The following is a 144,179-nucleotide window of genomic DNA, read 5'->3' on the forward strand; positions in this document are numbered from 1 at the left end:
TTGTTCTTTATTTTCTGTTTTTCAAATTTTTATGCTTTATGTTTATTTATGTTTGTGTCTTTATTACATGATCATTAGTGTCTAAATGTCTATGCCTTAAAGCTATGAAAATGAATCCATCACCTTTCTTAAATGAAAAATGTTTTTAATTGAAAAAGAAAAAGAAGTGCATGAATTTCAAATTTTAAAACAGTTTAATTATTTTGATGTGGTGGCAATACTATTGTTTTTCTGAATGAATGCTTGAACAGTACATATTTTTGAATTTGTTGTTTAAAGAATGTTAAAATTGTTGGCTCTTGAAAGAATGATGGGAAAAGGAGAAATGTTATCTGATGATCTGAAAAATCATAAAAAAAATTGATTCTTGAAGCAAGAAAAAGCAGTGAAAAGCTTGCAGAAAAAGGATATATGCGAAAAAAAAAAAAAAAGAGAATAAAGAAAGAAAAAGAAAAGCAAGCAGAAAAAGCCAATACCCCTTTAAACCAAAAGGCAAGGGTGATAAAAAGGATCCAAGGCTTTGAGCATCAGTGGATAGGAAGGCCCACAGGAATAAAATCCTGGCCTAAGCGGCTAAACCAAGCTGTCCCTAACCATGTGCTTGTGGCGTGAAGGTGTCAAGTGAAAACTTGAGACTGAGCGGTTAAAGTCGAGGTCCAAAGCAAAAAGAAGAGTGTGCTTAAGAACCCTGGACACCTCTAATTGGGGACTCTAGCAAAGCTGAGTCACAATCTGAAAAGGTTCACCCAGTTATGTATCTGTGGCATTTATGTATCCAGTGGTAATACTGGAAAATAAAGTACTTAGGGCCACGGCCAAGACTCATAAAGTAGCTGTGTTCAAGAATCAACATACTTAACTAGGAGAATCAATAACACTATCTGGATTCTGAGTTCCTATAGATGCCAATCATTCTGAACTTCAAGGAATAAAGTGAGATGCCAAAACTGTTCAGAAGCAAAAAGCTAAAAGCCCCGCTCATCTAATTAATACTGATCTTCATAGATATTTTTGGAATTCATTGTATATTCTCTTTTTTTTATCCTATTTGATTTTTAGTTGCTTGGGGACAAGCAACAATTTAAGTTTGGTGTTGTGATGAGCGGATAATTTATACGCTTTTTAGCATTGTTTTTAGTATGTTTTTAGTATATTTTAGTTAGTTTTTATTATATTTTTATTAATTTTTATTTAAAAATCACATTTCTGGACTTTACTATGAGTTTGTGTGTTTTTCTGTGATTTCAGGTATTTTCTGGCTGAAATTGAGGGACCTGAGCAAAAATCTGATTCAGAGGCTGAAAAAGGACTACAGATGCTGTTGGATTCTGACCTCCCTGCACTCAAAGTGGATTTTCTGGAGCTATAGAAGCCCAATTGGCGCGCTCTTCAATTTTGTTGGAAGGTAGACATCCTGGGCTTTCCAGCAATATATAATAGTCCATACTTTGACCGAGATTTGATGGCCCAAACAGGCGTTCCAAAGCAGCTCAAGAATTCTGGCGTTTAACTCCAAAACTAGCACAAAAGCTAGAGTTAAACGCCCAAACTGGCACAAAAGCTGGCGTTTAACTCCAAGAAAAGTCTCTATACATGGAAGCTTCAATGGTCAGCCCAAGCACACACCAAGTGGGCCCAGAAGAAGATTTCCGCATTAATTACTCATTTCTGTAACCCTAGGCTACTAGTTTTCTATAAATAGGACCTTTTGCCATTGTATTTTCATACTTTGGATCTTTGAGAAGCCTTATGCTATCTTAGACACGTTTGGAGGCTGGCCATTCGGCCATGCCTAGACCTTGTTCTTATGTATTTTCAACGGTGGAGTTTCTACACACCATAGATTAAGGTGTGGAGCTCTGCTGTTCTTCAAGAATTAATACAAAGTACTATTGTTTTTCTATTCAACTCAAGTCTATTTCTTCTCCAAGATATTCATTCGCACCCAAGAACATGATGAATGTGATGATTATGTGACACTCATCACCATTTTCACCTATGAACGCGTGACTGACAACCACTTCTGTTCTACGTGCAAACAAGCTTGAATGTGTATCTCTTGGGTTTCTAATCTAAGATTGGAACCTTCGTGGTATAGGCTAGAATTATTGGCAGCCACTCCTGAGATCCGGAACGTCTAAACCTTGTCTGTGGTATTCTGAGTAGGATCTGGGAAGGGATGACTATGACGAGCTTCAAACTCGCGATTGTGGGGCGTGTGACAGACGCAAAAGGATCAATGGATCCTATTCCAACATGATCGAGAACCGACAGATGATTAGCTGTGCAGTGACAGCGCATTTGGAACGTTTTCACTGAGAGGACAGGAAGTAGCCATTGACAACGGTGATGCCCAACATAAAGCTTGCCATGGAAAGGAGTATGAATGATTGGAAGAAGGCAATAGGAAAGCAGAGGTTCAGGAGGAACAAAGCATCTTCATACGCTTATCTGAAATTCCAACCAAAGAATTACATAAGTATCTCTATCATTATTTTATGTTTTATTTATCTTTTAATTATCAATTCTCCATCACCATCTCAATTCGCCTGACTGAGATTTACAAGGTGACCATAGCTTACTTCAAGCCGACAATCTCCGTGGGATCGACCCTTACTCACGGAGATTGAAGCAAGCTATGGTCATCCTTGTAAATCTCAGTCAGGCATATTCAAATGGTTATGGTCGGAATAAGACCATTGTCCTTTTGCACACTGTCACTTGTGCCCCCACATTCGCAGGTTTGAAGCTCGTCACAGTCATCCCTTCCCAGATCCTACTCGGAATACCACAGACAAGGTTTAGACTTTCTGGATCCCAGGAATGGCTGCCAACAATTCTAGCCTATACCACGAAGGTTCTAATCTTAGATTAGAAACCCAAGAGAATATACTCCAGCTATCGTCCAATGACTACGTTGAACATCAAGTGGATCGCTTTGTGGTTGTCAGCCACGCGACCTTGGCTAAGCGAGTAACGAAGATTGGGTGATTGTCACGGGTCACCCCTTCATTCTGACTTAACTGAATTGAGAACGAGAGTATATCTTGTAGAAGAAGTAGGCGTGAATTGAATAGAAAAACAATAGTACTTGTATTAATCCATGAAGAATACCAGAGCTCCACACCTTAATCTATGGCGTGTAGAAACTCCACCGTAGAAAATACATAAGTGGAAGGTCTAGGCTTGGCCGTGAGGCCAGCCTCTCAAATGTGTACAATACTATGATGAAAATCTGAATTCTATAAGGACTCTCCGTCCAGAGATCTCTAAAAGTAGTTTTTATACTAAACTAGTAACCTAGGGTTTACAGAAAATGAGTAACTAAGTGCAGATAGTGTAGAAATCCACTTCAGGGACCCACTTGGTGTGTTCTTGGGCTGAGCATTCAAGCTTTTTCGTGCTTAGGCTGTTCCTGGAGTTAAACGCCAGCTTTGGTGCCAGTTTAGGCGTTTAACTCCAATTCTAGTGCCAGTTTGGGCCATCAAATCTCGGGCAAAGTATGGACTATTATATATTTCTCGAAAGCCCAGGATGCCTACTTTCTAACGCAATTCAGAGCACGCCAATTGGGCTTCTATAGCTCCATAAAATTCACTTCGAGTGCAGGGAGGTCAGAATCCAACAGCATCTGCAGTCCTTTTTCAGCCTCTGAATCAGATTTTTGCTCAGGTCCCTCAATTTCAGCCAGAAAATACCTGAAATCACAAAAAAACACACAAACACATAGTAAAGTCCCAAAATGTGATTTTTGAATAAAAACTAATAAAAATATAATAAAAAGTAACTAAAACATACTAAAAACTATGTAAAAACAATGCCAAAAAGGGTATAAATTATCCGCTCATCACAACACCAAACTTAAATTGTTGCTTGTCCGCAAGCAACTAAAAATAAAATAGGGTAAAAAGAAGAAAATATACAATGAATTCCAAACTTATCAATGAACTTAGTTCCAATTAGATGAGTGGGCTTGTAGCCTTTTTGCTTCTGAATAGTTTTGGCATCTCACTTTATCCTTTGAAGTTCATAATGATTGGCATCTATAGGAACTCAGAATTCAGATAGTGTTATTGATTCTCCTAGTTCAGTATGTTGATTCTTGAACACAGCTACTATATGAGTCTTGGTCGTGACCCTAAGCACTTTGTTTTCCAGTATTACCACCGGATATATAAATGCCACAGACACATAGATGGGTTCAGTGTCCATTTGTTTGAATGTTTGTACTTCAGTCTTCAACCTAATGATCCTTTGATGTGGGTAAAATTTGGCAAGGAACTTGCTCACTAGATCTTCCCAATTGTTGATGCTGTCTCTTGGAAAAGTTTCCAGCCATTGAGTAGCTTTGTCTCTGAGAGCAAATGGAAATAACAGTAGCTTGTAGCTGTCAGGATGCACACCATTGGTTTTGACAGTGTCATAAATCCTTAAGAAAGTAGACAAGTGTTGGTTCGGATCTTCAAGTGGTCCTCCTCCATAAGAGTAGTTATTTTGAACTAAGGTGATGAGTTGTGGCTTCAGTTTAAAGTTATTTGCATTAACATTTGGCGTAAAAATGCTACTCCCACAATGTCTAGGATTTGCAAATGTGTAGGATGCCAAAACTCTTCTCTGTGGTGGATTGTTGTTGTTTTTGGCTGCTCCTCCTGATAGATTTGTTGGGTTTGTTGAGTGTTCCTCCATATCTTGGAACTCTTCTTCTGAATCCTCTTCTCCAACAATGCCTTTCCCTCTTTCAGCTCTTCTTTATAGCTTTAAGACATAGACACTAGACACTAATGATCATGTAATAAAGACACAACATAAATGAAACATAAGACATAGGAAACGAAAAACAGAAAAATAAGAACAAGGAAATTAAAGAACGGGTCCACCTTAGTGATGGCGGCTAGTTCTTCCTCTTGAAGATCTTATGGAGTGCTTTAGCTCCCCAATGTCTATTCCTTGCCTTGGTTGCTCCTCACTCATGGCTCTTTGGTCTTTTCTAATTTCATGGAGGAGGATGAAATGCTCTTGGTGCTCCATCCTTAGTTGTCCCATGTTGGAACTTAATTCTCCTAGGGAGGTGTTGATTTGCTCCCAATAGTTTTGTGGAGGAAAATGCATCCCTTGAGGCATCTCAGAAATTTCTAGATGAGGAACTTCCTCATGCTCTTGTTGAGGTCCATGAGTGGGCTCTTTTGTTTACTCCATCCTTTTCTTAGTGATGGGCTTGTCCTCTTCAATTAGAGTGTCTTCCTCTATGATAATTCCGGATGAATTGCATAGGTGACAAATGAGATGAGGGAAGGCTAACCTTGCCAAAGTGGAAGACTTGTCCGCCACCTTGTAGAGTTCTAGGGATATGATCTCATGAACTTCTACTTCCTCTCCATTCATGATGCTATGGATCATGATAGCCCGGTCTATAGTAACTTCAGACCGGTTGCTAGTAGGAATGATAGAGCGTTGGATAAACTCCAACCATCCCCTAGCCACGGGTTTGAGGTCAAGCCTTCTTAGTTGAACCGGCTTGCCTCTTGAATCTCTCTTCTATTGAGCGCCTTCCACACAAATGTTCCTAAGGACTTGGTCCAACCTTTGATCAAAGTTGACCCTTCTAGTGAAACGGTGAGGATCTCCTTGCATCATTGGCAAGTTGAATGCCAACCTCACATTTTCCGGACTAAAATCCAAGTAGTTCCCTCGAACCATTGTGAGCCAATTCTTTGGGTTTGGGTTCACACTTTGGTCATGGTTCTTAGTGATCCATGCATTGGCATAGAACTCTTGAACCATTAAGATCCTGACTTGTTCAATGGGGTTGGTGAGAATTTCCCAACCTCTTCTTCAAACTTCATGTCGGATCTCCAGATATTCACTTTTTTTGAGCTTAAAGGAGACCTCGGGGATCACCTTTTTCTTGGCCAGAACTTCATAGAAGTGATCTTGATGGACCTTTGAGATGAATCTCTCCATCTCCCATGACTCGGAGGTGAAAGCAATTGCCTTCCCTTTCCTCTTTCTAGAGGTTTCTCCGGCCTTAGGTGCCATTGATGGTTATGGAAAAGTAAAAAGCTTTAGCTTTTCCCACACCAAACTTAGAAGATTCGTTCATCCTCGAGCAAAATAAGAAAGAAAGGGGTAGAAGAAGAAGAAATGGGGGAGATGGAGTGAAGGTAGTGGTTCGACCAAGGGTGAGAGAAGTATGTATATTGTGTGAAAGTAAAGGTAGTGAGGAGGGGTATTTATAGGGTACGGGAGAGAGGGAATTCGGTCATGAAGGGGTGGGTTAGGGAGGGAAATGGTTTGAATTTGAATGGTGAGGTAGGTGGGATTTAATGATGGATGGATGAGTGGTGAAGAGAATATGGGGAAAAGGGTAAGAGTTGATAGGTGAAGGGTATTTGGGGAAGAGGTATTGAGGTGATTGGTGATGGATATTTTGGAATTGAATTCCAACACCCAAAACTCACCGGCAAGTGTACCGGGTCGCATCAAGTAATAATAACTCACATGAGTGAGGTCGATCCCACAGGGATTGAAGGATTGAGCAATTTTAGTTCAGTGGTTGATTTAGTCAAGCAAATCAAGTATTGGTTTGAGTGGTTTGTAATTGGCGGAAGCTAAATTGCATGAATTTTAAAGGGAGAGGGAAGAATTGCAGTAAATTAAAGAGAAAAGAAAGTAAAAGTGCTGAATCTTAAAGAACAAGTAAATTAAATTACAGAAGCTTAGATTGCAAGGAATGTAAATGACTGAATCTTAAAGTGCAAGAAATATAAATTGCTTGAATTATAAAAGGAATTGGGAGTTGGGGTTGCAGAATTCAAACAAGCAGAAGTAAAAGACAATTAATAGAGAAGTAGAAGAAGAATTAAGATGCAGCAGATTTAAATAAGAAAAGGAAAATCTCTTTGAAAATCAGACAGAAAGTAGAATGTAATTCAATTGCAGTAGCTAAATGGAAATTGAAGATCTCAGGGGAGGAGGAGACTAGAAAATAAGTCTAGATCTCAAATCCTTCCTTGATCCAACAAGAACAATCGCAACAGAAATGGAAGAGTGTATTGCAGAAGAAGTAGAAAAATGAAAGCAGTAAACAGAATTTGCAATCAAATCACAGATTCTAGAATTACGCATAAAGATAAACAAAGAGATCTCAAGGTGAGATTGAAACAGAATTTCTTCAATTCTCCACCCAAGATCCAAGATAAGAAGTAAAGAGTGCTCAAGCAAGAACAAGGAAGAAGAGAGATCAATTCTCCTTCCAAATTTTCCAAGATCCAAATTCAAAGTAAAAACTCTCAAAATTACAGAATGAAAAATTCTCAAAGAAGCAAAAGGTCCTCACTAAATCAAACTAGCTTCTATTTATACAATTTCTATTTTTGGATTTTAGAATTTGGAGAGGGCTTTTTAATTTGGGGAAGAATTGAATTTAAATTAAATTTTGGTCCAATTTTAGCCCATGAGTGTTTGCTCCCAGTTGAGTGCTTCGCTCCTGGTGAGAGCATAGCATTGTGGCTCATGTCCTTGTCTCTTTGTTGCGTGCCAAGCTTAGGTGCATCAGGGTAGTGCTCCGCTCTTGGGGAGAGCGTAGCATCATGCTGCCTTGGAGCTTGTCTTTTGCGCACCAAGCTCCCTGGGCCGTGTCAAACTCGTGCAAGGAATAAGGAGAGTAGCGCTCTGCTCTTGGCAAGAGCGTAGCACTCCTTTTGCTTGGGTGAGGTCCCAAGTTTGAAACCTTGGGGAGGCATTGCTGGCTCTTTTTCTTTGTGAAGGAAACAAGGTTGGCGCATGCATTGAGTGGGAGTGCCTTGGTTTGAATCCTTGCTGAGCCATTTTGTGCATTTTTATTTTGCCAAGCTTTGTAGTAGCACTTCCTTCCTTTCCTTAGGTGCTTGGTTCGATCCTTGGGGCAAGCATTGGCAAACATTTTCCCTTGTAATTGTTTTGGATGGAGCCCGATAATGCTCTTGGCAAGAGCGGAGCAGCATGCTTCTCCCCTCTCTTTCTTGGTTCATTATTGTGCTCCGCTCTCAAGGAGAGCGTAGCATCCAAGCCTTGCTTCCTTGGTTCATTGTTGTGCTCCCTTAGAGAGCACTGAGCTCTTGGAGAGAGCGCTGTGGCTTGCTCCTTCCATGTGCCATGCTTCCTTGTTTCTTTTGCTATACTTTTCTCTTCCTTGGGCCACGCTTCTTAGGCTACGCTTTCTTGTTTTCTTCTTTTCTTCACCTATAAGTAATCAAAACAACCAATCAAAGTATCACAAAATTCACAAAGCTTAAAATTCATTTAAAACCAATTAATTTTAGTTTAAACTTTATGATTTTGTGTCAATTAAAGGGTGGTTGATTGATTCAAGGAAACCATGCAATTCCACTCCAAATTACTAACTTACAATGCAAGAAAGTGCATAAAACCTAATGAACAAGTGCAAAAATGCTTGAAAAACTATCATATGATGACTTGTCATCACAACACCAAACTTAAAACTTGCTTGTCCCCAAGCAAGCATCAAACATAAGAGAAGATAGAATGAAATAGAGAAGTATGCATGTCCTTATTAAGCAGATAGTTGAACTTGGTTCATGGGATTTTATGCAGATCAATAGTAGCTCATTTATTACTTGCTGCTAAATAAACAATGTTTCCTCAAGGGTTCACTAACGTTGCTGCTACAATGCCTTGCTTTCTGCTTACTTCCCTTGTTAGCTTTTTCCTTCTTTCTTTTGCTTAGAGAGCTTATTACTCATTGAAGGCTTGGTGGCAAATGTTGCAACAGCCTTTGGCTTAATTGCACTCAACATTCCTTCACCACAGACACATGGATCATTGATGCCCAGCATCTCTTTGGATAACTAAGTGTTTTGTAGCCAGGTTGCTCTTTATTGTGGACTTTCAGTTGGCAATCCCAAATCAGTTGATCTAAGTGGGCAAGTTTTGAAATACTCCTTAGAACTTACTTGTCCAAGCATATCCTAGTACAAAAACACCACAGGCATGTGTCCTAGGGTCCAAGCTATTGGTGTCTAGCCTTATTGTTTGTTTCTTTGCCACTTTTTGACTTTTCTATTTCTTTTTCTTTCTGTTTTGATTCATTTTCAAGGGATTTTTTTTAGTTGAAGGATCATAGCAGCAAACTAGCTTAAGCTTCAAGTAACATGTCATTATGCAGCATTTATTTTGTGAGCTAACAATTGAATCAAACACATACCACCACTAACTTTCATTCTAACTTTTGCAACCTTGAACAATTACTTTTCTAAATCAAAATCTCTCTTTTATTCAAACAGCAAGGGGAACAAAACAAAATATTCAAGCATAATGAAGGATGACAATTATTATGCAGATAACTTTTAAGCTAAAAATGTATGCAAAACAAAGAACAATTGGAGGTATATCATGTTTCAGATATACATCTTCCTTATTTAGTTTGAAATTATGAAAGAACTTCACCACCTTCTAGTTGTCATGTCCCTGGTTATTGCTTGATTCTCCCTTCTTCTTCTTTCTCTTCCAGAGCTTGGAGTAGTCCTGAGTTTCTTCACTAGGGCACCTTCTATCCCAGATAGGATCTATAAGACCGGAGAGCCCAACTGCCTCCAATCTTTCATGTACTACCTATGTGTAGTAATGAGACCTTGCTTTCTGTCGGTCTCTAAATTCTTGGCACTGCTCAAATGGTTTGATTTGTGGATCTAGTGCTGGCATATTGTGGGTCAAATACTCCAACCTTGCTTGCATATTTTCATCATACTCTAATTGTTGCACATGTCTAACCTCTCCAATAGTATGATGGATGTTCTTCTACTGATACAAGTTGTGAGTATTCCCCATATTTGGCTTGGGTCAGGAACATTTTGTCATATGACTCTTGAAGTTTTGTTGTTTGTTCTCTTTGCCCCTTAAGAATCTTGGCTTGAAATTCTTGTTGTTGGACCATCATTTGTTGTTGCCAGCTCTCTTGTCTTTCCTCCATTCTGTGCTGCCAAGCTTCATTTTGCTCTCTATCTTTTAAATATTGCTTCCGGTACTCTAGATATTGCTCTTGTTGCCTTGAATATTGCTCTTGTGCTCTTACATTTTGTTGTGATATTTCCTCAAGAGCTCTTTGTAGTTGACTCATATCTATGGCACTGTAAGTTTGCTCTTCCCCTTCCTCTGATCTTCTTCTCCTTTGGGGTCTTTCTTCTTGATCATCATCCTCAGTAATTCCTTCCATGTTTTTCTTTGTGATTCCCGTCCCCCTTTTTACTTTCTCTGTGTCCTCATCTTCAAAAATCACTCCAGCTTTGTTGCATAGCCTTAGGATGGTGCTTGGATGACCGAGCCTAGTTGATTTGTTTGTGCTTTCAGCTATCTCTTGAATACTGTCGTCTATGAGTTGTGCGAGGTTGATTTCTCCCCATGTAGGATACAGTATGTCAAGAGTGCTCGCTTGATTGTGACCCCTGAGGTGTTTCTAGTAGGGCGTATAGATCTCCTTACTATCTCATACCACCCCTTGGCCTCAGGAATGAGATTTATTCTTTTCAATTGGCTTGGGATTCTTTTTGAATCTCTTTCCCAGTCTGTGTCTTCCAAGCATATCCCTTGTAAGATCTCATCAGGGTTATTCTCTCCCTGCAGTCTGGCCTCATAGCTGGGCTCTTCATAAGTTATGGTTCTCAACTTCAGGGCCCTTGTAATGGATGCTGGACTGAAATCCACTTCAACTCCTCTAACATAACTTTTGTAAGAGATGCTGTCTTCACTTTTTTTCACAGCATTTGCATAAAATTCCCTGATCATGACTGCACTAATCTTGGTGAGAGGATCGCATAGGAGATCCCACCTTCTTTCCCTAGTGATTTGCCTCATGATGGGGTATTCCCCGTCCCTCAGCTCAAAACCCCTCTCATAAATGATGTGCTTTATTTTCATGAATCTATGATATTTTTTTTCATGAAACTGAGATCTAAACTTCCTTGCATCATAGGATGGGGGTTCGGTTACCATTGGTTCCTTCCCTTGTCTTCTCTTTGAACTTGATGAAGCCATGAATTCAATTAGAGGGAAGAGGCAAGGGTGGATTTGTGGTTGGTTGAGGTACGGTTTTATAGTGTAAAGAGAACGAAGAAGGAAATGTTGCTGTTGAGAGGGGAGTGGGACGTGTTTAGGATTGCACACGGTGGAACAAGGACTTATGATTGTAAGGAAAACTTGTATGAACATGTGATGCAACAAATGTCCCAACCTATTTATAGGCAGGGCATTAAAGCTTTGGACGAAGACCATACTTGAAGAGGGATTCGGTCATGACTTATGAAGGGTGGAGATTGAGTTGAACAACATAGTAACTTCATGAGATGAACGGCTTGCATGTTCTCTTGAGGATTGACAAGGATTCTCTTCCCATTGGTTGCATGAGATTCGCCTTCCAAGGTGACTAGCATGCAGATTTTTACTTTCCAAGGTAGGCACATCTCTCTAGGCACATGTGATCCTTCTCTCTTGGCTTGTCATAGCCGTGTCTTTATCTTGTCTTTACCTCAACCTTCTTTTTCCTAATTAAATCAAAATGGTAAGCTTTAGGACATAACTGTAGCACGGTGATGAAGTGGTGAATGCTTAAATTATTTATTATGTTTCTTAGTCATAAAAGATCAATTGTGTCCCTTACTTAGTGAACCAAGGTTTGGTGAACACCAAACTTGTCTCTTGCTAAGGGATTAATGTCAAATGCAAGCAATTTATCACAATTGATACCTTCATCGTAAGTTCTAATTCATTTTCTAATATCAATTCCTGAAATGTAACACCAAACTTAAAGCTTGCTTGTCCCCAAGCAAGAAATGAATTATGCTCCAGGGTTCTTTCAATTAAGACGGATTGAAGAATAACTTGTCAGGTCCTGTGAGTGAAGTGATTAAGTGACAGTGGGGTGAACTCTAAATCATATGCTCATGCAAGGGCTTCAGTGCTTACTAGTCCCTACATCTTGGGAGTCTTAGGTCTTAGGATTTTCATCCAAATGGTATCATGGAGATCTCTTTATATGTAATCACCTTGAAGCAGCTTATAGTTTCTTTGCTTTGGCCTTGACTCTAAGTGTCATGTCTCAAAGCGGCTCTTTAGATAAGCTTTCAATCAATACTCCTAAACCAGTTGGTTTTAAGGTATTAGGTGTTAAAGCACCCCTAAGGATTTACTTGCTCAAGCCTCTTTCTTTGACACAACTCAACCACAAGCATTTACTAGGCTAACAACTCTTTGAGTTTTGTTTCTTCTTTCTTTTTCTGCCTAGTAATTGATGCTCAGAGCCTTGGGCCATGTTCTTTTTGCTTTTGTATTTTCTTTATTTTCTTTTGTTTTGTTTGCTGCTTCTTGCATCAATAGATTTTTGAGAATCTCCACAATACTTCTTTGAACTTCATGTCCTGCCTATGAGCTCCCATGCAAGTTTTCACAAGCATGCAACCTCAATACATAATCATACAACTAGAACCACCACTTCTCCTAATCTTTTGCTTGCCTCAAAATTGTTTGATTCCTCAATCCTTCTTTTCAAAGAACTTTCATGTGATGCATTTTTTTTGAAATATTGAATGCAAACAAGTTTTGGAGAGTATAGTGTTGTAAATGATCAAGCATCTTGCTTATTGAATTACAGAAAAACTATGCTATGCAGGCAGGCAGGGGTATTATGTAACTTTCAATTTAGCAGCATCTGATACAAAATAATCACTGAACAATACAACCTTTTGGAGTTCGCTTGCTTTCCTTCTTCTCATCATCATCATTGCTGGCCTTCACATTCATCTTTCATCTCTTTGGTTGATGATGCTTAATCTCTCCAAAAGTTTGTATGGTACTCTGCAGTGATATTGAAAGTTGCTTGTTCCCCAAGCACTTAGAAATAATGGTTAGTCTGCATGATTTATTTGTGGGCCTTTGAACTTACTTTGGTGTGAGAACACCAAACTTAGTACCTTGCCAATGGTTTTCATGCATCAAATTTAACCATGTGTGAAATTTTTTTCTTTTTTTTCTTCTTTTTTTTTAAAAGCAATAAAACTGAAAACTAGGAAACAGCGAAATAGTTAACTAGTTCATCCAATATGCTTGAAGCTAGCGGTATGCAGAGAGTGAGAATGTGTTTAATGATGGGATTTTTGGTGGAACACCAAACTTAGAATCCTTCATTCTCCCTTATATTGTTTTGGTGTGCAACACCAAACTTAGCTTTTTGCAATATAGATAAAACTAATTAACCTTTTTATTGGAATAGATATGAAAAGATGGTTACCTCCGGTTGGGTTGCCTCCCAACAAGCGCTCTTTTATTGTCACTAGCTTGACATCCTTCACTCTGTGCTCATGGAAGTTGAGGCTTCTGTTGCCTTAGGTTTCCTCCTCTTGCTATGGGCTTCCTTCCCTCTGTTTCTCTTTCCATAGCCTTCTTACTTTCCTCCATGACTTCTTTCTCTTTCAACCCAGCATCTTTTTCGTGGCTCTTTGGGTTCAGACTTCCCTTCTTCTCACCCAATTCAGCAAGGTTTTGAACCAGTTGTTCCATCTGCCTTTCAAGTCTTCTGAGTGAGGCCTCTTGGTTCTTGCTTATCATCTCTTGATGTTTCTTTATTTCTTCCTGCTCTATTGCCATCATTTCTTGAATTTTCATGAACCTCTCCATCATCATTTCTAGAATATAGATTCTTTGAAAGTTTGGAAGTGGTTGTGGTTGTGTCAACTGTGATGATCGATGAAAGTCATTTTGGGTGAATGGTGAGGTAGGACGGGGTTGGAAGTGTGTGTGATTGTTGTTGTGGGGGTGTGTTTTATGTTGATTTTTGAAGCTGGGATTGTTGCAGTTGAAGTCCCTTGGTCTTTGGTTTTGGTTCTCAACCCCCCTCCCATTAGAATGAGTTCTCCAAGGTGGATTGTACACATCATTCTGAGGCCTGTGTTGGAGCACGCTAGAGTGATTGCTTGGAGATTGTAGTTGCTCATAACTTTGTTGCTCATGGTTAATGACCCCAAAACTGTGTTCAGCTTGATTACACCCATATGAGCTTTGAGTCAGGTTGTATGTATGTACTACAGCATGTCTCAACTCAGTGATTTTTCTGGCCATCATGTCTAGTTGTTGTAGAGTCTGCTGATGGATCTGCTTGTTTTGGCTTATGACTGCACGAGCACCTTCAATTTCTTTCTCTTGTGTGAATGGATGCACTTCTGCCTCTGGCTTAACAACTCTCTGTGATGGGTTCAACTTGACTAGGAGTTCACTCATCAGTTCTTCCCATCCGATAATGCTTCCTTGTGGAAAAGCTTCAAACCATTGGGCAACATCATTCATGGCTATGGATAGTTGCTTCGAACTATGGGTTACATTATCATCCAAGGTGGGGATATTACTCTCATGATTGCTAGAATTTGTTGAGTTCCCCTCCATGATTTGCACAGTCACAAACAATTCAAGTGATGATTGATATTCAAGCTCAGAATGTGATTCAGAAGGTTAGCTGGCACAAAGTATCAAACAGTTGATGGACTTGGAAGATTAGTGGCAGAAATTGCTTCTCTTGTGTAAGCAAGAGCATTGCATAGAGCCAGAAATTTCCAGGAAAACTTCACTTTGTTGCTAAAGCGAAGTTTCAGTTATCTCAGGCGAAAATTCAAACAGTTAGTGGGTTAATTAAAAATTAAAGAACAGAAAAGTAAAAGTGCTTGATCTAGATCTCCACTTCACTTAATCATTGTCAATCTAATCAATCCCCGGCAACGGCGCCAAAAACTTGATGTGCAGAAAACGATCCGACACAAAACTCACCGGCAAGTGCACCGGGTCGCATCAAGTAATAATAACTCACGGGAGTGAGGTCGATCCCACAGAGATTGAAGGATTGAGCAATTTTAGTTTAGTGGTTGATTTAGTCAGGCGAATCAAGATTTGGTTGAGAGATTTGTGATTTGCAGAATTTAAATTGCATAGAAAGTAAAGGGAATGGGTAAATTGCATGAAATTAAAGAGAACTGAAATTTAAAGTGCTGAATCTTAAAGAACAAGAAATTAAATGGCAGAAACTTAGAACGCAAGAAATGTAAATTGCAGAATCTTAAAGTGTAAGAAATGTAAATGGCTTGAATTGTAAAGGGAATTGGGAATTGGATTTGCAGAAATTAAACAAGGAAAAGTAAAATTGCAACAAGCAGAGAAGTAAAGGATGACTTGAATTGAACCGGATCTTAAAATAGAAATGTAAATGAGCTTGAAAGCAGTGAACAGAGAATTGAAAATGGGAAATCCGGATCTCAAGACCCAAGAGACTAGATACCCAAGTCTAGATCTCAATGCCTTCCTAGATCCAACAAGAACAATTGCAAAGGAATTGTAAATTGTAAATTGCAGAGAAAGTAGAAGACAGAAGCAATTAACCAAAATGGAAATTCAATTGTGCAGTAAAATGAAACAGAGAGATCTCAGGATGAGATTGAAACAGATTTCCTTCAATTCTCCAACCCAAGATCCAAGACAATTGTAATTGAAATTGAAAGCAAGAAAACTAAGAGGAAGGGAATTCAATTCTCCTTCCCCGAGACTTAGAAATTAAAATTCACTCCACACCAAAAGCTCTCCGAAAACTCTCTATGAAAACTAAAAGGAAAGCTCTCCAAAAACTTAAATCCTATGCTATTTATACACTTTCTTCAAATGGTCTTCGAGCCTTCAATTGGGCCTTTGCTCTTGATGGAATTGGGTTGATAGAGGCCTTGGTTGATTGCTCTTGGAGTTTGGAGAAGAACCGAAGTGAACCGGGTTTGGAATCATGTAAGCTTGAGTAAAAGTTTGAGTAAAAGTTTGAGGCAAACTTTTACTCAAACTTTTCATATCAGCCACCCCATCCTTGCTGCTACCAACGTTTGAGCCAAAGTTTGGGGTCAAACTTTTGCTCAAACGTTGGCTCCCCCTTGCACACTCATGGCGCCAACGTTTGCCAAAAAGTTTGAGGCAAACGTTGGCGCAAGCTTTTGCTCTCCAAGGTGTGTTGTTCATGGCGCCAACGTTTGCCAAAAAGTTTGAGGCAAACGTTGGCGCAAACTTTTGCTCTCCAGGGTGTTGATTTGTGATGCCAAAAGTTTGCCAAAAAGTTTGAGGCAAACTTTTGCTCAAGCTTTTTGCTCCCTGGTTCGTTTTCACTTATTCCAAAAGTTTGAGCTAAAGTTTGAGGCAAACTTTTGCTCAAACTTTTTGTCCTCTCTTCCTCCTAGCCATTTCTTCTTGCTTCAACCTTTTTCCAAGCTTTCTTCACCTATCATTAATAAACCAAACACATCAAAGCTATGCTCAAAATCATGAGATATTCATTCTTTCATAATATGTGACAATTATAGCATAAAACCTCATGAAATTACATTAATTCATCTATGGTTGATTAAATCAAAGGAAGCATGAAAATCTACCCAATTGGCTTGCTTATGGCTCAATAAAGTGCATAAATCAATTGAAAATAAAAGAAAAAGGCTAGTGAAACTAGGCTAAGATGACTCGTCATCAGTAACAATATATAATTCATCTATGCATGACTTTGATTCTATGAACAAAAGTTGATTCTTCTGAAAATTGGTACATATGCAGACACCAAACTTAATGTTTGGTCATATACTTCATCAAAATGACTAAGCATATGATCTAAGAATGCTTGAAAAGCTGATTTTTGTGTGCTGTCAGGCACACCAAACTTAGAAGTCTGGCATGTGTTTTAAAACAGTGTATGCATCTATCAAGTATGTCTAATAAAATTCAAAATCATGCTAAGGTGATCATAATTTATTGAATTAAAAAAAATGAACAAGAATCTTAAATCATGAGTTGCCTCCCATGGAGCGCTCTTTTATTGTCATTAGCTTGACATTGGACCCCTCTTTTATGGTGGTTGATGACTGTAGTGTCTCAGCTTGTCCCCCCTGACTGTGAGCTTCTTCTTTGTTCCTTGATGCTCAATTTCGGCGTGCTCAAGTGAGAGTATTTTGCAAATAGTGTAGTATTCATTGACTTGTTGGTTTGTCCCCAACTGTTGATAGATCAACTATACTTCATCACCCTTGGAGAACCCCTCTGTTGGAATCTTTTTGTTCTTCCAACCCTTTTTAGTCTTGTTCTTGTTTTTCTTCCTTCTTTTTGCTGATCCTCCTTCTTTGACAGTAGGTTTCACTTTGGGACTTTTCTTCTCAGTGGCTAACACTTCAAGGTCTTCTTGGATTTCTTCATCACTCTGCACAATCTCTTTCTCTTTTTGCGCTGCTGTGTTATCTATTTCTTGCTTTGGAAGGTAACTACTGATCGTCTTGTTGATTCCTTCCTTCCACTGCGAGTCTTCCTTATCAGTTTCCATGCAATCCTTCTTCTCATTAATGAGCTGTGTTTCTGGAAATACATTCAGGGTGATGCTTTCATCATGCATTCTAAGGGTCAACTCTCCTCGCTCTACATCTATAACGGCCCTAGCAGTGGCTAAGAATGGTCTCCCCAGTATAATGGAATCACCTTCATCTTCATTTGAGTCTAAGACCACAAAATCTGCAGGGAATATGAACTTGTCTACCTTGACTAGAAGGTTTTCAATCACACCCCTGGGACATATCACTGACTTGTCCACCAATTCTAAAGACATCTGTACTGGCTTCACTTCTTTTATGCACAGCTTTTTCACTAGAGAGGAGGGCATCAGATTGATACTAGCCCCTAAGTCACACATTGCCTTGTTGATGGTTGGTATGCAAAATTGTTACTCAGGTTGTGAATTGTTGTTCGAAATTGATTCCCTGGAAATAGCACCAAAAACGGATGCACAGAACCATGGTCTAAACATATCTTCACAACTTCGCATAACTAACCAGCAAGTGCACTGGGTCGTCCAAGTAATACCTTACGTGAGTAAGGGTCGAATCCCACGGAGATTGTTGGTATGAAGCAAGCTATGGTCACCTTGTAAATCTCAGTCAGGCAGATATAAAATAGTTATGGAGTTTTCGAAAATAATATAATAAAATAAGGATAGAAACACTTATGTAATTCATTGGTGAGAATTTCAGATAAGCGTGTAGAGATGCTTTCGTTCCTCTGAATCTCTGCTTTCCTGCTGTCTTCATCCAATCAGTCTTACTCCTTTCCATGGCTGGCTTTATGCAAAGGCATCACCGTTGTCAATGGCTACATCCCCTCCTCTTGTGAAAATGGTCCAAATGCTCTGTCATAGCACGGCTAATCATCTGAGGTTCCCGATCATGCTGGAATAGGATTTACCCTCCTTTTACGTCTGTCACTACGCCCAGCAATCGCGAGTTTGAAGCTCGTCACAGTCATTCAATCCCAGAATCCTACTCGGAATACCACAGACAAGGTTTAGACTTTCCGAATTCTCATGAATGCCGCCATCAATCTAGCTTACACCACGAAGATTCTGGTTAAGAGATCTAAGAGATACTCATTCAATCTAAGGTAGAACGGAAGTGGTTGTCAGGCACGCGTTCATAGGGAATGATGATGATTGTCACGTTCATCACATTCAGGTTGAAGTGCAAATGAATATCTTAGAAGCGAAATAAGATGAATTGAATAGAAAAACAGTAGTACTTTGCATTAATCTTTGAGGAACAGCAGAGCTCCACACCTTAATCTATGGAGTGCAGAAACTCTACCGGTTGAAAATACATAAGTGAAAGGTCCAGGCATGGCCGAATGGCAAGCCCATTTGATCTAAGAACCAGGCATCCAAAGATGATCCAAATATCAAAAGATAATCCAAAGATGATTCCAAAGATGTCTAATACAATAGTAAAAGGTCCTATTTATAATAAACTAGCTACTAGGGTTTACAGAAGTAAGTAATTGATGCATAAATCCACTTCCGGGGCCCACTTGGTGTGTGCTTGGGCTGAGCTTGAAGTCTACACGTGGAGAGGTCATTCTTGGAGTTGAACGCCAGCTTTTGTGCCAGTTTGGGCGTTGAACTCCACTTTGCAACTTGTTTCTGGCGCTGGACGCCAGAATTGGGCAGACAACTGGCGTTGAACACCAGTTTGCGTCATCTAAACTTAGGCAAAGTATGGACTATTATATATTGATGGAAAGCCCTGGATGTCTACGTTCCAACGCAATTGGAAGCGCGCCATTTTGAGTTCTGTAGCTTCAGAAGATCCATTTTGAGTGCAGGGAGGTCAGAATCCAACAGCATCAGCAGTCCTTCTTCAACCTCTGAATCTGATTTTTGCTCAAGTCCCTCAATTTCAGCCAGAAAATACCTGAAATCACAGAAAAATACACAAACTCATAGTAAAGTCCAGAAATTTGAATTTAACATAAAAACTAATGAAAACATCCCTAAAAGTAACTAGATTCTACTAAAAACATACTAAAAATAATGCCAAAAAGCGTATAAATTATCCGCTCATCACAACACCAAACTTAAATTGTTGCTTGTCCCCAAGCAACTGAAATTAAAATAGGATAAAAAGAAGAGAATATACTATAAATTCCAAACTATCAATGAAGCATAGCTCCAATCAAATGAGCGGGACTTATAGCTTTTTGCCTCTTGAATAGTTCTGGCATCTCACTTTATCCATTGAAATTCAGAATGATTGGCTTCTATAGGAATTCAGAGTTCAGATAGTGTTATTGACTCTCCTAGTTCAGTATGATGATTCTTGAACACAGCTTCTTTATGAGTCTTGGCCGTGGCCCTAAGCACTTTGTTTTCCAATATTACCACCGGATACATAAATGCCACAGACACATAACTGGGTGAACCTTTTCAGATTGTGACTCAGCTTTGCTAAAGTCCCCAATTAGAGGTGTCCAGGGTTCTTAAGCACACTCTTTTTTTGCTTTGGACTTTGACTTTAACCGCTCAGTCTCAAGTTTTCACTTGACACCTTCACGCCACAAGCACATGGTTAGGGACAGCTTGGTTTAGCCGCTTAGGCCAGGATTTTATTCCTTTAGGCCCTCCTAGCCACTGATGCTCAAAGCCTTGGGATCCTTTTTATTTGCCCTTGCCTTTTGGTTTTAAGGGTTATTGGCTTTTTTCTCTTGCCTCTTGGTTTTAAGAGCTTTTGGCTTTTTCTGCTTGCTTTTGCTCTTTTTTTTTCGCCTATTTTTTTCTTTTTTTTTTCTGCAAGCTTTGTTCTTTGCTGCTTTTTCTTGCTTCAAAAATCATTTTTATGATTTTTCAGATTATCAAATAACATGTCTCCTAATCATCATTCTTTCAAGAGCCAACATATTTAACATTCTTAAATAACAACTTTAAAAGACATATGCACTGTTCAAGCATACATTCAGAAAACAAGAAGCATTGTCTCCACATCAATATAATTAAGCTAAGTTCAAGGATAAATTCAAAACTCATGTACTTCTTGTTCTTTTGAATTAAAACATTTTTCATTTAAGAGAGGTGATGGATTCATAGGACATTCATAGCTTTAAGACATAGTTACTAACTACTAATGATCATGTAATGAAGACACAAACATAGATAAGCACATAACATAGAAAACAAAAAACAGAAGAAATAAGAACAAGGAATGAATCCACCTTAGTGATGGTGGCGTTTCCTTCTTGAGGAACCAATGATGTCCTTGAGCTCTTCTATGTCTCTTCCTTGTCTTTGTTGCTCTTCCCTCATTGCTTTTTGATCTTTTCTTATTTCATGAAGGATGATGGAGTGCTCTTGATGTTCCACCCTTAGTTGTCCCATGTTGGAACTTAATTCTCCTAGGGAGGTGTTGATTTTTTCCCAATAGTTTTGTGGAGGAAAATGCATTTGAGGCATCTCCGGGATCTTATGGTGATGAGCTTCCTGCGCCTCTTGAGCTCCATGGATGGGCTCTCTTGCTTGCTCCATCTTTTTATTAGTGATGGGCTTCTCTTCCTCAATGTGAATGTCTCCTTCTATGAAAGCTCCAACTGAGTAACATAGATGGCAAATAAGATGAGGAAAAGCTAGCCTTGCCCCAGGGGAGGGCTTTTCGGCTATTTTGTAGAGTTCAAGGGAGATGACTTCATGAACTTCTACTTCCTCTCCAATCATGATGCTATGAATCATGATGGCCCGATCCACAGTAACTTCAGATCGGTTGCTAGTGGGGATGATGGAGCGTTGGATGAACTCCAACCATCCTCTAGCCACAGGCTTGAGGTCCAGTCTTCTTAGTTGAACCGGCTTGCCTTTGGAGTCAATCTTCCATTGAGCTCCTTCCACACATATGTCCATAAGGACATGGTTCAACCTTTGATTAAAGTTGACCCTTCTAGTGTAGGGGCGTTCATCTCCTTGCATCATTGGTAAGTTAAACGCCAACCTCACATTTTCCGGACTAAAATCTAGGTATTTCCCCCGAACCATTGTAATATAATTCTTTGGATTCGGGTTCTTACTTTGATCATGGTTCTTAGTGATCCATGCATTGGCATAGAACTCTTGAACCATTAAGATACCGACTTGTTGGATGGGGATTGTTACAACTTCCCAACCTCTTCTTTGGATTTCATGTCGGATCTCCGGATACTCATTTCTCTTGAGCTTGAAAGGGACCTCGAGGATTACCTTCTTCTTGGCCACAACATCATAGAAGTGGTCTTGATGGGCTTTGGAGATGAACCTTTCCATCTCCCATGACTCGGAGGTGGAAGCTTTTGTCTTCCCTTTTCCTCTTCTAGAGGATTCTCCAGTCTTAGGTGCCATCAATGGTAATGGAAAAACAAAAAGCTTATGCTTTTACCACACCAAACTTAGAATATTGCTCGCCCTCGAGCAAGAAAAGAAAGAATTAGATGAAGAAGAAGAAGAAAATATGGAGAAGAGGGGGGAGGTGTGTTTCGGCCAAGAAGGGAAAGAGAGGGTTGTGTTGTGTGAAAATGAAGAAGAATGGAAGGCTTTATATAGGGAAGGGAGGGGGGTAAGTTCGGCCATTTAGGGTGGGTTTGGGAGGAAAATTGATTTTGAATTTTGAAGGTAGGTGGAGTTTATGAGGTAGGTTTATGGGAAAGAGTGGATGGATGTGAGTGGTGAAGAGGTGATGGAGAAGAGAGATTGAAGTGATTGGTGAAGGGTTTTGGGGAAGAGTGTTTATGGGATTGTGTGAAAGAGGGGTGAGAAGAAGTAAGTGGAGGTAGGTGGGGATCCTGTGGGGTCCACAGATCCTGAGGTGCTTAAGGATTTACAACCTTGCACCAAATTAGGCATGTAAAATGCCTTTGCACACAACTCTGGGCATTCAGCGCCAGATTGGTGCTTGTTCTGGGCGTTCAACGCCCATTTGTTGCCCATTTCTGGCGTTGAACGCCAGAACCATGCTTGTTCTGGGTGTTCAGCGCCAGCTCTTCTCCAGGGAGCATTTCTGGCGTTCAAACGCCCAGATGCTGCCCATTTCTGGTGTTCAGCGCCAGAACCATGCTCTGTTCTGGCGTTGAACGCCCAAAACATACTTCTTACTAGCGTTTAAACGCCAGTAAGGTCTTCCTCCAGGGTGTGATTTTTCTTCTGCTGTTTTTGATTCCGTTTTCAATTTTTATATTTATTTTTGTGACTCCACATGATCATGAACCTAATAAAACATGAAAAACACTGAAAATTAGATAAATAAACATTGGGTTGCCTCCCAACAAGCGCTTCTTTAATGTCAATAGCTTGACAGTGGGCTCTCATGGAGCCTCACAGATGTGCAGAGCTTTGTTGAGACCTCCCAACACCAAACTTATAGTTTGACTGTGGGGGCTTTGGTTGACTCTGCTTTGAGAGAAGCTTTTTATGCTTCCTCTCCATGGATGCAGAGAGAGATCCTTGAGTTGTAAACACAAGGTTGTCCTCATTCATTTGAAGGATCAATTCTCCTCTGTCCACATCAATCACAGCTCTTGCTGTGGCTAGGAAAGGTCTTCCTAGGATGATGGATTCATCCTCTTCCTTTCCAGTATCCAAGATTATGAAGTCAGTAGGGATGTAAAGGCCTCAACCTTCACTAACACGTCCTCTACTTGTCCATAAGCCTGTTTTCTTGAATTGTCTACCATCTCTAATGAGATTTTAGCAGCTTGCACCCCATAGATTCCCAATTTCTCTATTACAGAAAGGGGCATGAGGTTTATCCCTGAACCAAGGTCACACAGAGCCTTAAAGATCATGGTGCCTATGGTACAAGGTATTATGAACTTTCCAGGATCCTGTCTCTTCTGAGGCAATGTCAGTTGATCCAGATCACTTAGTTCATTGGTGAACAAGGGAGGTTCATCTTCCCAAGTCTCAATACCAAATAATTTGGCATTTAGCTTCATGATTCCACCAAGGAACTTGGCAGCTTGCTCTTCAGTAACATCCTCATTCTCTTCAGAAGAGGAGTACTCATCAGAGCTCATGAATGGCATAAGGAGGTTCAATGGAATCTCTATGGTCTCTAGATGAGTCTCAGATTCCTTTTGTTCCTCAGAGGGAAGCTCCTTATTGATCACTGGACGTCCCAGGAGGTCTTTCTCCTTGGGATTCACGTCCTCTCCTTCCCTTACAGGTTCGGCCATGGTGCTTATGTCAATGGCCTTGCACTCTCCTTTTGGATTCTCTTCTGTATTGCTTAAGAGAGTACTAGGAGGGATTTCAGTGATCCTTTTACTCAGCTGGCCCACTTGTGCTTCTAAATTTCTAATGGAAGACCTTGTTTCATTCATGAAACTTGCAGTGGCCTTGGATAGATCAGAGACTAAGTTTGCTAAATTAGAGGTACTTTGTCCAGAGTTCTCTGTCTGTTGCTGAATGGATGATGGAAAAGGCTTGCTATTGCTAAACCTGTTTCTTCCACCATTATTAAAGCCTTGTTGAGGCCTTTGATCCTTCCATGAGAGATTTGGATGATTTCTCCATGATGGATTATAGGTGTTTCCATATGGTTCACCCATGTAATTTACCTCTGCTATTGCAGGGTTCTCAGGATCATAAGCTTCTTCTTTGTAAGAAGCCTCTTGAGTACTGTTGGATGCAGCTTGCATTCTAGTCAGACTCTGAGAAATCATATTGACTTGCTGAGTCAATATTTTATTCTGAGGCAGTATGGCATTCAGAGTATCAATTTCAAGAACTCCCTTCTTCATAGGCGTCCCATTACTCACAGGATTCCTCTCAGAAGTGTACATGAACTGGTTATTAGCAACCATGTCAATGAGTTCTTGAGCTTCTGTAGGCGTTTTCTTTAGGTGAATGGATCCACCTGCAGAAGTATCCAATGACATCTTTGATAGCTCAGATAAACCATCATAGAATATATCCAGGATGGTCTATTCTGAAAGCATGTCAGAAGGACACTTTTTGGTCAGCTGCTTATATCTTTCCCAAGCTTCATAGAGGGATTCACCTTCTTTCTGTCTGAAGGTTTGAACATCCACTCTAAGCTTGCTCAGCTTTTGAGGAGGAAAGAACTTGGCTAAGAAAGCCGTGACCAGCTTGTCCCAAGAGTTCAGGCTATCTCTGGGCTGAGAATCCAACCACACTCTAGCTCTGTCTCTTACAGCAAAAGGGAAAAGCATGAGCCTGTAGACTTCAGGATCTACTCCATTAGTCTTAATAATATCACAGATCTGCAAGAATTCAGTTAAGAACTGAAAAGGATCTTCAGATGGAAGTCCATGAAACTTGCAGTTCTGCTGCATCAGAGAAACTAGCTGAGGTTTCAGCTCAAAGTTGTTTGCTCCAATGGTAGGGATGGAGATGCTCCTTCCATGTAAATTGGAATTAGGTGCAGTAAAGTCACCAAGCATTCTCCTTGCATTATTGTTGTTGGGTTCGGCTGCCATCTCCTTTACTTGTTCGAAATTTTCAATAAGGTTGTCTCTGGTTTGTTGTAATTTAGCTTCTCTTAGTTTCCTCTTCAGAGTCCTTTCAGGTTCTGAATCAGCTTCAACAAGAATGCCTTTTTCTTTGTCCCTGCTCATAAGAAAGAGAAGAGAAAAAGAAAAGAAGAGGAATCCTCTATGTCACAGAAGAGAGGTTCCTTATTGTTAGTAAAAGAAGAAAAGAAGAAAAAAATTCGAACACAGATAGAAGAGGGGGTTCGAATTTGGTGAGTGATGTGAGGAAGAGATGTTAGTAGATGAATAAATAAATAGAATAAGATGAGAGAGGGAAAATTTCGAAAATAATTTTTGAAAAAGAGTTAGTGATTTTCGAAAATAGTTTTTGAAAAAGGTTAGTAATTTTCGAAAATAAAAAATATCAAAAATTAAAATAATTAGTTAATTAAAAAGAATTTTTGAAAAAGAGGGAAGATATTTTCGAAAATTAGAGAGAGAGAGTTAGTTAGGTAGTTTTGAAAAAGATAAGAAACAAACAAAAAGTTAGTTAGTTAGTTGAAACAAATTTGAAAGTCAATTTTGAAAAGATAAGAAGATAAGAAGTTAGAGAAGATATTTTAAAATCACTTTTTTGAAAAAGGTAAGATAAGAAGATATTTTTGAAAAGATATGATAGAAATTAGTTTTTGAAAAAGATTTGATTTTTAAAATCTCAATTAATGACTTGATTCACAAGAAATCACAAGATATGATTCTAGAACTTAAAGTTTGAACCTTTCTTAACAAGTAAGTAACAAACTTGAAATTTTTGAATCAAAACATTAATTGATGATGTTATTTTCAAAAATATTATGTAAAATTAAGAAAAATATTTTTGCAAAATATTTTTGAAATTTTCGAAAATAACTAAAAAAATTGAAAAAGATTTGATTTTTGAAAAAGATTTTGAAAAAGATTAGATTTTCAAATTGAAAATTTGATTTGACTCATAAGAACAACTTGATTTTAAAATTTTTTGAAAAAGTCAACTCAAATTTTCGAATTTGATGAGACAAAAAAGGGGAAAGATATTTTTTTTATTTTTGAATTTTTATGATGAGAGAGAAAAACAACAAAAATGATGCAATGCATGAAAAGTTTAGATCAAAACATGTGACGAATGCAAGAACACTATGAATGTCAAGAGGAACACCAAGAACACTTTGAATGTCAAGATGAATACCAAGAGCATATTTTTGAAAAAAAAAATTTTTAATGCAAATAAAACATGCAAGACACCAAACTTAGAATTCTTTAATGCTTAGACACTAAGAATTCAAGAATGCATATGAAAAACAAGAAAAGACACAAAACATGCAAATGCAAAGATCAAACAAGAAGACTTACCAAGAACAACTTGAAGATCATGAAGAACACTATGAATGCATGAAAATTTTCGAAAAATGCAAGATGAGTATGCAATTGACACCAAACTTATAACATGACTCAAGACTCAAACAAGAGACACAAAATATTTTTTTTTTATGATTTTATGATTTTTTTTTGTTTTTTTTTTTCGAAAAGAAAGGAGAATTTTTTGAAAGATTTTTGAAAATTTTTTGAAAAGAAAACAAAAAGAAAATTACCTAATCTGAGCAACAAGATGAACCGTCAGTTCTCCAAACTCAAACAATCCCCAGCAACGGCGCCAAAAACTTGGTATGCGAAATTGTTACTCAGGTTGTGAATTGTTGTTCGAAATTGATTCCCTGGCAATGGCTCCAAAAACGGATGCACAGAACCATGGTCTAAACATATCTTCACAACTTCGCATAACTAACCAGCAAGTGCACTGGGTCGTCCAAGTAATACCTTACGTGAGTAAGGGTCGAATCCCATGGAGATTGTTGGTATGAAGCAAGCTAAGGTCACCTTGTAAATCTCAGTCAGGAAGATATAAAATAGTTATGGAGTTTTCGAAAATAATATAATAAAATAAGGATAGAAACACTTATGTAATTCATTGGTGAGAATTTCAGATAAGCGTGTAGAGATGCTTTCATTCCTCTGAATCTCTACTTTCCTGCTGTCTTCATCCAATCAGTCTTACTCCTTTCCATGGCTGGCTTTATGCAAGGGCATCACCGTTGTCAACGGCTACATCCCCTCCTCTTGTGAAAATGGTTCAAATGCTCTGTCACAGCACGGCTAATCATCTGAGGTTCCCGATCATGCTAGAATAGGATTCACCCTCCTTTTGCATCTGTCACTACGCCCAGCAATCGCGAGTTTGAAGCTCGTCACAGTCATTCAATCCCAGAATCCTACTCGGAATACCACAGACAAGGTTTAGACTTTCTGGATTCTCATGAATGCCGCCATCAATCTAGCTTACACCATGAAGATTCTGGTTAAGAGATATAAGAGATACTCATTCAATCTAAGGTAGAACGAAAGTGGTTGTCAGGCACGCGTTCATAGGGAATGATGATGATTGTCACGTTCATCACATTCAGGTTGAAGTGCGAATGAATATCTTAGAAGCGAAATAAGATGAATTAAATAGAAAAATAGTAGTACTTTGCATTAATCTTTGAGGAACAGCAGAGCTCCACACCTTAATCTATGGAGTGCATAAACTCTACCGTTCGAAAATACATAAGTGAAAGGTCCAGGCATGGCCGAATGGCCAGCCCCTCTGATCTAAGAACCAAGCGTCCAAAGATGATCCAAAGATCAAAAGATAATCCAAAGATGATTCCAAAGATGTCTAATACAATAGTAAAAGGTCCTATTTATAATAAACTAGCTACTAGGGTTTACAGAAGTAAGTAATTGATGTATAAATCCACTTCCGGGGCCCACTTGGTGTGTGCTTGGGCTGAGCTTGAAGTCTACACATGGAAAGGTCATTCTTGGAGTTGAACGCCAGCTTTTGTGCCAGTTTGGGCGTTGAACTCCACTTTGCAACTTGTTTCTGGCGCTGGACGCCAGAATTGGGCATAGAACTGGCGTTGAACGCCAGTTTGCATCATCTAAACTTGGGCAAAGTATGGACTATTATATATTGCTGGAAATCCCTGGATGTCTACTTTCCAACGCAATTGGAAGCGCGCCATTTTGAGTTCTGTAGCTCCAGAAAATCCATTTTGAGTGCAGGGAGGTCAGAATCCAACAGCATCAGCAATCCTTCTTCAACCTCTGAATCTGATTTTTGCTCAAGTCCCTCAATTTCAGCCAGAAAATACCTGAAATCACAGAAAAACACACAAACTCATAGTAAAGTCCAGAAATGTGAATTTAACATAAAAACTAATAAAAACATCCCTAAAAGTAACTAGATTCTACTAAAAACATACTAAAAACAATGCCAAAAAGCGTATAAATTATCCGCTCATCAATGGTCATACTACTAATGGCACAAGGTAGAAAGAAACTTCCAGGGTCTTCAAGTTTAGAGGGGATTCCTTTCTGGATTAATGCTCTGCATTCTTCAGTGAGCAGTATAGTTTCCTTTTCTTGCCAGCTTCTCTTCTTGTTAATATGCTCTTTCAAGAACTTTGCATATAGGGGCATTTGCTCTAATGCCTTAGCCAGGGGTATGTTGATCTCCAATTTCTTGAAGACTTCAAGAAATTTAGGGAAATGTTGGTCCTTAGTCTCCTTGTTGAACCTTTGGAGGTATGGCAATGGAGGTGTGAAGTTCACTCCCTGCCTGTGATCTTTGGTTGGTTCTTCAATTGCTTCCTTCCCTTTTCTTGAAATTTGTTGCTGGTCTTCCTTTTCTTGAGCATGATTTTGAGTTTTCTTGCTTGCTGTTGCATCCTTGTCATTGGCTTCCTCTTTTTCAACCTGCTTCTTGTCATTTTCCTTTGGCTTCTTGTTTGCTCCTTCATCTTTCATCAAGATCTTTCCACTCCTTAGCTGTATAGCTTTGCATTCCTCTTTTAGATTAGGGATGGTGTCGCTTGGGAGTGATCTTAAAGGCCTCTCAATAGCAATTTACTTGGAAAGTTGTCCAATCTGCCTTTTCATATTCTTCATGAAAGCTTCCTGGTTCTTTGTTGTCATCTCTTGGTGCTTCATCATTTTCTCCATTAAGATCTCCAAGTTGGTAATCCTCTGAGAGTCTTATGAGATTGGTTGGTTGTGGGGTGTTAGGGGTTGAGGGTAAGTATTTTGATTAGTGGCTTGGCTATTGGATGGATGATGGTTAGAGTTGGGGTAAGTGTTTTGTGGCTTTCTGTATGTGTTTTGGTTATTATTCTACTGGTTGTTGTGGTTTGTGTTTTTCCAACTATTTTGATTTGAATTCTTTTGCCATGGTTGTTGAGTCTGAGTGTGATTGTCTCCCCATCTGAGGTTGGGGTGGTTCTTCCAGGAGGGGTTGTAAGTGTCACCATAAACCTCATTTGGCCCAGAATGTTGGTTGTGCATATATTGGACTTGTTCTTGCTATTGGTCTTCACAAGCTTCTTCACCTTACCCCCATGTGGTTGATGGCTGGCTTGTGTTGACTGCTGCAACTTGGAGGTTATCAATCCTCTTAGCCATTTGCTCAAATTATTGTTGAATTTGCTGTTGCATCATTTTGTTTTGAGCTAGGATTGAGTCCACTCCTTCCAACTCCATCACTCCTTTTCTTTGTGATGGTTGGCGTTGCCTTTGGTGAGCAAAGAAATACTGGTTGTTAGCCACCATATCAATGAGATTTTGGGCCTCCTCTGAAGTTTTCATGAGCTGCAAAGAGCCTCCAGCTGAGTGATCCAATGCCTCCTGAGATTTCAATGTCAAGCCTTCATAAAAATTCTGCAATCTGTCTCATTCATTGAATATTTCAGGAGGGCACTTCCTAATTAAAGCCTTATATCTCTCCCATGCCTCATAGATGGGTTCAGTGTCCATTTGTGTGAATGTTTGTACTTCAGTCTTCAACCTAATGATCCTTTGATGTGGGTAAAATTTGGCAAGGAACTTGCTCACTAGATCTTCCCAGTTGTTGATGCTGTCTCTTGAAAAAGATTCCAGCCATTAAATAGCTTTGTCTCTGAGAGAAAATGGAAATAACAGTAGCTTGTAGCTGTCAGGATGCACACCATTGGTTTTGACAGTGTCACAAATCCTCAAGAAAGTAGACAAGTGTTGGTTCAGATCTTCAAGTGGTCCTCCTCCATAAGAGCAGTTATTTTGAACTAAGGTGATGAGTTGTGGCTTCAGTTCAAAGTTATTTGCATTAACATTTGGGGTAAGAATGCTACTCCCACAATGTCTAGGATTTGAAAATGTGTAAGATGCCAAAACTCTTCTCTGTGGTGGATTGTTATTGTTATTGGCTGCTCCTCCTGGTGGATTTGTTGGGTTTGTTGAGTGTTCCTCCATATCTTGGAATTCTTCTTCTGAATCCTCTTCTCCAGCAATGCCTTTTCCTCTTTCAGCTCTTCTTTATAGCTTTAAGACATAGATACTAGACACTAATGATCATGCAATAAAGACACAACATAAATGAAACATAAGGCATAGAAAATGAAAAACAGAAAAATAAGAACAAGGAAATTAAAGAACGGGTCCACCTTAGTGATGGCGGCTAGTTCTTCCTCTTGAAAATCTTATGGAGTGCTTTAGTTCCTCAATGTCTATTCCTTGCCTTTGTTGCTCCTCCCTCATGGCTCTTTGGTCTTCTCTAATTTCATGGAGGAGGATGGAATGCTCTTGGTGCTCCATCCTTAATTGTCCCATGTTGGAACTTAATTCTCCTAGGGAGGTGTTGATTTGCTCCCAATAGTTTTGTGAAGGAAAATGCATCCCTTGAGGCATCTCAGGGATTTCTAGATGAGGAACTTCCTCATGCTCTTGTTGAGGTCCATGAGTGGGCTCTCTTGTTTGCTCCATCCTTTTCTTAGTGATGGGCTTGTCCTCTTCAATTAGAGTGTCTTCCTCTATGATAATTTTGGATGAATTGCATAGGTGACAAATGAGATGAGGGAAGGCTAACCTTGCCAAAGTGGAAGACTTGTCCACCACCTTGTAGAGTTCTAGGGATATGATCTCATGAACTTCTACTTCCTCTCCATTCATGATGCTATGGATCATGATAGCCTGGTCTATAGTAACTTCAGACCGGTTGCTAGTAGGAATGATAGAGCGTTGGATAAACTCCAACCATCCCCTAGCCATGGGTTTGAGGTCAAGCCTTCTTAGTTGAACCGGCTTGCCTCTTGAATCTCTCTTCCATTGAACGCCTTCCACACAAATGTCCCTAAGGAATTGGTCCAACATTTGATCAAAGTTGACCCTTCTAGTGAAAGGGTGAGGATCTCCTTGCATCATTGGCAAGTTAAGTGCCAACCTCACATTTTCCAGACTAAAATCCAAGTAGTTCCCCCGAACCATTGTGAGCCAATTCTTTGGGTTCAAGTTCACACTTTGGTCATGGTTCTTAGTGATCCATGCATTGGCATAGAACTCTTGAACCATTAAGATCCCGACTTGTTCAATAGGGTTGGTGAGAATTTTCCAACCTCTTCATCGAACTTCATGTCGGATCTCCAGATATTCACTCTTTTTGAGCTTAAAGGAGACCTCGAGGATCACCTTTTTCTTGGCCACAACTTCATAGAAGTGGTCTTGATGGACCTTTGAGATGAATCTCTCCATCTCCCATGACTCGGAGGTGAAAGCAATTGCCTTCCCTTTCCTCTTTCTAGAGGTTTCTCCGGCCTTAGGTTCCATTGATGGTTATGGAAAAGTAAAAAGCTTTAGCTTTTTCCACACCAAACTTAGAAGATTCGTTTATCCTCGAGCAAAATAAGAAAGAAAGGGGTAGAAGAAGAAAAAAAGGGGGAGACGGAGTGAGGGTAGTAGTTCGACCAAGGGAGAGAGAAGTATGTATATTGTGTGAAAGTGAAGGTAGTGAGGAGGGGTATTTATAGGATACAGGAGAGAGAGAATTCGGTCATGAAGAGGTGGGTTAGGGAGGAAAATGGTTTGAATTTGAATGGTGAGGTAGGTGGGGTTTAATGATGGATGGATGAGTGGTGAAGAGAATATGGGGAAAAGGGTAAGAGTTGATAGGTGAAAGGTATTTGGGGAAGAGGTATTAAGGTGATTGGTGATGGATATTTTGGAAACGAATTCCAACACCCAAAACTCACCGGCAAGTGTACCGGGTCGCATCAAGTAATAATAACTCACATGAGTGAGGTCGATCCCACAGGGATTGAAGGATTGAGCAATTTTAGTTCAGTGGTTGATTTAGTCAAGTGAATCAAGTATTGGTTTGAGTATTTTGTAATTGGCAAAAGCTAAATTGCATGAATTGTAAAGGGAGAGGGAAGAATTGCAGTAAATTAAAGAGAACAGAAAGTAAAAGTGTTGAATCTTAAAGAACAAGTAAATTAAATTGCAAAAGCTTAGATTGCAAGGAATGTAAATGACTAAATCTTAAAGTGCAAGAAAATATAAATTGCTTGAATTATAAAAGGAATTGGGAGTTGGGGTTGCAGAATTCAAACAAGCAGAAGTAACAGACAATTAATAGAGAAGTAGAAGAAGAATTAAGATGCAGCAGATTTAAATAAGAAAAGGAAAATCTCTTTGAAAATCAGACAGAAAGTAGAATGTAATTCAATTGCAGTAGCTAAATGGAAATTGAAGATCTCAGGGGAGGAGGAGACTAGAAAATAAGTCTAGATCTCAAATCCTTCCTTGATCCAACAAGAACAATCGCAACAGAAATGGAAGAGTGTATTGCAGAAGAAGTAGAAAAATGAAAGCAGTAAACAGAATTTGCAATCAAATCACAGATTCTAGAATTACGCATAAAGATAAACAAAGAGATCTCAAGGTGAGATTGAAACAGAATTTCTTCAATTCTCCACCCAAGATCCAAGATAAGAAGTAAAGAGTGCTCAAGCAAGAACAAGGAAGAAGATAGATCAATTCTCCTTCCAAATTCTCCAAGATCCAAATTCAAAGTAAAAACTCTCAAAATTACAGAATGAAAAATTCTCAAAGAAGCAAAAGGTCCTCACTAAATCAAACTAGCTTCTATTTATACACTTTCTTTTTTTGGATTTTAGAATTTGGAGTGGGCTTTTTAATTTGGTGAAGAATTAAATTTAAATGGAATTTTGGTCCAATTTTAGCCTATGAGTGTTTGCTCCCAGTGGAGTGCTCTGCTCCTGGTGAGAGCGTAGCATTATGGCTCATGTCCTTGGCTCTTTGTTACGTGCCAAGCTTGGGTGCATCAGGGTAGCGCTCCGCTCTTGGGGAGAGCGCAGCATCATGCTGCCTTGGAGCTTGTCTTGTGCGCACCAAGCTCCCTGGGCTGTGTCAAGTTGCGTGACATGCTTCCCTGGGCCGTGTCAAACTCGTGCAAGGAAAAAGGAGAGTAGCGCTCTGCTCTTGGCAAGAGCATAGCACTCCTTTTGCTTGGGTGAGGTCCCAAGTTCGAAACCTTGGGGAGGCATTGCTGGCTCTTTTTCTTTGTGAAGGAAACAAGGTTGGCGCATGCATTGAGTGGGAGTGCCTTGGTTCGAATCCTTGCTGAGCCATTTTGTGCATTTTTTATTTTGCCAAGCTTTGTAGTAGCGCTTCCTTCCTTTCCTTAGGTTCTTGGTTCGATCCTTGGGGCAAGCATTGGCAAACATTTTCCCTTGCAATTATTTTGGATGGAGCCCGATAATGCTCTTGGCAAGAGCGGAGCATCATGCTTCTCCCCTCTCTTTCTTGGTTCCTTATTGTGCTCCGCTCTCAAGGAGAGCATAGCATCCAAGCCTTGCTTCCTTAGTTCATTGTTGTGCTCCCTTAGAGAGCACTAAGCTCTTGGAGAGAGCGCTGTGGCTTCCTCCTTCCACGTGCCATGCTTCCTTGTTTCTTTTGCTACACTTTTCTCTTCCTTGGGCCACGCTTCTTAGGCTGCGCTTTCTTGTTTTCTTCTTTTCTTCACCTATAAGTAATCAAAAAAACCAATCAAAGTATCACAAAATTTACAAAGCTTAAAATTCATTTAAAACCAATTAATTTTAACTTAAACTTTATGATTTTGTGTCAATTAAAGGGTGGTTGATTGATTCAAGGAAACCATGCAATTCCACTCCAAATTACTAACTTACAATGCAAGAAAGTGCATAAAACCTAATGAACAAGTGAAAAAATGCTTGAAAAACTATCATATGATGACTTGTCATCAATTGGTCAATGGTGTTTGGGGAAGAGTGTTATGGAAATGTGTGAAGAGGATAGAAGAAGAGGTGGGGTAGGTGGGAATCCTGTGGGGTCCACAGATCCTGAGGTGTCAAGGAATTCAAGTCCTTGCACCATCCAGGCGTTCAAACGCCCATTCTGTGCCAAATCTGGCGTTTAACGCTAGCTCTGCTACCTTTCCTGGCATTAAACGCCAGTCTGCTGCCCATTTTCGGCGTTAAACGCCAGCCAGATGCCCATTTCTGGCGTTTAACGCTAGCCAGACGCCAGACAGCCCTTTCTGGCGTTAAACGCCCAGAGTGCTGCCCATTCTCGCGTTTAACGCCCAGAATGCTGCCAGGCTGGGCGTTAAATGCCCATTCTGCTATCCTTACTGGCGTTTAAACGCCAGTAAGCCTGTCCTCCAGGGTGTGCTATTTTTAATGCTGTTTTTCATTCTATTTTTGATTTTCCAATTGTTTTTGTGACTTCACATGATCATCAACCTAAAGAAAACATAAAATAACAATGGAAAATAAATAAATATAATATAATTAACATTGGGTTGCCTCCCAATAAGCGCTTCTTTAATGTCAATAGCTTGACAGTGAGCTCTTAGAGAGCTTCACAGAGAATCAGAGCTTAATGGTGTTGGCCTCCCAACACCAAACTTAGAAGTTAAGTGTGGGGGCTCCAATTGACTCTGTGTTGAGAGAAGTTTTTCATGCTTCCTCTCCATGGTTACAGAAGAAGATCCTTGAGCCTTAAACACAAGGTAGTCCCCATTCAATTGAAGGACTAACTCTCCTCTGTCCACATCAATCACAGCTCTTGCTGTGGCTAGGAAGGGTCTTCCAAGGATGATGGATTCATTTTCATCCTTCCCAGTATCTAGGATTATGAAGTCAGTAGGGATGTAATAGCCTTCAACCTTCACTAAGACATCCTCTACAAGTCCATAAGCCTGTTTCCTTGAATTGTCTGCCATCTCTAGTGAGATTTTAGCAGCTTGTACCTCAAAGATCCCTAGTTTCTCCATTATAGAGAGGGGCATGAGGTTTATACTTGAACCAAGGTCATATAGAGCCTTCTCAAAGGTCATGGTGCCTATAGTACAAGGTATCAAGAACTTTCCAGGATCTTGTTTCTTCTGAGGTAATTTCAGTTGAACTAGATCATTTAGTTCATTGATGAGCAATGGGGGTTCATCCTCCCAAGTCTCATTACCAAATAGCTTGGCATTCAGCTTCATGATTGCTCCCAGATATTGAGCAACTTGCTCTTCAATAATATCTTCATCCTTTTCAGAGGAAAAATACTCATCAGAGCTCATGAATGGCAACAGTAGGTTTAGTGGAATCTCTATGGTTTCTATATGAGCCTCAGATTCCTTTGGTTCCTCATTAGGAAACTCCTTGGAGGCCAGTGGACGTCCATTAAGGTCTTCCTCAATGGAAATCACTGCCTTTCCCTCCTCTACAGGTTCGGCCATGTGGGACGTGTTTATGGCCTTGCACTCTCTCTTTGGATTCTCTTCTGTATTGCTTGGGAGAGTACTGGGAGGGAGTTCAGTAACTTTCTTACTCAGCTGACCCACTTGTGCCTCCAAATTTCTAATGGAGGACCTTGCTTCAGTCATGAAACTGAGAGTGGTCTTAGATAGATCAAAGACTACAGTTGCTAAATCAGAGTGGCTCTGCTTAGAATTCTTTGTCTGATGCTAAGAAGATGATGGAAAAGGTTTGCTATTGCCAAACATGTTTCTTCCATCATTATTATTATTGAAGCCTTGATTAGGCTTCTGTTGATCCTTCCATGAGACATTAGGATGATTCCTCCATGAAGGATTGTAAGTGTTTCCATTGGATTCTCCTATGTAATTCACCTCTGCCATTGCAGGATTCTCAGGGTCATAGGCTTCTTCTTCTGAGGAAGCCTCCTTAGTACTGCCTGATACAGCTTGCATTCCAGATAGACTCTGAGAAATCATATTGACTTGTTGAGTCAATATTTTGTTCTGGGCTAATATGGCATTCAGAGTATCAATCTCAAGAACTCCTTTCTTCTGAGTTATCCCATTATTTACAGGATTCCTTTCAGAAGTGTACATGAACTGGTTATTTGCAACCATTTCAATGAGTTCTTGGGCTTCTGTAGGTGTCTTCTTCAAATGAAGAGATCCACCAGCAGAGTGGTCCAATGACATCTTGGACAATTCAGATAGACCATCATAGAATATACATATGATGCTCCATTCTGAAAACATATCAGAAGGACACCTTCTGATCAATTGCTTGTATCTTTTCCAAGCTTCAGAGAGGGATTCACCTTCCTTCTGTCTGAAGGTTTGGACTTCCACTCTAAGTTTACTCAATTTTTGAGGTGGAAAGAACTTGGCCAAGAAAGCATTGACCAACTTTTTCCAAGAGTTCAGGCTATCTTTAGGTTGTGAGTCCAACCATGTCCTAGCTCTGTCTCTTACAGCAAAGGGGAAAGCATAAGTCTGTAGACCTCAGGATTAACCCCATTGGTCTTGACGGTGTCACATATTTGCAAGAATTCAGCTAAGAACTGATGAGGATCTTCCAATGGAAGTCCATGAAACTTGCAATTCTGCTGCATTAGAGAAACTAATTGAGTCTTAAGCTCAAAGTTGTTTGTTTCAATTGTAGGAATTGAGATGCTCCTTCCACAAAAGTTAGAAGAGGGTGCAATAAAGTCACCAAGCATCTTTCTTGCATCTCCAACATTGTTGTTGGGTTCGGCCATCTCTTCTTCTTTGTCGAAAAATTCTGTCAGGTCCTCTCCAGAGTGTTGTGCTTTAGATTCTCTTAGCTTCCTCTTTAGAGTCCTTTCAGGTTCCGGATCAGCTTCAACAAGAATGTTCTTATCCTTGCTCCTGCTCAAACGAAAAAGAAGATAACAGAAAAGAAGAGCAATCCTCTATGTCACAGTATAGGGATTCCTTTATGTCACAGATGAAGAATTCGAACACAGAGAAGGAGAGAGGGGTTCGAATTATAAGAAGAGGAGAAGTGTTAGTAATTAAATAAATGAATAGAAAGAGATGAGAGAGAGAGAGAGAAGAATTTGAATTTAATTAAAAAAAAAGAAAAATATTTTTGTTCTTATTTTAATTATTTGTTAGAATTCGAAAATTAAGAGAAGAAACAAAATAAAATTTGAAAATTAAATAAATTAATTAATTAAAAATATTTTTGAAAAATTGGTTAGTGATTTTCAAAAATTGGAGAGAGAAAAGTAGTTTAGGTGGTTTTGAAAAAGATATGATTGAAATAGAAAACTTTTAAAATCAAATAAAAAATTAAGTAGTTAATTGAAGAAGATTTGAAAATCAATTTTGAAAAGATAAGAAGTTAGAAAAGATTTTGAAATTGATTTTGAAAAAGATATGATTGAAAATTATTTTGAAAAAGATTTGAAAAGAAAATTAAAAGATTTAATTTTGAAAATTAAAGTTGATTACTTGACTAACAAGAAACCAAAAGATATGATTTTTAGAATTTAAAGATTGATCCTTTCTTAATAGGCAAGTAATAACTTGAAAAATTTTTAAATCAAAATCTTAAATGTTAGCATTAATTTCGAAAATTATGAAATAAAAATAAGAAAAAGATTTTGAAAATCAAATTTTTAAAGTTTTCGAAAATATTAACAAAAAATGAAAAAGATTTGATTTTTGAAAAGGATTTGAAAAAGATAGAATTTTTAAATTGAAATTTTGACTTGATTAATAAGAAACAACCAAATTTTTGAAAATTTTTGCCTAAATCAATTCAAAATTTCGAAATTTATGAGTGAGATAAGGAAAAGATATTTTTTTATTTTTGAGTTTTTAATGAGGAGAGACAAAAACATAAAAATGATGCAAAACACAAGAAATTAAGATCAAAACTGATAATGCATGCAAGAACACTTTGAATGTCTAGATGAACACCAAGAACACTTTGAAGATCATGATGAACATCAAGAACATATTTTTGAAAAAATTTTAAGAAAAAAAAATCATGCAAGACACCAAACTTAAAAATTGTTTAAACTTTAGACACTAATAATTCAAAAATGTATATGAAAAACAAGAAAAGACACCAAACAAAAAAGATGTAAAGATCAAATAAGGAAAATCATCAAGAACAACTTGAAGATTATGAAGAACACCATGCATGGATTTTCGAAAATTTTTAAAGAGAAAATAAAGCATGCAATTGACACCAAACTTAAAGTTTGACACTAGACTCAAACAAAAAACACAAAATTTTTTGTTTTTATGGTTTTATTAATTTTTTTTTTTTTTGTAGTTTTTCAAAAATTATTTTGGAAAAAGAAATAAAGAAATTCAAAATTTTTAATAAGAATTCCAGGAATCATGCAATGTTAGTCTAAAGCTTCGGTCCAAAAATTTAGACATGGCTTAATAGCTAGCCAAGCTTTATGTGAAAGCTTCGGTCCAAAAATTTAGACATGGCCAATGGCCAGCCAAGCTTCAGCAGAACATTACATACAACAGCTAAATTGATGAGAAAGACAAAGAAGCTCTTCTAAGGATAAATGAAACCTCGGTCCAAAAGATTAGACATGGCTTAACAGCCAGCCAGGATTCAACATATCTCATGAAACTCTAGAATTCGTTCTTAAAAACTCTGAAGAACAAAATAATATATATTTTTTTTCGAAAACTATAATAAATTTTTTTTTGAATTTTTCGAAAATAAAAAGCTTAAAAATAAAATAAAATTACCTAATCTGAGCAACAAGATGAACCGTCAGTTGTCCAAACTCGAACAATCCCCGGCAACGGCGCCAAAAACTTGGTGCACGAAATTGTGATCTCTGAAACGGCGCCAAAAAATTGGTACGCACGATTGTAATCTCAACTTTTTTCACAACTCCGCACAACTAACCAGCAAGTGCACTGGGTCGTCCAAGTAATAAACCTTACGTGAGTAAGGGTCGATCCCACGGAGATTGTCGGCTTGAAGTAAGCTATGGTCATCCTTGTAAATCTCAGTCAGGCAGATTCAAATGGTTATGGGGTTTTGATAATTAAAATATAAAATAAGATAGAGATATTTATGTAATTCACTGGTGGGAATTTCAGATTAGTGTCTGGAGATGCTTTGATACTTCAGAACCTCTGCTTTCCTATTTCTTTCTTCCAACCATGCGTTACCTCCTTCCATGGCAAGCTGTATGATCCTCTCGGATGAAAACAAATCCATATGTGCTGTCACCGCATGACTAATCATCTGTCGGTTCCTGCTAGCATCGGAATAAGACCATCGTCCTTTTGCACACTGTCACTTGTGCCCCACATTCGCAGGTTTGAAGCTCGTCACAGTCATCCATTTCCAGATCCTACTCGGAATACTACAGAAAAGGTTTAGAATTTCCGAATCCCAGGAATGGCTGCCAATAATTCTAGCCTATACCACGAAGGTTCTAATCTTAGATTAGAAACCCAAGAGAATATACTCCAGCTGTCGTCCAATAACTACGTTGAACATCATGTAGATCGCTTTGTGGTTGTCAGGCACGCGACCTTGGCTAAGTGAGTAACGAAGATTGGGTGATTGTCATGGATCACCCCTTCATTCTGACTTAACTGAATTAAGAACGAGAGTATATCTTGGAGAAGAAGTAGGCGTGAATTGAATAGAAAAACAATAGTACTTGTATTAATCTATGAAGAACACCAGAGCTCCACACCTTAATATATGGGGTGTAGAAACTCCACCGTAGAAAATACATAAGTTAAAGGTCTAGCCATGGCCGTGAGGCCAGTCTCTCAAACGTGTACAATACTATGATGAAAATCTGAATTCTCTAAGGACTCTTCGTCCAGAGATCTCTAAAAGTAGTTTTTATACTAAACTAGTAACCTAGGGTTTACAGAAAATGAGTAACTAAGAGCAGATAGTGCAGAAATCCACTTCCGAGGCCCACTTGGTGTGTGCTTGGGCTGAGAATTCAAGCTTTTTCATGCTTAGGCTGTTCCTGGATTTAAACGCCAGCTTTGGTGCCTGTTTGGGTGTTTTTCGCCAAGATATTTTAGGCTGACTTTGAATGCCTGTTTGGGCCATCAAATCTTGGGCAAAGTATGAACTATTATATATTGCTGGAAAGCCCAGGCTGTCTAATTTCCAACGCAATTGAGAGCGCGCCAATTGAGCTTATGTAGCTCCAGAAAATTCACTTCGAGTGCAGGGAGGTCAGAATCCAACAGCATCTGCAGTCCTTTTTCAGCCTCTAAATCAGATTTTTGCTCAGGTCTCTCAATTTCAGCTAGAAAATACCTGAAATCACAAAAAAATACACAAACTCATAGTAAAGTCCAGAAATGTGATTTTTGAATAAAAACTAATAAAAATATAATAAAAAGTAACTAAAACATACTAAAAACTATGTAAAAATAATGCCAAAAAGGGTATACATTATCCGCTCATCACGTACGCATGACACCCCAGGTTCGCATAGAGAACTGTGTATGTCCTGTTTTCATTCTTTCTTCTCTTTTCTTTTTCTACTTCCCTCCGCCCCTTCCCCCTCCCCCCCTTTTCTCTTCCTGTCTATCTCCTCTCTGGCGGTCCCACAGCTGCTGGAACCACTACTATTCTTCTTCTTCATCTCATTCTTCTTCTCCTCCTCCTCTCAACTTTCACTTCTCTTCATCTTTACTCCATTGCTTTGTTCAAGGTTTTACTTTCTTACTTCTTTTTACTTTTCTATTTTTTTAGTTGCTGCATTTAGTTACATTGTTTGTTGTTAGTAAGAGTATGGTAGTTTGAATTCTACTTTTTAGCTTAATGTAACTTGTTTAAGTTTTCTTATGTTTTATGTTCTTGTAGTTGGTGTTGAATTTGCTATTCAATTTTTGTTGATTAATTGGTTATTTTTATGCTCATTGATTTGTTTTGTATTGTTGTTTGATGTTATGGTGTTTCACATTTGCCTTTGGTTGCATCACACACTTGGTTGTAATAATTTGTATGCCCTTATCATAATGTACACCAAGTGTTTGTCAAAAGGAACCAATGGGATTTTACTTGATTTCTGGTCATGTTTTTCAAGTCAATGCTTGATCTTCTATGGCACATGCTTTCTTTGTGCATTGATGTTGATTCACCTTGTCTTTAGTAACAAAAACTCTATTGATGATTCCTTGCAATTTTTTTTCATTCAGACAAGATTAGTGATTTAAGCCTCTCTAACTCAATACTCTTCACTTTTTGTGCTTCATCGTCTTTGTTGGGTTAGGTTGAGACCGAATTTTTCCTGTTGTAACAAACCTTGCATGTGTTTATTGATGCTTGACATTGATGTATTGAATTGCTCTTTTCATGTCATTTACCTATGTTTCGGCTTCACTCTTGCATCACGTGTTAGTTGATGTGCCTCTATGGTTATATTGCATTCTCACTTACATGTTGTAGCTACCATGTAGTTGGGAACCCTTATCCTTGTCTGGCATTATTTCCTACTTGTATTTTCTTAACTTTGGTGTCTTTGAATCTAAACTTAATATTTTTTCTTTTCCCCTTTTCTCAATATGGCCACCAAGAAAGGGAAAGAAAAGGCTTCTAAGAAGACACCTAGCAAAGTGAGGATCGCAAGTCGGTCACCCGTTACCACCTACTAAGAGGCCAAAGACGGTTGACCACATTGATTAGGCGGAAAAAGAAGTTCCTCCACACAACCCAACAAGATTTTCTAACTGCTACTGTGAGCAAATGCACCCCAAGTTACTGGAGAGAACCCACTACTATGAACGACTACTATTTGTTCCAGATAACTTATCCCAATTATGGTGGACCGCATCAAGCGACATGGATGGAAATTTTTGAATAGAGATGTGAGCAAGGCCAATTTGTCTTGGGTGGATGTATTTTACGCTAATTTCTACACACCCACCCTTGACTCAGTTTTTGTGCACGGAAAATAAGTCCCAGTAACTGAAGCCGCTATTCAGCAAGGGCTTGGACTTTCACAAAGTCCAACAGGGAGGAATGCCTTTCAACAAGTAGAGTTTGAGTGCAGAACATTTGTTTTTTTATTGGGATTCCGTCATTGACACCATTGCACAACCCGGAAGTAACTGGATTTACGGGGCCTGCGAGTATAATTCTAAATGCATCTCGGTGAATGTGCTAACTATGGAAGCTCGGGTGTGGCAGCAGATCATGTCTAATTATGTCGTGCCAAGCACACATGAGTCTACAAACACTACATACAAGGCCGTCCTTGTCTGGTGTATCTTGAAGGAGAAACCTCTGAATCTCCTAAGACTCGTCAAACAAGCTATCGGTCGAGTCCAAACGATTGGCAACCATCCATTTTCTGCTTTAGTTACATAATTTCCATTTATAGTGGGGTTCCATATAAGGCTGACAATGAGGAACCACACCTGCCTAAAGGCAAGGTGTTTGTCCCGCATGCGAATTGTTCAACCCTCAGGTTGCAACCAAGGGCAACGACAAAAAATCGCATTCCAATCCCACCCATCAGCATTACCATCAACACCACCATCAGCAACTCAGCAGCCTATCCACCGCCTGATGATTGAGCTCATCCAAAAGATCGACTGGCAAGTGATGAGCAGATATTTATACGCTTTTTGGCATCATTTTCATATAGTTTTCATTATGTTTTCATAGGTTTTAGTTCAAAATTCACGTTTTTGCATTCTACTTTGAGTTTGTGTGTTTTATGGTGATTTCAAGTATTTTCTAGCTGAAATTGAGGAGCTTGAGCATCAGAAGCAGAGAAAGGACTACAGATGCTGTCAGGATCTGACCTCCGTGCACTCAAAGGAGCTTTTCTGGAGCTATAGAAGTCTAAATGGTGCGCTCTTAATGATTTTAGAAAGCTAACATTCAGGGCTTTTCATAAATATATATTAGTTTATACTTCATTTCGAAAATAAAGGACCAAAACTGGCGTTCAACGCTAGCCACCAGCCACATTCCTAGCGTCCAGCGCCCACAGGGAGCAGCTGGCATCCAACGCCCAGAATGGAGTCCCTAGCCAGCGTTCAACGGCTCTAAGGGATACTAGCTCGTGGGAAACACTCAACCTCAGCCCAAACACTCACCAAGTGGGCCCCAGAAGTGGATTTTCACACTACAAGACTAGTTTATCTTATTTTTGTAATTCCTAGTTAGCAGATTAGTATATATACATAAGAGTTCACTCTTGTTAGAGGACTCTTGCCCACTTTTACTTTTTCCATTGTATTTTCGAACAGCATGAGTCACTAACCTCCTAAGGTTAAGGATAGGAGCTCTGCTGAGTTTTATGGATTGATGAGCGGATATTTTATACGCTTTTTGGGGTTAATTTCATATAGTTTTTAGTATGTTTTAGTGCGTTTTTAGTTTGTTTCCATTAGTTTTTAGGAAAAATTCATATTTCTGGACTTTCCTATGAGTTGTGTGTTTTTCTGTAATTTCAGGTATTTTTCTGGCTGAAATTGAGGGAGCTGAGCAAAAATCTGATTCAGGCTGAAAAAGGACTGCTGATGCTGTTGGATTCTGACCTCCCTGCACTCAAAGTGGATTTTCTGCAGCTACAAAACTCGAAATGGCGCGCTTCCAATTGCGTTGAAAAGTAGACATCCAGGGCTTTCCAGCAATATATAATAGTCCATACTTTGCTCAAGGATAGACGACGTAAACTGGCGTTCAACGCCAGTTCTCTGCCCAATTCTGGCGTCCAGTGCCAGAAAAGGATTAAAAGTTGGAGTTCAATGCCAGAAATGGATCCAAACCTGGCGTTGAACGCCCAAAACAGCCTTATGCACGTGAATTGCTTAAGTCACAGCCCCAGCACACACCAAGTGGGCCCCAGAAGTGGATCTCTGCACCATCTATCATAGCTTACTCATTTTCTGTAAACCTAGGCTACTAGTTTAGTATTTAAACAACTTTTAGAGACTTATTTTGTATCTCATGATATTTTAGATCAAAACTTTGTACTCTTTGATGGCATGAGTCTCTAAACCCCATTGTTGGGGGTGAGGAGCTCTGCTGTGTATCGATGAATTAATGCAAGTATTTCTGTTTTCCATTCAAACATGTGTGTTCCTATCTAAGATATCCATTCACACCTAACTATGGAGAAGGTGATGATCAGTGACACTCATCACCTTCCTCAATCCATGAACGTGTGTCTGACAATCACCTCCGTTCTACATCAGATTGAATGAATATCTCTTAGATTCCTTAATCAGAATCTCCGTGGTATAAGCTAGATTGATGGCGGCATTCATGAGAATCCGGAAAGTCTAAACCTTGTCTGTGGTATTCTGAGTAGGATTCAGGGATTGAATGACTGTGACGAGCTTCAAACTCGCGAGTGCTGGGCGTAGTGACAGACGCAAAAGGAGGGTGAATCCTATTCCAGCATGATCGGGAACCTCAGATGATTAGTCGTGCTGTGACAGAGCACTTGGATCATTTTCACAAGAGGAGGGGATGTAACCATTGACAACGGTGATGCCCCAACACATCCCTTGTCATAGAAGGACGTGCGTGCGTGAATCAGAGAACAGAGGAAAGCAGAGATTCAGAAGACAAAGCATCTCCGAAACTCCAACATATTCTCCATTACTGCATAACAAGTAACTTTTAACCCATGCTCTCTTGTTCAGTCGCAATTCAACTGATAAATATAATTGACTTCCTGACTAAGAATTACAAGATAACCATAGATTGCTTCAAACCAACAATCTCCTTGGGATTCGACCCTTACTCACGTAAGGTATTACTTGGACGACCCAGTGCACTTGCTGGTTAGTCGTACGAGTGGTGAAAAGTGTGATTCACAATTCGTGCACCAAGTTTTTGGCGCCGTTGCCGGGGATTGTTCGTGTTTGAACAACTGACGGTTTATTTTGTTTCTTAGATTAGGAAAATTTTTCTTTTTGGTTTAGAGTCTCTTATTATCGTTCTTGGTAAAAAAAATGGAAATAATAATAATAAAAATACTTCTTCAAAACAAGTGTTACATTCATAACTCATTTGGCTAGAGCGTTAGTCTGTGTTCTTGGTAATTGGGTTAGAATCTTTTATATTTTTTTCAAAATCTTCTTTTTCATAAATAATAATTTCTCTATTAAATTTTGTGCCAAACTTTAAGTTTGGTGTTTTCTTGTTGATTTCCCTTTGGTTTTCGAAAATTTTGGTTTGGTTTTCTAAAAATTTTAAGTTTGGTGTTCTTTCTTCATGTTCTTGTGTGCTTGTGAATCTTCAAAGTGTTCTTAAGTTTTTCTTGTGTCTTGATCTTAAAATTTTTAAGTTTGGTGTTCCTTGGTGTTTTTCCCTCCTAAAAATTTTCGAAAACAAGGAGCATTAGATCTAAAAATTTTAAATCTTGTGCTATCTTATTGTTTTTCTCTCTCTTCTTAAAATTCAAAATATCTTTTCTCTCTATTTTAAAACATCTTTTCGAAATCTATTTCTAAAATTCAGATTTTTATTTAAAAATTTAAAACCTTTTTCAAAATTCATCATATCCTTTTCAAAATCTCCTAACCACTTTCTCTCCCCTCACTTTTTCGAAAATCTTTCACTCATTTTTATTTATTTTATTTTGATTTATTTTGTTTCCGAAATAAATAAATAAATAAATAAATAAATAAAAATATTTTTTCTATTTTACATCATCTCCCTTTCTCCATCATGGACCTAAGCGGAAGTGAACAGTCCAGGAGGACTCTGGGGTCATATTCTAACCCCTCTACTACTTCATATGGGAGTAGTATCTGTATACCCTCCATTGGAGTCAGTAGTTTTGAGTTGAATCCTCAGCTCATTATCATGGTGCAGCAAAGTTGCCAGCATTCCGGTCTTCCACAGGAAGAACCTACAGAGTTTCTGGCACAGTTTCTATAGATTACTGACACAGTACATGATAAGGAGGTAGATCAGGATGTCTATAGATTATTACTATTTCCATTTGCTGTAAAAGATCAAGCTAAGAGGTGGTTGAATAACCAACCTAAAGCCAGCATAAGGACATGGAAACAGCTGACAGAAAAATTCCTGAATCAATACTTTCCTCCAAAAAGGATGACACAGCTAAGGCTGGACATCCAAGGCTTTAAACAAGGAGATAATGAATCTCTTTATGATGCCTGGGAGAGATATAGAGTGATGCTACGAAAATGCCTCTCTGAAATGTTTTCAGAATGGGTTCAGTTAGACATCTTCTACTATGGGCTTACAGAAGGAGCTCAGATGTCTTTAGATTACTCAGCTGGTGGATCTATCCACATGAGAAAGACAATTGAAGAGGCTCAAGAGCTCATTGATACAGTTGCCAGGAATCAGCATCTGTATCTAAACAGTGACCCTTCCATGAAAGAAGAGGTTAAAACAGTAACTGCTGAACTCAGTCCTGTAAAACAAGCTGCTGAATTCAATCAGCAATTGGACTTTCTAACAAGGCAGCTAGCCGAATTTAAAGATAGGCTACAAGAGACAAGAATGGCCAATATACATATGGAAGAACAGTTTAGGCAAACAAAGCAGCAGCTGTCAAGGCAAATAACAGAAGAATGCCAAGCAGTTCAACTAAGAAGTGGGAAAACATTAAATACCCCACCTCAAGGCAGCAAAAAGCTAAGAAATGAGCAAACCACCCAAGATTCACCTGAGGACAGTAAGAGCCCAGAGAAAAATAATTCTGGCGCTAAAATGCCAGAAAATTGGTGGAAGGCTGGCGCTGAACGCCCAGACCATGGCCAAAACTGGCGTTCAACGCCAGAAACAAAGCAGGATTGGCGTTCAACGCCAGAAATGGGCAAGGATCTGGCGTTGAACGCCCAAAATGGGCAGGATCTGGCGCTGAACGCCCAAAATGGGCACAATTCTGGCATTCAGACGCCAGGAACAGACAAGGAGTTGGCATCTAACGTCACTCCAGTTTCTAACTCTGGCACTCAATTGCCAGTGAGGGATCAGACACACATAAATGCTAATAACAACCCCTCTAAAAAGGCTTCTTCAACCACTTCTGTAAGCAATAAACCTACAGCAACTAAGGTTGAAGAATATAAAGCCAAGATACCTTATCCTCAAAAACTCCGGAAAGAGGAGCAGGATAAGCAATTTGCTCGCTTTGCAGATTACCTCAGGACTCTTGAAATAAAGATTCCATTTGCAGAAGCACTTGAGCAAATACCTTCTTATGCCAAGTTCATGAAAGAGATCTTGAGTCATAAAAAGGATTGGAGAGAAACAGAAAGAGTTCTCCTCACTGAAGAATGCAGTGCAGTCATTCTGAAAAGCTTTCCTGAGAAGCTCAAAGACCCTGGGAATTTTCTGATACCATGCATATTAGAAGGTAATTTCACCAAGACAGCTTTATGCGATCTTGGGGCAAGCATCAACCTAATACCTGCATCCACTATCAGAAAGCTTGGCTTAACTGACGAAGTTAAACCGACCCGGATTTGTCTCCAACTTGCTGATGGCTCCACTAAATACCCATCAGGCGTGATTGAAGACATGATTGTCAGAGTTGGGCCATTCGCCTTTCCCACTGACTTTGTTGTGCTGGAAATGGAGGAGCACAAGAGTGCTACTCTCATTCTAGGAAGACCCTTCCTAGCAACTGGACGATCCCTCATTGACGTCCAACAGGAGAAAATAACCCTGAGAGTAAATGATGATGAGTTCAAGTTGAACGCTGTCAAAGCCATGCAACATCCAGACACATCAACAGACTGCATGAAAGTTGATCTTATTGACTCGTTGGTAGAAGAGATCAACATGGCTGAGAGTCTCGAATCAGAGTTGGAAAATATCTTTAAAGAAGTTCAGCCTGATTCGGAGGATTCAGAGGACATGGAAGAGCCTCTGAAATTTCTTCTGAAAGAGGAAAAACCTCCTAAACCCGAGCTCAAGCCATTACCACCATCCTTGAAATATGCATTTCTGGGAGAAGGTGACACTTTTCCAGTGATCATAAGCTCTGCTTTAAATTCACAGGAAGAGGAAGCACTTATTCAAGTGCTAAGGACACACAAGACAGCTCTTGGATGGTCCATAGGTGACCTTAAGGGCATAAGCCCAGCTAGATGCATGCACAAAATCTTATTGGAGGATAATGCCAAACCAGTCGTTCAACCACAGAGGCGGCTAAATCCAGCCATGAAGGAAGTGGTGCAGAAAGAGGTCACCAAATTACTAGAGGCTGGGATTATTTATCCTATTTCTGATAGCCCCTGGGTGAGCCCTGTCCAAGTCGTCCCAAAAAAGGGAGGCATGACAGTGATTCATAATGAAAAAAATGAACTGGTTCCTACAAGAACAGTTACAGGGTGGCGCATGTGTATTGACTACAGAAGGCTCAATACAGCCACCAGAAAGGATCATTTTCCTTTACCATTCATAGACCAGATGCTAGAAAGACTGGCAGGTCATGAGTATTACTGCTTTTTGGATGGCTACTCAGGCTATAACCAGATTGTAGTAGATCCCCAGGATCAAGAGAAAACAGCATTCACATGTCCATCTGGAGTGTTTGCTTATAGAAGGATGCCATTTGGGCTGTGTAATGTGCCTGCAACCTTCCAGAGATGCATGCTCTCTATTTTCTCTGATATGGTGGAAAAATTTCTGGAAGTCTTCATGGATGACTTCTCAGTATATGGAGACTCATTCAGCTCCTGTCTTGATCACCTGAAACTTGTTCTGAAGAGATGCCAAGAGACCAACCTAGTTTTAAACTGGGAAAAATGTCACTTCATGGTGACTGAGGGGATTGTCCTTGGGCATAAAATCTCAAACAAGGGGATAGAGGTGGATCAAGCAAAAATAGAGGTAATTAAAAAATTACCACCACCTGCCAATGTTAAGGCAATCAGAAGCTTTCTAGGGCATGCAGGATTCTATAGAAGGTTTATAAAGGATTTTTCAAAAATTGCAAAACCTCTAAGCAATCTGCTAGCTGCTGACACGCCATTTGTGTTTGACACAGAATGCCTGCAGGCGTTTGAAACGTTGAAAGCTAAGCTGGTCACAGCACCAGTTATTTCTACACCAGACTGGACATTACCATTTGAGCTAATGTGTGATGCCAGTGATCACGCCATCGGTGCAGTATTGGGACAGAGGCATGACAAGCTTCTGCACGTCATTTATTATGCTAGTCGCATTTTAAATGATGCCCAAAAAAATTACACAACCACAGAAAAAGAATTACTTGCAGTGGTTTATGCCATTGACAAGTTCAGATCATACTTAGTAGGATCAAAAGTGATTGTGTATACTGACCATGCTGCTCTTAAATATCTACTCACAAAGCAGGATTCAAAACCCAGGCTCATCAGATGGGTGTTGCTTCTGCAAGAGTTCGATATAGAAATAAGAGACAGAAAAGGGACAGAGAACCAAGTGGCTGATCATCTGTCCCGGATAGAGCCAGTAGAAGGGACGCCCCTCCCCTCTCTTGAGATCTCTGAGACTTTTCCGGATGAGCATTTATTCGCCATTCAGGAAACACCATGGTTTGCCGATATTGCAAACTATAAAGCTGCAAGGTTCATACCCAAGGAGTACAACAGGGTACAAAAGAAAAAATTAATTACTGATGCAAAGTACTACTTGTGGGATGAACCCTATCTCTTTAAGAGATGTGCAGACAGAATAATCTGTAGGTGTGTTCCTAGAGAGGAAGCACAGAGGATCCTATGGCATTGCCATGGATCTCAATATGGAGGCCATTTCGGAGGTGAGCGAACAGCCACCAATGTCCTCCAATGTGGCTTCTATTGGCCCACACTCCATAGAGATTTCCGAGAGTTTGTACGTAACTGTGACAGTTGCCAAAGAGCTGGTAATCTGCCTCATGGTTACGCCATGCCTCAACAAGGAATCTTGGAGATTGAGTTGTTTGACGTATGGGAATTGACTTCATGGGACCTTTCCCACCATCATACTCAAACACTTATATTCTGGTGGCAGTTGACTATGTATCAAAATGGGTTGAGGCCATTGCCACACCCACCAATGATACTAAAACAGTGCTGAAGTTCCTCCAGAAATATATCTTTAGCAGGTTTGGTGTCCCTAGAGTACTAATCAGTGATGGGGGCACTCACTTCTGCAATAAACAGCTTTACTCTGCCATGGTTTGGTATGGAATTCGCCATAAGGTGGCTACTCCATATCATCCACAAACTAATGGGCAAGCTGAAGTCTCTAACAGAGAATTAAAGAGAATCCTAGAACGGACAGTAAGTACCCGTAGAAAGGATTGGGCACGGAGCTTGGATGATGCTCTGTGGGCTTACAGAACAGCATTCAAGACCCCTATAGGGACCTCTCCATACCAACTTGTGTATGGTAAGGCATGTCACCTGCCCGTGGAACTGGAACATAAAGCCTATTAGGCAACCAGATTCCTAAACCTTGATGCCAAATTAGCAGGAGAAAAAAGATTGCTCCAGCTAAATGAGCTAGAGGAATTCAGATTCACAGCTTTCGAAAATGCCAAGCTTTATAAAGAGAAATCAAAAAAGTGGCATGACAGAAAGCTGTCATCTAGAATCTTTGAGCCAGGACAGAAGGTTCTGCTGTTCAACTCTAGACTCAGGCTATTCCCCGGGAAATTGAAATCCCGGTGGAGGGGACCATACGTGATTACAAGTGTTTCACCATATGGTTATGTGGAGCTTCAAGATATTGATTCTGATAAGAGGTTCATTGTCAATGGACAGAGAATCAAGCACTATCTTGAAGGCAACGTTGAGCAAGAGTGCTCAAGGCTGAAGCTAGACTAAAAGCTCAGTAAGGTCCAGCTAAAGACAATAAAGAAACGCTTGCTGGGAGGCAACCCAACCATGGGGCATCAATCCTCTAAGCATTTTGCCCTATTTCTATTTTTATTTTTATTTGTTTATATAGAGTTCATTGATAACAAGGTAAAGAATCAATTGCATAAGTTCACAGGGTTACAGAAGGAATCTGCACACAAAACAGAGAAAAAGAGCTCACTGGCAAGAAAACGCCAGTAAGAGCCTATTTTGGGCGTTCAGCGCCCAAAAGGGGTAGCCAGTGGGCGCTGAACGCCAGTAAGGATAGCAATCTGGCGTTCAACGCCAGAAAAGGGCAACAACTGGGCGTTGAACGCCCAGGAGAACAGCATTTGGGCGTTGAATGCCCAAAAAAGGCAGTGTTTGGGCGTTCAAACGCCAGGATAGTAGGGAGGAGCTCTCCTTCTACCCATCTCCTTTCTTTTCTTTTGCTTGAGGACAAGCAAACCTCTAAGTTTGGTGTCTTTATCCGTGATCACTAAGATCATGGCCCCTAAAGGAAAACAACCCACTCCAAGAGGCAAGAAAGAGAGTATTCCAAAACCACTTTGGAATCAAGGGAAGTTCTTAACCAAGGAACTGAAGCGTCAGGAGTTATCTCTTGAAGGACCAAGCGCCTCACGGACTAGAGGAACATCCACTTCCAAACCTCAAGGTTGTTGAGTTCTAATCTTAGCCTTAACTCTGTGATAACTGTTCTTATTTTAGTTTTACCTTAGGAGTCATATAGTAGTAATGAGTATCTATTTTGATTTTATCTCCAATTAAGTTATAGTCTATTTTTCTCATCATCAACAAACATGAATAAAATAGTAGATCTTTTGAATAAGAGGCAATAAAATTTCGAGTTTTTAATAAGAGAAATTCTAATTAGTTACATGTGGTGGCAATGCTTTCTGTCTTCTGAATGAATGCTTGAATAGTGCATATGTCTTTTGAATTTGTTGTTTAAGACTGTTAAATATGTTGGATCTTGAAAGAATGATGAACATGAGACATGTTATTGATAATCTGAAAAATCATAAAAATGATTCTTGAAGCAAGAAAAAGCAGCAAAGAACAAAGCTTGCAGGAAAAAAAAAGAGAGAGAGAGAAAGCAAGCAGAAAAAGCCAAAGCTCTTAAAACCAAAAGGCAAGAGCAAAAAGCCAATAGCCCTTAAAACTAAAAGGCAAGGGTAATAAAAAGGATCCCAAGGTTTTGAACATCAGCGGATAGGAGGGCCTAAGGGAATAAAATCCTGGCCTAAGCGGCTAAACCAAGCTGTCCCTAACCATGTGCTTGTGGCGTGAAGGTGTCAAGTGAAAACTTGAGACTGAGCGGTTAAAGTCAAGGTCCAAAGCAAAAAGAAGAGTGTGCTTAAGAACTCTGGACAGCTCTAACTGGGGACTTTAGCAAAGCTGAAGTCACAATCTAAAAGGTTCACCTAATTATGTGTCTGTGGCATTTATGTATCCGGTGGTAATACTGGAAAACAAAGTGCTTAGGGCCACGGCCAAGACTCATGAAATAGCTGTGTTCAAGAATCATCATACTGAAATAGGAGAATCAATAACACTATCTGAATTCTAAGTTCCTATAGATGCCAATCACTCTGAGCTTCAATGGATAAAGTGAGATGCCAAAACTGTTCGGAAGCAAAAAGCTACTAGTCCCGCTCATCTAATTAGAATCTGAGCTTCACTCAAAACTCTGAGATATTATTGCTTCTCAACCTATTAATCTTCTATTTTATTTGTCTAGTTGCTTGAGGACAAGCAACAGTTTAAGTTTGGTGTTGTGATGAGCGGATATTTTATACGCTTTTTGGGGTTAATTTCATATAGTTTTTAGTATATTTTAGTGAGTTTTTAGTTTGTTTCCATTAGTTTTTAGGAAAAATTCATATTTCTAGACTTTACTATGAGTTGTGTGTTTTTCTGTAATTTCAGGTATTTTTCTGGCTGAAATTGAGGGAGCTGAGCAAAAATCTGATTCAGGCTGAAAAAGGACTGCTGATGATGTTGGATTCTGACCTCCCTGTACTCAAAGTGGATTTTCTGGAGCTACAAAACTCAAAATGGCGCGCTTCCAATTGCGTTGGAAAGTAGACATCTAGGGCTTTCCATCAATATATAATAGTCCATACTTTGCTCAAGGATAGACGACATAAACTGGCGTTCAACGCCAGTTCTCTGCCCAATTCAGGCGTCCAGCGCCAGAAAAGGATTAAAAGTTGGAGTTCAACGCCAGAAATGGATCCAAACCTGGCGTTGAATTCCCAAAACAGCCTTATGCACGTGAATTGCTTAAGTCTCAGCCCCAGCACACACCAAGTGGGCCCCAGAAGTGGATCTCTGCACCATCTATCATAGCTTACTCATTTTCTGTAAACCTAGGCTACTAGTTTAATATTTAAACAACTTTTAGAGACTTATTTTGTATCTCATGACATTTTAGATCAAAACTTTGTACTCTTTGACGGCATGAGTCTCTAAACCCCATTGTTGGGGGTGAGGAGCTCTGCTGTGTATCGATTAATTAATGCAAGTATTTCTGTTTTCCATTCAAACATGCGTGTTCCTATCTAAGATATCCATTCGCGCCTAACTATGGAGAAGGTGATGATCAGTGACACTCATCACCTTCCTCAATCCATGAACGTGTGTCTGACAATCACCTCCGTTCTACATCAGATTGAATGAATATCTCTTAGATTCCTTAATCAGAATCTCCGTGGTATAAGCTAGATTGATGGCGGTATTCATGAGAATCCGGAAAGTCTAAACCTTGTCTGTGGTATTCTGAGTAGGATTCAGGGATTCAGAAGACAAAGCATCTCCGAAACTCCAACATATTCTCCATTACTGCATAACAAGTAACTTTTAACCCATGCTCTCTTGTTCAGTCGCAATTCAACTGATAAATATAATTGACTTCCTGACTAAGAATTGCAAGATAACCATAGATTGCTTCAAACCAACAATCTCCGTGGGATTCGACCCTTACTCACGTAAGGTATTACTTGGACGACCCAGTGCACTTGCTGGTTAGTGGTACGAGTGGTGAAAAGTGTGATTCATAATTCGTGCACCATGGATCAATAATAATACTGTTTTCATTCAATATGTCTGATTCTATTCTCTTATGCAACATTGTTCTTCATCTTATGAATTGAGGGTGACTTGTGACAATCACCCTTGTTCTACATGGGTTCCGTGCGATTTCTGACTCAGATAGCGTTGAACTATAGCTAGAGATTGCATTGCGGATTCCAATAGAGCATCTAAGCAACTTTAGATATATGACATGTAATCCTGTTGACTATGGGTGCATGAAGTTTCTGTGGCGTTAAGGCTAGAGTCAGAAAAACAGCACTTTCTGATCCAGAAGATCTGCCTTGTCTGTGGCACCTTTAGTAGAATCGTGAAGGAAAATGGACTGCCTAGAGCTTCATCTTCTGCTACAGTGAGAAACCTAGACTTGCCTTGATGAGAAGACATGAGTCATCTCAACGTGGTGGATTGCTGCAGTAGAAGTGGTTAACTTGATGAGAGGACATAAGTTAATCACTTACAACTGCCATCGAAAGAATCAAAAGGTTATTGAAGAAGACAGTAAGAAAAGTTAATTCGGAAGGACAAAGCATCTTCGAAGCCTCAATCATTCTATCACCATTAAATTCTTATCTACCTAGTAACGTTCTATTTATCTGTTTTTATATGCTTTTCGTGACAAACTATAATTTCTATCCGCCTAATTAAGATCTGCACGGTGTCCACTGCTTGCTCAAACCAACAATCCTCGTGGGATCGACTCTGACTCACCTCAGGTATTACTTGGACGACTCGGTATACTTGCCGGTCTATCTGTGCGAATTCTGCGGAGCCAGTTTCGTGCACCAAGTTTTTGGCGCCGTTGCCGGAGATTGTTCAGATTTGACAAACTACTGGATTATCTTGTTGCTTAAATTAGGTACTTTTTTTTAATTTTGTTAAGAGTCTTTTATTTTCTTTTTCGAAAAAATCAAAAAAATTTCAAAAACCTTTGCTTTTCTTTTTTGATCTTTATCTTTTTGTTTGAGTCTTTGTTCTTGTTCTTGTTAAATTTTCAAACTTTCTTATTTTCTTTTCAAAAAAATTTTCAAAAATAGTGTCTTTTGTTTGAGTCTAGTGTCAATTCTTAAGTTTAGTGTCAATTCTTTTGTTTGAGTCTAGTGTCTTTTGTGTGTTCTAGTTTCAAAAATTTTGATTGTTTTTCTCTTTCTTCATTAATTAAAAAAAATCAAAAATATCTTTTTATCTTTAACTAAATTTTCGAAAATTCCAAAAGTATTTTCAAAATTTTAATTTCAAATGATTATCTTATCTTATCTTATCTTAATTTTAAATCTTTTCAAAAATCATATCTTTTTTAAATCTTTATCTTATCTTTTTATCTTTCTTTAAATTTCAAAAAAATCTTATCTTATCTTATTTCAAATTTTAAAATCAAATCTTTTTCAAAAATCAAATCTTTTTTTCAAATATTTATCTTATCTTGTTTCAATTTCAAAATTCAAAATTAAATCTTTTTCAAATCTTTTTAAATTCTTATCTTATCTTTTCTAATTTTAAATTTTAAATTCAAATCTTTTTCTAATCTTCTATCTTATCTTACATTCAAATCTTTCTTAGTTAGTTACTTGTTTTCTCTTTCTTCTTTTTCAAGACTTCCTAACTAATTCTTTTCTTTTCTATTTTGGAAAACTTCTCTTCTCTTTCTCTCTCCTCTTTTTCGAAAATCACATTCAAGTTTTCAAATCTTTTTAAATTAATAAATAAAATAAAAATAGAAATTATTTTAACTTTCAAATTCTTCTTCCCTTTTATACGAATTCTTCATCTCCTTCCTCTATCTTCATTCTTCTTTCTTTTTCACAACTCATAGGGAGTCCTCTATTCTTTAACATAGAGCTCACATTCTTCTTCTTTCTTATTTTCTTTTTCTTGTTTATGAGTAGGAACAGAGATAAAGAACCTCTCTTTGATCCTGATCCTGAACCTGAGAGGACCCTAAGGAGGCATTTACAACAAGTTAAAGCACAACACTTCAGAGAAAATCTCACAAAACCTTTCGAACAAGAAACAGAGAATACATACATGGCAGCCGAACAGAATAATGGAGGAGATGCAAGGATGATTCTTGGTGACTTCATTGCACCAACTTCTAACCTCTATAGCAGAAGCATCTCTATACCTGCCATTAGAGCTAATAACTTTGAGCTAAAGCCTCAGTTAGTTTCTCTAAGGCAACAGAATTGCAAGTTTCATGGACTTCCACTGGAAGATCCACATAAGTTCCTATTTGAATTCTTGCAAATTTGTGATATTGTTAAGACTAATAGAGTGGATCATGAGGTCAACAGACTTATGCTTTTTCCTTTTGCTGTCAGAGACAGAGCTAAGATATGGTTAGATTCTCAACCTAAGGAAAGCCTGGACTCTTAGAAAAATTTGTTCAATGCCTTCTTGGCCAAGTTCTTTCCACCCAAAAAGATGAGCAAGCTCATGATGGAAGTTCAAACCTTCAGACAAAAAGAGGGTGAATCCCTCTATGAAGCTTGGGAAAGATACAAGCAACTGATCAGGAGTTGTCCTCCTGACATGCTCTCAGAATGGTCTATCCTAGGAATCTTCTATGATAGTCTATCTGAGATATCCAAGATGTCCTTGGATCATTCTGCTGCTGGATCACTCCACTTGAAAAAAACGCCTGAAGAGGCGCAAAAACTCATTGAAATGTTTGCAAACAACCAATTTATGTATACTTCTGAGAGAAACCCTGTGAACAATGGGGTAGCTCAGAAGAAAGGGGTCCTGGAAGTTGACACTCTGAATGCCATATTAGCTCAGAATAAGATCTTGACCCAACAGGTTAATATGATCTCTCAGTACTTGACTGGATCACAAGCTGCAACTGGCAAAACCCAAGATACCTCCTATGATGGAGATGCCTATGATCTAAATCAACCTTTAATAGAGGAGGTGAATTACATGGGAGAACCCTATGAAAACACCTACAACCCTTCATGGAGGAATTATCCTAACCTTTCATGGAAGGATCAATAGAAGCATCAACAAGGCTTCAATAATAATCAAGGTGGAAGAACCAATAACAGACCACCATTCCCATCTTCTCAACAGCAGATGGAGACTCCTAGGCAGAGCCTTTCTAACTTAGCAACCATAGTCTCTAAACTCTCTAAGACCAATCACTATTTTATAACAGAAACTAGGTCCTCCATCAAAAATCTGGAGGTACAAGTTGGTCAACTGAGCAAGAGAATCCCTGAAATCCCTTCAAATACTCTTCCTAGTAACACTAAAGTAAACCCAAGAGAAGAGTGCAATACCATCACTACAGAAGTGAAGGCCGAATCTAAGGAGGCATTAGTGGTGTTGAACGCCAGTAAGGAGGTCCTTACTGGGCGTTCAATGCCCAAGGAAGCGCCATCACTGGCGTTGAGCGCCAGTAAGGAGGTCCTTACTGGGTGTTCAACACCCAAAGCAGTACCAAAGCAAGCATTGAACGCCAGTACAGGGATGCATGATGGGCATTCAACGCTCAAAGAAACACAAGTCCTGGCATTGAATTCCACAATAGGGATAGTTGGCAACCCTAAGCCCACTGAGAACTCCCCTATTGAAGAACTGATAGAACCCAAGGTTCATAAGGAACCCATTGAAGTTCCATTGAATGCTTGGTTGAATATCATATAATCTAAAGAGTACTCCTCCTCTGATGAGGAAGAGAAAACTAGGGAAGAGTAAGTTGTTCGGTACCTAGGAATTCTGATGAAGCTGAATGCCAAGCTATTTGGCACAGAGCCATTAGATGAAGAACCTCCAGTGCTTACCAAGAAACTCAATGTCTTGGTCCAGCAAAAGTTACCTCAGAAGAAACCGGATCCTGGGCACTTCTTAATTCCTTGCACCATAGGTATCATGACCTTTGATAAGGCTCTGTGTGACCTAGGGTCAAGCATAAACCTCATGCCTCTCTCTGTAATGGAGAGGCTGGGAATCTTTGAGGTACAAGCTGCAATAATCTCACTAGAGATGGCAGACAAGTCCACGAAAAATGCTTATGGACTGGTAGAGGATGTCTTGGTGAAGGTTGAAGACCTTTACATCCTTGCTGATTTCATAATCCTGGATACTGGGGAGGAAGAGGATGAATCCATCATCCTTGAAAGACCCTTCCTAGCCACAGCCAAGGCTGTAATTATTGTAGACAGAGGAGAACTAGTCCTGTAATTAGATGAGGACTATCTTGTGTTCAAGGTTCATAAACCTCATTCAACCTCAACTAAAGGAAGCACCATTCATAAACATGAAGTGCTTCAACCACTCCTCGCTGTACAGAGCCTAACAGAGCCCCCAGACACCAATTCTAAGTTTGGTGTGGGGCAACCATCATTAAGCTCTAAGAGGAATGGTAGTGACGGAGGAAAAATGTCGGTAAAGATTTTCACAAAAATATCGCATTGCAAGCATAGTTCTAAACCGTCAATTAAACCTCAATCAACGTTTAGATTGTTTGTCACAAATACAAACCCAATAAAATTAACCAAAGTATTCAAACCTCGGGTCGTCTCTCAAGGAATTGTAGGGAAGTGTAGTTTATTACTGGTTATGGAAAAGTATATTTTCGGAATTTTTGAAATAAGGAACAAGAAAATATAGATTGCGAGAAAAATAAACTAATAACTAAGAAAGCTCTTAGCAAGGATTGAGAATTAGAAGTCCTATCCTCATTATCATCGTCAATTGTGATGGTAAATGTGAATTGCCTTCACTTACTTAACCTCTAACCAATGGAGGAAGGTCAAGTGCATACAATCAACTTGAGTTCACAAGTCCTAGTCAACTCATAGTGAGAGACTAGATTTAGTGAAGTTCAAGCTAACCGGAAATCTTCAATTACCATTCAACAAGAGACTTTGACAATTCAAGAGTCTCTAATTATTCAATCCAAGTCAAGAATATAAAAATCTAATTTAAAATCCACCCAAGCATTTTATTAAACACATGGAAGGCACAAAATAAAAGCATAGAGAATTAATAAGAGATAATAAAATCTAAGATACCCAATTCCAAGACAACAATAACCAATAATTAAAGAAAGAACAATAAAATAAAAATATAAATTGCATTAATCTAAATCAAAGGGAGCAAGAGTGCATCAACAATGAAGTAAACAAACGGAAGCAATAACAAATAAACTAAAAGAAGTAAGATGCTAGAACAAACAAGAGTAAAGGAAAACTAAATTAAAGAAAGGTGAAAATCTGAATCTAAGAAGAAAAAAGACTAAAAACCCTAAAACCTAGAGAGATGAGAGAGCCTCTCTCTCTAGAAACCTACATCTAAAACCTAAAGTGTGATTGAATGAATTGTGAATGATTCCATCTTCCAGCTTCACTCTGCAGCCTCTTATCCTCATTTTTGGGCCCGAAACTGGGTCAAAAGCAGCCCAGAAATTGCCCCCAGCGTTTTCTCGCAACTGAGCCACGTGACGCTTGATAAACCCCGTTTTTAGGGTTTATCATGTATAGAATTTAAGGGTTTTATCAATGATCTTCCACACTTATTCATATAAAACTGTATGATTTTGTGTTCCTCTCCCAACTTTGTCTCATAGATGAAAATATGCTTCTTTTGCATCAAAATTGATATATTGTAATCCTCCTCTATTACCATTCGATGCCTTGATCTGTTTGTTAAGTGGTTTCAGAAGTTACAGGGCAAAAATGGCTAAGAGGAGTGAAGGAAGCATGCATGAATGGAAGGACCATGGAATAAAGCAAATCTTGGAACTTAGGCATGTGCGCGCACGCGCACCGTGCGCGTACGCGTGGATGTGTACACCCAGAGCCGGCTGAGTGGAGCCGAGACGAGAAGCCGGCGCACTTATGTGGCTGGGCCACAAGTCATTGAACGCGCGCACTATGCGCCTACGCGCAGATCGCAGAGGACCCCATGTGCGCGTACGCGTATAGTGCGCGTATGCGCCGATGTGCGCACGTGATTTTTTAATCAAAATACGTGACCAGCGATTTCAGGGAGTCCCAGGCCCTGTTTTGGAGCAGAATTTTAGAGGAAAAGCTTAAGAAGACCAAGAATTAGGAGTGTTAGGACAATTAATCATAATTCTAAATATTTTAGGGAGTTAGTTACATTTTGATTTTAGAGAGAGAAACTCCAACTTCTCTTTAGGATTTCACTTCCTCCATTGCAATTTGATGACATGTCACCATGTCATGTCTTTCTATATTTATTCATACAAGAAATTGATGATTTGTGCTTGAATAATGAATGCTTTTGTACTTAATTGGTATATTTCCTTGATCTTTTAATTTTATAAATCTTGTAGGAAATAAGAAGAAAAAAAAGCAAAGAAGCACAAAATAAGCTAAAAAGGAGAAAAAAAAAGAGCTTTGGGGCACACTTTGAAGTTGGAGCACACTTTGGAGCCTTAGGCCACGCTTTTAAAAGCATGGCCCATGACCAAATCAAGGAAGAGAAGCGTGGTCCAAAGGAAGAAAAGCGTGGCTCAAAACAAGGAGCAAGAGCACAAAGCTCTTGCCAAGAGCTTAGAGCTCTTGTGGAGAGCTTTACTTCAAATAATCAAAAGCCAAGCTCTTGCCAAGAGCTTAAAAGCTCTTGCCAAGAGCTTTATCAAAAGCACATGGAAGAAGGAAGCAAGGCAAGCTCACATGCAAAGCTCTTGCCAAGAGCTTTGCCCATGAGCTTTTTCGGGCTGCTTCAAGGAAAAATCAAGGGAAAAAGAGCTCAACAATGCACTCACCAAGGCTTGAACCCAAGACCAAGGGGGAGGGAGGCAAGAATTTTCGCTAAGTTAAAATCTGGGCGTTTACAGCATGACCATGCCTCCTTCAAAGGGCCATAACTTGAGCTACAGAAGTCCGATTGATGTGCTTCTAGTTGCGTTGAAAAGCTGACATTCAGAGCTTTCCAACGATATATGGTAATCCGTATTTGGCATGAAACTGAGGCACGAGTAAAAGGCATCTTTAAGGACCAAAAATAAGCAAAAATAAATCAAAGTGGCTTCACCAGGATTCGAAGAGGGAAACCAAGGGAAGCAAGGAAGTAGCGCTCTCCTTGAGAGCTCCAAAGCTCTCCTTGAGAGCTTTATCATGGGTCTCCTCATGAAAATATAAGAAAAAGGGCTCACAAAATGCTTCCATCATGGTTCGAACTTAGAGTTTCTCTCCAAAACAAAGGGGTGCTTCTAATAGAGCTCTTACGGAGAGCTTTGAAGCTCTTGGGGAGAGCTTTGCCCTGGGAGTGTGACCCATGGTCCAAAAATCAAATTAATTCAATCCTGCACCAAAATTTAAAAGTCCATGGATATCACTTCAAGGCACAAGAACAAGTTAGCTTAGGAATTTATTTTTAATTGTAATTTATTAAGAATTTCATTTTTCATTTTCATTTTCATCTTGTGAAAAGCCTATAAAAAGGCATCTGCTTCATTTCTTTAGGGGGGAGCACCATTGAGAAGGCTAGCTCCAATAGGGAGTTTTACACTCTTTAGTTTTCATTTTGATTTCTCTCTTAGTTTTCTTTTCTGTTTTGAAATTTTGGATTGAGATTGGAAGGAATTCTGTTTTCATTCTCCATCTGCAACTTCTCTTGTTATTTTTCTGCATAATTCAAGAAATTGTGATTTGAATCAAAGCTTTCATTTACTGCTTCCATTTGTCTTTATTATTCAATCTGTTTGCTGTTGGATCAAGGAAGGAATTGAGATCTAGACTTATTTTCTAGTCTCTTTGATTTCCTGAGATCTTCAATTTCATTTTGTAATTAAGCTGAGTTTCATCTCTGTTTAGCTTTCTCAAGCAATTTTGCTTTGCTATTTTTTTTACTGTTTCATTGAAATTGTTGAGTGCTCTTTGAGATTTCAAAATTGATTTAAGTCTTCTTGCTGATTTCCTTTTCTGCTACAATTTCCTTCTCTGCAATTTTTACTTTCTGCTCATATTGCTCCCAATTTACTTTCCTGCACGTGTGTTCCTCTGCACTTTACATTTGAGCCACTATGATCTGAATTTACTTTTCATGCAATTTTAATTTCCTTGCAATTGTTCTAAGCTTTGATCTACTGCTTTCATTTAATTTCCCTGCTCCCACTCTCCTTTATATTTGATGCAATTTACATTTCTTGTCATTTAAGTTTCTGCAATTTACATTGCTTACTCTTTAAGTTTCAGTTCCATTTACTTTCTGCAATTTAAATTCATTTCAATTTTACATTCTGTTGATCAGTTTCACCCAATCACTCAATGTTAGCTTGACTAAACTAATCACCCACTAAAGTTGCTTGATCCATCAATCCTTGTGGGATCGACCTCACTCTTGTGAGTTATTACTACTTGATGCGACCCGGTACACTTGCCGGTTAGATTTGTGTGTTTGGAATTCGTTTTTCCACAAAAACACCATCACAATTCTCCTTTGATTCCTTGGTGAGATCCATTGCTAATTCACTTTTGCTTTAATACAAGTTGTCGATCCACTCTTCATCAACTCTTAATTGATACTCTTTTAATTCAATCTCTTAGATCTAGATTTCTTTGACTTTGTTGCCTTGAATTTGGATTAATAAACTGTGGAATTTCATTCAATTGCTTGATTGTTGATGATTGTTTGGATTAGATAGCTTTAATTCAATCTTTTTCTCTCAATTACATCATGTCTTCTTTGATTGCCTACCAATTGTTTGTGATAATGACAACCCTAGCTATGGAGTAGATTTCCCTTACTTGGCTTAGGGGTTGAGTTATTAGAGACACTTGAATAGTGGATATCAATTGTAGATTATGAATTGAGGATTGCTAATTGACTTGGAGTGCACTAAAGCTAGACTTCCCTAGGGTGAGACTAGGACTTGTGACTCAAGTTAGTTACTCTTATTTGACTTTCCTCCATTGTTAGGGGGTTAACTAAGTGAAGCAACAATCAATTCTTATCATAATTGAAGGAAACTATAATGATGGAACTTCCAATACTAAAGGCCTTTATCTCAATTAATTGTTGTTTGCTTTTGTTAGCTTAAATTTTTGTACCAACTCTCAAAACCACAAAAGATTTCCTAATCAATGATGTGCATTCTAAAGCAATTCCTAGGGAGAACGACCCGGGATCAATACTCTCGGTCATAGATTTTAGAATTGTTTGATGCGATATTTGCGTGGTGGTTGGACTATACTCACGATTGGATTCATTGTTAATTTCTAACCGGCTTACGCATATTTCGGTTCATCAAAATGGCGCCGTTGCCGGGGAGTTGCTTATGTGTGCCATTCTATTGGTTAGTGTGAATATGTTAATATGTGGATACTTGCATTTCCCTATTGATTATTTCTTTGTTTGATTCTTAGTTAGGATTAGTCTTTGTTTAGATACCAATTGATGTCATGAGCTTCTTATCTCCTTCATTGTATAACGCGTTCACTACCAAATCTGAGCTTAGTACCATTTGATTCGGAAATTGAAAGAACTTTGCTTCACATTAGGCAAGCTCAAAGGCAGTTAGCCTTTGAGGAAGGTGAAAAGGATTTTACCAAATCACCAACCATATCACCGTCATCCAACGAAGGCACTAATTACTCTTCCGTTGATACTACTAATAGTTCTTCTTTTGATCTAGGTATTGACGATATGACCGCTCCAAGGAGAGTTACTCTCAAGGAAGCGGGTGCACCGGATTCTGTTCTTCAACCTCTCCATGTACTTCATCCCAACTTGAATGCAAACTTTGAACTCAAGACCGCTCTCATCAATCTTTTACCAAATTTCCATGGACTTCCCGCACAAGATCCAATTAGACTCCTCAAGGACTTTCATGGTGTATGCTCGACTACTAGGCGGGAAGGATCCAATGAAGTGGCTATATGGTTGTTTGCCTTTCCCTTCTCTCTTGAGGGAAGAGCCAAAGAGTGGTTTTATACCTTACCTAGTGATGTTGTGTCCGATTGGGACTTGCTTAGAAGAGAATTCCTTGATAAATTCATGCCCATAGAAATGACAGACAAGCTAAGGAAAGAGATCTCATGTATTGTACAAGGCGAGATGGAAACTTTACATGAGTATTGGGAGCGATTTCGTAAACTTCTTGACTCATGTCCCAACCACATGGTTGACACTCAAGTATTGCTTAGCTATGTGTGCCAAGGCATGAGGGAGCAAGATAAGAATTTATTGGATGCCTCAAGCAACGGTTCTTTGTTAAAGTATAGAACGGCGGAGGAGACATGGCAACTCATTACCGACTTGGCCGAATCCACTCAACATGCTAGACAAAGAATCAACCGCCCAAAGGCCGTGAATGAAGTTTCTTCTAGTGGTGAGACTGCTACCCTTACTAAGACCTTGTGTGAGATGACAAGTCTTCTAAAGCAACTCCAAGTGAATCAACAACAACCTCCATCTCAACAACAACCACCACCTCCTCAAAATCAATAATGTCAACAATTGGTCCCCAAAAAGTGTGTGGCATTTGCTCATGCTACTCCCACTACACGGATGAGTGTCCAAGTCTCCAAGAAGATAATACTCTAGCGGCTACCCACAACTTTTATGATCGCTCCTACTATGAACGTGCCAATCAAGGATACCATTCACAAGGGAGCAATTATAACCAAGGGTACCCCCAACAAGGAGGTAACTATAGCCAAGGGAGTAACAACTCCCATCAAGGTTGGAGGGATGGTTCCAACCAAAGTTGGCGGGACAATTATCAACAAGGAGGTGGGGACAATGGAGGCAACCAAAGATAGAACAACAACACTCCACAAAACCAGTACTCACAAAATCCTCTAAACCAACAACTAAACCAAGGAAGAAACTATCAAACCTACATACCAGCTCATAGACAACCACTTTCACCCAACCAACCACAAGCACCACAAATCACTTATCCTTTCACTTCTCCAAATCAAGATGACACACTCTGATCCATACTTCAAGGGCAAAAAGAACTCTAAAACACACTCAACTCAAGTCTTAATGGTCTTACTTCCACCCTCCAAGCTCTCATTACTCGCATGGAGCCACCTTCTACCCCTACTCCTCAAGCCTCAACCTCTAGTACCATACCTTCTCAACCTCTACCCAACCCCAAGGGTGGCATTAATGCCGTAACCTTGAGGTCCAGAACCCAATTGAAAGAAAGGGACTCAAGGGCACCTAGCCCAATGATAGTTGCTCAAGAGGAAGATGGAGTTAAGATAGAAGAAATTGAAGAGGAGGAGGAATCACATGTGATAGTTGAAAATGAAACCCCTCAACCAAAGAGTGAAGTCCCTAGAAAGGAGCAAGTTCTAGAGGAAGTGGCTCAACCAATAACATTTTTTACATTGACAAGAAAAGCTAGAAAGCGTGTAGAACTTGACCCAAAATGGTAGAGATGTTCAAGAAAGTGTAGGTAACTATCCCCCTCTTTGATGCCATACATCAAGTGCCTAAATATGCGAAATTTCTTAAGGACTTGTGTATGAAAAAAGATAGAATTCATGAGTTGGAAACCATTCCATTGGAGAATTCTATTTCGGCTTTGGTAGGACCATTTAGGCTTTGGTAGGACCATTTCGAAAAAGTGTGTTGATCCAGGTCCTTGTTTAGTCTCTTGTGTCATTGATGGAGTCCAATTCATTGATTGTATGTGCGACCTTAGTGCATGCGTTAGCATTATGTCTCTTTCCGTTTATCATCTATTGAAGCTCCCACCGTTGAAGTGGTCGGCGGCTAGGTTTGTCTTGGCGGACAAGAGCATAATAACCGTGACGGGTATTGCGGAAGATGTGTTGGTCAACATCAAGGGTTTGATATTTTCAATTGATTTCCATATCATTGAGATGCCACCAAGTGAATCCGACAGGGCATCATCTATCCTACTTGGGAGACCGTTTTTGAGAACCTCTAGATTCAAGTTTGATGCCCATTCGGGAACCTACTTGTTAGAATACTAATTGATCCTAATTGATCCTAATTGAATATACTAAATAATACTAATTGATCCTAATTGATCCTAATTATATTCTAACACTACTCATTTGAGATAGATGAAAAAATTATAAGTTTTAGCCTAGAAGAGGCAATGAGGCACCCACCGGAGAACTATTCCATATTCCAGTGTGATCTAATTGATAACATTGTGACCGAAGTGCATTATGCAAAGCTAGAAGAGAAACATATGATTGAAGAAGAAAGTAAAGATCCAAGTGAAGAAGTTCAAGTGATAAGGCAAGAGCAAAAGTTAGAATTGAAGCCATTGCCACCCCACCTAAAGTATTCATACCTTGATGAAGCCCACAAATTCCCGGTGATCATAGCAAGGGAACTAAATCCTCAAAAAGAAGAGAAGTTGCTATGCGTTTTGAGGAAGAACAAAAGGACAATAGGAGCTATCGGTCCAAACATTCATCAACCAGTTCTTTAGAGTTAACCAACACTATTTTTTTCTTATTTTTTTGTGCTATTTTTTTTTTAGATAGTTTCTTGAAAAGTTGTTATTGTCATATCATCAAACTGTTAAACTACCACTAAGATTAACAACCTTCTAATTGATTCTCAAAACCAATTCATAAAACTAGATGAAAAAAGAAGAAAATAAATAGTTCGGATATTTTTCTTTTTCAATCAAGATTGACATGAACTTGAATGCAAGTTGAGATATGCAATTTACAAGACAAACAGTCATTTATGACGCACCTTTTTTTTTAGTCATAATATAGGTTTCTATTCATACTTCACTTGTTATAACATGTTAAATTTGTCTGTAAGTCGTTACAGTTTCATAACATTTATAATTAAGTTCCTTTAATTTTTAAAGCATCTAATTGGATTTATATATTGTTTAAAATTTTGTAATTAAATTTTTATCATAACAAAAATTATTAGAATTAATAGAATATTTTTTTTAATTAAAGTTACTCATATTTAAGGATTAAATTTCTAAATTTGAATATCTTTTTATTTTTAGAATATTCGGTGAAATTTAACATTTTTATTACATTAATAATTTAGGTACAAAATTTAAAATAATATGAACTTAATTAAAAGTTTAAAATTATAAAAATTTAATTATAAATTTAATAAAATTATAACAATTTACTGGAATAATTTAGCTGTTATAATAAGATGAATGGTGAGTGAGGGAACTCACACCTTCAAAATATTATTTTATTAATTTCTTTTGACTTTTGAGCCTATGCTTACTCATTTTTGCCACCTCAGCAACAATGTCTTCCATACATAAATACATGTCATCATGAGAAAATCATCACTTTAACTATCTGAATCTATTTCGCGAAATGGTAGCGGAACTGCTTTTACTGCCCGAAAATGCCCAACATTGTTTAGATGCTCATTTTCCAACCTGTTCCACATAAGTAATTTTGATATGATTTTGTTCACCATTTCACTACTTAGTAAATAAATACGGTCAAGATGAATAAAATAACATTAAAAGCCTTAACTTTATTGAGTATATATAAATGGCTAAACTGCTAATTTAGTTTAAAAATTATGATACAACAATTTATTAGTTCCTGAAAAAAAAAAGTGTTCATGTCCTCTCAAAGGAGAACAATATTTAAGGAAAGAGAAGATATGGGAGTTAACACTTTCAATCAATAAAATAATCAATAATTAATCATTAAAAAGAAACATCCAAAATTAAAAATAATAAAAATATTTAAAACTTAAATAAAAAAATTGAAAATAAAACAAAATAAAATTAATTTAGGGATAAAATTTAGAATCTAAGATTTATAATTTAAGATTAAGACTTAAAATTTAGAGATTAAAATTTAAAATTTAGAGTTTAGAATTTATAATTTAGTTCTTAAAATATACAATTTAAAATTTAAAATTTAAGACTTATAATTTAAAATTTAGGATGTTTGATGACAGGTGACTGAAGGCGGTGGTCGACGATGGTGGCTAGTGGCGGCCAACATAGTGGCTGGTGACTAGTAACTAGTAGTGGGTGGATGGAATTATGGTATTAGAAAGAATGAGAAGAAGTAAAAAAAAAAAATGAAATTGTAATTTTTTTATTGGACTTATTTGTTAGGTTAATTTTTGTTAGCTAAATGATGTTGGTTTTTTTTTTTTTTTTTTTTTTTTTGGTTAAGAAAATAGTAAAAAATTTATCAATAGATTATTAATTTTGTTCTAGTTTAGAGGTTACCCTTGAATATTCGTTTGATAGGAAGCAATAAGGTTATTAGATTTTAAGAACCCATGCTTAGTTTAAAAAATATTTTGTAAAAGGGAGAACATATGTTAATTTGTTTGCATTCTAGTCATAGTATCTGTAGCCATAAGCTTTCTCTTTGTTATTCACAAATACTTTCATGTTATATCACTTTAGTTAGTTGTGGCATCGGAGCTGGGCATCTTATAGCCCTAATTAAATGAAATCAACGGATTGAAAAAGAAATTCTTATTAATTGTAAAAAATAATAAAAAGTAAAAGGAAAAAGTGTAGTAGAAATTCTAAAAAGCGTGAGAATATTGCACCTGTAGAAATTCCAATGTCCTCTTCGGATAACTTCCAATGAAGCCAACAAAAAATCTAGTAGCCTTGTTTGAATAGGCCCCAATCTCAGATGCATGATGGTTTCCACCCAAGCCACTCTTAGGACAACATTCAATGCCTGAAATCCAAATCCAATAATCACTTCTTATTAATTACAAAATTAAAACATATTACAATTTTAGTGACGAAACTCCATCATCAAGTATTGAAATGATTACATTGTATCAACATTAGTTCTCCTCAAAAAATCACTCAAAGCGAATACTGATTTATCAAACAAAGAGTGATTTGATCTACGCTTTTACTTTTAATAATTTTATTTTTAGAATGTTATAAATAAAAAAGAGAAAATAGTAAAAAAATAAAATTTTGTTTCTGTTTTTATTTTTTGTTTTTTTTTTCAAAATTTTAAAAACAAAAAATAAAAATACAAACCAACCGCAGACTAATATTTGAATAATCAAAATGACATTTCATATCCAAAACTCTATATAGATATAGGCTTTGTTTAAGTTATTATCTCTAAACAAAATTACAAAAACAAAGCAACAAATACATATTTTATCTCCACTTTTAATAAGTATAGAAAATATAAGAATTTTTTTTTTTTGTGCAAAAAAATTTATATATTGTACCATTATTTTAAAAGCCTGATCGAAAACTGAAAACTAGTCAAGTTAATTAAAGATATCGGCTACCAATTAAACCTAAATTAAATTTTAAATTTTTTATTTTTAGTTTTATTGAGTCGATCACCAATACGATTTTGAAAAGTTTGCTTTGTACTTATTTTTTTGTTTGAAAGACAAAATAGAAACGGATAGTGCATATGCTTTTTATTGATGTTAATACTTAGATAATTGGTAGAGAAGTTACCATAGAGATGTAGTATATGGTTTTATTCTTGAGAATGAGATCATCTCTGAGCCATGGATTCTTAGAGTTAGGATTAAGAAGGCCCCAATCCTTGACAAAATCCCAATAGAGTTGATAAAGTGTGGCCACCACAGAAGTGACTAAGACCATAGCAAACCATAAATGGTTATCTTGCCTGCTATATGTCACTCTTGCCCCTGCTGCAACCATTGCTGAAACATACTTCCCCATGTTAAGTAAATGGTTTACATCGCCATCATCAAACCATCGCCTTGTACACTAGTAGAGAATGTGGTGTTAATTGATTACACAAATTTAGTACCAAACATCAATTAGTATTTGCAAATATAGTAGCAATAATATATATAATTAAATTACACTTGTACTCTTTAAGGTGTATCAAAGTTACACATACTAGCTACCACTCACTTCCCTTGCATTATATATTTATATTCATTCTATTGTACCGCTAAACTAAAAAATCATTTTTACCTTTTAAATTTTACATACATGGATGATGGAGTATGCACAAAAACAGAATAGCAATAAAATAAAATAAATAGTTCTGGTTTTTATTTTTAGCTTTTTGGTAAAAGACATTTTTGTTTTTCCTTAATTGAACAAATTAAAAAGAAAAAAAAAATAAAAGTTCTTTTTGTTTACAAGTACGACACATTGAAATAAAGGCAAAAATACATAAAATCATATGTGACAGATAAGACATTAACACAAATATTATTGTATTATAAAATACTGAATTAGACAATTATTATATTTTGTATCTTTCTTTTCTATAAATTTTTATAATTATATAGTTTATTATTATATCTTTTTCCTTAAAATTTGTGCAAGGAATAAAACAATGATAAATTAATTTTTTTATAATTTATTTTATCTTATATTTAGTTTATTATAAAATAAATACAAAACATTAATTTTTATATCTATATTTTTTGTGTCATATTTTTAGTATTCTGTTTTGTTTTATTCTTAAAACTAAATACAATCTAATACACATGCGACGTCATGTAAAAACTTTTTTAACAAAGGCCAGGTATTCTAAGTGTGATATACTATTTTAGTGCATAATCTAACCATATTACTAATTACCTGCAATGCGCGCCAATAATATGGCATAAAAGAGATGATATAAGTTAATTCAACGTATAATCTTCCAGAATGGCATGACTCAGGATGGTGTGTTCTGAAAGTTCTAGCAAAAATGTGGCAACTTGTTGTTTCCAAATGCCTTAGCAACGGAATCTGTAACCAATTATAAGACAATAATTTCAATGTTTATAATTTAATTATATTGCATAATTACAAGTTTAGATTGATTAGGATAACAAATTTAAGGACAAGTTATAATCAAATTCGTTCTAGGCTGCAATAATATATAGTATAAAATATTATTACCTGACTAGTTAGTTGGTCGGCCATAAAAAAGTCTACCAGCAGAACCTGTAGAAAACATTGCAAATCAAACAAAGATTACTCAATCCAATTTAAAAAAAAGAAAAGAAAAATAAAATTCACGTTTCGTATATGGAAGCACTACACGTCTACACGCTTAAGCGTTTTCCATCTAATTAAATACGCATTTTAGATTAGCGTTTTCTATATGGAAGACCCTTCTTCCTTAGATTACTTAGATGTCTCTCAAATAGCACGTGAAAAAAATGAGGTGTCACGGTAATAAAAAGAGTGGTACGTTATTTAAAAAAAAAACACACATTTCTCTTTCCTTTTTAATAGTTGTTAATGTTAATTATTTAAACGAGTTAATATTAATTTTGTATACGAAAAATTCAGCTGCTAACAAAAAAATTCTTAAAAAATGTTATTAATGAGACCGTTCTTGAATAATTTAAAAATATGATAAAAAAAATAAATAAATATTATATTTTTTGTAAGCAACAAAAAAATTTTATATTTAATAAATAGCTTATCAATTAAATAAAAAAAATTAAAATAAAATTTAATCTCTAAATTTTTTTTATTTTTAAAAAAATATAGTAATTGACAATACATTTTTTTTTAAAAAGATTCTCTCGTAAAAAATTCAGCAAATTTAAGGATGAAAGGATTTTATTTTTATCAAAATGTAATCTCTAAAATTATTTTTTAGAATATATATTTAATATCTAGTTCTTTTTGTTATATTTATAAATCTTTCAATAACTTATTTGTTAGTTAATATCTTTTGAAATTTATTTTATCAACAACTAAGGCAATCTTTTAAATACCATTCTGATTTATTCTTATCTAAACTAATTGTGAGAACAACGTTTTTTAATGAATTATTATTAAAATATTGTAACTGATTAAGTGAAGCAGCTTACCTTATAAAATGGAGAGCAGGCAATGTTACGAAGAACACGGAGGAAGCAAAATCGAGTTGGGCGATAAAAGAAGTCGAATGGACAAATGAGCAAAGCTATGAAAGACTGCAAAATAAGATTTTGTTAGAATTAACTTTAATACTATTCTTGTGCTATATTAGATATCACTTTTCTAAAGCCAAGTGTGTATATGAATTTGAAAATAAACACAAATGTAGTCCAAAAAAATTAAAACACTAACAAATTAATTAATAAAAAATAATATAAGGGGATAAAATCTCCAATTTTCATTCATTATTGTTTTAGAAATTACGAACCAAGTTGTCATATTTTTTAAATTATTAATCAATGTGCCACGTTTTTCTCACAAAACATTATATATTAATTTTTTTAATTTTTTAGTGATGATGCGGAGATCACGAGATGTTAAAAATAACATGTCTCTATGTTAATTGTGAAAAATAAAATAAAAATTATATTATAACACTAACAAAATTTATTATTTTTAGTAATACTTAGCTTGACCAATAAAAATATTTTTATACTAAATTCTAAATTCTAGACTCTAATAAAATAAAAAAGTATTGGTCCAAAGTATTGATTAATATGAATAAAAAGAATGTTAGGGGCCAATTTTTTTTTATCGATATTAGTCAATACTTTTTTTTATATTGTTAAAATTTAAAATTTATAATTTAATATAAAAATATTTGTCTGTCAAGTGTTAGCAAAAAAAGAAATATTAGTTATATAATATTAATAGAAAAACTACCCCATATTGAACTGTGGCATATTCATAAATAATAATAATAGTATAAAAAAATTGAAAATAAATTCTAAAAAATGTAAAAAGTTTGTTAATGAATTCTAGAAAGGGTGGCAATAAAAATGTAGTTGAAAAACAAGCATGTGGTAGTTGTAGACTAACCAGAAGAAGGATTCCAGGAATTGCATCAACTTGGTTAGGAGAAAATGCAGCAGCCCTTAGAACAAGATGTATGACCATTGCTCCAACCACAGTTGTCATAAAAATGGTGCACATTAGAAATGCATCTCTATGCTTTAATGCTGTGCTTTGTGAGAATTCAAATATGAAATTATGGTTGATTCTTGTTCCCTTCCACATGTACAAGTTGCATCCATACATAAACAAGTGTAGACTAAACAAGGCAAACACACTGCACAAAAAAATTATTGTAACTATTAGTGAAAGTTATCATCACATTATGGTTCCTTATAATTGCAAAGCTGAGTTATTAGAAAAACTATGTTTGACTTAACCTAAATTGTTAGGATTTTCCCTGCCCTTTTTTATAAAATAAAAAGGAGAAAACTGTCATTTTTACCCATATCTATGATCTATCTAAAAATATAATTAACATCAATATATAATATAGTACCAAATGCAGAGAATAATATTTTTCCTTTTTTTTTTTGGACAGAATACAAACATGAATGCGTATATATTAGTTTTTCTAACTGATTTGGGCCTTGTAAAAAGCCCTTAAACTAAACTTATGAGACCACAGTGACAATAAAAACATGGTACAGAACACACCCAAAAAAAAAAAAAACATGGTACAGAAATGTGAATCCTAACACATTTATGTTGAATATTTGTGTTTACTTTGAGTGACAAAATATGTTATTTATGTTTTAAATTGAACACCTAATAATTATGATTTTTATTAACCACTCATTTTAATATTCCATAACAGTAAATTTCCGTTTTCAAAATTTTAATTATATAATCTTATAATATTCAAATAAATAGTTATAATACTAATTGCTTTTATAATCATAAAATATAATAGATTAACATAAATTAAATGTATGAATAGATTTTAAGGAATTTATAGAAAGGATTAGGATATGCAATATTAAACAAGTTGGTTCACACTTTGTGGAGCACTAAGATATCAAAATTAAAGAACATGTGTGACGTAAGCCAAAATAAGAAGCATGATAACCTGAAAACAGGGTAGACACTATCCATATAAGTTGTCTCTGTACTTGGAGAGAATATTCCACATAAATGGGCCAATATTGCATATATACAGAACAATGATACAAAAGAACCTGTGCATAACCCTACAATAAAATATAGAACCGTTAATAAAGTGATCACATATTATTTATCAAAAGGGTAGTGATATTGCTATTTCCGAATTTTTTATTATTATTATTATGTGATTTTATAAATTAATCTCTCTTATTATTATTTTGTTTTTTTAATATGTCATTTTCACGCAAGAGTATTTTTTAGATTTATGTGAATCTTTGTATATTTTTTTTATTAACCTTATATTGAATTTTTTTTGGATCAACAAAAATTAAATTTTAAATTTTTACATCATAAAAATTCTAATACTATATCACGATACTATTTTTTTAAAAATTTAAATTAATAAGAGAAAACACATAAATAATAATATTACTATCAAAAAATCATATGCATTAACTATAATTTAAAAAAAAATACATATAACAAAGGAGTGACATTATTGTCAATTAAGATGGATATCAACATTTCAAAATGAATTTAAAATTTGACCTAGCTATAATTAAGCATATAATGAGTTGGCTCACCACATTCACTTAGTGAGTTAGTGGCCACCGGTTAAATTGCAATGGACGAAAATTCTATTGGGCTTTAGTGCTAACACATGAAATATTGCATTATAGTTTGAATTAATAGTAAATTGGATGATGTTGGAGTCATTAAGCATAAATAAACCAGATTATTAAAATTAAGTGGATCTAACTTATATAAAAATCGAATTTAAGTAAAGATTATTTCATCTATATTTTTATTTATAAAAAGGATTGGGATATAATTGAATTCGTATATCTGGTCTCTCTCTTATATTTTTGTTTTTTCTCATTTTGCTTTTTATCTTTAGTGTTTTTTCTCACTTCTAAAATTTTAACCCAAGACTAATGAATATGAAATTAAAAAAGTTTATCATATACTAATTTTACACTTTTATTATTTCACATATTAACTATAATAAAAAATTTAAACAAAATAGATTAATTAACATCTATAAAGAACATTGAGATTTTAATTTCAAACAATATGTATGATACTTTCTTAGCTTTAATTTAATAGTAGACATCATGTACGAACCAATAAAAATTCCTAAAGTTATTACATATCTTAACGAAATTTTAAAATATTTTAATAGCATTATTGGGAAATAATAATGGGACTCACTTTATTATTTTTTAAATAACCACAAATATATTAGTAGTTTTTTTGGGTTGGTTTGGACTAATTAGGAGAGAGAGGCAGTGTATTACCAACAAGGAATGTCACCATGTGAGAAGCTTTTTGTTGTTGGGGCCTTAGAAACTTCATTGCTTTTTTTCTATCATTGTTGGCAAAGTGCTTTGTGAATATGGATTCCACTTCGTCCATTAGTCTAACAACCTTTAATTAATTTCAACTAAGATTATTATAATAATACAAACAATCACCATTAGTAGTCAAATTAAAGCTACACAATAATATAACCCATTCTCCTAATTCGTATATATATAAGTAAGAATATTATCATAGGATCCAAACAAATTAAACATGATACTATAAAAAAGTTGATCGGATGTTTGTTTATTTTTGGATTTAATTATTCTATTAGTATCCATTGTTTTACCATATTTTTAATAAAGTTTTTATAATTAAATTCTTATATTAGATAAAATCTTGTAGTTAAATTTTTATTTGTTGTTATCTTTTTTTTTTTAAAAAAAAATACAATATATATAATCCTCAAATATTTACTTTTAAAATATTCTATAATTCATTATAAGTCAAACACATAAACAAATATTTAAGACTTCTTTCCTAACAAGAAAAAAAAGAAATGACCTAATTAATAATTTTAATTTAGTATAAAAATTCAATTATAAATTTTTAAATTATAAAGACTTAACTTAAAATTTGATAAAAATATAAAAATTAACAGAATAAGTAACCTTATTTTTACAATATTGCTTCGTTCTAACATAATTAACGTGATTGTAAGGGAAAAAAACAAGGACACATACCTTATCAGAACTAACGAAATGGGACCTCTTCACTTCTTTCAAATAATTTGTGGAGGTCTGTTGGCAAGAAACCTGAATGGGAAAATAAATTGGTTATATAATTCATATCATATCATGAAAATATACCTTTAAAAAGAGTTAATTAGCATAAATATAAATTGAACTCTGTATGCATAATTGTTCGGATGTATGTGAGTTAATAAATAGTTTATGTCCCATTATTCTTTATAATTATATTCTTATTCATTATGTATCACTCGATCATAGTGCGTGAGTATATCCACTACAAAGATGGGTACGGTCAATACTGAGAGCAGAGGCTAAAATGCTATCAATTTCAATTATGATGGTGACTTTGATATTTTAATTAATTATTATGCATTAAATTAATTTGTTAATTTTAATGACATGACTCCAAACATGTAAGTTAATCATTATATCTTTAGTCTATCTTATATGCACATATATCACTGAAAAGTAATATTTACACATACTCATCATTATTGGTCAATATAATAATAAGCAAAATTATTGTATGATATGAATGAATAAATATATTACAAATCAAATTAAAATAATAAATGTTAAATTATTTTAGATGTATTTATTTTATTTGTGAAGTCAGAGTACATGACATTGTTTAGCCATATACATAATGCTAATGTTTATTTAGAAGAATTGAAGCAGATAATAAACTGATAAAACATGACATTAAATATCTAGAAGACTGATTGAACTAGCTAACTTAGCATGGGTGATAATTGTTTTATAAAACTTTAATTTTTCAAAAGTTATAGATGTTTTGTCAAGCAAAAATAAAATTGAAAAGAAAAGGAAAAGAAAAGAAAAAAGAGAAATAGATATTTTTAAAAAAGTGATGCTATTACCATAGAAGCTTCATCCTAGTATTGTCCCTAAAGAGACAGAATGCAAAAATCACACTGAAATGTATTTAATTTGAAGCCACACCTTGTCAAATTTTTTCAATATCTTCGAAAACGCCACCATATTTAGTGAGCTGCCAAAATAAGAGAATAATGTTGTTAGAAAATAGCTATCTCATAAAAGGTGCTTTTAGAAAGTACGTGTACTAATTAATTAAAACTTTATATTATATAACCCCAATATCGTTGAAGACATGCATATATTAAGTAAAGGAATCAAATAAAAGAAAAAAAAAGGGTAAAAAAAATTGTAGCAATATACTGTGTGTGACGAAAGAAATTAAATGAAGCTATTTGGAAATAATACGTAAAATTGTTTCACAAAGGAATTTAAAGTTTCACATTTTAATTATATAATCCCAGCATTTATTATGCGCCTTGTTCAATTAGTACACCACAAAGGCAACGATTTTACTTTGCACCTTCCTTTTCTAACTCAATTTCTTTTCCTTTTTTCCTTAATAGCAAAATGTTTGCCACAAATTCCCACTTCCCTCCCAAAAGTATGTATGTGCTCGATAAAAGTATAACATTAAAGTGTAGGTTTGATGAGTTGTGTAAAAGTGTTTATTATATGAATATTATGATTATACATATTATAGGTTTATAACTAGTTGATACATATTGATTAACAAAATTGTGAATTTTATCAATGTCACATCATGTTAGTGCAATTTCTTGATGATCACAATTCATATAATACAAGATGGTGTATTTTTTTTATTTTTATTTATCTAATCATTATTTCAATCTTTTATAGCTTTGGTGTGAGCAATTTGGATTTGGTGACCATATTTGTCGTGATTGTATTTGTTAGGGGGTGGCAGTTCACATTATTAGATAATTCAGATATCGATCCTTCTTCTTTAATAGAAACGTCTCGGCCTATATAACCCAACTATCATTTCCTGCGTCTACAAAAAACAAATCTTATATATTACGTGGCACTATGAACCTCCATGCAATGCAAACTTCGTTACATTCATATATAACCTTACTTAAATCCTTATCTATCCCTCAATCCAATTCAAGGCTAACATACCTCCCCAAATTAACGTCTCACTCTTTCCTCTACAACACTACTACTATTAATATTTTTCACACCACAACATCATATACATTATACTCATAGCCCAAACAATAATAAAATTAGTTATATAAGGAGAGTATTTGGAAACTAATATTTTTAGTGAAAACAAAAATTTACTAGTATTAGTCCATATATTAAGAAAAAAATTATAATTTTTTTAATATTTTTCTAAATAAAATTAAAGAATTAGGTTTCATATGTAATTTTTTATGTCTCCAGATTTTATATATATTCTAGCTAGTAATTATAAAAATATTGCACCCTGTTGAAAGATAAATCTTCCTTTTCTTATCTAAACAAAAGGAATTCCTACTTTTAAATTTATGAAAAAATGGATATTTCTATTATTTTAAACTTATAATAATATTAAAAAACTAGAAACGCGCGCAACTAGCGTAGTGCTAATAATCAATCTGCTGCTGCTGCTGCTAATAATAATAATAATAATAATAATAATAATAATAATAATAATAATAATCTATACCTATACATAATGCAAAAATAATTTTTAACCATTGAATTATATATAATTATTTTCCAATAATAATAATAATAATGATGATGTAGTTAATTAATTAGAAACTAACCTGTAGGTTTTAAGAAGGCCAAGACCTTTATAGAGCTCTACAAATGCACTCCTAATCATTTTCTGAGCATATTGAATTTTCCTTTTGTTAATGAACTCTCCACCACCACCGGACCCTTCTTTTATGGGACTGTTCACTAAATCCTCCCATAACATGGAAGTAACTGCCGTGATGCTACGGCTTGGCGTGGTGGCCGGAATATCAATTCTTATTGCCATCTTAGCTTTTCCTTTCTTTGTCTTCATCCTTGTTGCTGACTTCACAAAATTCACTCCATTTCTTTCCAATGTTGTCATCACTTCCTCCGTTTGTGAAATCTCTGAATTGCTTTCATTATCTGATTCTCCTACACTTTCTGCACAACAAATTTTAATAATATATCATGCCATGAGAAGATCATTTCCTACAGAATGGTCGCAATTAGGGTTATAATATTGATCCCAGTAATGAACCTTGCAATCATACTAGTGACTACAATTAAATTTGTCACATTATCCCGCAATTATTTGTCATGAATTTAAATTTTATTTAAGAATTTTTTAGTGATTAATAAATTACAACATACATAAATAAGAGGGTATTTGAACTCTTAATGATTATTTAAGTAAACAAACCAATTGATTACTCAATTATTAATAAAGAATTTGCATCTCTAAATTTTAAATTTTTATTTTAGAGAATAAAGTGAAATTTTTTATTATTAAATATTTTTTTTATATCTTTTTTTTGTTTCACCTATGAAATAAACGGAATAAATCATACTTTATCCTTTAAAGTGAAATTTAAAATTTAGAGGATTTAAATCCATTAATAAATATAATATAAAACTTATATGTATTAATTTTAAAAATATAGGTTAGATAGATTTTCTATCAAAATACAATTTTATTAGGATATTAAATATTAATGTAACTTAAGAATAAACTTTTATAAAAAATTAATTAATATTAACTGATAAATACTTTTTTCCATAATTAGACTCTAATCATTAGACTGCACCAAAATTGAGAGGGGCAATTAAAGAGAAAGACAGACGAGGTGGACAGCAAGAATTTTTCTTGTGCGCATGGAGAAGATACAATTTTGCATAGCTACAAACACTCACGAAAAAACATATATTATGTGATATATTATATTATTTATTAAATATGTACTTCAATATTAACTTATAAGGACAGTTGTGGGACCACAGAGTCGAATCCAAGTCTGACGCCAGAAGAAACGATTGAGCATGCATGTTAAATATATAATTCAATATTAAGGACAGTTTCATGTGCATGCTAATGCTTTTCTTATGAAATATGATAGCTACAACAACAACAAAGTGTTGTCCCACTAAGTGGGATTGGCTACATGAATCAAACGATGTTATTGTACTCTGTTATATATCATGTTTACAGAGAGACCGTTTACATGTATATCTCGTTTGACTACCTTATGGATGGTCTTTTTATATCTTCCTCTGTCTTTCGCCCTTTGTCCATCTTCCATCTCATCCACCCTCCTGACTGGATGTTCTATCGGTCTTCTTTTCACATGTCCAAACCACCTGAGACGCGATTCAACCATCTTTTCCACAATGGGTGCTACTCCAACTCTCTCCCTTATATCTTCATTCCTTATTTTATCCAATCGCGTATGACCACTCATCCATCTCAACATCTTCATCTCTGCCACACTCAGCTTATGTTCGTGCTCCCCTTTAGCCGCCCAACACTCCGTACCATACAGCATAGCCGGTTTTATAGCGGTGCGATAGAATTTACCTTTAAGTTTTAAAGGCACTTTTTTGTCGCATATAAAACCAGATGCACTCCGCCATTTTGACTAACCTGCTTGGATCCTATTATTTACATCCTGTTCAATCTCTCCATTATCCTGTATGATGCACCCAAGATACTTAAAACTTTTAACTTTTCGTAGGATGTTTTCTCCAATCTTCACCTCTATATTGGAATTTTTCCTTCTCAGACTGAACTTACATTCCATATATTCCGTCTTGCTACGGCTTATGCGCAGACCATACACTTCTAGAGCTTCTCTCCATAACTCCAACTTCTTATTTAGGTCTTCCCTTGACTCTCCCATAAGGACGATATCATCGGCAAAAAGCATGCACCATGGCACAGGCTCTTGGATGTGCTTTGTGAGTACTTCCAAGACTAATGTGAAAAGGTATGGACTTAAGGATGATCCTTGGTGTAATCCTATACCAATAGGAAATTCCTCTGTCACACCACCTTGAGTCTTCACACTAGTTGTGGCCCCATCATACATGTCTTTAATTGCCCGAATATATGCAATACTTACTCTCCTCTTTTCTAAAATCTTCCATAAGACCTCCCTTGGTACCCTATCATACGCTTTTTCCAAATCAATAAACACCATATGTAGATCTCTTTTATTACTATGATACCTCTCCATCATCCTTCTTAATAGGTATATCGCTTCAGTGGTAGATCTTCCTGGCATAAATTCAAATTGGTTCTCTGTTACTTGTGTCTCTTTTCTCAACCTCCGTTCTATCACCCTTTCCCATAACTTCATAGTATGACTCATAAGCTTAATCCCTCTATAGTTTCCGCAACTTTGTATATCCCCCTTATTCTTGTAGATAGGTACCAAGGTGCTCTTTCTCCACTCATCAGGCATCTTCTTTGACATTAAAATCTCATTAAAAAGCATGGTTAACCAGTTGGTGCCTTTTTCTCCAAGACCCTTCCAAACCTCAATCGGGATATTATCAGGTCCTATTGCCCTACCATTTTTCATCTGCTTTAGAGCCTCTTTTACCTCGAAGTCTCGAATCCTTTGATAGTAGTCAAAGTTTTGATATTCTTCCCTTGTGCATAATTGACCAAGGCTCGGAAGAGTCTTCTGTCCCTCATTAAATAACTCGTAGAAGTAGCTCTTCCACCTTTCATTAATCTTCTCTTCTTGAGCCAACACCTCTCCATCCTTATCCTTTATGCACTTAACCTGATCCAAATCTCTCGTTCTTCTTTCTCAGCTCTTTGCGATTCTATATATACCTTTTTCTCCTTCTTTCGTGCCCAAAGACTGGTAGAGACCCTCGTATGCTCTTGTTCTTGCTTCACTTACAGCCACTTTTGTCTCTTTCTTAGCCCTTTATATTTTTCCCAGTTATCTGCATTGCGGCATAAAGACCACTCTTTAAAGCATTCAGTTTTTATCTTTATCTTTTCTTGTATACTCGCATTCCACCACCAGGACTCTTTGTCTTTTGGTCCTATTCCTTTAGATTCACCAAAACTTTTCTTCTAATAACTTCTGCCATCTCCCTCCACATCTCTTCCGCGCTTCCATTCCCATCCCACTTTGCCTCTTCTCCTACCCGTCTTAGGAAGCTTCTTTGTTTCTCACCTTTCATCCACCACCACCTCGTCCTTGGGTTCTTCGTATGATGTCTTTTCCTCAACTTTTGCTCAACGCGAAAATCCATGACGAGCACCCTATGTTGTGTTGTCAAACTCTCTCCCGGGATAATTTTACAGTTAATGCAAAATTTTCGGTCGACTCTCCTCAACAAGAAGAAGTCGATTTGAGAGCTTGTCATGCCACTCTTATAGGTTATAAGATGTTCGTCTCTCTTTTTAAAACATGTATTTGTGATGAGAAGATCAAAGGTTGAGGAAAAGTCCAAAATAGTTTTACCCTCGGCATTGATCACCCCAAAACCATGGCCTCCGTGAATACTCCCATATCCAGTCACTTCTCTCCCAACATGGCCATTTAAATCTCCTCCTAAGAAAATCTTATCTCCCAAAGGTATGCCTTGAACCAAACTCTCTAGATCCTCCCAAAACCTTATCTTGTGTTGTTCGTCCGAACCCACTTGCGGTGCATAGGCGCTAATCACATGGAAAGCACCTCCCTCCACCACAAGTTTGATAGAGATGATCCAATCTCCTACCCTCTTGACATCCACTACGTCCTTCTTCCACTGCTTATCCACAATTATTCCAACCCCATTCCTATTCTTCACCTTTCTTGTATACCGAAGTTTGAAACCAGAAGTATCCAACTCCCTAGCCTTTGCACCAATCCATTTCGTTTCTTGTACGCACATAATGTTAATCTTCCTCCTTGTCATGGTGTCCACCACCTCCATGGACTTTCCTGTTAGAGTGCCTATGTTCCATGTCCCGAATCTCAACCTTCTGTCGCTTCGACCTTTACCTTTTACTTTGTGAACTAGCTTATTTACCCTCGTCCGTTCACGAAAACCTTGCTCATTTAACACTACATCTGGGCACCGATGTAGTGGCTCTTACTTTGACACCGTACTCGAGCCATATGGCGCGTTGCTTCCGGGCAACGACCTAGCTTTAGCGCAATAATGTCTTTGATTCATGTCATGGGGGTTCGGCTATATTTTTATGTTGGTTGCCGAAGACCTAACACAACCCTCCTACTTTATCCGAGTTTGGGACCGGCTATGTACCGCAAGTGTAACATAGGCGGAATTTTGAAATATGATAGCTACCATGTGAAAAATGTTTTTATAGAACATTGTAATTAAAATCATTAGATAATTTAACATTATTTGATTAAATTATTTAATATAATATATATTCACTTATCAGTTATTATTTTTATATATCAACATCACCATTAGTTAAACCCAGACAAATTAAAGTTAAAGAAAATAAGCAAATTAAAAATCGAAAATAACAGGGATATTTAATTTCATCCAAAGGAATTTTTATTTTGTATTTTAATACTATATTTTAGATTAAAGATATCTTTCCAAATAAATTTACAATTTATTCTAAGGTAAAAAAAAGGAATAACATTTATTAGATAATAAACAGATAAATATAAAAATTGATATTTTTACATTTTAAAAATTATTTCTAGTTAGATTTAGAAATTTCCAAAACGTAAATTTAATAAAAAATTAGTTTGGTTAGATTAATAATTTTTATATGAAACTTGTTATTATAAACTGATCAATAAATACTAATTAAATAAAAAAATTCTTTTAAGCTAGCTACAAAAAAATAATTTTAATTAACACATAAAATTTAAAAAATAAATAGAGAATAATTTAGGTTATTTGTGAAAATTTATAAGATAAAATCTCAATACCAACAAAACCAATAATGTAGTAAAAAATAATATGAAAGGAACAAGATTCGAAAACTAACTGGAAAAATTTGAGTTCCGGGTAGGAGAATGAGGGAAAATTCCAGCGTTGAAAGCCTTGGGTGATGGATTTTTGCGACGTTTTTCGATGAGAAGTTGGTTGAGGTCAAGCATGATTTGAAGCTGCTTGTTGAGCATCTCCCCCCTCTCAAGAAACTCAATCTCTTGCTTCTTGTAAAATTGGTTCACCTTGTTAAGCTCCTCATCAAGGCTGGCAAAGAACACATGCACCTCATCTTCTTCTGAAAACAATTGAGCAAGCTCCGTTTCATACACTTCTTCCTCTCCATCTTTCATGGTTTTTCTCCTCACCTATATATGCATGCATCACAATTCACAAAACTACATTAATAACTACTATTCACGATTATAAGAAATCATTGTAATTCTCTCTTTCTTTTTTTAATAAAAACTAGTATTTCTACTCATAATACTATTACGAAAATATAAATTTTTTAAAATTACATCCTGATATTATAGATTATGACACAAAAATTTATAGTATTAAACTATATTTACAAAATGGTTATAAAGAATAAAAGTCTCTATCAGCTAAGAAGACCAAGGTCTCTGTAAGTAAAAATAAAATTAAATAATAAATCTTTTTAGTTATTATTTTTATACGAAAGAATTTAATATTTTACTAATAATTAATTTAACATTCGTTATCTAAAATTTAAAAGAATTTAACGTGTATATTTTTATATTTGATTAGATGTTAATTTTATTGCACAAATAAAAATAATTAATTTTTATACTTGTTATTTAAAAATAATATATATAATTAGATATTAGCATAAAAAAATTATATTGATAGTTATAAAATTAATTCAATTTTTATAAAATGATTGAATCTTGATTTTAACTTTAATCACAATATTAGTATTTTTATAAATTACATATAATAAATATTTAAAAAAAAAAGTGAAAATATAAATTAGAAAGATAAGTAGTAAAAATTTAAAACTAAATAAAAAATATGCATATAATAATATTTTTTATTTAAATTATATTATGTTGTTAATTTTATTTTTTGTAGAGCAGAACAGTAGAGAAAAATAGAGAATAAAAGAAAAGAGAGAGAAAGATAAAGAAGAAAAATGAGAGGGAGTTTGTTAATTTTGAAAATTAATAAAAATTTTTATTTTAATTATAATGAAAAAATATCTGGTGACACATTTTAATTTATCAAATTACTAATATAAAGTATGGATTACAATTATATATAGAGTGAGAAGGAGAGACAGAAATAAAAAAAATGAGGTAGATAAGAGAACATAAGAAGGATATTTACTAATTTAAAAAAAATATTTTTTTTAAATTTTAATAAGAGAATGTCATGTGGCACATTTTAATTATTAAATTAGTTATATATAATAGATGCTTACTCTTCTAATTATATAAAAAAAATTATATTTATACAATTTTGATATTAAAATTTGGATAAAGTACTGTTTTGATTTTTAACACTTGGGTCATATTTTAATTTTAATATTTTAATTTTAATTTAATTTAAATGCAATTAGAGAATGTCATGTTGTATATTTTAATTGTCAAATTTGTAATTAGTTATTGATAATGATATATAAGAGAGATAGAGCCAGTGAAGGAATAAGAGAGATAGAGAAAGAAAGAGTAGAGAACTCTTTAATTTTAGAGGAAAAGATTTGATTTCAATTACAATGAAAAAGTGACATGTGGCACATTTTGGTTGTAAAATTAGTAATATATGATAGATGCTTACTCTTCTAATTATATATAAAATTTCATATTTATACAATTTTGATATTAAAATTTGGATAAAGTATTGTTTTGATTTCCAACGTTTCGATCATATTTTAATTTAGTTTCTAATGTTTTGAACATCTTATTTTTGCCCCAAAAAATTTTAAATAGGTTCAATATTGTTGTGATACCATTAAATTTGACATAAATAATTAATGGAACGAGTGTAACATATACATTAACAACGTTATTATTAAGTTATATCTTTTTTCTTGTGTTAGAGAAATATAACCAAAATCTTCTTATATTATAATACTTCTTCTTCTTGATCTCCTTCGTATAGAAAAGATTTTAATTAAAATCCTATCAATCAATCATAAACAATTTAAAATCAAAGTAAAAATTTTTAAATTAACGATTATTGGTGGATCAATTTTACTTAGATGTGAAAATTAAATATTATTAACTCTTTATTAATATGCTAATTATTCTTATTAAATTTAATGGTGTGATAATATTCAATCCGTTTGAAACGTTTTTGTACTGAAATAAAATATTTAAATTTTTTAAATTAAAATAAAATATTTAAAACATTAAAAACTAAATTAAAATTTAGTCTAAATATTAAAGACTAAAATAATATTTTACCCCTCAAATTTTAAATGAATTTAATTTACGTACACCATCAGTGTAAAACATTCTATATATCACTAATCAATAAACATGCATGTATTTCATTTACTAGTTATTTTAAAAATTGTATAAATATGGGATAAGTATTGTTTTGGTCCCCAACGTTGAGGGTCCGAATTGAAACCGTCCCCATCGTAATTTTCGATTTAGAATCATCCTTAACGTTTTTTTTCGTATTAAATCGCCCTTTTAATTTTTTTGGACAAAAATACCCTCATCACTACCAACACAATTACCTCCACCACCACCACCACCACCAACACCAACACCAACATCAACACCAACACCACAACCACCACCAGCACCACCACTAACACCACCACCACCACCACCACAACCTCAACCACAACCAAACCACCACCACCAAACAGAAACAGAAACAACACCAAACAGAAACAGAAAGAACACCAAACAAAAGCAAGAAAACATAGGCGAGGCAGAGGCGGCGAGGCGGCGAGCAGAGACGGCGAGGCAGAGGCGGCGAGGCGGCGGCAGCGAGACGGCGGCAGTGGCTCGCGTCTCCTCTCTCCCTCGCGATCTCCAATGGCGACGGCGGCTCCAAACTTCGCCGCCACCATCCCCTCCCCCCTTTCCCCTTCCCCCCATCCCCACCCCCACCCCGCGTCCTTTCCCCTTCCCCCACCTCCACCCCACGTCCTTTCCCCCTTCCCCCTTCACTGCCGCCGTCCCCCTCCCCCCCTTCCCCTTCCCCCTCTGATCTCCCCTCCCCCCCCCACGCCCACCCCGCATCCTTTCCCCTTCCCCCCACCCCGAACCCGCGTCCTCTTCATTTTCTTTCTCTTCTTCTCCGTCTTCTTCCACTTTCCCTCCTCTCTCTCTTCGACGCCGGCGCCGTCCCCCCCTCCCCGCCTTTCCCTTCCCCCCTTCCCCCTTTTCCTCCCCTCCCCCTTCGAATACCCTCCCCCCCAAACGCATTTTCTTTTGTTTTTTTTTTTTATTTTATAATTTTTTATAGGGGTAGTTTAGGAATAAATTAAAAAAATTTATTAGAAAGGACGATTTTAAATTTAAATACGACTTTAAGGATGATTTTAAATCAAAATATACACTAGGAACGGTTTCGATTCCGACTCTCAACGTGATGGACCAAAACAATACTTATCCCTATAAATATCTACTTAAATGATGGTGTAATACTCTACTATGTAAGTTGCACAATAGTTTCATGATATGATATATGTATATGAACAATAATATGCATATATCCCACTAACGTCCGTACCCTTTAATTTCCTCTTTGCTCTTTCGTGAGAGAATGAGAAACTCCCAAAATTAAAGCGGAAAAAGAAGCAGAAAAGGGTTCCGAAAATATGCCAATGAGCCAACTTTAGAGTAATCATTATTATTAATGCCCTTCTCATTCTCTTCACATTTTTTTGTGTATTTGCAACAGTGAGAATTAACCAGCTTTCTTTTCACATGATTTGTTATTCTCGTGCTTCCTATCTTTTAGACTTATTAAATACTGTTACGTGTGTTTAGCTTTTTATTTTCTTAAAAGATAATTTTAGACATATAATAATTTATGTATATTTTTTATCAACTTAATTTAAAAAAAAAATTTATAATATAATATCAAAATTTTTATGACTTAAAATTTAGAGTTCTATTATTATTTAAAAAAATTTTAATATATGATAAATAAAAAATTATACAAAAATTCACAACTTAAATTTTTAGAAAAATCGTTTCATGATAAATTATAAAAAAAGAAAAAATAAATTTGAATAAAGATAAGGTATACTGCCATATAAAGTAAGAAGGATAATTTTGAAATTATGAATCAGATCAAAGAGCCATTATTTAATTTTAATTAGTCTATAACCATTATTAACTCAATATTATAAGTCCGCGCTTAGAAATAAAAAGTTTAATCTAATGCCTAATTAGTATATATAGGTTAAATATGAAAACTTAAACATTCACCACATGTTGAATTTCAAATATATATCTCTCAAAATATTTCAGACATATAAAATCGAAATTAAACACAAAAATATTATATTTCAGTCAGTTCATAATAATAATAATAATGTTTCAAGAACAACAGAAGAAACATTCCAATGGCACCACGAATTCGCGGTTTCACACTGTTACTATTAAGGGTAATTTGAATATTTGGTGATGAAAACATCAAAATGAAAGAGGGCATTGATGTGTATGTTTTTTGAATTTTTGAGCAGAACAAGACACAAATCTGTAATAATCAAATAAATGAGCACATCATTGTGTGTTCTAATTCGAAATGATATCACTTTACTTTTTTCTTCAATGTCATATGCCCGAAGAGACTAAAACACTACAAATAAAAAGCAGAAAACGGAGAAAGAAAAGGAAAAAAGAAAATCATAATCACACGCAATCATAAATCTGCTTATACTATACCTGAAAACACCGAAAAAAATGAGCTGAAATTCACCGAAAAAAGTAACAAACAAAATAGACCCGGTTAACTATTTGTATACAAAGTTAGGTGATCTTAATCTTAATTATAAGATAAGATACGCCAACTTTACCAAAAATGTTATTAGATAATATATCTTTCTTCTTTTCCGGTAATAAGCATGGTTCTAACAGTAACGAGCTATAACTCAAATAAGTCTGGTTCGAATTTCACTCCTAATTTTCAAAAAAATAAAAAGCACGGTTCTAATAGAATAAGGTAGAATGAGGTTGCACGCGGTCACATGAGTATCATGCATTGCTACGATGTGAAGCCCTATTACATGAATTAGCATATTGCGTACTAAAATTAATTATCAAAATCAATCTTGATGTATTTATATGTATTTATATGTAGCTAATATGATTGAATATCTTATATCACGCATGCTGTGCACTTCTTTACGTATTAGAACGTATTGTCCTTTATGTAATTATGTGCGGAGATAGAGACTTTAACATGTAAATATGTATTATATTGCGGTTGCAGTTACTGTGTAGGCTGATATTATTAAAAATATATACCTGAATGAGGTCTTGTTTATTGTTATCTGAATTGAAGCAGTACTTGTTGGCGACAAAGCGAAACGAATCGAAAATAGAGCGACCAAAGTCAGCAGCACTACTACCGCCAACACATGGCGGCGGTTGTTGATGCTTTTGAACTCGTGACAGTTTGATCCTCTTTATGTGTTTCTTCAGCTGCTTATAGTTGACAAAGGCTTCTTTCCATTCTGGTATTAGTTGTGCTTCAAGCTCCTTTGAGAACTTCACCATTTTTAGATTAATAATTATTTTTTGTAATATAATATATATGTATATGTATTTGTAGCTAGTAGCGGTGAAGGAACAAAGGAGCACCGAAGAAGAAGAAGAAAAGAAGAAGAGAGTTTGTGTTATTTTTGTTTATTTTTTTCTTTCTAAAAGAAAGTGGGGGGTGTGAGATTGAGAATGTGTACGAATGGGTTTTATAAAGAGAAGAACTATAGAGAAATGGAGCCGTGTGGATAACATTAACGTTGAGAGATGATAATTAATATTGCTTTCTAATATGCTCCCTCTTTTTTTTTTTTTTTGGTTTAATTTTACTGTTTTCCTACAAGAGAGATCGTCAATAAATGAACATTTCAATAACCATGTCATCGTATACAGTAAATATTTAATTATATATATATATATATATTGTTATTATTAAAACTTTTGAAAAGTTAAAAACAAGTAATGTTTAATTTGATTCATGTTTATTATATTACTTATAGCTATTTTTTTTGAGTTAATAGATGGTTAATTTTTTTAATTTTTTTGGAGTGAATAGATGGCTTCTATTATTTTAGGGAGATTTTTTTTAGCCACCGAATGAACTCTTATAGACGTTCAAACAAGTGAGTTAACACTAAGAGTTCATAATGAACAAATAATTTTTAATATTTTTAAAGTCATCCAACATCCTAATGAATCAAAAAGCTATATGAAAGTTAATCTAATTGATATGTTAGTCCAAAAATTTTTAACGAAGGAGTCCTTAAAAATTCTCTATAACACATGAGTTTTGAAAAGGAAGAAGAGCTAGAAGATGTGCATTCAAGGGAGGAAAGCACTGTAGTAAGGCTCATAGTCAACGAACAAAGATTGAAGCCTCATGTCAGAAAAGAAAAAAAATCAACAAAAATTGATCCAACTTCCATCCTAGAAGGTGCTGTAAATCAAGTTAGTGACGTTAAAAGAATACTTGTTGATGAGAGACAACCCAACTAGTTAGTATCCTTTCTTCTCTTTTTCATTTAACTCTTGTGTTTTATTTAGTTAAATTTTATATCTGGGTCGAATCCTTAAAAAAAATAGACAATGATGTTTAACTCCAACATAGGTGCTCAGAGCCCATGAAAAAGAAAAAGCTTGGCACCTAGCGCCTGGTTCGGGTGCCCAGCGCCTTTAAGAGCCACAACACGGGCACCCAGCTTCAAGAAGTTGGAGCCTAGCACCAGTGAAGAAGATGAAGTGGTGGCCCGCGTGAATGTATAGCGCCGAGCGCCTTCGAAGGCCCTCCTCACTTACATTGATTAGTGTCGAATACCAATAATCCATGCTTAGCACCCCCTCTAAGTATCTCTACTCAATCTTTCTTATGGATTTTTTGAAAATATTGCATGCATAATAATCCTTATTTCCCTTTTCTTTTTTTATCATTTATCTTCTTTTTTAATTATGTTTTCTATTTTTCCTTTTTTTTTTTTTGTAAGTTTTAGTTGTTTAAATTTTGTTTGCTTATTTTTTCTAGCAATTGCTTATGTGATGAGAGTATCTAACACTACAAGAAAAAAGGCCTGTCGGAACACTTTTTTCTCGCCACGCTTTTATGAGGGTGCCCACTAATTTGTGATTTGGCGATGTTTTTTTTGCCACGCTTCAAAAGCGTGACCATAGAGAGATTTCGGCACACTTTTATGAGGGTGGCCACTGAATAGTGATTTGGCCACACTTTTTTTGGCCACGCTTCAATAGTGTGGCGACATGGAGAAATAGGTACGCTTTTAAAAGCGTGGCTAATTTGTCTTCCAACGGTCACATTTTTAAAGTGTGCCCATATCCTCTAATTATTTGAGCACCCTAAAAAAGTGTACCGATAGAGTTCTCACCCAAAATTTAATTTCATTCCCACCCCGTTTTTCCAAACACTACTTTTTTTTTACAAATGTTCACTTTTAACACTATAGAAGTGAAAACACACTTTACACTTCACTCTTAACCTTAGTGAAACCAATTAACCCTAAAGAAGCCGTCGCTCCTAGCTGCTGCACTTCATCTTCATCACTGCTGAGGAGTACGTCGCACCCAGCTGCCCTCTCTCCAATGAGTACCCTTGCATCCAGCTGCCTTGTCTCTGGTGAGTACCCATAACTGCTGAGAGCCCACGCACCCAGCCCTCTCTTTGTCGCACCCCAGCTCTTTCGCAACCCTCTCTCACACCCAACCCTTGCACCGTCAACACAAGCCGTGTTGTTGGATTCACAACCCTATGTCAGCGCTGCTCCATCCGCACACCTTGCATCTGCGTGCCCTCCTCCCTTAGCAGTCTGTCTCTCGCAAACCCTAAAACGATGCCTGAATCATTGCTTCCTCTCCCTCAATTGGTGCTCAACCCTCACCTTAAACACTACAAGGTAATTATTTTTTCCCTCTGCAAACCCTAAAACGATGCCTGAATTTGATTCGTTTTTGTATTTTTAGTAAATTCACCTAGTACCTGGTACAATGACTGTGATTATGGGACTTGCTAAGGTAGGAAAATCTACATTGTTATGTGCCATTGCAGGTCTTAAAACAACTTTCTTTGTCCTTGCTCAATAATAAATATATTTGTATGATTTAAGCTAAATTGAAAATTATGAATTTTTTTCTTTCGAGTAATTTACATCCTTCAACCAAGACTTCTGGTGAAGTGTTTGTGAAGGGAACAAAATCACACTTGTCTTATGGATTGTATGTTTTTTCACTAGCTGTGATTTCAGTTTAACATTCAAATTGAGGTTAATCTGCTAAGTTATAACAAATTCATGCTCAAATATATTTGTACTAACTTTTCAGACATATGCACCAGTGTTATGGTTTTGTGTTCTTCGTATGCAATACGCGAGAGTTATCAAATTTTTCTTGCATTTCTTTTTACTGTTATTGTGGCCTATTATTTTGATAAACCCCATTTTTAGGGTTTATCTTGTGCTTAATTTAGTGGATTTTATCCACTAAACTCACACTTATTCATATAATTCGCATGTTTTACATTTTCCTTCCTAATTTTGTGCTTTGATTGAAAACATGCTTCTTTGGCCTTAAATTTGCTAATTTTAATCCTCCCTTATTACCATTCGATGCTGTGATATGTTTGTTAAGTGTTTTCAGGATTTACAGGGCAGGAATGACTTAGAGGATGGAAAGGAAGCACGCAAAAGTGGAAGGAATACAAGAAATTGGAGGAATTGCTAAGTTGTCAAGCCTGACCTCTTCGTACTAAATCGATAATAACTTGAGCTACAGAGGTCCGAATGAGACGGTTCCAGTTGCGTTGGAAAGCTAACATCCAGGGCTTCAAAATGATATGCAATTTACTATAGTTGCCATGAAGTTAGGCACCGCGTACACGTGGATGACACGTACGCATGACCTTGCAAAAGTTCAGCAACACGTACGCGTGGGTGACGCGTACGGGTGATAGAGCCACGTGCTGCACATATCAGAAAACGTTGGGAGCAAATTCTGGGCTCCTTTTGGCCCAGTTCCAATCCCAAAACACAGAATAGAGGCTGCAGGGTGGGGGAAACATTGAGACATCTCATTATAGATATAGTTTTTAGTGAGAGAGGCTCTCTCCTCTCTCTAGGTTTTAGAGTTCTTAGTTTTACTCCTTTTCAAATTCTGAATTCTATCTTATTTCAATTTAGTTTCTCTTCTACTTTTATTTGTTCTAGCATTCTAGTTTATTTATTTCCCTTGATGATTACTTTATGTTGCCAATTTAGTTTATGAATTCTTATGTTAGATTTGATTTCCCTTTTTAATGCAATTTGAGGTATTTCATGTTTATTGTTTCTTCCTTTATTTGTTGTTGATGATTCCTTGCAATTGTTGGTTTTAGATTTTATATTCTCCTATTTCTTTTCTATGATTTTATTTTGCACCTTCCAAGTGTTTGATAAAATTCTTGGGTGGGTTTTAATTTAGATTTTTACATTCTTAACTTGGATTGATTATTTGGAGACTCTTGAATTATCAAAAGTCTTTTGTTGATTGGTGTTTGAAAGTTGCAACTTGGCTTGAGCTTCACTAACTCTAATCTTTGATTAGGACTTGTGAAATTAACTTAATTATTACTCATTTGACTTTCCTTCATTTGTTAGAGGTTAACTAAGTGAGTGCAATTTATAATTACCATCACAATTGACATTGGTAATGAGGATAGGAATTCCGATTATGAATCCTTGTTAGGACTTTTCTTAATTGTTAGTTTATTTTCTTGTCATTTAAATTCCTTGTTCAACATTTAAAAACCCAAAAAGATACAATCTCATAACCAATTATAAGTACACTTTCCTGCAATTCTTTGAGAGACAACCCGAGGTTTAATACTTCGGTTAATTTTATTGGGTTTGCTTTAGTGACAAACAAATTAAATTTGATTGAGGTTTAATTGTCGGTTTAGATCTATAATTGCAACACGATTATTTTTGTGAAATTCTTTACCGACGATTTTTTCTCCATCAATTTTTGGCGCCGTTGTCGGGGAATTGCAAATGTGTGCCTTATTATTGGTTATTGTGAATATTGTGAATAATTTTGCTTTTTCATTTCTTTGTTAGTTGTTTCTAGTTTTAGGAGTTTAGTTTCATTATTCTTGATTAGTTTTTGTTTTTATTTTCTCTTGATACTATGAATTCTCACCCTTTTGGCTATGAGTTTGGTTACAATCATGTTGTAGGAAGAGGAGATTACAATGAAAGCTTGCATCAAGGATGGGACAATCAAAGATGGGAGGAGCCACAAGGATTTGATCAACCCTCTTGGCAACAACCTCCACCCACTTACTATGAGCAAGAACCATTCCAAGGTGCATATCAATCCAATGGATATGGTGGACCCTCTTGTAGTTACCAACAAGCCCCAGCCCCACTATATGCCTATGAACCCCCTCCTCGACATAGCTTTGAACCACCATACTCACAAGCCACCTACAATCAAACACTTCCTTATGACCCTAACCCTTATCCACCATACCAACCACCTTATGAGCCATATGAACTGTATATAGAACCACCCCAATTCCAACCCTATTACTCCCAAGAACCGCCACCTCCATATACACCATGTCCATATTCATCATCCCAAGAGCCATATGATCCTAATTATGTTATCCAAGCGGAACAAGAGTCAAGGGATCGTCTTAAGGAGATACTGGATCAACTTCAAGCAACCATTCATCAAATGGAGCGAGTGGAAAGCTGGAAAGCACACGAAGCTCTCATGGCTAAAGAGTCTCAACTTGAGAACAAGGGATTGAAGTGTGTGGTACAACAAGCAGAAAAGATGGAGAGTGTTGAACCGCCACATCCTTATTATGATGAACCACCTTCATATCATGAACCTTTCCTCCCAAGCAATGAACCTTCATATCCACCCCAATCTTCAATGGATGACACCCTAAGTGTTCTTCTTCAAGAGCAAGGAGAGATGCAAAGGACAACACAAGAATTCATAGCTACCTTGTCCGAGGTAGTAGGTAATTTAGCCTCTCTGCACGTCAACACCCAAGGAACTCCCATGGGTACATGTAAAGAATCAATAGAAGATCGTAGCATGAAGGACACACTAGAAACTCCGGTGGACAATGAGGAATGTGACTTTGTATTGGAACAAGTGGAGAAAACCGTAATAGTTGAAAAGGAAGAAGTGATTGAAGACTTAGGAGATGCCGAACCTCCATGGGAATCTAGAGTTGTAGAGTATTCCTCCAAGAAGCTTGAAATTAATGTCAAAGAGGCTAGTGCACGACCTCCATGGCATATTCTCTATGAAGAATTGGATAGGATAGATCAAGAAGCGAGTTCCCTTGGTGGTGATGATCATGAATCAAGTCTTCCTAGTGATGAATCTACATCCGCAATTGAACCCTTTGTGTAATACCCGGTCTAACCAAAATTAATTAAATAATAAGTTAAATAGGAGTGAATATGATTGGAAGATTTGGCAATTGGAATTTAATAATTTAAATATGATATTTGGATTCAGTGAATTTTTCCGAGTCGAAAAACATAATTTTCTGCGTAAAAGCGCGTAGTGGAATTTTGACCGGCAGTACCGGCTGAGATCTGTCTGGTACTACAGCTGAGGAAATTGATTATGAGTAAATAAGATTAAGAAATGAGGAATTATAATTAGGGAAGGTAGAAATATCTAAAGTGCGATTTAGAGCGCTAATCTTAAAGGTTTTGGCCCAAAATTGGGCCAACAGGCAAAAATAAGTGAACCGGGCCTAAGTGGGCCCAAGACCCAATATATATAAACATTAGTTATGAGCATTTCAGCTCATTTTACCCTAAAAAGAAGGGTTGGGGCGCTGAAATTGAGAAGAGAGAAGAGAAGAGAGAAAACCTAACTCTCTTTGATCTTCAAACCACCATAACTTGAGCTACGGAGCTCCGATTGACGAGCCGTTTGCGGCCACGGGTCACTCTTCTCATCCTCTACAATTATATATAAGTTTTGTGGTGAGTATTCTATTCATATCTGTCCAGTTTTCGAAATTCCCCACTATTACACGTTTTTGGGTAGCTAGTGTTGAAATCTTGTGATTTTGGGTATTTAGGGATACTCCAACATGGATTCTAAGTGGGTTCTATCCCTACTTCATATGAGCTGAGGTAAGAAGTGCTCAAACCCTTGTGATTTGTCATTTTTATGAGCCCTAGGTTGATGTATGTATGTGATATTGGTTATGTTAGTGTATTTGGTGATGTTGGTGCACAATTGGGAGATTGGTATTACTTGAGGAGCTTTGGTAAGGCTTGGAGCTAAGGTTGGTGAAGACTTCCAAAGAAGAGGCTCAATTAGTTTGGCTACAAGAGGTACGGTTTAAGTTTCATTTAAGTACCGTGTGTTGTGATGAGAATTCCTAGGCTAGATGCCCCTAGGATTAAGTTTGGATTGTGTAAATGGTTGGTGCTAATATGCATAGTTGATATGTAATGTGAATTAATGACTGGGTTGAGAATTGTGTGGCCTTGTATGCTTGGTGTATTGAGAATTTGATGTACTGGGGTAATGAGTATTGATTTGTGGTTTATGCATTTAAATTGTGAAAATTGGGCCAGAGGCCATGAATTTTGGGCCGGAGGCCGGAAAGAGGTAAGAAAGGTAAGTTGATGTGTGTATTGTATGATGGCACAAGTGATTGGATGAATTTCAGATAATGAATATATGAATGATTAGGTTGGTTATTGAATAATAAGGTTTGAGAAGTTGAAGTGTGAAATTTGGTAATTTTGGATGAAATTATATAGATGAGGTATGTTTGGTTCGGTTGAGATATATTATGTGATCATATATGTGATTATGATTATTGATGCCTTGATGGTATGATGATGCATTAGAGATATGTATGTTGTGATATATGCTTGGGGAATGATTAAGGTTGATTTGTGGGTGAAACCACGTGATAGTGAGTATGATATTGATTGTGTATAATGATGGTTGATTAGAAATGGTATTATTGGAAATTGGGATGAGGAAGAATGTATGACATGATATTGTGTTTGTCCTTTAGCCATTTGATTGAGAAGTGTTAAAATGGTTGTATGTGGTTTTGGGAATTTTGGTAAAGTGTCAATGTATGAGTTGAGGATGGCTTGATGTTGATTTTGGTACATTTTGATTGATTTCAAAAAGGGTTGAAATTGGCATGTTTTGGTTGATTTGGAAAATAGTTGAAAATGGCTTGTTTTGAAAATGGCACCTTGTGATTTTGTATGAAAATATGGTTTTTGGGCATATTTTGACGGGACATAACTTGGACTACGGATCTCTGTTTTGTGCCAAATTTGTTTAGAAATGAAATTGGATCCGGGATATCCAAGCCGTTCGAAGAACGGGTGAAAAATGAGTTAAAATGAGAGAGTTATGTCCGTCGGAAGATTGGGGGTTGAATCTATAAATCCTGCAGCATTTAACTTAGAAAATTTTTAGCAGAACGACCCTCTACGCGTAGGCGCACTTGGCGCGTACGCGCCATTCTTCAAGAAAGCACCATCCACGCGGTGCGCCTATGCGCCGTTCTTCAAGAAAGCACCATCCACGTGTGCGTGTGGTGTGCGCGGGCGCGTCGATGCGCTGCACCAAATGCCCAGCCATTTTCCCGAGAGTTGTGCCAGTTTTGTGCCTGGGGCACAAAGGTATCCGCGCACACGCGTGGTTGACGCGTTCACGTCGTTTGGCTATTTTTCAACCCGCACGTCCGCGCGTATGACGCTTGCGTGTCGATGAGTTTTGTGGCCATCCACTCGTGCGCGTGGAGTGTGCGTACGCGTGGCCCTACTTTCATGTCAAAGTTGATTTTTGAGTTTTTAAATCCAAATCTCATACTTCTAAGCCTCCGATCTCACCCCTTATGTATTAATTCATTATGATATTCCTATCAATGAGAAAGGAGCTAGGGGATGTGGTAACTTGCGAGTGAAGTAAGGGGAAAGGTTACGATCAATGATGATCAAAGATGATTATATGAGATATGGAGGATGACAGTGGAAGTACCGTGTATGCCATGAGTCAAAGGGCTATATTTATTGATAAATGGCCGGTTCTTGATTGAACCATGAGCTGAATGGTTAAGTTATTGCCGGGTTACGGCAAAGCCATTACTGTTTATAGCTGAGTATAAATGCATATATGATTAATGAATGAATGTGTTAAATGGATAATAATGAAAAATGCTGAAATATGAAATGTGACCCCGGGTAGTAGGCAGTGGCGTTGTCCACTTGCTCCGGGTATGAGATGGAAAAGGATGTTTATGATAAATGAGTTTAATTATGGAGTTTTGAATAAAGGTGTATTTGTGATACCTGGGTAGTGATGAGATATTTTGGAGGAAAAATAAATTTCTCCCAAAATACCCAAAACTAACCGGCAAGTGCACCGGGTCGTATCAAGTAATAAAAACTCACGGGAGTGAGGTCGATCCCACAGGGATTGAAGGATTGAGCAATTTTAGTTTAGTGGTTGATTTAGTCAAGCGAATCAAGATTTGGTAGATGGTTTTGTGACTTGCAGAATTAAATTGCATTGAAGTAAAGAGAACAAGAAATAAATTGCTGAAACATAAAGAACAAGAAATTAAATGGCGGAAGCTTAGAGTGCAAGAAATGTAAATTGCGGAATCTTAAAGCGCAAGGAATGTAAATTGCTTGAAATGTAAAGGGGATTGGGATGTGGATTTGCAGAAATTAAACAAGGAAAAATTAAATTGCATCAAACAGAAGAGGGAAAGGGAATTGGGATTGAACCGGATATGAAGCAGAAAAGTAAATGAACATAGAAAGCAGTAAACAGAGAAGTGAAATGGGAAATTTAGATCTCAGGACCCAGAGACTAGAAAACCAAGTCTAGATCTCAATGCCTTCCTAGATCCAACAAGAACAATTGAAAGGGAATTGTAAATTGCAAAGAGAATAGATGAAGAACAATTAACCGGAAATGAAATTCAATTAACAGTAAAGAAACAGAGAGATCCAAGATTGAGATTGAAACAGAATTTCTTCAATTCTCCAATCCAAGATCCAAGACAAGTGTAAAATGAAATTGAAAGCAATGAAAGCAAAGAAATTAAAGTTCAAAAGCTCTCCGAAAACTATTATGAAAATTCTAAAAGGAAAGCTCTCCGAAGAACTTGAATTCTATCCTATTTATACACTTTCTTCAAATGATCTTCAAGCCTTGAGTTGGGCCTTTGCTCTTGGTGGAATTGGGTTGAAAGAGGCCTTGGTTGATTGCTCTTGAAGTTTGGAGAAGAACCGAAGTGAACCAATTGAACCGGTTTTGAGGTTGGCAAAAGTTGGATCAAAAGTTTGAGCCAAAGTTAGGGGTCTAACTTTGGCTCCAACTTTTCATATCAGCTAGCATATTTTTCTGGTATGAACGTTGGTGCCAACGTTAGGGGTCCAACTTTGACCCTAACGTTGGCAATGCCTTGTGTGCTAGTGGCGCCAACGTTAGCCACCAAGTTAGGGGGCTAACGTTGGCGCAAACTTTTGCTCCTTCCCTATTGTAATTCATGTGCCAACGTTAGCCTCCAAGTTAGGGGGCTAACGTTGGCGCAAACGTTGGATGGCCAGGGAGGAATTCATGTGCCAACGTTAGCCTCCAAGTTAGGGGGCTAACGTTGGCGCAAACTTTTGGTGCCCAGGGGAGAAATCCATGTTCCAACGTTAGCCTCCAAGTTAGGGGGCTAACGTTGGGGCTAACTTTTTAACCAAAAGTTTGTGCAAAAGTTTGATGCTAACTTTAGGTCCAGCTTCTTGCTTCCTGGTTCAATTTCACTTATTCCATTGTCCTCTCTTCACTCCTAGCCATTCCTTCTTGCTTCAACCTTTCTCCAAGCCTTCTTCACCTATCATTAATCAACCAAACTCATCAAAGCTATGCTCAAAATCATGAGGTATTCAATCTTTCATAATATGCAACAAATATAGCATAAAACCTCATGAAATGGCATGAATTCATATATGGTTGGTTCAATCAAGGGAAACATGAAAATCTACTCAATTAGCTTGCTTGTAGCTCAAGAAAGTGCATAATTCTAATGAAAACAAAAGAAAAAGACGAGCTAAAATAGGCTAGGATGACTTGTCATCACAACACCAAACTTAAAGCTTGCTTGTCCTCAAGCAAGAAATGAATTATGCTCAGAGATTCTTTCAATTAAGATGGATTGAGGAACACTTGTAAAGTACAGTGAGTGAAGTGACCAAGTATCAGTGGGGTGAACTCTAAATCACATGCTCATGCAAGGGCTTCAGTGCTCACTAGTCCTTACATATTGGGAGTCGTAGGTCTTAGGATTTTCATCCAAATGGTATCATGGAGATCTCTTTATATGTAATCACCTTGAAGCAGCTTATAGTTTCTGTGCTTTGGCCTCGACTCTAAGTATCATGTCTCAAAGCGGCTCTTTAGATAAGCTTTCAATCAATACTCCTAAACCAGTTGGTTTTAAGGTATTAGGTGTTGAAGCACCCCTAAGGATTTACTTGCTCAAGCCTCTTTCCTTGACACATCTCAACCACAAGCATTTACTAGGATAACAACTCTTTGAGTTTTTGTTTTTTTCTTTCTTTTTCTGCCTAGTAATTGATGCTCAAAGCCTTGGGCCATATTCCTTTTGTTTTTGTATTTTCTTTTCTTTCTTTTGTTTTGTTTGCTGCTTCTTGGATCAATAAATTTTTGAGAATCTCCACAATACTTCTTTGAACTTCATGTCCCGCCTATGAGCTCCCATGCAAGTTTTCACAAGCATGCAACCTCAATACATGATCATACAACTAGAACCACCACTTCTCCTAATCTTTTGCTTGCCTCAAAATTGTTTAATTCCTCAATCCTTCTTCTCAAAGAACTTTCATGTGATGCATTTCTTGGAAATTGAGTGCAAACAAGTTTTGAAGATGAGAATGTTGTGAATGATCAAACATCTTACTTATTGAATTATAAAGAAAGACTATGCTATGCAGGCAGGGGTATATAGAAATAAAACTATACTATGCAGACAGGCAGGGCAATTAAGGATACAATCCAACTTTCAATTACAGCAATATTTGATGCAAAACAATGACTTAACAATACAACCTGTTGAAGTTTACTTGCTTTCCTTCTTCTCATCATCATCATTGCTGGCCTTTAGGTTCATCTTTTGTTTCTTTGGTTGATGATGCTTAATCCTTCCAACAGCTTGTATGGACCTCTGCAATGATATTGAAAGTTGCTTGTTCCCCAAGCACTTGCAAAAGGGTTAGCTTGCATGATTTATTTGTGGGCCTTTGTACTTACTTTGGTGTGGGAACACCAAACTTAGTACCTTGCCAATGCATTAGATTAACCATGTGTGAAACTCTTTTTCTTCTTTTTCAAAAGCAATAAAACTAAAAACTAGGAAACAGCAGAATAGTTAACTAGTTTATCCAACATGCTTGAAGCCTACATTATGCAGAAAGTGAGAATGTGTTTTATAATGGGATTTTGGTGAAACACCAAACTTAGAATCCTGCATTCTCCTTTAGATTGTTTTGGTGTGCAACACCAAACTTAGCTTCTTGCAATATAGATAAAACTAATTAACCTTTTTATTAAAATGGTTATGAACAGAAAACTACCTCAGGTTGGGTTACCTCCCAACAAGCGCTCTTTTATTGTCACTAGCTTAACATTGAGACTTTCTTTTATGGTGGTTGGTGCTTGTAGGGCCTCAATTTGTCTCCTCTGACCGTGATCCTCTTCTTTGTTTTCTAGTGTTCTATTTCAGCATGCTCTAATGATAGTATGTTGCTGACAGTGTAGTAATCCTCGGTTTGTTGATTTGCCCCCAGCTGTTGATATATCAGTTGCACTTTGTCACCTTTGGAAAGCCCCTCTGTTGGAATCTTTCTATTCTTCCAGCCCCTTTTTGCTTTGTTTCTGCGTTTCATCTTTCTTTTTGTTGATCTTTCTTTTCTGGCCATAGGCTTTCCTTGGGGACCTCTCTTTTTAGTGGCTAATACTCTAACCTCCTCTTGGGCTTTTTCATCAGTCTGCACAATCCTTAGCATTGGGATGTTGTTGTGGCTTTCCTGGTCATTTTTCATATAGTCTTTCTTTTCCTTGCTAAATTGTGCCTCTGGCAACACCTTCAGAGTGATGCTCTGGTCATGCATCCTGAGAGTTAATTCCCCTTCCTCTACGTCTATGATAGCTCTAGCAGTGACCAAGAATGGCCTTCCCAGTATAACAGAGTCACCATCATCATTGTTTGATTCTAGAACCACAAAATCAGCAGGGTAAATAAAACTGTCCACCTTGACCAAAAGATTTTCAATTACACCCCTGGGGTATACCATTGACTTGTCTACCAGCTCCAAAGACATTTGTACTGGTTTGACCTCCTCTATATGCAGCTTTTTCACCAAGGAGGATGGTATTAAGTTAATACTTGCTCCGAGATCGCACATTGCTTTAGTGATGGTCAATTCCCCAATGGTGCAAGGCAACAGGAAGCTCCCTGGGTCCTCAAGCTTGGGAGGAAGCCCCTTTTGAATCAAGGCCCTGCATTCCTCAGTAATCATTATGGTTTCTTTCTCATCCCAGCTTCTTTTCTTGTTGATGAGATCCTTCAGAAATTTGGAATATAGAGGCATTTGCTCAAGTGCTTCGGCCAAGGGAATATTGATTTCCAACTTTTTGAAAATCTCAAGGAATTTGTGAAAATGCTGGTCTTTAACCTCTTTGTTGAACCTCTGGGGATATGGTAGTGGAGGTGTGATGCTCTTTCCTATTTGCTGCTGCCCCTGAGCTACTTCTTTTGAGCTATATGGCTGGTTGTCCTTCTCTTTGAGTTTCTCAGTGTCTTTGTTTGGCATCACAACTTGCTCCTTAGCCTCATCTGCCTTTGTTTGCTTCTCATCCTCCGTTGGTTTTTTGATGTTCTCTGCTTGCTTCCTTGTAGTGTCATTGTTGCTTATCAATGCTCTCCCACTCCTTAATTGTATTGCCTTGCATTCTTCCTTGGGATTTGGAATTGTGTCACTGGGCAGTGAGTTTGAGGGTCTCTCAATAGATACTTGCTTGGAGAGTTGCCCCATCTGTCTCTCTAGGTTCTTCAGGGAGGCTTCCTGATTCTTGGCTACCATTTCCTGGTGTTTCAACATTTTGTCTATCATGGCCTCCAAGTGAGTGATTCTTTGGGCTTCAGGTGATATTTGAGGTGGGTTATGAGATGTGGGTGGTGGATGGTAGGCATTTTGGTTGGTTGGTTGGTTATTAGATTGGTATTGGTTGATGTTGGGGTAGTTGTTTTGAGGTTTTCTGTAGGGGTTTTGGTTAGTCTGCTACTGGTTGTGATTTTGGTTGCTTCTTGGGTTGTGTTGGTTTGAGTTCTTCTGCCATGGTTGTTGGTTTTGGGTATGGTTATCTCCCCATCTGAGGTTTGGGTGGTTTTTCCAAGATGGATTGTATGTATCACCATACACTTCATTTGGTCCTTGGTTGTGCATATACTGTACTTGCTCTTGTTGTTGTTCTTCTTGAGTTTCTTCACTCTGTCCCCATGTGGTTGATGGTTGGCTAGTGTTGACTGCTGCAACTTGGAGACTATCAATCCTCTTGGCCATTTGCTCAAATTGTTGTTGAATTTGCTGCTGCATCATCTTGTTTTGAGCTAGGATTGAATCCACTCCTTCTAGCTCCATTACTCCTCTCCTTTGTGATGGTTGGTGGCCTCTTTGATGAGCAAAGAAATATTGGTTGTTGGACACCATATCAATGAGTTCTTGAGCTTCTTCTGCAGTTTTCATGAGTTGCAAGGAACCTCCAGCTGAATGATCCAAAGCTTCCTGAGATTTCAGTGTTAAGCCTTCATAGAAGTTTTGAAGCTTCTCCCACTCATTAAACATAGCAGGGGGACATTTCCTGATCAGAGCCTTGTACCTCTCCCATGCCTCATAGATGGGTTCGGCCTCCATTTGTGTAAATGTTTGTACCTCAGCCTTCAATCTTATAATCCTCTGAGGTGGATAAAATTTGGCAAGAAACTTAGTTACCAAATCATCCCAGTTGTTGATGCTGTCCCTTGGAAACGATTCCAACCATTGAGTGGCCTTGTCCCTGAGAGAAAATGGGAATAGCATCAGTTTGTAACTGTCAGGGGGCACTCCATTAGTTTTGACAGTGTTGCATATCCTCAAGAAAGTGGACAAATGTTGGTGTGGGTCCTCAAGTGGTCCTCCACCAAAAGAGCAATTGTTCTGAACCAAAGTGATGAGTTGTGGCTTGAGTTCAAAATTGTTAGCATTGACATTTGGAGCCAAGATGCTGCTCCCACAATGTCTAGGATTTGCAAAGGTATAGGAAGCCAAAACTCTCCTCTGGGGTGGGTTGCCATTGTTGTTGTCTTCTCCACCTGGTGGATTGGTTAAATGTTCCTCCATCTCTTGGAATTCTTCGTCTGATTCCTCTTCTCCAACAATATTTTTCCCTCTTTCAGCTCTTCTTAACCTCCTGAGAGTTCTTTCGTCTTGTTCATGAAAATGGGGTATGGTTCTTCTTGTACCTGACATACAAGCAGAACATGAGAAATGCACAGAATCAGTGGCACTTCAGTCTATTGCTAGAATGAAGTTCCAGTTAGCTTAAGCAAAAATTCAAACAGTTAGTGGGTTAGTCAAAATTAGAGAAAAATAAAGAAAAAGTGCTTGATCTAGATCACCACCTCACTTAATCATTGTCAATCTAATCAATCCCCGGCAACGGCGCCAAAAACTTGATGAGATATTTTGGAGAAAAAATAAATTTCTCCCAAAATACCCAAAACTAACCGGCAAGTGCACCGGGTCGTATCAAGTAATAAAAACTCACGGGAGTGAGGTCGATCCCACAGGGATTGAAGGATTGAGCAATTTTAGTTTAGTGGTTGATTTAGTCAAGCGAATCAAGATTTGGTAGATGGTTTTGTGACTTGCAGAATTAAATTGCATTGAAGTAAAGAGAACAAGAAATAAATTGCTGAAACGTAAAGAACAAGAAATTAAATGGCGGAAGCTTAGAGTGCAAGAAATGTAAATTGCGGAATCTTAAAGTGCAAGGAATGTAAATTGCTTGAAATGTAAAGGAGATTGGGATGTGGATTTGCAGAAATTAAACAAGGAAAAATTAAATTGCATCAAACAGAAGAGGGAAAGGGAATTGGGATTGAACCGGATATGAAGCAGAAAAGTAAATGAACATAGAAAGCAGTAAACAGAGAAGTGAAATGGGAAATTTAGATCTCAGGACCCAGAGACTAGAAAACCAAGTCTAGATCTCAATGCCTTCCTAGATCCAACAAGAACAATTGAAAGGGAATTGTAAATTGCAAAGAGAATAGATGAAGAACAATTAACGGGAAATAAAATTCAATTAACAGTAAAGAAACAGAGAGATCCAAGATTGAGATTGAAACAGAATTTCTTCAATTCTCCAATCCAAGATCCAAGACAAGTGTAAAATGAAATTGAAAGCAATGAAAGCAAAGAAATTAAAGTTCAAAAGCTCTCCGAAAACTATTATGAAAATTCTAAAAGGAAAGCTCTCCGAAGAACTTGAATTCTATCCTATTTATACACTTTCTTCAAATGATCTTCAAGCCTTGAGTTGGGCCTTTGCTCTTGGTGGAATTGGGTTGAAAGAGGCCTTGGTTGATTGCTCTTGAAGTTTGGAGAAGAACCGAAGTGAACCAATTGAACCAGTTTTGAGGTTGGCAAAAGTTGGACCAAAAGTTTGAGCCAAAGTTAGGGGTCTAACTTTGGCTCCAACTTTTCATATCAGCTAGCATATTTTTCTGGTATGAACGTTGGTGCCAACGTTAGGGGTCTAACTTTGACCCTAACGTTGGCAATGCCTTGTGTGCTAGTGGCGCCAACGTTAGCCACCAAGTTAGGGGGCTAACGTTGGCGCAAACTTTTGCTCCTTCCCTATTGTAATTCATGTGCCAACGTTAGCCTCCAAGTTAGGGGGCTAACGTTGGCGCAAACGTTGGATGGCCAGGGAGGAATTCATGTGCCAACGTTAGCCTCCAAGTTAGGGGGCTAACGTTGGCGCAAACTTTTGGTGCCCAGGGGAGAAATCCATGTTCCAACGTTAGCCTCCAAGTTAGGGGGCTAACGTTGGGGCTAACTTTTTAACCAAAAGTTTGTGCAAAAGTTTGATGCTAACTTTAGGTCCAGCTTCTTGCTTCTTGGTTCAATTTCACTTATTCCATTGTCCTCTCTTCACTCCTAGCCATTCCTTCTTGCTTCAACCTTTCTCCAAGCCTTCTTCACCTATCATTAATCAACCAAACTCATCAAAGCTATGCTCAAAATCATGAGGTATTCAATCTTTCATAATATGCAACAAATATAGCATAAAACCTCATGAAATAGCATGAATTCATATATGGTTGGTTCAATCAAGGGAAACATGAAAATCTACTCAATTAGCTTGCTTGTAGCTCAAGAAAGTGCATAATTCTAATGAAAACAAAAGAAAAAGACTAGCTAAAATAGGCTAGGATGACTTGTCATCAGGTAGTAGTAAGGGTGGTGGTTCATCCCGCTTGCTCCAGGTTAATGTTTGAGATTTGATAACAGTGATGATTGCTTCTAAACTGAACGAACGTATGTATTGAGATCCTGGGTAGTAGCAAGGGTTGTGGTTCGTCCCACTTGCTCCAGGTCAGAGATTGTGACGCCTGTGTAGTAGCGGCAGTAGTGGTGAATCCACTCGCTCCAGGTTGAGCTTTTGAACACCTGCCTGGGTAGTAGCCGCAGTAGTGGTTATTCCACTGGCTCTGGGTTGAGCGGGTAGTAGCAAGGGGGTTGTAGCTCAAACCTACTTGCTCCGCAATGGGTGTTTCTGTCCAATGGTTAGCTACTAGGACATGTCGGGTTGGCTATACAACCGACAGATGATATCATCAGCCATTGGGCAGGCATTCATCATTTGCATATGTTTGAATTGTTTGGGTTTGCCATTTGTTTTGGATTTCTACATCATATATGCCATGTTACCTGACTATATGCTACTTGTTCTACTTGTACCATATTTGTGTATTACTTGCCTGTATTGCTTGTGTTTGTACAACTGAGAGGCCCCTCATGCTGGTGTCGGTGGGTGTTGAGGGCTTTTCTTGATGGGATGAATTGATGATGCGTTTGCATGATGATGATGATTATTGAATGAGATAATTGGAGCTCCCTGGGTAGACGCAGTGATGTGGTTTCACTAGCTCCAGGCGAGGGTATGATGTATTGATATAGAATTGCTGAGGCAGAACGACTGGTGATGGTTTTGCTTATGATTCTGAGTTTGATTCATGGAAGAGTCAGCGAGTTGGGAAACATGTGAAACATGAATTAAATTTAGCACTCCCTTATGACAGTTGCCTATTCATGGATTAGCGAGAACCTAGGATGAATAATTGGTGAAGAAGTTTAGGATGCTTAGTGAGTTTTTATTGCAATACATTGAATTTATTTGGCACTTTTACCGTACTGGGAACCCATGGGCCCGGGGTTCTCATTCCGTATATATCTCTTGTTTTTCAGATACAGGTCCAGGTGCTCAGAAGTGAGTTGTGGGTCGTCTGAGAGACGGCGAAGATCTTTATTTTCCCTACTTTGTGTTTTGCTTAGAATCTCTCCCCCTTTGTTTTGGAAAGATTATATTATGTATTGAACTCTTTGAATTTGCCTATAGAGGCTCTCATGTTTCCTTCGGGAGAGATTAGGATATACTGTTGTCAACTACTTTCATACTGTACCCTAGCCGGCCTAAACTTCGCGGGTCGCGACTAGTGGCTATTTACTTATGTTATATATATATATATTACTTATGTTATATATATATATATATATATCTATTTGTTATCTATCTCTTAATCTCCTCTACGCCTTGTCCGTATATCGTTTTCGGCTTCACGGTTTATCTTTTGTTGTCGAAACGTGAGTGATACGTCCTTGCGATTTCATTTCTACTCTTTTCAGGCTTCTCGGTTAATTCTCCTTTCGAAATTACCTATATTTATTTATTAAAAATCCACCTGAGAGTCGTACCACCGTAATATCATTGACTTATGACTCGAGTATAAGGATTTGAATATTAGGGTGTTACACTTTGAATATGAAGAACCTTCTCTAAACGAGTCTGAGAATGACGTGGAAGCGGAAGTCCTTCGGCAGGGTTGGATGGGAGTTGAATATGCTTTGTCAAGAACGTTGGAGACTTCTCTCCCTAGGTTGCCATCTACTCCTTCATTTGAGTAGGTAAGACTTATCTCCATTCGCTTTACTGTCCCACTTGAGTGCGGTATTCTTCAAATGGATGGTCAACTTATAAGCGTAAGAGAAGGATGTTTAGTGGTTGGAGTTACAAATCAAGGCTCATCAAGGTTGAGATTTCAAGAGCCAGATGTAAGGGTTGGACTAGTGAACATTTGTTTGGATCTAAGAGAAGGGTTTGGTATTGCATTGAGAATTCGGCTTGCTGGCCACCTGGTTGGAACAACGATGATCAATTTACAGATGGGTGTAGAAACAAGATTTGGAATCTGGGCATACAAGAGGATCAACTTTGGGAGCTCAAAGCTTGTGAAGAACTTCATCAAGGCTTAGTGAATTTATTTGGAGACGTTAAAGCTTATTGGAAGTCCAAGCATTGGTGGGAATTTCAAGATGAGTTCAAGCACAAGCCACCATGACAAGGAGCTCACCAAATGTCCAACTTAGGGACTTTAACTAAAAGTGCTAGGTGGGAGACACCCCACCATGGTAAATTCTTTCTAATTTCCCTTTTATTTATATTAGTAATAAGTTAGATTTTTATTTTTGTTTTTACATATATTTGTTTCGTCTAATTCAAGGTTTAGTTACTAAAAAAAAAAACTGCGATCGACGCGTAAGCGTCGATGACGCGCACGCGTCACATGCAGGTTCGCATTATTAATAAAATGAACAGAGAGTTGCGATGGAAACGCACGGGAGGGGTACCAGGCGCATAGGCCACCCCACGCATACGCGTGCCTCACGCGTACGTGTCCCCTGCAGAAATTTCAACCCACGCGTATGCGTCAGCGACGCGTACGCGTGGGCATAAAAAACGGCGTAAAAGAGTGAACTGAACAGAGAATTGTGTGGCCATGGTGCTGGAATCACGTGAGTAGTCACGCGTACACGTGACCAACGCTCACGCATCAGAATACATTTTTCGCCATGCACGCGTACGCGTGGACGACGCTTACGCGTCGCATGGCCATTTTTGTTTTCACGCTTACGCGTGATGCATGCGCGCGCGTCGCGTCCGTTTCTTGTTCTCTTATCATTTCTCCTTCTTTATTCCTTCTCTCTTACTTTCTTCTTCTTCATTTCTTTACATTATCATCCATATTCTCTTTTCATTTCTTTTACTTACTACATTTGTATACTTTTCTTCATTCCATTTTAATTTTGTTCATGTTTTCATTTTCTTTTCTAAGTTTATTATTTTTCCGTTGGTGTTAAATGTTTTTATTCAACTGTTGTATCTTTTCTTGTATTATTTTGATGCTTAGTTACTAGTTTTACATTAATGGGTGATATTATTTATCTGTCAATGCCAATCTTTTATGATACTTGTATTCCTTTTGCATTGACATGAATTTATATTGTCTTTCATTACCCATTATCTCTTTCCCATTGTTGCCATTTTTGCAGTATTGATATGCCATTTGCTTCTACTGTTTTCTCACTTGCATGTTGTAGCTACCATGTCATTGAGACCCTCATTATTTGGCATTAACCCAACCATATTTTATTTGTTTTCTATCTTTATTTTTGGGTCACTTTTCTTCCCTTTTCTCTTCTTTCAGGATGGCCACCAGGAAGGGAACAGGAAGACATTTACATGGGGCGACAAACATGTTCCTACACACATTCTTTGGAAAAAAAGCGTCAGTTGTAGTAACCCGTCCACTTGCACATCTTAGCATGCACCGAGGACGGTGCATTCTTTAAGTGTGGGGAGGTCGATACCGACTTCCGTGGGTTAGTTATTTCCTGTTTCAACACCAATGTTTAATTTTCCTTGTTAAATTTGTTGTTGTATTTTCATGTTTGATTGCATGTTTGTTTGATTTTGTGCATGTTCTTCTACCACTACTTGTTTGGAGTGATAAGTTCTTTTTCAAGAACCTTTTTATAACATTTCACTAATTTAAATTAGAACTTTTTTAAACTTTTTTAAAGAAATTTTGTTTTGGAACATGGTTTAGAGTTCGAACACACAAAACCCAGTAAGATTTTGAGCCTATTCGATTGGTTGCATTTTATCAACTAATATTTTATTGTTGGTGTGTTTCTCTCTATAATTGTGATCTTTGTCTTGCTTAATTCTATATTTCCATTGTTTGATGTATACATGCACTTATATGATTGAGGCCTTGTTTCACTGAGCTTACATACCCATATGGCCTTAAGCTTTTCATTATCCTTTGTAAACCAATGTTGAGCCTACTTATCCCATTTGTTCTTTACTTTAGCACATCATTAACTCTAAGCGTAAAACAATAATGTCCTTAATTTGAATCCTTGGTTAGCTTAGACTAGTGAGAGAGTTTATGATTTAAGTGTGGGGAAGTTGGGTTTGGAAACATTTGGTTTGAGAATTGGGTGTTGTATATTCTTGTGAAAATGTGCATAACAATAGTTAAGCATATATTCTTGCATTCAATATCTTAATCGTATGCATTGAGAAAAATAAAATAAAAGAAAAAAAAATTAAAAAAAGGAGAAAAAGAAAATAAAAAAAGAGCAAATAATAAAAGGAGATAAAATGCCCCAAAGTAAATTGTGATAGCAATACATATGTAATGTACTCGAAATTAGGATGCATAAATATGTGGAAAACATGGTTTATGGATAGTTAGGTTTTGTATTTTGATTACATGGATTGTCCTAAGTTAGGTGGAAAGTTTGGGTTAATTAAGGTTTCAGATTTTTGTCCACTTGACCAAATACAATCCTACATTGACCCTAACCCCATTATAACCCTTAAAAGACCTCTTGATATATGTATTTGTGCATTAAATTTTTGTTGATTGGTAGAAGAAGAGCAAGCCTTGGAAAGCAAGTTTAGTAGAGAATTGAGAGAATTGAACCTTAAACACTTGAGTGAATAGAGTGTATACACTTCCAGTGAGGGTTCGATGCTCGATTCTTTGTTCCCGGCTTTCACGAGCTTTCTTCTTGCAAGTTTATGTGTACTTCATTTTATGATTTGAATTAGTGGAATTCAGTTCATATTTGTCCTTGGAAGATTTATTTACTTTTAACCAAGTAGGGAAAAGCATTTTGCATTTAGTTGCATTCATTTAGATAGGTTGCATTGCATAAGTTCTACCATTTTACCTCCACTCTTTTGGTTCTCTTGAGCTTATCATGAGGACATGCTAATGTTTAAGTGTGGGGAGATTGATAAACCCCAATTTTAGGATTTATCTTGTGCTTAATTTAGTGGATTTTATCCACTAAACTCACACATATTCATATAATTCGCATGTTTTACATTTTCCTTCCTAATTTTGTGCTATGATTGAAAACATGCTTCTTTGGCCTTAAATTTGCTAATTTTAATCCTCTCTTATTACCATTCGATGCCGTGATATGTTTGTTAAGTGTTTTCAGGATTTACAGGGCAGGAATGACATAGAGGATGGAAAGGAAGCATGCAAAAGTGGAAGGAATACAAGAAATTGAAGGAATTGCTAAGTTGTCAAGCCTGACCTCTTCGTACTAAATCGATCATAACTTGAGCTACAAAGGTCCGAATGAGACAGTTCCAGTTGTGTTGGAAAGCTAACATCCGGGGCTTCAAAATGATATACAGTTACCATAGTTTCCATGTATTTAGGTTATGCGTATGCGTGGATGATGCATATGTGTGACCTTGCGAAAGTTCAGCGACGCATACGCGTGGGCGACGCATACATGTAACAGAGCCACGTGCTGCACATATCAGAAAACACAGAATAGAGGCTGCAGAGTGGGGGAAATATTGAGACATCTCATTATCCACACATTAGGTTTTAGATGTAGTTTTTAGTGAGAGAGACTCTCTCCTCTCTCTAGGTTTTAGGGTTCTTAGTTTTATTCCCTTTCAAATTCTGAATTCTATCTTATTTCAATTTAGTTTCTCTTTTACTTTTATTTGTTCTAGCATTCTAGTTTATTTATTTCCTTTGTTGATTATTTTATGTTGCCAATTTAGTTTATGAATTCTCATGTTAGATTTGATTTTCCTTTTTAATGTAATTTGAGGTATTTCATGTTTATTATTTCTTCCTTTATTTATTGTTGATGATTCCTTGCAATTGTTAGTTTTAGATTTTATATTCTCCTATTGCTTTTCTATGCTTTTATTTTGCACCTTCCAAGTGTTTGATAAAATGCTTGGGTGGGTTTTAATTTAGCTTTTTACATTCTTAACTTGGATTGATTATTTGGAGACTCTTGAATTATCAAAAGTCTTTTGTTGATTGGTGTTTGAAAGTTGCTACTTGGCTTGAGCTTAACTAACTCTAATCTTTGATTAGGACTTATGAACTTAAGTTAATTATTACTTATTTGACTTTTCTTCATTTGTTAGAGGTTAACTAAGTGAGTGCAATTTATAATTACCATCACAATTGACATTGGTAATGAGGATAGGAATTTCGATTATCAATCCTTGTTAGGACTTTTCTTAATTGTTAGTTTATTTCCTTGTCATTTAAATTCCTTGTTCAACATTTAAAAACCCAAAAAGATACAATCTCATAACCAATTATTAGTTCACTTCCTTGCAATTCCTTGAGAGACGACCCGAGGTTTAATACTTCGGTTAATTTTATTGGGTTTACTTTAGTGACAAACAAATTAAATTTGATTGAGGTTTAATTGTCGGTTTAGATATATACTTGCAACGCGATTATTTTTGTGAAATTCTTTACCGACAATTTTTTTTCCATCATATTTCTCTCATTATGACTGATTTTTATTATTTGAATGAGCATGTGGCCTGTTATTTGTTTTTTTGCTATCTACAGTTTGGAATTTTTTGGGGGCTATGACTGGAGCTTTGATGATAGGACAAGAGACTGAGTGGCTTCATTAGAGGGGCTGCTGTTGGTGCCATCTCCGGAGCTATTTTCTCCATTGAAGTCTTTGAATCCGCTCTTGTTCTTTGGCAATCTGATGAGTCTAGAATTAGGTGTCTCTTGTACCTGGGTGAGTGAACAAACTCAGGTTTCATTCATGTGCCTTGTTCAAAATGTGATTTTTTTATGTTATGGAAGCTTTATCATATGCCTACGTGATTGCATAGTTTCTGTTTTGTGAGGCTGTGTCTGTGTTCATCTTTGGTAAGTGTCTCGGTACAAAAATATAAAGACACCAAGACATGACAAGAAAGAAAGATCGGTCTTAGTTTTTGGTGGACACTAGACATTAAATTGGACAAATTTTCTTTGGAATGTTGTGTTAGCCTAACTGTTGGTTGTGTTATGCAGATTGATGTTATTGCTAGCTTCGTGAGTGGAAGACTTGTTCGTGAGAGGATAGGTCCAGCAATGTTGAGTGCAGTTCAGATTCAGGTAATTTAATTTGCATTGCATAAAAAAGTTCAAAGGATTATGGAAAATTTTGCTTATGTATTCACTTGTGTTTGCTGAGACCTTGTACTCTTTCTTCTTATCTTTCTGGCTGAAAATTAACAGGAGGGGAGGGGGGTGGGGGGGGGGCATGTTTACACTACAACTAGGCCCCCTGGGTACTCATTTTTGTCTTTCTAATTTGAATATCGTCAACACCACTTGTCAACATTATATTATTTCTTGCATTTCATTCAACTTAAAAAGTTATAATATTATTCTTTTTTACATATATTTTTATTAGTCTCAAAACTCATTTAAAAATTAAAATCACAGGTAAAAAATTTTTGTCTACCAATCAAGTAAATTAATGTTAGTGGAATGTGTAGGCATAGACATTGATCTGAGTTGAGCTGATCTGTATACTGTGTCTGTGATTCTGTTCTCTCTCTAATGCAAGCTCTCATCTTTATTTCTTTTCTTTTTATATTTTTTTATTAGTCTGGTCTTGATTTACATATTTAAGGTCACACACGTTAAATTAACATATTACAATAATTAGTAATTTGACTTGTGTTTTAGCTACTATAATATAGTTTTTTTTGTTAAAATAGTTTTTAAATTTAGTGATGGAATTCTTAGCACCACCGACAGTCCCGAATATTCAAAGTTACTGACAATAATACCTAACTATCTAGATGAAGAGCTGACTCGTTCTTTGAAAGAGCGGAAGATTGATTGTTTAGAGGTTATAGTAAACTCTCGTTGCAAGTATAGTTACTAAACCAAGCAATCAACCTTTCTTACAAACGTTTTGGTTGTCACAAGTAACAGACCCCTAAATAAATTGATAACCGAAGTATTCAAACCTCGGGTCATCTTCTCAAGGAACTACAGGGAAGTATGTTCTTATTATTGGTTATGGAGATTGTAAATTGGGGTTTTGTGAATGAGGAGGGAATGATTTAATTAGAAAATAAAGTAAATGAAGAACAAGCAATTTAAATGGCAAGTAAAATAAACAAATGACTGTAAATACTTTTGGCAAGGTATGAGAAATTAGAGGTCCTATCCTAGTTACCCTTATCAATGATGATGAGAATTGAATCTTAATTCCACTTTGTTAACCTTTACTAAGATAAAGGAGGGTCAAGGGATTAATTGGTTTGATCTTCGAATCCTATTTATTTCCTAAGAAAATATTGGGATTATTGAAGTTCAGTTTAATTAACAAAGATAACAATTATCATTCATGTTTGAGTTTGATAACTCCTGAGTTACTGATTTCTTAACCAAGACCAAAAAGGGGAAAAGTAAATCTACTGGAATAAAAATGTCTTCAGATGGGAATAACAATAATGTAAATAAGAGAAAGCAATATTAAACTGAAATACCTTAAATAACATTAATTCAAAAGAGTAATCTGTAACATGGAAGAATTCATAAATCAAATTGCAAAAGTAAATAAAAGAAAATATTGAACCTGATGAAGAGATAATCCTGAAAGCGAATAAAATCCTAATTCTAAATCCTAATCCTAAAGAGAGAAGAGAGAGGAGAGAACCTCTCTCTAAACTAAATCTAAATCATGAAAACTAAGCTAAAGTGGTCTCTCTCTTGAATGGATGTATTCCCTCACTTTATAACCTCTGGTCTATGCCTTTTGGACTTGGATTTGGGCCAAAAAAGGCTTCAGAATTCGCTGGGGGCATTTTCTGCAATTTCTGGTGCGTGGCCTCTGTCACGCGTCCGCGTGGGTCACGCGGTCGCGTCATTCGGAGTTTTCCTTGTCACGCGGTCACGTCAGTCATGCGGCCGCGTCATATGTGTTCTGCTTAAGGCGCGCGATCGCGTCAGTCATGCGGCCGCATCGCTGCTTCTTCGCGCTTGGCATGCGGCCGCATCGTCCATGCGATCGCGTGGCTGCTAGTTTCTCCAAAAACTCCATTTTGTTCTTTCCTTCCATTTTTGTATGTTTCCTTTCCATCCTTTAAGTCATTCTTGCCTTAGAAGATCTGAAACTACTCAACACACTAATCACGGCATCGAATGGAAATAGAGGTAATTAAAATAATTAAGTTTAAAGCATAGGAAATATGTTTTTCACATACATCACATAATAAGGAAGGGAAAGTAAAACCATGCAATTAATATGGATAAGTGGGTGAAGGATTGAATAAATCACTCAGATTAAGCACAAAATATATCATAAAATATGGGTTTATCATTCTTCCATTGAATTTGTGTAAGAAATTATTTGGTACTAACTGATTTTACTACTCCATGGTGTAAGAAATTATTCCTTGAAATTTTTCTACAGGAATTTTGTGAAGAGACAGCTGACATGGTTTCGAAATGAAAAAAATATATCACTGATTTGATGCTTCTAAACCTCTGTTATAACTATTGAACCTTTCTTGCCACTGATCCTTACTGCATGTGCATATATAACTATTCAACATGTGTTAATTTGCAATTGCAATGTGTTTTGAATTGATCCTCTTCTGAAATTATTTTATTTGTGGGTTGGGTTTTTTAATGCATAATTTTTCTCTGGGTTGGCGGTTAATTATTAACGAAACCCATAACCTAAATCATGATTAAGCTTCTGTTCATTTTTATCCATTTTATCAATTATTTATAATTCAATTATTCAAATATGTTGTGTTTCATTCATTGAATTGAGGATGTGAGGTTTGATGACCTTTCAAGTGTTTTCTACTATAAGTTGTGTGTAAACTTTAAAGGTAACCTTGTTTTGGCTCTTTTTTATCACAAAAAAAAGACATTATAGTAAGAAAGACATGGTTTCTAAAATAATAACTGACATTCAAAATCTATGTATTGAGGATGCAATGACTATGTAGTGTCATTTTCAAACAAAAAATGTATTAAGAATTTTTAGCTTCCTTGATTCGGATTCTATTGAATGTGTTTATTCACTTATTTATTTTTTATCTATTGCAAAAATTGGTGTACTGCTATTAGAGCAAACTATGATTATTTAGTTCTCATTTTTCTTAGAACTCAAATAATAGGAGTCTTCTTTTCTTATCAATTTGACAGGGTATAAAGATTGATCTGGAGACGAATCATTTTGTTCTTGTTCATGGAGGTAGTTTTGGTGCCTAGTGTTGGTACAAAACTATAGCACTTCTAGAAGTTATAAAATAGTGATTTGAAAATATTTTTTAGAAGTAGTATAATTGTTGGAACAACATTAACATTTACTTTCTTGTGAAGGGCATTTTTTTGAAGCGGAAAGATTGCTCTCATTCTAGACTAGATAAGGAAGACCCAAAGGAGAAGTAAATAGAGCTTCTCTTCCGGGATTCATCATCAATTGGTCACAAATTTGATAGTTTTAATGATCTCCTAAGTTCTAATGTTAAAATTATTTTGTTCTAATTCAATTATTAGTTTTGTTATAGAATTGTAATTTTTTAAATATGATTATAGCATGTAAATAATTCATGTAAATCTATAAAAAAATCAATTCTTTTATACCTTCTAATTTTTTTTTAATTTGACAAAGGAATAGGCCACGCTTTCAAAGCGTGGCAAAATGTTTTAGTTGGTAAGCCACGCTTCAAAAGTGTGGCTATATGTGCTCTATTGGCACGCTTTCCAAGCGTTGCCAAAACCAACCTAATCAGCACACTACAAAGTGTGCCGAAATGCATGCTTTTCGGTACGCTTCTCAAGCGTACCTATAGGTTAAGATCTATGGCCACGCTTTTTAAGCGTGGCAAGAGATGAAAGCGTGCCAACAAAAAAAAAGTGAACCGATAGATCTACAAAAGCGTAGCGAATAGAGCAACCGGCACGCTGGCGGATGTGACCCTTTCAAAAGCGTGCCGATAGCTCAAAAAGCGTGGCGAAAAGTTATCGGCACGCTTTTGTGCACTTTTCGGCATGCTTTAAAAGCGTGGCAGAAAGCTTATTTTCTTGTAGTGTAAATAAAAAGAATTGAAGATGAATAAAAAAAATAAATTTAATAAAAGTGGATCACGTGTGAAAGGATGTGATTACATTAATGGACGCAATACGGATGAAACTTATGGAAGGAAAGATAGAATATTTAGAAACAAAAATATTATGAAAATCCAAGCTCCGAACCATAAAGTAGTTTCACAAAAAAAAAAAAAAAGAAGAGGAAGATTGAAAACAGAAGAATAACAAGGCTCTAAGCACCAATGACTAGGATTTAGTTAAGTGCCTATGGTTCTACTATGTCAAGGAGAGACTTGGATAAATAAATCCGAGGGGTGCTTAATCACCTGATACCTCAAACCAACTGGTTCGAGAGTATTGATTGAAAACCTATATTAAAAGTTTTCTTGAGATAAAGCTTTTAGAGTCCAAAGAGGTTGTGGGCATCTATGTCTGAGATATATAAAAAGATTCTCCTAGTTATGTGCTTATGGTGTTGATTGTGTCAAGGAGAGGCTTGGATGATTAAATTTGTGGGATGCTATATCACCCGATAACTTAAGCCAATTGGTTTAGGATTATCGATTGAAAATCTACACTAAAGAACTGCCTTAAGACAAAAGACTTGGAGTCAAAATTTTAAGTATCCTCCTCGATTAAGACAAATTATTAAACCTTTCAAAAAGAAAACTGCTTTCAAGGTCGTAAAATGATAAAAAAATACCCATAATATCATCCGAATTATATTTTTGAATATTCTTAGTTATAAATATGGAGAATTCACAAGGGTAATGAAAGTCCACATGTGATCATATAAGTTATTATAAACCCCACTTTAAACTTAAATTGGGTTTCACTTAATTCTTTAATTCTTATCCCTAAGATAAACTCTATGCATTCTTTTTTTGTTTGAGGACAAATAAAATTTTAAGTTTGGTGTTGTGATGCCTTGGCATCTTTAGTAATATTTACATCTCTTTTTAGTAATTTTCTCATGTTTAAATTAAAGTTTTTATATTTTAATTGAAATTTTCATAGCTAATCTATATATTTGAAGTTGCTTTAAAATTATTGTGTTTAGGATTATTCTTCAAAGAAATCAGGTGAAGAGAAGCAAGTATGAAAGAACATAAGTTGAACACATGTGGAGGAACTCAAAAACCTGGCACCTAACTACAAGATCGGACCCCAGCGCCAGCAAAGAAGGAAAGAAGACTGGCTCCTAACTCTAAGGTTGGATCCCGGCGCCAGTGATTGATGCCCAACTTGAAAATTTGGGTGCCTAACGGATGAGTCCATATTTGATGATAAATTATGGATTGATTTGAGTGGATTTCATCATATAAAACCACATTTATTCATCTAAATATCATGCTTTTGTGTTCTCTCCCTAAATTGTGCCTAATTATGAAAACATGCTATTTCGTTCTTATTCTAATCAATTTTATTCCACTTTCATTCCATTCGATGCCTTGATAGTTTTGATGAGTGATTTCAGCTATAATAGGTAGGAATGACTTGATAAGAGTGGAAGAGAAACATGCAATTGGGAGAAAACATGAGAAAAACAAAGGAGAAGCACACAGGCAAGTGTGCGTAGGCATGAGTGACGAAACTAGCAAGTGTGCGTATGCATAAGATGGAGATCAGCAAGTGTCTGTACGCACATGTATCAGCATGTGACTTCATTAAAAAGTCACGTGGCTCGTGATTTGGGGGCTTTTTGGCCTATTTCTAATGGTTTTGGAGCATATATGAAGAGGCTAGCAACACCCACTCATACCATAGAAGATATAATACATTATAGAATACACTTAGTTAGTTTTAGGGTAGTTTAGGTTAGGTTTTCTCTCAATTTTCCTTAGGGTTTAATTAGGTTTATGCTACAAGTTTTCATTCTCCAATTTTGATTTTGGATCCTAGCTTATTTTCTTGTAAGTATTTCTTAATTTTCTCTTTTATTACACTACTTGTTCTATGTAACGACCCAATTTTCAATATGTCTAGATCATACCGGAAACTGAGCGCTACCAATTTGTCTTCCTAATTTTTTTCTATTATTTATCATTTGAACCTGATTCGTTGTTAGACGCGTAGTTAATTTGCGTGGTGTATTTTTTTTTAAAAACTTTTGGATTAATATACAGAATCATTTATAATCAATTCACAAGTAATAACAGATAAAAAAAGTTATAAACAACCACACAAAAATACATCACAAGTAGTTGACAACATTCGGTGATTCAGCCTTTATTAGCATATAGACTGTTAGTTAGAACACCCCTAGATATAGCTAAATAATATCTATATACATATATATACATACAACATCCCAGGTCCTGACCTATTCAAGAGGTCCCTAAGCTGGCATCTAGGCTAGCCTAGACTCTATACTCACCTAGTCCCTCTAAACTACTAAAGCGAGGGAAAGTACGTTCTAGGTCTTCAAAACTCAAGTCAAGTGGAACGTCATCAAAAGATAGAACATCATCTGCTACTCCTCTGCACGATCAGACTTTTCCACAGGACGTCTCTCTGGTACCTCATGAAGTAGCCACACAATAGGAATCTCGTACACAGAATTTAGGTTAAAATGCGCATATGAACGGGGTGCAGACGTTGGCTGGTCTCACAGTATATACATATAATCAGAGAACGATATTCACCCTAGACTCAGAAGACTGCCTAGAGCGGAATCCCTTTTTGCGTACAATCGTCAGCGAACTACGGAAAGGAACTCTTACTTCCGTCTGAAGGGGAAAGGGAGAGAGAAGGGGGTAAGAACTGGGGAGTTCTTAGTAGGGCCGGGGTTATTAGTTACGTTCATTTATTTGGGGTCAATTAGTAGACGAATAACATAATATAGTGAAGCAGTAAACAGAAGATAAAGATAGAAAGAGAAAGTAGAGAGAACAGAAAGCAGAACACAAACAAAAGAATACAAGAAAATAAAGCACAGAAATAGCATACGAGCAGACAAATATAAAGAAGTAGATCACACACAGAAAGGAATGCAACAGAGAATGATGCGCAGACAAGAATGATGCATGCTTAGCCCTAGTACAGGCCATGAGCTCATGTGTTGGTTGGCTGCCCGCAATCCCGACATTTATCCGGTCACGAGTAATCCCGATTTCCCGGATACGATTTTCCGTTCCTAAATAAATGCGCATATAATAATAGCTGCTCATTTGAGACAGCCTCTGCTTACTGTAGGAAAATATATATATACTCTGCTCTGCTCTGGGGAAGCGGAAAATAGCTGTAGGTAACTTAGTTTCCCTACAGAGGCTCTGGGTTGCATTAAGCAACTAATATATATTGAATATAGCTCTGGGTTGCATCAAGCAACTAATATATATATAAATATAGCTCTGGGTTGCATCAAGCAACTATATATATATATATATATATATCTCTTTATTATATTACTCTTCTCTTTATATCTCTTTACTCTGTTCTGGTTTCTCTTTTCTCTGTATCTCTTTACTCTGTTTTAATTACTCTGTCCTCTGTATCTCTTTTCTCTTCTCTGATTACTCTTTTCATCTGTATCTATATTACTCTTTTTCTCTTTATCTCTTTACTTTACTCTGGTTACTCTGTTTTCTGTGTTTCTCTACTCTGCTCTGATTTCTCTACTTAACGTATGTATTTAAAGTTTATGTAAATTTCGGTATGAATAGTTCGCCTGTCCCAAGTATAGGTTCATTAAGTCTATACTGAAACAATTTAACTTTTCATATAATACCTAACCCTAGTCGCAACTCAAGGACTAACTATGTCGCCCTAGTTCGTTCACTAATTTCTGTCTATTTTTCTGTTATTAAAACCTTACAGACTTTTCTTTAGTTTTTATCTTTTCTTCAACTTTTTATCTTTCTTTTATCTTTGCCTCACTAATATGTTCTTACCACTCCCTAAGTGTTTTATGAAGGTAATTATGAGATTCTGCGCTTAAAGTTGACTTTCTAAAGCTTTTACAGAAAACTGCATTTTCCACATTATTTTATTATTTTTATTAAAATATTACTTTTATTTAAATATTATTATTTAATATTTTATTATTATTTATTATTTTATTATTAAATTTTCGAAAATTAACTTTACTTTAACCTTTAACCTTTAAAATTCACTTTTTACCACCCGTAACTTTTAATATTTCTACTTTTACCACCCTAACTTTTGGAAATTACAAAATAACCCCCCAAACACCAAAATATTTACTTCCTTGCCCTTTTATGGATCAAAAAGGTGTTCTTCATTGTTCTTCACCACACTCAAAGTGTTCTTCGTGTTCTTCGTAAATTCTTCAGATTCTTTCTTTGTTTTTACCCGTTTTTCAGTCTTTTCAGCAACCGATTTTTACCATAATTCAAAATAAATTTCCAGCCACTAAAACCCCATCTTTTCTACATGATTTTAACACAAATTGAACCTCAATTTAAGCTCTAGGGTTTTGTTTTCCAGCAGCCACAAGAACACACATTCATAGCTTGAATTTCATCAAATTTCATCAAATTTTCACCAAAATTTCAACAAGAATTACTCATACAAACAATCAATTTCAAGCACAGCCAAACCATATTATAATTGCACAACTCAAACACAATCAATCAAGATTAAATTCGTCAATCCCTACCTGGTTTTGCTGCTCCTAATTCGGTTAAACTTTCAGGTGGTCCTTAAGCACTTTTTCCTCCTAAATCACATCAAGAACAACTTTAAATCCAAAAACTCTCAACTGACCAAATCTCACTCAGTATGTTAGGAAGAGATATCTCACCATAGACCTGCTGGAAATTCACGTTTCTTGGCCCTCAAGTCTAGTTAAACATGATTCCTAAGGAAGAACATCAAGAAGACACATGTTTTGCATGGTTTTCCTTGAAAACCGAATTGAAATGGGAGGGAGACAGCCATCTCACCTTATTTCCATCCTTGATAAGTTACATGGTTATGTAGAGGAAGAAGCGAGGATCATTTTGGTGAAATCGGAGTTTTGATTTGAGTTTTAGTTCAGAAGAAATCAAGCTTTGAAGATTAAGTGTTCATGAAAGTTTCTCTCTTTTCTCTCTTGTTATTTTCGGCCAAAATGATGAAATGAGACAAACTTGGAGGTCTTGGGGGTGTAAGGTGAGTTGTGATTGGTTGGCTTGGAGGTGGATTAAAATAATATTAAAATATCTCTGGTGTACAACTACTAAAACTAGGTGTACCGGAACACTCGTAAAAACATCTCTAAAAATTATTTTCTGAGCTACTAGCATAAATGATACTAGTAACATATTTATTATGAGAATAGAACATGTATAATGAGGCCTTAGCATTGCTAAATTCATCAGAGAGTGCTGGTGCTAAGCTGCACCAGTAAACCGTAAACTCGGTTAAACCGATTTTCTGTTTTTAACAAAAACAGACCAGGTAACCTTATAATATCATTCAAGCATTTTATAATACTAATATAATGATAATATTATACTATTTTCTCTCTCCTCTCATGAATCGAGTTCGGTTCATCAAACAGAAACATTACGAAAATCAGAATCAAAACTGTCAACCGATACGGTTCAAAAACTAGGTTCTTCGCGATTGCATTATCGAGCTTGCCTCAAAAGAGGTTCTAGCTTAAGGATGACATAATGATAATGAGGATTGAGATGCTTGATGATATAGCAGAGGTGTTCCCTTTACTGATCTTCCGGAGAAATCCGTACTTTTAGAAAAGATCTCATGTACTCGAAAATCAGGGTTGTTACATTCTACCCTCCTAAAAGAAAATTTTGCCCTCAAAATTTCAGTTACCTAGGAATAAATGCGGGTAATCAGATTTCATCTTATCTTCCAGTTCCCAAGTGTGCTCTTCCTCTCCTCTTGGTTCCCATGCTACTTTGACTAAGCGAACAGTCTTGCCTTTTAGCTGCTTATCACTTCTTTCTACGATCTGAACCGATGATGCTTGATATGTCAAATCATTTCATAACTGTACTGTCTCTGGTTGTAAAACATGAATCTTGTCGGGAATATATTTCTTAAGTTGCGAGACATGAAAAACATCATGAAGGTTTGATAAATAAGTAGGAAAGACTATTTGATAAACTACTAGACCAACTCTTTTAAGTATTTGGAAAAGTTCTATGTATCGTGGGTTAAGCTTTTTAGTCTTAAGGGCTCTACCTATTCTAGTAATCGAGGTTACTTCTAGAAAGACACGGTTTCCGTCACTAAACTCTAAGGGTCTACGTCTATTATCGGCATAGCTCTTTTGACGGCTTTGTGCTATCTGGATCTTCCGACGAATCTCCTTTAACTTCTCAGTAGTTTCTTACACTAAGTCTGGACCTAAGACACTAGCTTCTCCATCGTCATTCTAACACAATGGTGTCCGACATCTTCTTCCATAGAGAGCTTCATATGGTGCCATCCCGATACTTTATTGGAAACTATTGTTGTAGACGAATTTGACCAAAAGCAAATACTTATCCCAGCTGCTTTGGTTGTCTATCATACATGATCGTAACATGTCTTCTAACATCTGGATTGTCTACTCTGATTGTCCGTCTATCTGAGGATGGTATGCTATACTCGTGTGCAATTCTGTTTCCAACGCTTTCTGAAAAGCTCCCCAAAATCTAGTAGTAAACCTCAAAACTCGATCTGAGACAATTTATGAAGGTATCCCATGTAGTCGTACGATTCCTTGAATATATATTCGTTCCAGCCTTTCTAAAGTATACTCAACTCGAATCGGAAGGAAGTGCGCTGACTTTGTCAACCTGTCCACAATTACCCAGATGGCATCGTGTCCAGTTGAGGTCCTTGGCAATCCCGTGACAAAATCCATAGAAATCTGCTCCCATTTCTGTTGTGGTATTTCTAAGGGTTGCAGGGTTCCTGACAGCTTCTGATGTTCCACCTTCATCTTCTGGCAGGTTAAACATTTTGAGACATAATCAGCTACTTCTTTCTTTAAGCCCGGCCACCTGAACATTTGTTTCAAATCTCGATACATCTTTGTCACTCCAGGATGCATAAAAAATCTACTTTGGTGAGCTTCGGCAAGAATCTTTTGTCGCAATTCTTCAGAGTTAGGCACACAAATTCTTTTCTTGTACCTCCATAGGCCACTACGATCCTACCTCACAGCTTCTTCAGCTCTGCAAGCAATGGTGACATCCAGTACAGTGCTATGGAAATCGGTCCGGCTCCAGGTACTAGATCAATGCTGAATTCTATCTCTCGCTGAGGAGGAGACTCAGGTATGTCGTCCAAGAAAACATCAGAAAATTCCTTCATCATTCAGATTCGTTCTAAGCTTAATCCACTATCATTCGAGCTAGCCGCTAACAGAACGTACCCCTCACAATCACTCCCGCCTAAGGTAACTCTTACAGAATTCAGATATAAGGTGTAGGACAGAAATGGTTTAGTACATAGACTATCAGATGGAATAGCAGCAGTTCTTTTAAAATAATCAAGGAAAACATGATACTTAGATAACCAATCTAATCCTAAAATAACTTCTAAACCATATAGAGGCAAACAGATTAGATAGTGTATAAAAGTCCTGTTCCTAATAGCGAATGGTACTTGCAGGCACACTAAACTGGTCAAAGCATTTTGGGATGCAGGTGTATGGACAATCAAGTAAAAATTCAATTTAAAGAAATATAATCCTAACTCATGAGCAATAGTTAGAGAAATAAAGAATGCGATGCACCCGAATCATACAGTACAGTTAGAAATCGATTCTTAACATAACCTGACCTTGAATGAGGGCATCCGATTGCACAACATCGTCAATAGTGATAACAAACACTCGTCCTTGTTGTTGGGTTCTGACTGGATTTCGAGTAAATCCCTTCGGGCAATCCTTGGCAACGTGTCCAAGTTCTCCACAAGCATAGCAGTTAGGTGATCCAAACTGGCAAGACCTGTTACTACGCTCTTTTCCACATTGCTTACATGCAGGGTTTATGTAAGCCTGACGGGCTCGTTTACCATTGCCTTGCCTTACTTTACCTCGAGCGATAAATCCAAACTTTATAGTATTGCCAGCGGACTCGTCTACCATTCTTTTTCGACAGTCTCTTGCCCAATGTCCTTCCTTATTACAGTAGTAACATAAATCTGTTCTGAACCGAAAAAGCCTACTACCATGATGCTTTCCACAAGTTGGGCATACTTCACCACTTTGAGCTTGGTGAGGTTGACTCTCATGTCCTTGTTCAATGTCACGGTTATTGTCACTACCATTATTACGAGTTAAAAGGCTGACATCTCGGTGGTTTCCATTCCAACACTGGAATTGACCAATGGCTTTAAAGTTGCGACATTGAGGGGCTAAATTTTGAACAAAGTCTCTTTGTGAATCCTCCCTACGACTTGCTCGAGCTATCGCCACCTTCTTTGAACATTCTTCCACTAGTTTACTTTTATTCACCAGTTCAGCAAAATTTCGTATCTCTAGCAAAACAACAGAATTCATCAGTTCTTCTCGGAGTCCTCCTTCAAACTTTAAACACTTCCATTCCTCAAAGTCTTCTGGGTTCCCTTGATAAATCTTGGAGAAACGGCACAAATCATCGAACTTACGGGCATACTCAGCAATAGTCATATCCCCTTGTTTCAACTGCATAAGCTCCATCTCCTTAGCATCTCGTGCTGCTCCCAGAAAATACTTTTTATAAAATTCGTCCCTAAAGATATCCTAAGGAATGTCATTTTCATTCTATTGTAGCAGTCGCTGTATCCCCTGCCACCAGTACTCAGCTTCTCCCTCGAGCATATAAGTAGCAAACTCCACGTGTTGTCCTTCCGTAACATGTTGCACTCTCAGAGATCGTTCAACACCTCGAAACCAATTATCAGTGTCAGTCGCAACGAGTGTACCCTTGAACTTAGGCGGATTAACCTTCAGAAATGTCGCAAGGGTCATAGGTCTTTCAGGATGCCCTAAGTTGTTCTCATCATTCCCATTATCTTCTCCGTATTCATTCTCGTTCCCATTTCTCACTCTGAGACGTTCAACAACCCTAGCCGCTGCTACAGCAGCTTCACGCACTACTTCAGCCACGTTGTTCATGGTAGCCATAAACGTTTCCTGTTCCCTCTTGTAGTTAACATTAGGAATTCCTTCCCGTACGCCTCGTCTCCGTGAACCCATTGTAGTCTTGTTCACACCAAACAATCACTGTTAAGGTGATCAGTCTTAACACTTCAAGTCAAGTGTGAACATTCCCAAAATGAAAACACAGAGACAATCATGCAACATATATCACTGGGATATCCTATACGCATGAGACACACAACAGAGTATGCAATGAAGCATAGTCAGTCCACTCCCCAGACTCTACTGGGAACGAACTGCTCTGATACCAAATTGTAACGACCCAATTTTCAATATGTCTAGATCATACCGGAAACTAAGCGCTACCAATTTGTCTTCCTAATTTTTATCTATTATTTATCATATGAGCCTGATTCGTTGTTAGACGCGTAGTTAATTTGCGTGGTGTATTTTTTTTAAAAACGTTTGGATTAATATACAGAATCATTTATAATCAATTCACAAGAAATAACAGATAAAACAGTTATAAACAACCGCACAAAAATACATCACAAGTAGTTGACAACATTCGGTGATTCAGCCTTTATTAGCATATAGACTGTTAGTTAGAACACCCCTAGATATAACTAAATAATATCTATATACATATATATACATACAACATCCCAGGTCCTGACCTATTCAAGAGGTCCCTAAGCTGGCACCTAGGCTAGCCTAGACTCTATACTCACCTAGTCCCTCTAAACTACTAAAGCGAGGAAAAGTACGTTCTAGGTCTTCAAAACTCAAGTCAAGTGGAACGTCATCAAAAGATAGAACATCATCTGCTACTCCTCTGCACGATCAGACTTTTCCACAGGACGTCTCTCTGGTACCTCATGAAGTAGCCACACAATAGGAATCTCGTACACAGGATTTAGGTTAAAGTGCACATACGAACGGGGTGCAGACGTTGGCTGGTCTTACAGTATATACATATAATCAGAGAACGATATTCACCCTAGAGCGGAATCCCTTTTTGCGTACAATCGTCAGCGAACTACGGAAAGGAACTCTTACTTCCGTCTGAAGGGGAAAGGGAGAGAGAAGGGGGAAAGAACTGGGGAGTTCTTAGTAGGGCCGGGGTTATTAGTTACGTTCATTTATTTGAGGTCGATTAGTAGACGAATAACATAATATAGTGAAGCAGTAAACAGAAGATAAAGATAGAAAGAGAAAGTAGAGAGAACAGAAAGCAGAACACAAACAAAAGAATACAAGAAAATAAAGCACAGAAATAGCATACGAGCAGACAAATATAAAGAAGTAGATCACACACAGAAAGGAATGCAACAGAGAATGATGCGCAGACAAGAATGATGCATGTCTAGCCCTAGTACAGGCCATGAGCTCATGTGTCGGTTGGCTGCCCGCAATCCCGACATTTATCCGGTCACGAGTAATCCCGATTTCCCGGATACGATTTTCCGTTCCTAAATAAATGCGCATATAATAATAGCCGCTCATTTGAGACAGCCTCTGCTTACTGCAGGAAAATATATATATACTCTGCTCTGCTCTGGGGAAGCGGAAAATAGCTGTAGGTAACTTAGTTTCCCTACAGAGGCTCTGGGTTGCATTAAGCAACTAATATATATTGAATATAGCTCTGGGTTGCATCAAGCAACTAATATATATATAAATATAGCTCTGGGTTGCATCAAGCAACTAATATATATATATATATATATATAGCTCTTTATTATATTACTCTTCTCTTTATATCTCTTTACTCTGTTCTGGTTTCTCTTTTCTCTGTATCTCTTTACTCTGTTTTAATTACTCTGTTCTCTGTATCTCTTTTCTCTTCTCTGATTACTCTTTTCATCTGTATCTATATTACTCTTTTTCTCTTTATCTCTTTACTTTACTCTGGTTACTCTGTTTTCTGTGTTTCTCTACTTTGCTCTGATTTCTCTGCTTAACGTATGTATTTAAAGTTTATGTAAATTTCGGTATGAATAGTTCGCCTGTCCCAAGTATAGGTTCATTAAGTCTATACTGAAACAGTTTACCTTTTCATATAATACCTAACCCTAGTCGCAACTCAAGGACTAACTATGTTGCCCTAGTTCGTTCACTAATTTCTGTCTGTTTTTCTGTTACCACTCCCTAAGTGTTTTATGAAGGTAATTATGAGATTCTGCGCTTAAAGTTGTCTTTCTAAAGCTTACAGAAAACTGCCTTTTCCGCATTATTTTATTATTTTTATTATTATTTATTATTTTATTATTAAATTTTCGAAAATTAACTTTACTTTAACCTTTAACCTTTAAAATTCACTTTTTACCACCCGTAACTTTTAATATTTCTACTTTTACCACCCTAACTTTTGGAAATTACAAAATAACCCCCCAAACACCAAAATATTTACTTCCTTGCCCTTTTATGGATCAAAAAGGTGTTCTTCATTGTTCTTCACCACACTTAAAGTGTTCTTCGTGTTCTTCGTAAATTTCTCAGATTCTTTCTTTGTTTTTACCCGTTTTTCAGTCTTTTCAGCAACCGATTTTTACCATAATTCAAAATAAATTTCTAGCCACTAAAACCCCATCTTTTCTACATGAGTTTAACATAAATTGAACCTCAATTTAAGCTCTAGGGTTTCATTTTCCAGCAGCCACAAGAACACACATTCATAGCTTGAATTTTATCAAATTTCATAAAATTTTCACCAAAATTTCAACAAGAATTACTCATACAAACAATCAATTTCAAGCACAGACAAACCATATCATAATCACACAACTCAAACAGAATCAATCAAGATTAAATTCGTCAATCCCTACCTGGTTTTGCTGCTCCTAATTCGGTTAAACTTTCAGGTGGTCCTTAAGCACTTTTTCCTCCTAAATTACATCAAGATCAACTTTAAATCCAAAAACTCTCAACTGACCAAATCTCACTCAGTATGTTAGGAAGAGATATCTCACCTTAGATCTACTGGAAATTCACGTTTCTTGTCCTTCAAGTCAAGTTAAGCATGATTCCTAAGGAAGAACATCAAGAAAACACATGTTTTGCATGGTTTTCCTTGAAAACCGAATTGAAATGGGAGGGAGACAGCCATCTCATCTTATTTCCATCCTTGATAAGTTACATGGTTATGTAGAGGAAGAAGAGAGGATCATTTTGGTGAAATCGGAGTTTTGATTTGAGTTTTGGTTTAGAAGAAATCAAGCTTTGAAGATTAAGTGTTCATGAAAGTTTCTCTCTTTTCTCTCTTGTTATTTTTGGCCAAAATGATGAAATGAGACAGCATTGGAGGTCTTGGGGGTGTAAGGTGAGTTGTGATTGGTTGGCTTGGAGGTGGATTAAAATAATATTAAAATATCTCTGGTGTACAACTACTAAAACTAGGTGTACTGGAACACTCGTAAAAACATCTCTAAAAATTATTTTTTGAGCTACTAGCATAAATGACACTAGTAACATATTTATTATGAGAATAGAACATGTATAATGAGGCCTTAGCATTGCTAAATTCATCAGAGAGTGCTAGTGCTAAGCTGCATCAGTAAACCGTAAACCCGGTTAAACCGATTTTCTGTTTTTAACAAAAACAGACCAGGTAACCTTATAATATCATTCAAGCATTTTATAATACTAATATAATACTAATATAATGATAATATTATACTATTATTTCTCTCCTCTCATGAATTGAGTTCGGTTCGTCAAACAGAGACTATTTACGAAAATCAGAATCAAAACTGCCAACCGATACGGTTCAAAAACTAGGTTCTTCGCGATTGCATTATCGAGCTTGCCTCAAAGGAGGTTCTAGCTTAAGGATGACATAATGATAATGAGGATTGAGATGCTTGATGATATAACAGAGGTGTTCCCTTTATTGATCTTCCGGAGAAATCCGTACTTTTGGAAAAGATCTCATGTACTCAAAAATCAGGATTGTTACATTCTACACTTTCTTATATTTTACTTTCCTTTGTCAATATATATAGTTTTGCAATTTTGAGTTTTTAATTGATGAACTTGATGTTTGATGTTTATTATATGTTTATTGAATTGCTCTTGTTGATTTTGATCATTTGGTTATTCATAGTTTTTATCATTTTCCCAAATTTGCCATGTTTTATGATTATGCCCACCATGTGTTTGATGAAATACCAATTTTGATTCTGGGGTAGATTTCCACCCCTTGACTTGGAGAAATGAGTATATGGAATGCTAGAGTCATAATGCCCGACATTTAGTGATAATTCTTGGGTTGTTAGTTGTTATTGTTTCTATTAACACTAGCTTTTTACTAAGGTAATTAGTAAGTAAGCTAGGATTTGTGGATTAATAGCAATTATGCTTACTTGACTTATTCTTCGATGTTAAGGGTTAACTAAGTGAGATTAATCCATCATAATTATCATAGTTGTGGTTATGGCAATGAAGGAATTCCATAACTCATCCCAAGTCAACGCTCCATTTATGTTTTGAACCACATTTCCATCAATTTTGAGTCTTACTTGTTCATATTACATACATAGTTCTTTAGTTCTTTTATTAGTTTATTAATTACAATTTTGAGCATTCTTTTATTTCTTAATTGCTTGCTTCATTATTGAAAACCCCTTTGCTTTCCACAACCAAAATTGTGCGCTCTTAGGCATTAGTTCCTAGGAAAGACGACCCGAGGTTTAACTACTCTCGGTTATTTTAATTTGAATTAAACTTTGATTGGGAGGGTTACTTGTCGGTTTGGACTATGCTACCGACGAAGAAATTATTTTGCTAAATTTTCAAACCGTCGTAATTCTCTCTATCACTAACTTCAGCAAATTTTCAACATACTGGGTGCCCAGCGCCCATGCTTTGGAACCCAACTTCAAATGATTTTTTATGTAATGACCTAGTTTTCGGTAAAACGGAACTTTTTCTAAAAGAAACAGAATTTTTTTGAAAGTTCTGCATAGTAGGCACCTCTACTGTATCATCAAAATAATATTAAATGATCATTAATAATAATAAAATAATCAAAGAGAAAAATAGTAATTCACCTAGAGACTAGGCGCAAAATGATAATTTTCTCTAAAAGCCTTAGAAAGATAATTTAAAGCTTAGAATCTCATAAGTCTCTTCATAAAAGACCTATAGTAAGGTAAAATAAGGTAAAGATTAAGTTAAAATATTCAAAAATAACAAAAAAGGACAAAGTCATGTAATAAACATAACCAGCGATTGAAAACTGGTAACTAAAAGGAATGGCTAAGAAAGAAAAACAGAGAAAGAAACTGAAAAGAAGAAGCTTACAAAAAAGGAGAATTAAAATGTATAGTGGGAACGCCTACTGAGATCGAACTATTTTCTAGGGGTATAGATATTAAAGTCAACTAATGTGTCTTCAGCCAAATGATCGATATGCAACTGATGCTATGGGAAAAATCATATCTAAGACTTGTTCCTAGGTAATGTCGATCGAGTTGCGGGTAGTCAACTAACAGATGAGCTCGTGGGCTGCATAGGACAAGACATGCATCATCTTTGTTTGCGCATATTCCTCTGTTTTGTTTTTTGTGTGAATGTGTGTGTTCATTGCATTCTATTTTTGTGTGATGTTTTTTTGTATTCTTTGTCTGTTTACTATTTTTCTGCATTATGCTATTTTTCTGTTAAACAAAAAAGAATTAATGAACTTAACTTGCAACCCCAACCTTACTAAGAACCCCCAAGTTCATACCCCAATAGATTCCCCATAGATGGAGACGGGATTCCTTTTCCATGAATTGCTAAACGACATTTTGTACGAGGGTCCCGCTCTGGGTAATCTTCTGAATCTAGGGCGAGCCTCATTTTTGTTTGTATATATTGTAAGACTGGTTGCTTTCTATATCTCGTTTATCCTAAACTTTAATATGGATCTTCTGTAAAAGTTTCTTCTAACGTGGCTACATGATGGAGTACCAGTAGGTTGCTCAATGATGACAGTTACTCGTGCAGAGGAGTAGTGGATGATATTCTGCTTGTTGATAATGTCCAACTTGGCCCAAGTTTTGAAGACCTAAAACATATTTTCTCTCGCTTTCGTAGACTCGAGAGATTAAGTGAGTATAGAGTCTAGGCTAGCTTGGGTGTCAGCTTAGGGATTTCTTGAACAGGTCAGGGCTTGGGATGTTGTATGTATATATGCATATAGTTATTATCTAGCTACTTTTAGGGGTGTCCTATCTGAGATTCAAACACCGCTAAAGGCTGGATGATTGAACGCTATCAACTATTTGAGATGTACACATGTATGGTTGCTTGTAACTGTTCTGTTTATTATTATTTGTGATTTTGTCTATGAATGTTTCTGCTTGTCAATACAAACGTTTTCAAAAAAAATTATTTGGTAAGTAATCACGTTTTAACAGCGAATCAGGCTCATATAATAAATAATAGTTAATAATATAGGGAGGCGAGTTAGTAACGCTTAGCTTATAATATGATCAAGATATACTAGAAGTTGTGTTGTTATATTCCACCTCCCAGGGGTCCAAAGTCAAGCGCCCAAGCCTTGGAGCTCGTTGTATTTGAAGAAAGATAAGATTAGCTCTCGACACCCAGACCCAAAATACATTGGCGCCTAACGCTAGAACTCCAAGTCTGGCGCCAGTACTCCAAAGTCCAGCGCCAACTATCCAAACCCAGCTTAGTGCTCTAAAGCCCAGCACCAACACTCCAAGTTCAGTGTCCATGGCCCAAGTTCAGCGCCCACAGCCTATGCTCATCACTCTTCCTGATTTGGTCTACATACTCCAAATACTTAACATTTGAATTGTTGTTTTAGTTATCTTATTCCTCGATAAGATAAAATTATATTTAGCTTGAATTTGAATTTTAGGTTAGCATTTAGAATAGAAATAAGCAAGCGATGGTTCATTGAAGATGATCGGAGAATCCAATATCTTGCATTCTTTAGTTTAGTTTAGTTTTCTATTTATTATGAGTCACTAATTCTCTTTTGTTAAGGTTGAGAGTTTTGTTTGATTTTATGGAATGATAATTTGATTGTTTTTTTATTTTGATTAATGCATTGATACTTTTTCAAGAATTAAGTATCAGTCTTATTCTTAATGATTATAAGTATTGAAAAATATTCTAACTTTGTCTTGGATTCCATTATTATCTTGGAAAATTTAATACCGGGATTAGGTTAAAACTCATTTTAATAATTTTTCAAACTGACTAGATCGCTTTTGAAAGGTTGTGCGACTTTAAATCAAAATTATGCTTAACCTCTTCTTCTTAATTAATTGACCAAGGAATTAGTGATTACATAAGATAAAGAGAAATTGAATTTTCAAGGGATTGAGGTTTGATTATATATGATTTGTCGTGAAAGTATCTTGCATGAATTAAAGTAAATAAGCATGAACGTTTCTTTTTCTGAAAATTAAACATCTCCAAAATCTTATCATCTCCATTCATTATATATTTCTCTATCCATTCATAAGCATCCATTCACACGTACGTTATTGTTTCAAGATCTCATCCACTTCAAAAGTTCGTTGATCTAATAAGTGGTTTGATTAAAAGTTGCTTGCTTAATCCTTTAATCCTCTTGCGAACGATATTCACTCACCATGGTATTACTTGAAGTGATTTAGTGTACTTGCCAAATTAAAGTCCATCAAGTTTTGGTGCATCATATGCTCAAAAGATAAAATTCAAAATAAATAAATTACTAGTTAGCTGCACTCCTAGTTAGTTGCCTAGCGAGATTGTTTCCAAAATAACTTTTAGAATTTTTAAAATGATTTTGAATTTTTAAAATGAATTTTAGAAATTTTAAAATTATTTTATTTTTTATTTGAAATTTTAGATGTTTTTTTATTAAGATTTTGAATATTTCTCATAATAGTTTGAATTTACGTTTTTTTTTGTAACACCCTAACTTTTAGCACCTCATAATTTTACTAAGAATCCAGGCATTACTTACCTCTATACCATTTTTATTTTATACTATCTTTATTTAACATTGAGCCTTCGCGAATACGAACTGAAGTTTTAACCAAGAAAATGAAGAGTCGGTATTTAAACCATTTAATCACAAATATATATATATATATATATATATTCAAATATCCTCAAATACAAGTCTTGCCCCTCTAAGAACCCACAACAATAAACGATGAGGGGAAAATAAAATCTAACAACTCAACTCGTAAACATAATCTTCTATGCTCCTGTAACTCTACACTAAACTTTCGCACTTGTAGCTGAAAGGGGTGAAAATAGGGGGTAAGAACTGGAAGTTCTTAGTAGGGTTGGGATTAGAAGTTAAGTCAGGATTATCATAGTTCAATTAATCCACAGCGAAATACACAAGTGTCACAGAGAAATATCCAGTCACAACAATTCAAAATACCATTACAAAATGCACAAACACAAGAAGACAATCATAAATAATTTTACAGTATCAAGTAAAATGCAAATGCGCAACAAGGATGATGCTGTCTAGTCCTATCGAAGGTAATGAGCTCATTTGTCGGTTTTGACCTGCACCCAACTCAATCCAATTCGCAAGTCGGATAAGGCATTCCAGTGACATAACCTCTACAAGTTTCTACTTTTTGCAGGCACTGATTCTCCAGCAGAAGTATGTCGAACATGACCCCGCAGGTACTTGCAGGCGCTGATTCTCCAGCTGAAGTATGTGACCCTTTCTCTTGGAAGCCATTTCATATTTACGGGCATCCCCGTACAATCATTCATATACAAAACCCACGGCTTAATATTTTCACATTGGCACCATAACTATTTACTTTCCGTCACACTCTCGTGACCTTTCAATAATTCTCATAATGACACGTGCGGATTTATTTTTTCTCTTCCTTCAGTCCTTCACTTAATTATCCTTAATAATTCAAACTATCTTTACACTGTTCTCTCATCACCCACTAAGTATTTTATGGAAAGAGAATCAAAAGATTCTTTAATTAAGTCGGTGTTCCCTAAAACTTTTAAGATTACTCTGTTTGCTCTTCTCTAACTTATAATAATTTTAATAATATCTTTACTAATTAATATTCTTAAGAAAATAATAACAATAATATAAATAAGATAATTTAAGTGGCAACTAAATAATATTTATATCTTTTTTTTAAAAATTTAGCTTCATAAAACTTTTATTTTTAAGCTCTTATTATCTACGTCTTAAAATTTTAACTTTTAAATATTTCTTTTTTAAGCAACATTTTATAAAATCATATTTGAAACTTCACTTATCTCAATATTTATAAATGTAACCCTGATATGTTACAAAATACCCATTTTTACTCCTGTACTTTATTTATCACCAAAAATACCCGAAAACATATATAATTATAATTTTTACCTTGATTTTTATATACAAATACAATGTTACCCTTCAAAAATAAAATTTAATTACTAATCTCCCTCTTATACCAAAACCGAAACCCTTAACCTTTTTCTTTCAAAAATATTACTTGTATTTTAATCCATTTTCGAATTTATCGGTTATCAATTCTTTGTAACTTTTAATTTAATCTTTCGTTCATCAAACCTCACCAATTTTTACTTGATCCTCAATGATAGTCCAGCCCAAAAATCTCTAAAATAGTTCGGTCCCTGCTGGTTTTATCACAGCCAAGTCATGAACTTCACAAATACATCAATATATTGCAAAAATTCAATATAAACTCAATTAAACTCAATCACTAATCAATCACAGCACCAAATTAAATCACTTATTCAATATAGATTCAATTATTGAGATTTTACTGAAACCCTACTTCTGTACGAAATCAAAACACTCGAAGTTCCAGAGAAATTTTTTGACTGAGGTGCCGAAGAAGAAAGCGTCAGAAATCGTCTGTGCCTCCTAGAATTCTAATTGGCTGAAATCAAGGAGAGGAAGGCTATATCGTCATCAACTTCTACCGAACAAAATGATACCATCGTGTAGAGGAGGAAGATACGAACACTTTTATCGTATTAGATTTTTTATTAAAGTTACCTAGTTCAAGAAATTGAAGTCGAAAGGTCAAAGGAGCTTCGGTTCTCTCATTCTCTCTCGGTCAATTCTCTTTTCTTTATTCCTCAACTTCAATTCGATGATGAAGTAAAGAGGATGATGATTAATTGGATGAAAGGTAATTATGCGTCATGCTTTATATATACTTATGTTTACATGCCAGCCACGTTTGGCTTTCTTTATCTTTATTTCCTTAATGACATTCGGCCAAGGAAAAGGAATCAAGGAAATGATATATTAAATAATGATCAAGGATAATTGTAGGCTAGGTGTCATGTTCTGGAACTGCTGAGCCAACGGTTCAAATTATAGATATCGAAAACGAATATTTATGAAAACTGAATATATTAAAATACAAGTAATAATAATATATAGAGTTAAATATATATGAGTTACTAACATAAATATTATTAGTAATATAATGATAAAAGATATACGATGAAGCATTAGTAAACTAAATTCATCGAATAGTACCGATATTTACTCATATAAGCAGATTTTGAATTTAATAACAATATTAACTAAATTTTATTTTAATCAAAGCGGGTAAAAATATTAATAATAATATTAACAATAATAATAAAATAATAATAATTTTATCTTTTTTAAAATATCTCGTTATAACAAAAATTATATAAAAATTCAAATTAATCTAAAATCTAGTTATCATAAAATCAATTATGTAACATATCTTATTATAGCAAAATTATATAAAAAGTCTTAATTGATCTAAACTTGAATGATAATAATAATTATAAGAATCAATTTAAATTTGCCTATTAAAATGGTTTCTAAGAAATAGTTCAAACTAATAGAATAAATCATAATTAATTTAAATTTTAATAATCATAAAATTAATGTAATTACTCTTAGTAAATTAGTTTCTAAAAATAAGAGGCTCCAATTAATAAAATAAATTATAATTTATTTATATTTAGATTTTTTAAAAAAATGTGGGTCGTTACACTCTACCCACCTTATAAAAATTTTCATCCTCGAAAATTGATACAATAAAATAAGTTCGAACTCTACTTACAAAAAAAACCAGGATTTATGAAGAATAATGTAAACTACGTCAAAGATGGATATTCAAAAAGATTCAAGAGAACATATAGGATTACAATAGAGTAAAGATATACAAGAACGATAAAGTATGGTTGAAAGAAGTAACGAAATCACATTTCAAGGAGGAGAATCCCAGGCAAAGAATCCCACTAAAAATAATGAAAGAAGAGGTGACACCAAGTCACATAGCACGAATAGAGAGTATACGTCGAATTGAATTCAACCCTTAAAACGTAACTTCTAATGGACCAAACTCCATGATTCGCATCATCTATTAATTTTATATTGTCTATCACAATCCGTTAGTTCTTTTCCTATACGCAAATCATCAGTATTAAGTTGGCCAAACCTAACCACGGGAGATGCAATAGTTGATAAACAACATTAATCAATAGACAATTATGCATTTGAAACTCAAACTCTTGTCACTAGGACAAGTCCTACTGCATGACAAACACTCAGACTATGTAGTGTGTAAAATTCGGTTAATTAATGACTAATTAACCCATAAATTAAAACATATTCTAGAGAATAAGAAATGAGATTTTTATAGTTTAATACGTTAGAGAAAATTAAAACGAGAATTTTAACAGCAATTCTAAAGAAATCGGCCCAAGATTGGACCGAACGTGTCAAACCGGGCTAACTGGACCTATGTTGGGCCCAAGGCCTAGCCAAGTCTCATTAATTTAGAGAGCTCAGCACTCTCTCTCCCCCTCAAACAACACACACACGCTGGAAAGGGAAGGGAAAACTCAAACCCTTGCCCTCATTCACTTCAATCTTCTTTTGATCATAACTTTTGATCTGGAGCCCCGATTGACGCACCGTTTACAGCCACACGACCGTGGCGTCGAGCTCTACAAAAGTCACAACTTTGTTTTTGAGATAAGTCACGCTTTCTTCTTTGAATTTCCAGCCTTTAATTTTAAAAATTTGGGTGAAAGGTGTTGAGATTTTGAGTTTTTGATGTTATAGGATCCCATTAGCTTGAGAGGAAGGCTTAATCTTACCTCTTTGATCTTTGAGTAAGGTAAGATTCTTAAATCTAAGCCAAACACTTGGAATTTTGTGATTTAGTGATTGATTTGGATGTGTGGGTGTATAACATGTATATTAGGCAATGTATGTGTGTACATTGGAGCTTGATTGATGGTTTTGGAAAGCTTTGGAGTGGAGCAATAGCCTTGAAGAATATGTTGGTGAATTTTTGGGACCTTGAAAGTTGAATTTGGAAGTGTTCCGGGTTGAACTGGAATTGGCCAAGGTATGGTTTCGGTTTCCTGTATCTAAAATATAATGTGGTTGTGAAAACGTAGGCTAGTGGCCCTAGGATAGGATTTTGAAATGTTGACGTAGTTGTTGGATGATTTGGATTGAGTTGAATATATGAATAATGGTTGAATAATTGTGAGTGGTGCTAATTGTTGGTAAAGTGTGTAATATTGTAAGTGATGTGGCTTGATATGCTTACTTGTTGGTAAGGTTGAGGCTCTTGTTGGTGAGCATGATTTGACATATGATATGGACATGTATGTATATATATATATAGTGGTCGGTGAAATTGAATATTTGTTTGGAAATTGAAATATGGAATGTTGATTCTGACTTGAATTTATTGAATTGAGATTTGGTTAAAAATAGAAGAATTGGTGGGTTGAGGATTAAATGAGAGGTTGGAAATACTTGATGTTGAATGGTTGAGTTTTGATTAGTTTTGAATGAATTTAGAAGTGTATGTTTTGGAAATTGGAAGTTTATGAACTTTGGTAAAAAAGAACTTTTGATGAAATTCAACGGATCATATCTTAAGCTATTGTTTTTGGAATTTGATGCTTTTTATACCAAATGAAAGATAATTTCACAAGCTTTACAATGGTTTAAATTTGGTGGAAATCTGAATTTTGTGGATGGAGATATGATCGTTGAAAGTTGGGGTCTGAAATCTGAATTTTGTGAATTCTACAGAATTTGTGATTTCTGATTTGTGTGCGAACGCACAGCCCTGTCCGCACGCACACACTGTGGATTTTTGAACCTGTGCGCACGCACAGCGCGCACAGCCTTGTGCGTGCACACAACCAACAAAGTTTTACAAAATGTGCGCACGCACACGTTGGGAAGCATGTTCTGTTGAGGGCGTTCGCACGCCTTGTGCGAGCGAACAGAATTGGAAAATTTTACACCTGTGCGTACGCACACTGATAAACCCATATTTTATGATGTATTTTGTGCTCAATTTAAGTGATTTATTCAATCCTTCACCCACTTATTCATGTAAATTGCATGGTTTTACTTTTTCTTCCTTATTTTATGATATATGTGAAATACATGTTTTCTATGCTTTAAAAATATTAATCTTAATTACCCTTTTATTACCATTCGATGCCGTGATTCGTGTGTTAAGTATTTTCAGATCTCATAGGGCAGGAATGACCCAAGGGATAAAAGGAAACATACAAAAATGGAAGGAAAGCACAAAAATGGAGTTTTGAAGAAAAGGCAGCGACGCGAACGCATGGACGACGTGAACGCGTGCCTAGCGCGAAAATGCAGCGACACGAATGCATGACCGACGCGTACACGTGACCGACGCGAACGCGTGACTCACGCGGATGCGTGACAGACACCACGTACAAAAATATACAGAAAATGCCCCCAGCGATTTCTGGACCCTTTTTCGGCCCAAATCCAAGCTAGAAACATAGAATATAAGCCAGAGAATGGAGGAATCAAGGGATAGACGCAGAACAACTCATAATTCACAATTTTAGGTTTTAGCTATAGTTTTTAGAGAGAGAGGTTCTCTCCTCTCTCTTAGGATTTAGGATTAGGATTTCTCTTATTTTTAGGATTGCTTCTACAGTCACAGGTTCAATGTTCTTTTAAATTACTTTCTAGTTTTATTTATTCTATTATTTTAATTGTTATTTATCTTGTCAGATTTGGCTTATGAACCATTCATGTTATGATTTTCTTAATTAATATAATTTGAGGTACTTCAGACTAATAATTTTCTTATTCAATTTATAATGATTTCATTTCAATTAAGATTTATTTTTCCCTTTTGGCTTGGGTTAAGTAATTTATAATACTTGACTTATCAAACTCAGCTGTTGATTGGAATTGGAATTCTTTGCTGGTTAATTTGTACTCCAATAACTCTAGTCTCTCGACAGGAGTTGACTAGGACCTGAGGATCAAATTAATTTGTCTACTTGACTTTTCTTTATTTAGCAAGGGTTAATTAAAAGTGGGAGCTGGTGCACAAAATTGTGATCATCAATGGCGCCAAAAACTTGGTACGCACAATTGTAATCTCAACTCTTTGTCACAACTTCGCACAACTAACCAGCAAGTGCACTGGGTCATCCAAGTAATAAACCTTACGTGAGTAAGGGTCGATCCCACGGAGATTGTCTGCCTGAAGCAAGCTATGGTCTCCTTATAAATCTCAGTCAGGAGGATTCAAATGGGTATGGTGAATTGATAATAAAAACATAAATAAAATATAAACTGGGATAGAGATACTTATGTAATTTATTGGTGAGAATTTCAGATAAGCGTATAGAGATGCTTTCGTTCCTCCTGAACCTCTGCTTTCCTGCTGTCTTCATCCAATCATTCCTACTCCTTTCCATTACAAGCTTTATGTAGGGCATCACCGTTGTCAATGGCTACATCCCATCCTCTCTGTGAAAATGGTCCAATGCGCTGTCACTGCATGGCTAATCATCTGTCGGTTCTCGATCATACTGGAATAGGATTTACTATCCTTTTGCGTCTGTCACTACGCCCAGCACTCGTGAGTTTGAAGCTCGTCACAGCCTTCCCTTCCCAGATCCTACTCGGAATACCACATACAAGGTTTAGACTTTCAGGATCTCAAGAATGGCCATCCATGGGTTCTAACTTATACCACGAAGATTCTAATATCTCGGACTCGGTCCCCTGTATTAGATATCCAAGAGATACCCATTCAATCTAAGGTAGAACGGAAGTGGTTGTCAGGCACGCGTTCATAAGTTGGGAATGATGATGATTGTCACGATCATCACATTCACATTGAAGTACGAATGATTTTCTTAGAAGCGGAATAAGTTTGTATTGAATAGAAAAACAGTAGTACTTTGCATTAATCCATGAGGAACAGCAGAGCTCCACACCTTAATCTATGGTGTGTAGAAACTCTACCGTTGAAAATACATAAGTGATGAAGGTTCAGGCATGGCCGAATGGCCAGCCCCCAAACGTGATCTAAAGATGAAACTAAAGATATAAATACACTAGTAAAAAGTCCTATTTATACTAAACTAGTTACTAGGGTTTACAGAATGAGTAATTGATGCAGAAATCCACTTCCGGGGCCTACTTGGTGTGTGCTTGGGCTGAGCATTGAGCTTTACACGTGTAGAGGCTTCTCTTGGAGTTGAACGCCAGTTTGTAACCTGTTTCTGGCATTTAACTCCACTTTGCAACCTGTTTCTGGCGTTTAACTCCAGAATGCGGCATGGAACTGGCGTTGAACGCCAGTTTGCAACATCTATGCTTAATCAAAGTATGGACTATTATATATTTCTGGAAAGCTCTGGATATCTACCGTCCAACGCAATTGAGAGCACGCCATTTGAAGTTCTGTAGATCGAGAAATTCCACTTTGAGTGAAGGGAGGTCAGAATCCAACAGCATCTGCAGTCCTTCTTCAACCTCTGAATCTGATTTTTGCTCAAGTCACTCAATTTCAGCCAGAAATTACCTGAAATTACAGAAAAACACACAAACTCATAGTAAAGTCTAGAAATGTGATTTTTAATTAAAAACTAATAAAAATGTACTAAAAACTAACTAAATTATACTAAAAACTATGTAAAAACAATGCCAAAAAGCGTATAAATTATCTGCTCATCACAATACCAAACTTAAATTGTTGCTTGTCCCCAAGCAACTGAAAATCAAATAGGATAAAAAGAAGAGAATATACTATAAATTCCAAAATATCAATAAAACTTAGCTCCAATCAAATGAGCGGGACTTGTAGCTTTTTGCCTCTTGAATAGTTTTGGCATCTCGCTTTATCCATTGAGGTTCAGAATGATTGGCATCTATAGGAACTTAGAATTCAGATAGTGTTATTGATTCTCCTAGTTCAGTATGTTGATTCTTGAACACAGCTACTTTATGAGTCTTGGCCGTGGCCCTAAGCACTTTATTTTCCAGTATTACCACCGGATACATAAATGCCACAGACACATAACTGGGTGAACCTTTTCAGATTGTGACTCAGCTTTGCTAAAGTCCCCAATTTGAGGTGTCCAGGGTTCTTAAGCACACTCTTCTTTTTGCTTTGGACCTTGACTTCAACCGCCCAGTCTCAAGTTTTCACTTGACACCTTCACGCCACAAGCACATGGTTAGGGACAGGTTGGTTTAGCCGCTTAGGCCAGGATTTTATTCCTTTTAGGCCCTCCTATCCACTGATGCTCAAAGCCTTGGATCCTTTTTATTACCCTTGCCTTTTGGTTTGAAGGGCTACTGGCTTTTTGCTCTTGCCTTTTGGTTTTAAGAGCTTTTGGCTTTTTCTGCTTGCTTTTCTTTTTTTTCTTTCTATTTTTTTTCGCCAATTTTTTTTTCTGTAAGCTTTTGTATTCACTGCTTTTTCTTGCTTCAAGAATCATTTTTATGATTTTTCAGATTATCAAATAACATGTCTCCTTTTCATCATTCCTTCAGGAGCCAACATATTTAACATTCATAAACAACAATTTCAAAAGACATATGCACTGTTCAAGAATTCATTCAGAAAACAAAAAGTATTATCACCACATCAAAATAATTAAACTAGTTTCAAGGATGAATTCGAAACCATGTACTTCTTGTTCTTTTATTTTTAAAACAGTATTCATATTCATAACTTTAAGGCATAGACACTTAGACACTAGTGATCATATAGTAAAGACACAAACATAAATAAAACATAAAGATCAAAAATCCAAAAACAGTAAAATAAATAGACAAAGAGATTAAGGAATGAGTCCACCTTAGTGAGGATGGCATCTTCCTCTTCTTGAAGAACCAATGGTGCTCTTGAGCTCCTCTATGTCTCTTCCTTGCCTTTGTTGCTCCTCCTTCATAGCTCTTTGATCTTCTCTAATTTCATGGAGGATGATGGAATGCTCTTGGTGCTCTACCCTTAGTTGTCCCATATTGGAACTTAATTCTCCTAGGGAAGTGTTGATTTGCTCCCAATAATTCTGTGGAGGAAAGTGCATCCCTTGAGGTATCTCAGGGATTTCATGGTGAAGAATTTTCTCATGCTCTTGCTAAGGTCCATGATCTCTTGTTTGCTCCATCCTTTTCTTAGTGATGGGCTTGTCCTTTTCAATGAGGCTGTCTCTGGCCTTAGGTACCCAAAATGGTTATGGAAAAACAAAAAGCAATGCATTTACCACACCAAACTTAGAAGGTTTGCTCGTCCTCGAGTAAAAAAAGAAAGAAAAGGTGAGAAGAAGAAGAGATGGAGGAGATAGAGGTGTGTGAATGGTTCAGCCAAGGGGGTTTAGGTGGTTATGATGTGTGAAAAGGAAGGAGTGATGGTTTGAATTTAAGTGGGTGGGTGTAGGTTGGTTGTATGATGGTTTTGGAGGAGTAATGGAGGTGATTGGTGGAGGTTAATTGAAGAAGAATGTTATGAAATGGTGTGAAGATGAGAGAAGAAGATGTGGGGATCCTGTGGGGTCCACAGATCTTGAGGGGATCCTGTGGGTCCACAGATCAAGTGGGGTCAAGGACTTAACATCCCTGCTCCAATTAGGCGTGTAAAACGCCCTTGCTGT

General features: G+C 36.5%; 1 protein-coding gene, 1 non-coding gene and 1 pseudogene across 2 annotated transcripts; 1 reads left to right on the forward strand and 2 right to left on the reverse strand.

The window, feature by feature from the left end:
- Positions 1–56,329: 56,329 nt before the first annotated feature.
- Positions 56,330–56,433, reverse strand: LOC112731764 (small nucleolar RNA R71). The gene has a single exon (XR_003167526.1). It is a non-coding gene; the product is annotated as a small nucleolar RNA R71 (small nucleolar RNA).
- Positions 56,434–66,915: 10,482 nt separating this feature from the next.
- LOC112727391 (phosphate transporter PHO1) lies at positions 66,916–89,485 on the reverse strand. The gene is made up of 14 exons (XM_025777123.3): positions 88,870–89,485; positions 83,466–83,775; positions 78,295–78,649; positions 76,643–76,691; positions 75,674–75,745; positions 74,927–75,056; positions 73,594–73,714; positions 72,552–72,801; positions 71,624–71,728; positions 70,698–70,742; positions 70,392–70,544; positions 69,282–69,560; positions 68,387–68,523; positions 66,916–67,238 (listed from the first exon to the last, which is right to left on the reverse strand). The coding sequence occupies exons 1-14, from the start codon at positions 89,119–89,121 to the stop codon at positions 67,148–67,150; spliced, it is 2,349 nt and encodes a 782-aa protein (XP_025632908.1). The 5' UTR covers positions 89,122–89,485; the 3' UTR covers positions 66,916–67,147.
- Positions 89,486–91,596: 2,111 nt separating this feature from the next.
- Positions 91,597–116,728, forward strand: LOC140176726 (NEP1-interacting protein-like 1; annotated as a pseudogene).
- The last annotated feature ends 27,451 nt before the right edge of the window (positions 116,729–144,179 follow it).

The sequence above is a fragment of the Arachis hypogaea genome, chromosome 12 (assembly GCF_003086295.3).
Source record: "Arachis hypogaea cultivar Tifrunner chromosome 12, arahy.Tifrunner.gnm2.J5K5, whole genome shotgun sequence".
NCBI lineage: Eukaryota > Viridiplantae > Streptophyta > Magnoliopsida > Fabales > Fabaceae > Arachis > Arachis hypogaea.

What these genes read in the sequence shown, in the direction of transcription:
- LOC112727391 (XM_025777123.3), bottom strand. Translation starts at nt 89,121, where the DNA reads ATGGTGAAGTTCTCAAAGGAGCTTGAAGCACAACTAATACCAGAATGG. An exon ending in CATGGTGACATTCCTTGTTG is followed by an intron (nt 73,715 to 74,926) that starts GTAATACACTGC and finishes ATTTTATTGTAG; the next exon opens with GGTTATGCACAGGTTCTTTT. An exon ending in CCTGCTCTCCATTTTATAAG is followed by an intron (nt 70,743 to 71,623) that starts GTAAGCTGCTTC and finishes TGTTTTCTACAG; the next exon opens with GTTCTGCTGGTAGACTTTTT.